Source organism: Condylostylus longicornis, unplaced genomic scaffold (genome assembly GCF_029603195.1).
Source record: "Condylostylus longicornis isolate FDR11 unplaced genomic scaffold, ASM2960319v2 ptg000107l, whole genome shotgun sequence".
Taxonomy (NCBI): domain Eukaryota; kingdom Metazoa; phylum Arthropoda; class Insecta; order Diptera; family Dolichopodidae; genus Condylostylus; species Condylostylus longicornis.
The window spans coordinates 1,111,232-1,255,410 of NW_026578075.1; the positions used below are offsets into that span (position 1 = coordinate 1,111,232).

Sequence of the window (144,179 nt, forward strand, 5' to 3'; positions counted from 1 at the left end):
TATGTATGTTTTTAATAAATGTATATATATATATATATATATATATGTATATATATATATATATATATATATATTGTGCGCTTAATATTTTATATATATATATATATATATATATATATGTATACATAATATACAAACTAACTAAAAGTGAAATTCTCTACTTTTATGTATAATAATTAAAATTATTCTTTTTGTTTTTTTATATATGTTTATTTTTTTGTTATTTGGTATTTTAAATAAAATGTTCAAGCAATTAAAATAATATTTTAATTATTAAACTTATATACTTTGAATTTATAATATATAATTTTTGAAATTAATCCTTATTAATCCTTTGTTGTGTGTTTTTGTTTTAATTTTAATTCTTTTATTTAATTTTTATGACTTAACTATTTCCTTATAATTGTATAGCATATACATAATAATAATAATAATAATAATATATAAATAAAATTTTTTCATTTTTTTGTATATTAAAATAAAATTGTTTTTTTTTTTTTTTTTTGCCATTTAAAATTTTCATATTTAATATTTAAAAAATCTTTCATAATAAATCTTGATTTTTCTAATCTCAGATTAAAAATAAAAAATATATTTATGTACATACATATGTATAATGTATAAGGGTTAAAACAATATTAAAAATTAATTTAAAAAAAAAATAAAAATTTAAAAACAAATAAAATATTAAATTTGAACTAAATATAATAAAGGTATACTTAAAAAGAGAAAATAAAATCAATAATTTTGTTATTTTTTATTATACAGTAAAACTTTTACATTTTGCTATTCCCCCCCTGACAAGATCTTTAAAAAGGAAAAAAATCTTGAATATCTAAAAAAAATATTTTAATATAAAAATAAAGAAAATAAAATTATATTAATATAATTTCATTTATTAAAAAATATAAATTAATTTAAAATATCTGATATGTATTTTATTTTGAATTTATTTATTTTGTAAAATATTTATTTTTAAAATTTTAAGAAATTCAATTATTAAAATTAAATATTGTGATCAAAATTGCTATAATCCATTATATTATAAATAATATAAAAATTGCTATAATTCATTAATTAGCAATTTTTAAAATTTTATTATAAAATTTTGAAATTTGAAGTAAGCTTTACTTTTGAATTTAAAAATTTAATAAAAATGAGTTAAATGAGTAGGCTCGTCAACTACCTAATAAATTAAATGACGTATTGTAAAAAACTGGTTCATGGTTATCAACAATATCATGCACCAGTACTATGCTCTTTACAAGCAGCGAAATAGGATTAACAAAAAAAAAAAGAAATGAGCTTAGTAAGTAAATGCACATTCTGCACGTAAATGGCAAATTTTTTTTATAAATATCTCTAATTTTTTTTTTTAATTTTCTATGAAACTCATAAAAAATAATAAAGAAAAAAATTAATTTATATTCAATTTTTATTCAATTAATATTAAATAGTTTTGATTTAAATTATTTATTTACTGATTTACATAATAAATAAAATTATGGTATAAATTTTCTTGGAAAATAAATTCTAGAATAAATTTTCCCTGTGACCACAATATTATTTTCAATAATATTGTTCTTCATAATTTTATATTTGAATTTCTTTCTGTAAAACATAATTTTTTTTTGTTTTGTGTTTAAAATATTAAATTTTATATACTTTAAAAAAAAAAAATGATTGTAATATAATTAAAATAGCACCTAAAATATGAGTTTCTATTTAAAAAATCAATTATTATCAAAAAATTATTATTATTTTTTTTTTATATAAATTTTGCGTTGTATAAATACGCTTCCTATAGATCAAATATTAAAATTGTTATTTAATAGGATTATTTTATTATTTTAATATTAACTTTTATTTGTGCTTTTTTTTTTTTAATTATTTGTGATATATTTTGCATGACTTATAAATGTAAAAAGATTTTTGTTTTATTTGTATATTAATATTGCTATTATTTGATATTTAATGAAAAATGAATATGAAAATTTAAGAGTTTATGAAAATACAGATTAAAATATTGAAGATTATTTTGATTTTTTTGTAAATAAAAATTCTGCATAATAATTATGATTGTTTTGTTTTTTTTTTTTGTTTTATTTTTGAAATTAAATGCTGAATTAATTGCTTTTATTTGTTAATATGTTTAGAAATCACTTAGATATCTTTTCACCGGTGGTTTCTATAATTTTTTTAAATTGAAAATATCGGCTTTAAAGACAAATTTTTATATTTTTACTCTATCTATAATATATATTTTTTTTTAAATATGTATACAATTATTGATTATATTAAAAATCGCACCTCTTAGTTCAAAGGCAAGTTTTTGAATTAAATATATATATATAAATTTTAATTATTTTATGTTTTGATATTGTAAAAATTAAAATCATTATTATTATTTTGTAGAATAATCAATAACATAATCATTGACTATTTTACTAATTAAATAATTGAATTGAAGACAATTATATTAATAATTATTAATTATTAATTATTCCTTATATGATTTAGTATTAAATAACTTCAATTTCTGTGCAATTATAATTTTATAAATTGATAGTTAGAGTTTTTGTGCTAAATCATATTAATAATATTATAATGTTATATAATTTATATACTAATACTGGAATAACAATTTATTGGCAATCATTGCATTATTTAAATAATTTTTAAATGTTTATTTTATTTTTTCTTTCATTTGCATAGCACCATTAAAAATACTTGATTACATTTTCTTTTATCTTTCTTTTGTGCCCTTCCTAATTGATTAGAATTTTGGTTTTTTTTTTTAAATGTAAAATACAAGATGAATTTTGCAACGAGACAAAAATAATTAATTATATTATCAGTGAAGTATACTATTCAAATTCTTGCAATTATTTTAAAATTTCATCTTGATTCTCAAAGAATTCAGAAAATTTTCTTTTCCATCAATATGAAAAATATGATTTTTTTTTTCTAGTATTAATATGAAATTTGTAATTTCTTTGAATATAAAATTATTTTCAAATTAATAATATATCAAAACTTTAAATTCATTAGAATTAGTTTTACACAAAAGATGGTAAACATTAATTTTTTTTTAAAGTAAAAACGTTTAGTATATATTAAAAATTATTAAAAGCTATCAAATTTCAAACGTACCATTGTTACAATTAATTATAATCATGAAACAAAACAAAAAAAAGAATATTCTAATAATATTAAAATTACTTACATGTTAAGAAAAATTCGCGCTTATTATTATTTTATATAACATTTATCAAATTGTATAATTTTTTATATTACTAAATGCATGTTATAAAAAAAGCATCAAACTACTTTTAAGAAAAGATAAAAAATTTACGGACCCTAATGTTATAAATCTACATTATTTAATAAGGCTGTATTTCAGACTTTTTTAATTTTTTACATATATTTCAAAATTTTCTTTTTTGTTTTAAATTTTCATTTTTTTTTTTTATAAAAGTATTTTTGTTTCTACTAGAATTTTTAATAAAATAAAAAAAGGTAAATTCCGAATTTATTGTCATCAATTTATTTTCGTAAAATTTAATTCATTTAGAAAAAAAAAAAAAATAAGTCTTTTTTAATAGTTGAATATTAATTCATCTTAAAATTCTTTCAACCGCAAATTTTTTTCGAAAATTCCATTAATTTTTCTTTTATGAAAAATTCAATTGGAATTAATAAATTTGAAATCTAAAACAAAAACTTATTCTACAAATTGAATGTGTCGTAAAAACAAAAACAATTCAATTAATCCAATTAAGGAAAATAAATATTTTATAACATAAATTTTTGTTTAGATTTTAAACTTTTTAAAAACAAATTTCTAATTAATTCAAAATTTAAAATTTCATCCTGAAATCAATAAGAATTTTTAATGCCATCAAATCAATATATATCATTCCATTTGACTTATTTTATTGAATAATCTGTTTGAAAGGCAAGATTAATAATACTACACACAAAATTTTTAATATATTAATATGTAAAACATATTATATTTATAATTAAATATTAAATATTTATTTATAATTACAAAAAAAAATGTGAAAATAAGAGATATTAGAAATACCAATATAATTATTCTAAAAATTCATTTTATAAGTTGAAATTTAATATTTTATATATAGAAATAATTTATTTTTATTTACAGTCAATAGAAAATTGTAAGCAGTATTATAATTAACGTATTACTATTATTCCTTAATATATATAATTATATTATATATATTATAATCCTATATATATATAATTTTTTATATTACTAAATGCATGTTATAAAAAAAGCATCAAACTACTTTTAAGAAAAGATAAAAAATTTACGGACCCTAATGTTATAAATCTACATTATTTAATAAGGCTGTATTTCAGACTTTTTTAATTTTTTACATATATTTCAAAATTTTCTTTTTTGTTTTAAATTTTCATTTTTTATTTTTATAAAAGTATTTTTGTTTCTACTAGAATTTTTAATAAAATAAAAAAAGGTAAATTCCGAATTTATTGTCATCAATTTATTTTCGTAAAATTTAATTCATTTAGAAAAAAAAAAAAAAATAAGTCTTTTTTAATAGTTGAATATTAATTCATTTCAAAATTCTTTCAACCGCAAATTTTTTTCGAAAATTCCATTAATTTTTCTTTTATGAAAAATTCAATTGGAATTAATAAATTTGAAATCTAAAACAAAAACTTATTCTACAAATTGAATGTGTCGTAAAAACAAAAACAATTCAATTAATCCAATTAAGGAAAATAAATATTTTATAACATAAATTTTTGTTTAGATTTTAAACTTTTTAAAAACATATTTCTAATTAATTCAAAATTTAAAATTTCATCCTGAAATCAATAAGAATTTTTAATGCCATCAAATCAATATATATCATTCCATTTGACTTATTTTATTGAATAATCTGTTTGAAAGGCAAGATTAATAATACTACACACAAAATTTTTAATATATTAATATGTAAAACATATTATATTTATAATTAAATATTAAATATTTATTTATAATTACAAAAAAAAATGTGAAAATAAGAGATATTAGAAATACCAATATAATTATTCTAAAAATTCATTTTATAAGTTGAAATTTAATATTTTATATATAGAAATAATTTATTTTTATTTACAGTCAATAGAAAATTGTAAGCAGTATTATAATTAACGTATTACTATTATTTATTATTATTGTTATAAAATAATATTATCAATAATAGTAAATTTAAATAAAAATTCAAAGATATAGAGAAAAAATAAGTATTAATATATTTACTTAATTTATTACTATTCTAAAGAGATATGTTAATTGAATTAATATTATAAAATTTGGTATTAATATATAAATTTTAAAATTGAATTCAATTTTAAAATTCTTAATTACTTTTTAGTTTAACTTCAAAAATTATTAATATTTTACTACATAATTAATATTAGCAGATTATTTTGTAAATTTTCGTATACTGATATAAAAAAATATTAAAATGCAATGCAACTGTTGATTGTTGAAACATAATTACTTTTTGAATTTTTATTATTTTAATGCTATTTTTTTTTTTTTTATAAAATGTAAATTAATGAAATATTGATGAAAAAATTAAAAACTCATTTATTTCTCTTTTGTAAATTTTTATAATTATATTATATTTCTTGTAAATTTATACAAATTTCTTTTTTGTTTTTAATTATTTATTTTATTTTTTTTAATAATTACTAACTTACAATGTTTATTTTAATTCTTTTGTTTTTATTTTAGAAATTACAATGTATTCGCTTTAATTTTCGATAAAATAAAACAAAATAATGCACAATATTAAAGACACTTTTTATAAATACATGTAATTTTGGTACGTTGAATTTAATTTGAAAATATAATTATTTTTGTGTTAATTAGTCTTTAGATAACAGTTCGTCTTTTAAATTATAATTTTACAATTTTTCGAATATTATTGAGTTTTATAAGTTATACAATATTCTTTTAATTATTTTTATACTAAGAGGGTTTTGATATCAATTATGATTTTTTAATAAAAGAGTTTTAAATGAAAATTTCTGTTAACATTAAAAATGTGCGTTTATTTTGAATTTTATTTAATAATATATAATAATATTTTGAGTTAATCTTTTGTTTTTTTTTTTCTTCCTTTATCTTTTTTAATTCTAAAATCTGAGATTAGATTTATTGTTAATTGAATAGTTTTTATAAAAGTGCACTGCACTTACTTCGTTTATGAAAGATAATTCGTTTATTATTGATGTTTATGTAATGCCATAATTAGAATTGAATTTTTGTGATTTTGTATTTGATTTGTGAAACGAAAAAAATAAGTAATTATTGTAGAAATATTCCCTTGTAAAGGATTTAAGACTATTAAAGTAATAACAATATTATCAAAAGAAAAAAAAAATGCAAAAGAGCATTATTAAAATTAAACATTAAACTTAAAATTAATTCTTATTCATAAATTTTAGAATATACAAAAATTCAAATAAAGTAATAAGCAGCATTATAGCACAAAAAAAAATGATAAATTATAGTTTTGTATAAGAAAATTTAATTTTTTAAACTTAATATCCATGAATAATAGACAAGATTTTTAAAAATACTGCTTGTAATATTGAAATAATAGGAAAATTAATTAAACATTTTCAACTTATCTTCAAAAAGCAAATACATAATGCATATTGTAACACAAACACCAAAAAACTCATATTAAAATATTATTGTTGATGTATAATAACGTATACAAATATAATTTGTTTGATTTTAAAATTAAATACATATTTTGATATTTAGTTCTTTCATAATTTTTTCATTTTAATTTTCTTCACTTTTCGACTCATTTTTCGTTAATGCTGGTTCAGTATCTGATCTGTCATCATCATTTCTTTTTGTTTCGAGAGCTATCTTCTCAACAGCAATTCGTTGATGCTCAATCATTTGATTTAAAATTTCACGTAACTTATTATTTTCTTTTCGGTATTTTTCACGCTCCTGATCATTTTCATTAATTTTTTGCAATAATAATGAAATTTGAGAATTTAAAGCTAAAACAATTTCATATATAGCTGAGCATGGAATCGATGGTTCCACAGGTGGTATTGGTATTTTATATAATGGTCCAAATAATTTTTTATTAGTATTACATTCTGAATTCTTTATTGCACTTTCATCTGCATTTGATGTTTTGTTAGCATTTTCTTTAGGTATAGCACCATTGCTTTGATATTCACAATTTGTTTTTTCATCAACAATATTTTTAATATCCTGCTCTGTTTCTTCTAGAATTCTATTGGCATTTATTGCGCATACTTTTCTTGATGGCTCAGGTAAATTTGGTGGTGGTTGTTCTATAAAACCACTTGAAGGTAAACGTAATCGATCGATTTCGCAATAACCATCATCTTCCTGCAATATTGTATCTTCAATAATTTTATCAGTTTCATCTTTTGTTTCTGTTATTGATGATGTGCTTTCTTCTTTGGTGGATGTATTTTCTGTTTCAGGAATAGGTGACTTTTCTGAAATGCTTTGCGAATCAGATTCATTGTTATCATTATTAGACAGATCTTCATTCTTTGATTGTTCTAAAGAAACATCATTTTGGTTATCAATTTGTTCTACAAACTCTTCTTGATTTGATACTTTTGCAATATCGTCTTTTTTCAAAATATCTGACTTTTTGTATTCAGGGGGACAGAGATGGCATTTATTACAAATAACAATGTTATTATCAGGTTTCTTTATATATTCAGTTAAAATTGAAGTAAGTGATTGTACTTGAGAAAATGCAGCTAATATAATATCAGCTGAGTCTTTTGGTGCTTCTGGTTGGCTAGCTATATCTGCGATAGCAGCAAAATGTTCATTTGGTATACGATACATATCACAAACAATTTTTTGCTTTTCAGCTAAAGCATCTTCAATTATCTTATCAAGCTGACGCAGTCTCTCCACAGATTGATCCGAACGCAGTTGCGGTGTTAGAGTAATTTCAACGTCATTTTCATAAATATTTTGATGGCTTTTAATTACAACTGCACTTTCGTCAACTTCATTGTCAGTTTCAATTTCAAGCTGAATTTTATCTGTTACTTCAGTTGATATTTGTTGACTTTCACATTTATTCTCAGATACAGAATCATTGTTTGAAACATCACCTAAAAGTATTTAAAAGTTTTCTTTAATAATAATATTGTTTTATTTGTTAAGAATTTATTTCAATTCATATTTAAGGTTAAAAATTATCTATGTGAAAAAAACATAACGCAGTACAAGCAAAATTGAATTACCTGAAGGCAAATTCGATACAGAAATCGATTGAGACTCACTTCTATTTAGACTGTTATTTATATTTGTACTAATATTGTTATTTGAATGACTGGCTATCCATTCCGGCGTGCTTTCGTGCGTGTCTCTAGCAGGGGAATGATGATTATTTGAAGTTGATGTATCTTCCGTTACGTCATAATGTACTTTTGAGCGCTGAGTATGTGTTGTATGCTTTTCTGCAATGTCACTTATTTGCTTAAACCATGCCTTACATTCAGAACTACTTGGTGCCCTGAGCTCCAACATTTGTGATGTTTTTGTGACAAGTAAGAAAAAGGTATTTTTGTCCACAGCTGACTGTCGAACATATGTCTGATGATCAAAATAAATAATTGGACTTATTCCTTTGCTATTATCGTTAGTAGCTGTTGCTGTGCTATTTGGAAAATATTTTAAAATATATTTGTCATCATGTTTCTGCAATAAAACCATTATATTTTCAAATAAAAGACCATATAATGGTACCCCTGGATTTTTTTTCATGGCCAGCTGACCGTCATGAACAAGTTTCAATTTTGTTAAGTCCAAGTTTTTGAATTCATTGCCAGTTTCTTTATCAAAACTTGACTTATCTAGCTTTCTTTGAATTGTTTCTAATTTGTATGTGTCTTCGGCAATTTTTACGGCCTGATTGACGTCGACTAATATTTTCTTCGAAGATTCTAGTGATTTTCTAATAGCCTCTGCTTCGCTAACGTCATCAGGGTATTCCTTGCTTTGGATTTTATATAAGTTTTCAAAGAGTAATGGATATTTAGTTAATCGTTGCAAAACGGCTGGCAGAAGATCCTGGAGTTGAAGACGGCGACATGCTTTATGTGATTCAGCTTTAGTAAGGAAACGATGTAAATGTTCATCCTTAGCACGTCTGTCTTTAAGAGCTTTGAGAGCAATTTGTTGCCTTGAGCAAAATTGTGCGGCGTAATCTCTTAAATTTTCACCAGATTGTCCTTCAAACATTTCAGCCAATATGTCACCAACAGATTTGACAACATTTTTATCTTCCAATCTACGTACTTTTAATTTTGCTTCAAACGAACCATGCAATTCTTTCAATTGCATTAAAACTGGAGGGAATAATAGTTGCAAATGATCATAACCTAAAACATTTGACTCTAACAGCGGTCTGTAAAATACCCCGTCCAAAAGTCTTAAAATTCTGTTATGACTGCGTTCTGAATGATAAAGTTCATTTATTATTTCTTGACGTTTCTTTTCGTACTCGGACAATGTTGCTAAAATTTCAGGGTCAACGTTGGATGACCAATCGTCGAAATCATCATCGTCATCGTAATCTATGTACTGTCCTACAAAGTTTACGCCACTTGGCGGCGGAAGATGTGGATGTCCATGCTGATGTATACCTTGATGTAGTTGTTGATGTAAATGTTGACTGTGAGCACCCATTTGTTCCAGAGACAAACTGGGACTATTATGAAGACTATCTCTTTCTGATGAAAGGCTAATAAAATAAAATGAATTAAATAATTTCTATACAATTGACTACTTCGTAAATTTTTTTTTACCTGCCACAACTTGAACTAGAGCTTGCTGAGAATCTTTCGAGTGCTAAAATTCCACTTAAAGCATCGTTCGTTTTAGTTAGGCTAGGATCGGATGTTTTTCTTCTATTATTACGATCCCTTTTATGGCTTAATCTTTCTTTGTACGATTCAGATCGAATAACAGAGTGTGGTGCTGAGTTTGACAATTGTCTTTCTCTTTTAGTAGAACGATGTACATCTACTACATTTGTATCGGCTTTACTTAATGGTGATATACCTATTTCACTGTTTTCTAAATTACCAGTAAATCCACTAGATCCAACAGAGACATTTATCAAATCTGACCTGCAGTCTGTTATTTCATGAGCCATTGGATTAGCAATTTCGGTATCATGTGTTTCCTCTATACTAACTTTATCAAACATACTTCGTCTTTCATTTTGTGAAGTATTGTGATGACTAGAACGAATTTTTCCCATAATTAATTTACTTATTTTACTATCATTATGTTTTTCTGAATGCTCTTTACGCATTTGTGGTACCGGACCAGGACAATCTTCTTCTAATTTCTTTAAACAATTTCGATGAAAATTTTGCTTACAATCTGTACAATGATATCCCTGAGGACTTATACCCCAAATAATACCATGACAGTTATTACAATGCGTCACCTTAAAAGAAAAGTATAAAAATTCATATGAAAAACGTATGGAAAAAAATTTTGAATATATTTCTCAAAGCCCTTTTTTTACCTCATAGTATTGATGCAATGTAAATGAATGTCCTCGTACACTTTGTTTTCGGTTTTTACCCATAATTTTTTTGAAACTTTTTTCTCTGCTTACGAAATTATTTAATTTACCGATTGGACTTCCTGGATTTGATCTTGTTATAAACAAGCGATTTAGCACGGTTGATAAAGCTGAAGATAAAGCTAATTTCTTAGCATCTTCTTCAGGAGCTTCCTTTTCCAATTCATCAACCATAATTTGTAATTTTCTAACTAAAGTTTCTTCAAAAACTTTTTGCTCCTTAACTTTATCACCTCTTGCAACATTTAATTCCATGTCACTCGGCCCATAAATAGTTCCTAAGCCAGCATTACGTTTTTGTTGAAAATCAATTAATTGTTCACAGATATGCTCTTTAGCCTTCTTACGACTTTTCCAAAATATTTTACGTAAAATTTCAGCTTTATCATATTCATTTTGTAAAACATTATCAATTTCACGTACCAAATTTTCATCAGCTGTAAACCATGCCAATGGAGCATTCGGTACTAAGAATGTTGAATGAATTTCATATGCCCATTTACGCATATCTTTAACAGTTCCTTCTTTATATAAATTTCCCGTTATTAAATAAAAAAGTAATGGTTCAGGATCTGAATTTGAGATAACATAATTTAAGAATACTGCTAAATGTGCCATATTTTCTGGTTCTAAAAGTCGTTGCAAATAATTAAATGGACCATGTTCATCAACAATAAGATCTTGATCATCAGAAATATCTTCATCTTCCATTGACATTATTTCTTTTTGTATTGCTTCTGATGATTGTTGTGCTGCATGTATTTGATTACCAAATACTTGTCTCGTAGGACTACCAAATCTTGCAGCTTGATCCATAAATATATGATTATCGATTTCTTCCATACCTGCATGCATTTGAGATAAATTCCCAGATGATGGGTATGGAGGTGGTGGAGTTCCTAAAATAAAAATTTAAATAAAATTAAAAAATAAAAAATTAAAATTAATTTAAGAACAAATTTTTTATTTTATTTCAAATTATTTTTATGAATACAGTAAGCGCCGAAAAAATACAACACTTAAATTTTTCGACGTCAAGGTTTTTTTTTTTTAAATTATAATTCGTACATAATGAATTCAATACTTGAGCTCCAATATTTTTTCCAAATTTTAAACTTTGTTCTGAGCTTTTTCAAAAATAAGTTTTGAATTTGTTTTTTATTTAATGCATTCGGAAACTTCCTTCCTCGTTTTGTTTTTATCTTGAAAATATCAATTATATTTGTTTATTTTTTTTTTTTGAACAAAAAGTGGCTAAAAATTATAATTGAATTTTAATAATTTCAAAAATATTTCAACAGATGTCTTCTCCAGAAATAATTTTATACATGTATGTATGTAAATTTAAATATATAAATATATTCTTATTACATAAACATATTACGTAATATAAACAGGGAATATACCTGAATACATACATAAATTTAAGAAAAAAACAAAGAAAATGTTTAAATTTAAATAGTAAACAATTTTGTATTTATTTTTAATAAAATTTTGTAAAAATGCAAATTTTTTCGAGATTGAAAAACATATGTGAATTTATAAAATTCTTTTTCTATTCTATACCCCCTAAATCTATTCAGAGCTTTTATTTTTTTCTTATTTAAACAATCAATCACAGTCAAATTACCGTCATTATAAGAAACAATAAAAATTCATTAGTTTATGCTATAAAAACAAAAATGTTTATTTTAAATGCGTTAATAGCGTACATTTACGAAAAATATGTAGCGTCGAAATTATACGAATGCGTCGAAATTTTAGCATCGAAAAATACGAATGTTTTCTGATTTAAGCATTTATGAAATTTAAAGAAAAAATTTAAAAATAAAATGAAAAATTGCAATATTTAAATTTTAATAGAAAAATATTGAAAATTAATTCTTAAACGAAATAATTTAACAAATTAAGTTTGGCGGTAAACTGAGAGTTTCCAACACGCTTTGTTAGAAAAAAGTGTTTAAACGAAGCGTTTCAAATTTAGCTAACATTCCAAAACTAAAAATTAGTACATTTTTGAATTAATTATTAGAATTGCAAATTTAAGTATGAATTTTTGATAATTCAAGTTTTAAATTAGATCTTAATACAAAGCGCGTTCAATACCAAATCTGCGAAATCTGAAAAAAAAACTACAAAATATACGGAATTCGAACATTCGAAAATCATTAAAATTCTAATTGAATTTTTAAGCATTTTCATATCTACTGCAAAAATATTATAAATTAAAAATGGAGCATACTTAATACAAAAATGTCGAATATTGAAGAATTAATCGAGTATGTTACAAATCGGCAAAATTACAATATTCAATTTTTGCAGATTTGTAAGTAATATGAGAAAATTTTTTCAAAATTTAATTTAGAACTTTTAGTGCTTGTCCATAAGTCATGATCAGTTAAACTTTATTCGAAATTGTAAATTACCTTTTCTTTAAGTACTAAAAACCTAATTATAATTTATATGAGATTCATATTCGCATACATATGTACATATGTGCCATCTATGTAAATATTTGATTATTCCGGATTCTATAGCAAAATAATGCAAAATAATTATTGAATCAAATTAAATAAATATTAAATTAAACTAGATAAGGATTTTTAATTTTTGAAGGTTTGATATTAAAAATTGACATAATATAAAAATTATTTGAAAATAAAATATTTTGCTATAGCAATCTAAGTGATTACATATGTACATACAATATATATAATAAAATTGGAATGTCGTTTGAATCTTCATAAATATTAAAAATTAAAAATGAATTAAATTTAAAAAAAAAAATAAGCCTACAAAACATATTGAATATGTCAAAAATGATAAGCTTTTTCATTTGAAAAACACAAAACAAAAAAAAAAATACTTAACAAAAATATTATTGCGTGGATTTTTCTAAAAATAAATAGAAAACAAAATTGAATATAGTTAGTTGGGTTAAACTAATCGCTTGCAAAGTAGCACTTTTATCTTCAAAAACTGAATATTCTGCTTTTAAAAACAATGTACTAAGTCCATTATTAAAGTTATTTTCATTCAAATACCAAAATATTTTAAATGATTGCATACATTTAGGATGAGAATAGAAACATTATAAAAAAGCATTAACATAAAGGTCGATTTATGGTCGAATTCAATTTTTCGAATAAATTTCCTGAGTTATGATAAATAATTATATTTTTTGGTGGCATGCCACTTACCATTAGCATTCTACATTTACAAAAATTTGGAAATTAAATTAAATGCTTACAATTACAATAATATTATATAAAATGCCAAAAAATTAAATTTTAAAAATTCTTGAGGGACGAATCGGAAATAGAGGATTGGAAGCAAACTTTCAAACTCCTCCTATAACTTAACGTCTAGAAGAAAAACGACAACAAAAAATTGAAAAAAAAAAAAAACGGTTTTTAGATAACGGTAAATTTTAACGTCCATTTTGTTTCTGTAAAATTTTAAATATGATATGCTGCGGGTAAGAGAAGCCAGCAATTACTTTTTTTTTTGTTATAATTTGTTTGTCGTTTCGTAACAAAAAATAGTTATAAAATAGCATTTTCACAATATTTTGAGGGGCTCTATAACTTTTAGATAAGGGCGGGAAATAAATAAAGATTTTCTTTTATGAAAATAAATTTCTAGTAAAGATCAATTTATATATGAAATTTTATTTTAAAAAAGTATAGAAATTTTGTATACAGAAACACGGTAAGGCGGACGGACGGACGGATAAAGTAAACTAATAAGCACTATATTCAAAATTTTTAGGGAAAAATACTAACAAACTGTGCTTATAATTATTATTTACTTAGTAAGCAAGTACCTACATACTATACATACATCTTTATGTATTTATGTATATAACTAAGTATATCAAAAAATTTTAAAGACAATTTTATTTCCTAGCTAAAAAAAAGTTTATTTTTAAAGTAAAATCAATACAAAAAGTAGATGACACATAATCATTAGAATACAATTTTTTTTTATTTATTTTTTGTTTTTTATTTGTTGCTTTGTTCATAACTATAAAAGTATCATCTAAATAAACATTCATAATATTATTGTCTACAACTCTACACCATACAGTCTACATTATAAATTATTAGAAAAATGAAGTAATTTTCTTTTTATATACTTATCTAATAGGTACCTCAATTCTTATATACACGAGTATAGATGTATATGAGTATATAAATAATGATGTACTACTTGCTATGTAAGTTGATTCATTTAAATATATACAAATACGAACATTATTAATTGTTGCTCATAATATTATAAGATAAGACCATGTGTATTGGAAAAATTTAACAGGACAATACCGTATTTTAATTAAGTTATCGTATATATATGCTAATCAGATTAAAAGACACAATATTATAAAATTAAATTGTTCAAATTAATGATTACAAGAAATTTTTATATTTAAATTATAAAAATATTCACAAAATAATTAATTATATGCAAATCTTTAAATAGCAGTGCTAGGTCTACTACTAATATTTAATTTTCTAAATTCGAAGCAACAAATATATATATAGAGTGTTTCTCAGAATGTTGCAAATAAATTCAAGTTTTTATTATTTGATCAATTTCAAAAAATTGTATGTGTAGGGGAAGGAGCTGGTGCAAATTTAGTCATTTTTTGAGCTACAGCCTGTTAAATTCGATCGATTCAAAATTTTTTCTTTACATAAATAAATACTAATTATACTTCGGAATCGTACAAACTTAAAGTAACCATTAGAAATTTGTTTTAAAGATAATTCGTGAGGTTAATGCTACAAAAAGATAACACGAAAATTTAATATATTTTTAGATAAGTAATTTAATCTAGGTGTCATAAAATCGAATGCTCTTTCATCTGCGACTAATATTTAAGCTTAAAAGTATTCTTAAATGTCGGAAAATCATAATGCCAAAATTAAATATAAGTATATATGATAAATTATTTGTCATTGGTTAATTAAGTATCTTCAATATCTCTAAACTAATAATTGGCGAGTTATTTAGTTGCAGCATTTACTTTACGAATTGATAGATCTTTATTTTTGTTCTTACAATCAATTATGTTTGCGAATTTTGGATTTATTTTAAAAAGATTTTTTAAAATCACAGGAAATTTTAAGAAAATTTTTGTTTTATTTTATTAATGAGAAATTAAATTCCTTCATAAAATATTGTTTTTAGCCTCTCACATTTTGACTGATATAGTTTGATAAATAGCTCTCATATTAAGCAATTTTTATTTTCTTCTCTTATTACCATTATGTAAATTATGTTAGTCAGCTATAATCGATGAAAATTTATCTATCATTTTTAATTAATTTTTAGAAAATCAATAACTTTTACTCAGATTCATGAAACAATTCATAAAATTATGCCTCTCCTTTTAATTTCTACAACATGTACCGCTTTATATTATTCAATATTATGGTCACCATACCATATATGTAAGTATTAAGTTAAGAGAGTAAACATGTACAAAAAAAACACTTATTAAAATTAACAATTAGAAATACAAGCATACGTACATATATACTTACATATTCTAAAATATACTTATATGCTAAAATTTTTTGCAACCAAAAAAAAATATCAATTAAAGCGCATTCATATGTACGTATACACATGGAAAGAACAACAAAAACAAAAACTATTTAAGTAAATTTAAAATTCAAAAAAAAATTAGAATACCTAAAATGAAAAAATGAAAAAATAGGAAGTAACTATTAGCTAATTTTCAAAAGACTTTGTGTTTGTTAGTTATTGAGAAAAAGGAAATTAAAATTCATTGAAGATTACAAATTTCTTTTTTTTTTATTTTCTAATTAACATTTTAATTCTAATTGATTCAAAAACTGATTTTCAAGAAAACACAATGCTTGTATTCTACTTACAAATAAATGAAGTAGAACAATTTTTTTTTAAATATACCCTTCTAGATTGAAATTTTAGAATAATTTTAGAAAATAAATATGCAAAATTGTTTACATTTTTTTAAATTACAAAACAAATATACAAAATGTTCTCTGTAAAGACAAAACAGTAGAGAAAAGAAATATGTGCATTTTTATACCCGTACGAACGTATGTTCGAAGGGTATACAAAATTTGCCTTACCGTTTGTAACGTTAAAAAATAACGGTCTTAGATATAGACTCAAGTGTATGTTTTTGATCAGCGTCAAATTCTGAGTTGATTTAGCTTTGTCTGTCCGTCCATCCGTCCGCCCGTCCGCCCGTCCGTCCAAACGATAACTCAAAAACTAATTAAGCTAAGTTCACCAAATTTTCACAAATGATTTATTGTAATAAGTGCCATAATCCTATTTAAATTGGACATGATCGGGGTACCGGTTCGGGTAGCTGCCATACAACTTCAAAAGCTATTTGGCTATATCTCAGAAACTATAAAAGCTGTGGTACTGAAATTTCACACAAGCAAATATATTATTAGGGCCGATGTGCTTGAAAAAATTCGTTAAAATTTCTTGGCTCTTTCTGGTAGCTGCCATACAATTTCAATAGTAGTTTGGTACACACAGTATTTTGAAAAACACATAGTACTGAAATTTTGCATAAATTGATATGCTAGTACTGCAACTGTCCCATAGTCAGATACGGCATCCCTATTCGCGCACATAGGATAACAAATTCGTACGGGTATCACAGAGTTAACAAGGTCAACTCTATTTTTTCTCGTTTAAAAATAATTTTAAGAATAAAAAAAAAAAAACCAAATATTTGAAAATTGCAGTTATACATAGAGGTATTTAAAAAACATAATTTTTATCTCTAAAATATTGTTGACTCTTGTTACTTGTTGATAAGGCTTAAACTCACTTATTCAAAAATTCAAAATGATTTTTAATCAAACACAAAAAGTATTTACTTAAAGTACAATGTACAATAATCGCAAATTGATAATCAAAAATAAATTTAATTTTCAGTATATACAACAGAGTATAATAAATTGTAGAGAGCATACTTAAGTTTAAAAACAAAAAAAAATCTAATCTGAACAGCACATAACCGACCGCAATTTGTATTTTCTATTTTAACGAAAGTGTTGCACAAGAAATTCCTTTTAAACACTTATTTCTTTTATAAGCTTTTAACTAAAATATCTAAAAAAAATGTAAATTTGGTTCTTAATATTGATTTACACATTATGATCTCGAAATTACCATGAAAAATTCGGCAATTAGTTCTAGTTAGCAAACAAAACTCAAATATAAAATTTCAAAGAAGCGAAAATGTAAATTCAAATCGCAATAAAAATCAACTTTTTGACACCTGATTTCCTCAAAAAGTTGACAGTCACTTGATTTATTATACTGTTAGGGATATCTTATACATACATATATATATATGTATATAGAATTTCAAAAAAAAAAATTCGCGAATTATTTTCTTAAAAAAAGAAATTCACTAATATCGACAGGCAGTCCAGAAATCCTATTCCAGAGATCTGACATATCCCAAAAGTTGATCAAATCATCTCATCCTCAAAAAAAAAAAAAAAAAATCAAATATAAATTTTCATCAAAATCACTTCAGCTGAGCTTGAGATACTGATCTGCACAGACAGATTGACAGAGAGTGAGTAACAGACAGACAGTGAGAGTAACAGACAGACAGACAGACAGACCGACCGGCAGACTGACATTTCTCTTAAAATAGTTTATTTATGCATCTTTAAAACGCATTTCCATTGAAATTTCGACACGTGAAATTTGATACAATCACATAACCTCACTTATTGTATACAATACAGTCTGTAAAAAATATTAATTTTGTTCTAGGTGCCTACTAGGTTCATAAAAAATTTTAAATTTAGCGACTTTTTTAATATGACATCATAACGAACGTAAAATAAATTTTTTGTATTTTTTCTTAATTTTTATTATTTTTTTTTTGTATTTCTACTTTTTTAATAAAACTGGTTAAATACCAATAATTAGAGAAAACCATAATATTCAATTTTATTTTTTCAGTTTTTTTTTTTCTTAATTTTTGTGTTGTTTTCAAAAACAAATGACTACTTTTATTTATTTTTATTATGGTATTGATGATTTGATAGTTTTTTTAACACATTTTGTTTTATTCTTTTTTCTTATTATTTAAAATGTATTTTAATATTATTGAAAAATTCAGAATAATAATGAAAAAATTAAAAACAGAAAAATATTAGAAAAAATAAATAAATGCAAAAAAATGTTTTTTTTTTTTTTGAGAATTTTCAAAATTTTTAAAACTAGGAAATAGCTACTTATACTTTGTTATTGATTTTAAATTATTTTCAGTGTTGTAAATTAAATATTGGGGTATTTCATTAATTCAGTTCTAGAATAGTTTTAAATTGTAACACTGAAAATTCAGATCATATGAAAATGAATGGCTGTAATAAAGTACGTTCGGAAATTCCTCTGTAATAATGAAATGCCAGAAATTTAGCGCAGACTCCTAATTTAGTTATCTAATTTCAGCGCAGCGTGCATAAACTGTTATAAGTCATAGTTTGGATGGTGTATCAAGAAGTGTTAACAAAATTTTGTTCAATTTGAACAAATTTGTTTTTATTTGAATTGTTCCTGGATTTTGTTTAAAGAAAAAATTAAATATTCTCAGCAAATAAAATTCAGTTCTCATCAAACAAAATCCATAAATGAACAATATATTCGATGTATTAGCTCTACTTATCCTACTATTTTGTTTTGGTTTTTTCTTATATTTAACTTAATAGTTATTAGAACTTATTACTTGTTCAATAATTTTATAAGTGAACCAAAAAATCAGTATTTTCTTAAGATGCTGTTCTCAACGAAATGGCTATACAAACAAACTTAAAAAATTATATCGTAACGAAAAATATTTCCTACGTTATAACGTTAATTTTAAAAACTTAACAGTTACAACATTTGTAATAATTTATATTGACATTTCAATACAATTTCAATAACTTGACAAAAATCTTAAAAAAATAGACTAGATTCCTAATACACCAATTACTTTTTACTTATTTTTAATCAATTAATAAAAAAAATTTGCAAAGCGTTTGTTGAGCCAACGTTCAAATAAACTATTCTAATAAAAAAAAAACTTTTTTAAAAAGTTTAAAGGAAAAGTAAAAATGGTTGGTGTAAAAATGGTTGGCTCAGATCAATTTTTCATTTATAACAAACTTGATTCTAAACTAAGGATTTCTAAGCACCATAATTAAATACTCGGTGAATAATAAATTTTTATTCTGTTATTAAAAAATTTAATTATCTACGTTACAACACTGATTTTCTAATAAAATTTTTATTTAATTTTTTTTCGGATAATTTTGTAATAAATTTATTCTGGGGCCAGTTTTGTGTAGATCTATTCATCTTATGAATAAGTAAGCTATACATACCTATACATATATTTAAATTATAAAATAAACCTATGAATAAAATTTAAATAATCAAAATTTATTTAAAAATTAATTAAATATGTGTGTATATATATGTTTGTATGTATGTAAATTAAATAAGAAAATTATTTCATTGAAAAAATTTATAAAAATAAGAATGAATAGGTAATGCATTCATTTACTATTTATATTTATAGATAACTTTATCTAAAATTCTTAAAATGTGCTTATCTGAAGTTTTGCAAAAATGTATGGCATATGTAATTACAGCATGGTTTAATTATTGTTACTGGGCGTCTAAATGTCCAAAATTACTACAGAGGTTACAAAACCTAGAAATTGAAGTTTTTACTTAGAGGTCTTAATTGTACAGAATGCGTTTTTAGATAAGATTGAGGCTTGTAATCGTAACATAAATATTTAATTTAAAAATTCTTAAAAAAGTTATTAAAATTTAATATTGTAATTATCAATTTTTAAGTAAGTACATACATATACGTATATCGAAAATAAACATTCATATTTTGTTATTTTGCTATTTCACCCCCCATTCCCCTATCAATTACTTGCTCCTGTATGCTTGCGTAATAAATAGCTAAAAATCTTTCAATTTAGCTTTTTTTTTTTAATTTAAATTAATTGTGTGTTATTTAATTTAAATGGGAGCATTTAATTAATAAAAACTAATTAAATTTCTTAATTGCAATTAAAAAAAAATTGATTATGACTTAGTAAATTACTTAACTGAGTAAAATGACATAAGAGACTGCAAGTTTAAATAGAAAAATAAAACAACAAAAAACAATAAAAAATTATTTGAAAACCAAAACTAAGAGAAATTTCTGTTTTTCCCTATTAAAGTATTTGCCTTGTGAATTCTTAAATATGGAAAGGAGACGGGCGAAACTCAAAAACATTTTTGTGTAACTTACATTTTTTAATACAATAACTTTTATTTAATACACAATTTTATTAAATAATTCCAAGACCTTAATCTAACGATCAAATTCACTTAATCATTTCATTTTCAAATTGTTTTTTGTCGAAAAAAAGAAAATAACTGAGCTAACTAAAACGCAAAATGCTGATTAAATTATTTTGATATTTTATTACGTATAAATTAACCTTTTGATCCTGTATTTGTTATATAATATTTATATATAAGTACTTATACATGCACAAGTAAGTATTTTGAAATTTTCAATATTTCATAAGTAAATATTATTAATAACTTACCCGGTGGAGTAGCATTGTCTTTCTCTAATAGCTCCCATGAATTTGTATGTGGTTTATTGTGACGATCTATATGAGAATCATTTTTTTGTTGTAAATTATCTGGTGATGATACAACACGTCGATGTTTACTTGAATTATTTTGAGGAGATTTTTGTATTCCAGATGATTTATTTGAAGATGAAAATTGATGCATTGGATTCATTGTATAACTGAGTAAAGTTTCTAAACTTGTTTGTGATGATCGACCACCTTTTTGTATTCCATTTGAATTATCCTGTTGTTTTAATTCTTCCATCATACCAATTTGTCTTGGTGGTAATGGTGGTGGTATTAATAAATCATTTTCATCTTCATTACCAGTACCAGATTCAACTTGTAAAAATAATTGTGTACTCATTTTTGGATCTGATAAAGCTTTTGTTTTTGATTTACTTTTTCTTTTGTTGCCATCAACATTTATTGTTATCTCTTGAGTTCTTGGAATATTTCTTTGTGGCAATGGTGGTGGCGGTGAAGTTTCATTTTTTCTTGATTTCAAATTTTGTGCATTTTCTTTTGCCAGACGACTTTCTTCTTTTTTCTTTTTCGTTGGTGTTATTTTTTGTTGTTTAGAGTTTTGATTTTGTTGAGTTTTTTGATTATTTATAAGTGGCGAAGGATCATTTTCTTTTAATTTTTTAGTACCAAGACTCAAAGATGATAAGGATCTTGGAAATAGTGATAAAAGCGCTGGATTTGTATGATGAGAAGTTGGAGTTGTTATTTGTTGCACTGGATTTATATTTGGAGATGGCGTATTACATAAGTTTGTGGTTGGAAGGAAATTTGAACTTGAAACTGGTGTAGTCATTGTTGGAATTTTTGTTGGAATATATTGTCTTACACTTTCTTCACCTCCAACTTGCCTTAATTGTTCTTTGAGCTTTCTTATATTTGCTTCAGTTTTTGCCCTTTCTGTACGATCAGTTGCAGAATTCGATGATCGCAATTCTTCCAAAGATCTTAATTCTTGATTAAGCATCATTTGCAAAGTTCTGATCTTATTAAATTCCACACTCTTTTGTGTATTATTGTCTACAGGTTGTGGTGCAGTTATTGCTTTATCTCTATTACTTATTGAAAATGATTGCTGTTGATGTATACCCAAAGATGTTGGACGATGCATTTTTAAGCTTCTTTTAACAGTTAAATCAACTTGTCCGCTTGATTTTATTAAACTTACAACTGTTGTATGTTTTTGTGTTCGAACTTCAACACCATTTACTTTTAAAATCATATCATTTGCCATTAATCCAGCTTTTTGGGCTGCGCCACCAGTTTTAACACTTTCAACAAATACTGGATTATCACCTGAAACTTTCATTCCGTATCCATTAGCATCTTTATGAATTGTTACCTTCAAGACCTGCTGATCAACTGCAACACCAGAAGTTGGTGACATAATTTGTGGACTACTCAATGATGAATTTTTTATAACATTATTTGACTCCATTTTGCTATTATTATTACCTTGATTTTGATTTTGCAATGTTTGTTTTTCATTAATTGACGATGACGCATTATTTAGATTAGAACCACCATTCGTTTGTATATTACTTATTATATTTAGATTACAAGTATCGTTCACATTTTGTCTATTTAAAATTGGAGATCCAATAAGGCTTTCAGTATCTCCACACGATTGATTTTCCATTACAAATATTTATTATATAAAAAAATTTTTGTAAAGGCGTTCTTTTTTTTATTCGCGAAAAATTATTTTAAATTTACTAATCTACTGTAAAAAAATTCCAAAGATATTTTTCAAAAATGTCAAAATTTTTCAAAATCAAACACATCGAATTATATTTAGAATGCATAATTATTTATCTTAAAGCTTATATTTCACTTCATTATCACTTTTTCTCGATTTATAAAATTTTTTTTTTTTTTTTAAATAAATATTGAAATAATAAAAAAATTAAAATAAAATTTTTGTGGTAAAATTTTGTGATGGATGACACAATGATTGAACTGTCAGAGAATTATTGGGAAGGGCTGTCAAATATCCCCAGCTGTCAGCTGACATACTCCGAAAAGGAAATCAAGGAAATTTTTTATCCAAACTTGGTTTTCAATTTTTTTTTTTATTTATTCACAATAGAATTTAAGTGTCGATTCTGTCTCGTAAAATTATTATAAATAAATCTTTAATATATTATGCGAAAACCATTTTGAAAACAATTTTGGTTTTTGACATTATCACAAAACGCAAAATATAATAATAAAGTAAATAATGCAACAGACCAAATTAAATGACAACTTCAAGTATAAAAATCAAATGAAAAGTAAAAATTTTGAATTGAAACTTGGCAACAAAGTAACTCTAATTGTGAATAGTTTATAAAGGAAATTTAAGAGAAATTTTAAAAGTCAAAAAAAAATTAATTACTGAATTGGAGAAATTCGGAATTCTGTCTGAATCATAAATAAATAAAACGGCTTCCTTCAATTTTTTCTTGTTCAAACCAGAAAATCGTATTGATTACAGTACAGCTTCTTTTATTTGCATAGACCTTAAATATCTTTCATGAATTAAAGTAATTTTTTACTAACGTATATTTTTTAAATGAAATATGACTTTGCAGATTTAAAATGTATATCAAAATAAGTATGTACACTATCAATTTTCTTTTAATAAGAAAAGTGGTTAACAACAAGATCAAAGAACCATACATTAAGTGTTGTCGTATCAACATCATTTGACAAGTATTTGGTATTATATTAAAATATAAACACGTTACAACTTACAATATAATAATTTGTTAGCTATCTATGGTTATTTTTTAAAATACACCTTAAATAAGAAGAGGAGTTAAAGAGAAGTTCTGCTTCAAATAAGATATGAGCAATTTTTATACTAATATAATACACCAAAACCAAACGATATCGAAGCCGCTAGAATCGTACTCATATCGATAAAAGTAAATATCGTAAGAAATATCGAAACAACTGTAAAACCCGCATCAAAACAATGAACAGCAACAGAGAATCATTTCCGTTGTTCACACAGAACAACAGCGGAACGGCATAATCAAACATATTGGGTTTGAAAAAGAAGTCTAAATTTAAACTTATAAAAATTTTATCTCTTCTTGAAGTGTATAATATTTTGATATTTGATTGAAAAAACTGTAATATATTACAAACATACTATGCTTATTAAAAAACAGTACTTGAAAAACAAGAAATTGCGAAAGAAGAAATGGGAGGTAAATCGTAATTTGTAGGAAAATAACTTGTTACATTGGTACCGACACCGATTTTATATATTATATAGTTTATGTAAGTTATATATGTAAAGGTATTCATGCACGTTATCAATATCACTTGTTAATACTTATTGATATTTTTTCAATATCAAGCTAAAATCTGTCAAAATGAAAATTCATAATTGCTTGTTAATATAGAGATCACATGTTTCAAAAAAGTGGTTAAAATTAAATTCGAAAATTAAGCTTGCATACTTAAAGCAAATTTACTATATTTTCCTTTTTAAAAACTTGACATTATTTAAAATATTTAGTAATCAAAAAGTGACAGAAACACAAACAAAAAATAAATTTTTGTTTATATAAACTGGAAAATACGTATTTAAAAAATTTATTGTGAATGAATTGATATAATTGTATATTGTCAAAAAATTGTGTTTACGAATTTATATTCAAAAGAAAATGTCAAAATATATCTATGAATTTTTTATAATGATGAGAAGTGAGAGTAACTGCTTCTCTCACCTGAACTTCTTTCAGAGATAATTTCCCTTTGAAAACGTTTTATTGTCATAAACTCATGCAAAATTATTATTAATTTGGCTACAGTGTCGATACAGCTTTTTTTTATATATTTGCAATGAATGCGTATTTGCAAATGTAGTTATTCTATATCTTATAAAACAAAAATAATTACGATTATGACAATAGCATATAATAAAATCTGACAACGTTAATTCAAAATATTTAAAATTTAGATCAATTTAAAAACTTATAAGTTTAATCAAAATAATTAATTTATCGATAAAAAAAATTTACTGGAAATAAAATTAAATAAGCGGTTAAAAAAATGAAGTTGTTAAAAAACAGTAGTAAAGAAATAAAGCATTCAATCTTCAATTACCCTAAGATAGTTTTATCTTTACGGAATTCATGGAAAAAAACAAATTGAAATTCAGCAAATTGAATAAAAATTTTTAATATATTTTCAGTCATTTACAGATTTATTTTCTCATTTTTATCTCTTTTATGTGTGTCTTAAATGAATCCGCTAATAATAATAAAATTAACGCTTGAAAATGCCGTGTCCAGTGTTCCCACTCGGTAAAAACAAAATGTATCCAATTTCGAGAAAAAAATGTATCCAAAATGTATCCAACCTCGTAAAATAGCATTATTATAATAAGTCGTCTTATTTTGTACAAATTAACCCATAATTAATATTAATTTGCTTTATTCCACAATATGAGTTTTGTTTTTTATAGTAAATTCTTTAAGAAATCACAAACAACTTCTATTATATTTTAAATGTGAAAGTTAAGGTCAGAAAAAACATATGCATATATGCCTTCTGTAGTTGTTGAACTATGCGGTAAAGACGATTGACCATGAAAACGGACAAATTTTAAAAAATATGTACACCCAATGCATTTTCTATTACATCTAGCTAACATTAAAATATTTTTGGTACGTTCTTGTATAAATGTGCTAAATTTGAATACAGGAAGAGGCAGTTAATAAAGCATCTTTTTTACTTTCTTGTAAAAAATTCGGAAACGTGCTTAGTTTAGCAAATAACATTTATTGAAGATAAAGCAACTTCGCGATTTAATATTAGCAGCATTTCAACTGTTTTGTAATATTTATTTAGTGTTTGAAAAAAAATGTATCCATATTTCAGCAAAATTTTAAAATGTAGCCAATTTCGGCATTTTAGCAGATTTGAGTATCTTTGTATCCAAGTTCAAATTTAAAGCAAAAATGTATCCAAATGGATACAATTGTATCCAAGTGGGAACGCTGGCCGTGTCATATAATTTTAAAGAAAACCTTACAAATATTATTGTGAATGAAAGAAGAATAATGTTTAGCAACAAATTCCCTCAATGTACAATTCTAAACAAAATATTTATATAGCTGAGAAAATAACGCTTAATCCCATAAAAATTGAATAGGAAAAAAAAAAAATCTTAAATTTTTTTCATTTGTTTTGATTCGGTCTCCTTTTTATTCCACATTCTTCTAATAACAAAAAAAATTTCTCCGCATTTCTCCAATTAATATTTGAGAATTTGATGAGCTTTGTTTGAGTGCATAAAATTGAATTTTTCAAATATTTGTGTTTTGCTTTTGCGTGTTATTTTTTTTTTTTCTTTCTAAAAATTTCTTTCTCAACTCTAGAAAATATTCTCTCCCGTTTATTCTTTTTAAAACGTCTAGTCAGCAGTTTGTCAATTGTCATTGTCACCGTATCATAAATTTATTAAAGAACGATGAGTTGTGCAATCTTGGATTGGTTGGAATAGTTATTAAAAGCAGAAAAAAAAACTGTGAATCCGGAATAAAGAAAGTTATTCAAAAAATTTGGAAAAAAAAAAAAAAATTTTATAAATTTTATTGGAATTTTTATAATAAATACAAATTGTAATCATTTCGGCGATATTTACCAAGTGATTCATTGCAAAAAAAAAAAAAAAACTTTTTTTGGTGGCTTTTTAAAGTGCAAGCACAAATATAAATTATTTTGAAAAATCAATTTTGTATGTAAACTTGCTGCAATCCAAGAAGAAAGAAAGAAGAAAAACAAAAAAATTATTTATAAAATTTTTTTATTTTAGTAGCTTTTTTTCCTTTCATTATTCTAAAAATATAAAATTAATAAAAAAATGTGCGTAGTTATAAAGAAAACCTTTTGAAATACACACAAGTTTTTCACAAAAGAAAAAATTTTAAAATTTAAAAGAAATTGAAAATAATCTAAGTAGGAATAGAAAATACTTGAATATTTTTTACAAATTTAATAAATTGAAATACTTTAAAATTTCGAATATCAATTAAGAATTTAAAGGCGAAAAAAATTTATTAAAATATCACTTATATCATCATAATCATCATCATTATAATAATCATCATCTATGGGTACATAAGCAAAAATATATCTTATTTAATATCTAATATTTGAAAAAGAAAATCTACATATGTGGAAAAAATAGAAGAAGATAGAAAAGAAAAATGACAGAAATAAATAAATTATTAATAGACAATAAAAATTTAATACAGTATAGAACTAGAAACGCTGGATGTAAAATGTTAAATAGTAGAAGCAACAACAGAAGCAGCAGCAGTAGTAGTGGTACAAGTTTTACTACTAACAATAAACAAAATAACTATAATATTGGATTAAATGATATTTATTATCATTCAAAACAACAACAAAGGATTAAATCCACCACTTTGATAACAACATTTAAATATTGGATTTTTACAATAGTTTATTTTAATATTAATTTAATAAAATTATGTAATGGTACATCAACTGATATTGCATTGGATGCAAAAGCAAATCTAACACATAGAATTGATAGTTTAAATTTATTAGTTTATACATTTTTATTAACATTAACTGTATTAACAATATGGTTATTTAAACATCGAAGAGTATGGTGGTTACATGAAACAGGATTGGCTGTTATATATGGTATGTTTTCTCATACATAACTATGTATTAAATTTATGTTTAATCGATAAATTTATTTATTACCACATATTATTTTTATCATATTTTTTTTTTAGTATACATATATCTACTTAAATATCTCATTAAAACTCAACACGTCTATTTTAACATGTATATGTTACCTATGTCTATTTGAAGAATTATATGTGTAGAATTGGGGATAGATAAAGAAAATTACCAATCAATTTTTATAGATTAAAATCCTTATGCTTGTTTATTCTTACGTGGCTTCTCTTAATACGTGGTATACATAGTGATAAAGGATGAATAATTTTTATTTTAATAGGTAGATAGATTTATCTATTTACTTATACACTCATCAAAAAATTTTCTTTTAAGTGGAATTAAAATTAGATTGATTATGAGTATAAGATTGAGCTGGGTATTATTATGCTGATTTAAATTATATTTCAAATATAATTTGAGTTAGGCAGCTATTTAACTGCATGTCTTAACTGAACCTGTGTATGTGGATGTTTCTTCATTGTTTAGTTAATATAATATATATAGCATGTAGTAGTAAGATGAATAAGTAAATTTCTGTTTATTATTTAGAAAACTAAGCTGATTTATCTAAATTATTTGATTTATAACAAAATATAATCTTGCTCCATAATGCTAGGAGGGGATACATCTCCGAAATTTTTTGATTTTTTTTTAATAATTATCCTTCTGCTTTGTCGGAATTAACAGAATGCTGATACTTTTGCAAAATCTGCAAAAATCCTGATACTTTTCTGCAAATTCATATAAAATGAGAGTTTAATTTGCCTTTATAGAAATAAGAACTGTAATGGAATGCGAAGTGTAAGAAGTTAATTAATTTTTTATTAACCAATCCCATTCATGTAGAGAAAGTTTTTATTTATTTCATAGATATAAAAAAGAAGCAAAGAAATTAACAAATTCTTTACCATTTTTTACTAATTTTTTTTTAATAAATAAGTGTAAATAATTATTTACTACCCAGATTTTAAGTAAGGCTGTTGTCTAATTAATTTCAATGTAAAAATGTCTTTCAAATTTTCAAAAATTTATTAAATTTTAATTTCTAACACTTTAATTTGTATAACAAATACAATATGAAAACCAGTTTTTAATTAAAAACATATTGACATACTCCCATAGTCATATAGCTCGGAAGGTAGGTAGGTAGGTAGGTTTGTTTTTATATTTTATCTACTAAATTTTCTACTTATTTCTAGTATTTTTTCGATTTGCAGCTGTTCAACTTTGAATAAATTTTATTGTTATAAGTATATAGATTTATAAAAAATAACACTTAGACTAAAGATGGAAATTTATTTCCATTATTACTTATATTTTGTTTTGCTTAAAAAAAAAATAAAAGGGGGAATTACTTGCTTATTACTTACTTATATCTTTTTCAAGTTTATTGTTTTCATAATGGCTTGATGTACAATATGATTTCTTGTTGAAGTACGAGCATATTTATGGGTGAATAAATAACTTGTTTTTCCCGGTTATTTTGTTTTTTTTTTTTGACGATCAGCTGCACAATGTATTGATTTATTGAGTTTGTTTTGTTATAAAATAATAATTAAGAACGTATGTTTCTGATGATTTATGTATTTATATATATGCTCTATATATTCAATTGTAAAATTTAGGCGAAAATCTAGTAAATTAGGGTAAAAATTAATAGAATTTTATAATTTTTATTGGAAATTTATGTTAAAACAAAATTTATTGCATATTCATTTTGAATTCGAGAGCAATATTATGCATGCTATTGTGGTAATATTCTATATATGTATGTATTTCCAAGCTAAACTCAATTACAGAATAAAATATATTGACAGTAATTTTAATATTTCCTAGTCCACAGTTTCTTAATACAAAAATCTAGTTAATTTATTTTAAAATAAGTATAAGATAACAGTATACTAAAGTAGTTTCCTATCTATTAACTTCAATAATCTAAAATAAAAATATATATATTACTTATGTATTTAATTAATTCTAGCCATCTAATCTAGCCATCTAATTTCAACTCTCTAATGAGATAAAATTTTAAAAATATAAAGTGAGTAATGTGAACTTAAGTAGGAAATTGCAATTTGTTTACTTATTGAAATTTATTTCAAAAATTTAATTTATTGTGATAAATTAGTATAAAACTAGCAAAGATTCCTTGTTATCAGTATCACGCATACGTTCTAAATGGCATTCAGAGGTAGAGAGGCTTAAACATGCTAATAATTTAGTATAATTAAATTTTTTAATATAATAATTGCAAGTAAATTAATACTTAGATAAGTGAAATGGCTTCATTTATGCTATTTTAAGTATTAATAAATTATTTACTTAGCAATTATAACCTAGTGGAGGAATTAGATTTTCTTTGATAAGAATAAAATATTAAAGTGGCTGCTTCTTAATTAAACATATTAACAGTTTTACATTGATAAAATCATAAAATTGTAACTAGGTTATAGGGCTTATGTAGGGTACTATTAAATACACTATAGTAAAATAGATAGGTAACAGAATAATTTTATCAACCGTACTTACTTATTATTATTAATTTTAACATTAAAATTTGTGAGCTTATCAGAGAAATATATAGAGAAATTAAAAATTATTTAAAAAAATGTAAGTACTTAAGTGCAGAATTATTTTTTGGAAATTTTAAAAAAAAATAAAGTGCTTTATTCTTTTGATAACAATTATTTTTGTTACTTTACTAACTTTTATTTAAAAAGCTAAACAATTGTGAGCGCAACAGTCCCACTTGTAATTGTTACCCATAAAATTATCTTTTAATTGTACTACTTTCTTTATTTTATCTATGTATTTTTTTTTATTGAAATGAACACAAATATTATTACAATAATTTGCCCATATACTTACTTATGTAAATTTATATTTTCTTATTTAATGTCTATGTAATTTAATTTAATTTTAGTGTATACCATTAATATCTTTTACAATTTAATAACAGTAAACTTATAATGAATATGGAAAATAAGTACAAATCTTTCAGGCTAGTAAATAAATATTTTGCTTATATACATATGTGTGTATGTATGAGCGGGCTTTTACAAATATACATTCATATGAATACAAAATTTTATCAATATACTTCAGTAAATATCTTGTGTTAAAAGTATTTTTCACACTCTTATCATTTTAATATTAAATTGAACAGAATATAGGGTGTTTCAGGAATGGGTGTACTTACTAATTTTTAAAAAATAATTGTAAAAATTAAATTAAATAAAAAAATTATCCTGATATAAAAATGATTTAATATTGTACTCTGCTGAGCTATTTCAAGAAATAATTTTGAATTCGTTGAATTAATTATTGAAGTTCTTATCAGTGAGCTCTTACTATATAACGCCTTTCGATAGCTGTATACGTTACGGTATAACAATAATTTTTTCAATACTTAAATATAATTAAAATATTTTAAGCCAAAAATGACTCAGCCATTGTTTTATAAAATGTTCTTTAACATTTTTTTTTAAATAAGTCCAATATTTGTGTTCAAAAAATTCAAAAACTAAAATCGAAAGTCAAGGAAGCTTATTATGTTTAAAAATATTCTATTTAACTAATGTACATCTTTGTTATTAATAAACTTTAGTTAATTTCTTCTGATTATAGTCAAATAATTATCGAGTATATGGGGCATTTGGTACTAATTTGTGTTATTCTTAAAGATTCGGAAAAAAATTTATGCTACTAATTCCAAGACATCCCAACACTACATTAGTAGAACGGATAGAAAAATACTCTTGTAATTGAAGGAAATGCCTAAAACAAATAATATGGCAAGACTGAGATTTTGGTCATTTCCGTATTTAATTTTTTCTAAAATGTTTACAAAAAAATTTAGTCATTATTAATTCAATTTGTTTTTGAAGATGACAGATTAATATTTTGAGAAAGAGTGCGATATTGAAAAATTTGAAGTCTTATTGGAAAAATAATCTATTTAATGCAAAAAATTAAAATCTTGTTTTAAAAATAAATAAAATGTTAGTCGAATAAGTGAGATACTACATAATACGATATATTCTTACGATATTAATCTTTATCCATATGTAATGTAAGGTAAAGACTCCTATTATTGACATATTTTCCGATAATCCTTAGATTTTCACATAAAATTAAATTATTTCGTATGCCTTTAGTTAATTTTACAGAAACAATAGTAGTTTTAGTCATTTAGTGCACTTATTGGTAGAAAATCTCTTATATATATGTATATATATATACAATGTTATGTCAATTAATGTAATGTCTACATGTAGTTTGTATATGTACATATTTACATAAATAAATATTTATATAAGTACACCTAACTTATTGTTTGTCAAATAGGATTTATCTATGTATACTTAATATATATATATGTATTTAATATATATATAATAGATTATAATAATAATTGTAAATATTTATATATATATAAAGTGTTTAATTGATTTTTGGCGTCAAAAATCCCAAGGACATAAAATTATCAGGTATTATATTATTATAAATAATATAAGTAAAGGATATAAAGTACGTATAAATTTAAATAAGAGTGAGAATAAGCATAAGAATATTTTATTGTGTGCTCTAAATAATATATAATTAAAGTATATATATATATATATACGTATTCAATAATATAAGTGCATTAATACTGTTATACATTTAAGTACTCGTGTAGATCTGTATTACGTCCATTGTACAATATTACATTTTATTTAATTAAATGAAATTCTCTATTGAGTTAAAAAAATGTTATTTTTTTGTTTCAATCTGATATCAAATTTAGCCATTATTAAAATTTAATATTAAAAAATTAAAATATTAAGTAATTGAAATAACTAATGTCGGAAATTAAAAAAAAACAAGGACTATTAATTTATTAAAATGCTTTTGATGTGGCATGGTTTTCGTTGCCCCGAAAAAACAACTTGTAAATTTTGATAAGAAATCTGAAAATTTCCGGTGTTTTTAATATGGCAATTATTTTTGTATAGACTAATATTAAAGCAGGGAAATTGTTGTTACTCATATTGTTGTTAGTCATATATAAGTACTCATTTCTCTAATTGAATATAGGAAGCTTGTGTATCAAATCACAGATCGACTTGTTTTCTTATAGTTTACATTTAATAAGTAGGTGTTTTGGTTTTTCTTTCACATCTAAGTATAGAATTGATGCCATTTCATTGTGCTCAAAGAATATCACAACAATGGATTTTCGAATTATAAGTAATTTGATTACATCCAGAAGCTCATACTACTTACGGGTTCCGGTTTGCATATTCAAGAATAAGTAATAAAAAATTTATTTATTTTATTTGTTGTTCTTGATATCATATTATTTTTCCTTAACTTTAAAAAAAAATGACTACTTTAAAAAGAAAATCTAATTTTCATTTATGATGAACCATTTACAGTACTTGTAATCCATGAACTATAAATAGATATTTGATTAAAAACAGATGATGATGGACGTTTTGATTGTGCTGCCAAACCTATATACAATTAAATTAGATTATATTGTATGATTCTTTTTAACAAATAATTAATATAATACTTACCGCATGAACAACCCTTATTGTAATTACCACATAATTTACCATTATATACAAATGGAGCACCTTGATCACCAGGACAAAGATCTTTTGCTCCAGTTCGATCACCAGCACAGAATGTTGTTTTAAATGAAGTTTTTGGTTTAAGTTTTGAACATTCACTTGGTGACAGTGCAGTTAAATTAACTGTTTGTAAATATTCTGGTGGATCAGATTTTGGTTCTGTTACACCAAATCCACTAACAATACCGATAGCTTTAACTGGAACTGGTGTTGTACAAATATCAATTACTGTTATACCATATGTACTCATATCGGTTGAACTTAATGGTGTTGTAAAACGAAGTATTGCAAGATTTGCTTCATATGTTTCCTTATTAAATTTAGGATGTTGAACTATAGATGCAATTGTTAATTTCGTTCCACCTTGATTTAATTGTGTTGATCCAACTAATACATTAACATCTGATGGTGATAAAGTATTAATGCAAGTGGCTGTTGTCAATACACCATTCTATTTTATTTTAAGTATGAAAGAATTAAAAAGAATTTACTCATTACTTATCATGTTTGCTACAACTTTGTCATATGTAACTCAAAATTTCCATATTTGAGAAAATTAAATGTTAAAGTTTTAGACTTAGTAAGTTTTCCTAAAAATTGTTATCGACAATTTTCGAAGTTAGAAAATTTACGTTTTTGCACAAAAAAAAAAGAATTTTTTGTGCAAAAACGTCAAAAGTATTTCTGTATTGTTACTGTCACTGCAAATGTCACTGTTGCAACAGTGGTATTTATAAAATTGATATATGTTTCAAATTAAAGAACACTAGATTTTGCATTCTTATAGGATTAATGTTACTAAGTCTGTTACTATTTATAATAATTATTAAATCTTACCGCGGAAACAACTACTCCGGAACATGTAACCTTTGGGCAAATAACAGCAGCTTGATATCCAAAACCATCTATACTGGTTACATTTGTACCATTTGAAATTGCATTATTCTCCTGAATGAAATATGCTAAACTAATTAATAATGAAATATAAATTTTATTCATTTTCGGAGTAAGCCACTTAAACAAAATATGTATATATGTATATGTAGATTCGGAGCCACTGATATTTTTGTGGTGTTCTTTTGTACTTTATACAAAATTGACTAAAATTTTTTCTTTATAAATTCTTAAATTTATAAAATAAATTTTAAAGTTTTTCATTGTTAAATTGAATAAAGGTAGGCTATTGTTATATTAGAAAGTAACAATAGATAGTTTTGTTTTTTTATTGATTTTAAATAAGTAAATTATTTATTTTTATAGTAACATAATTATTTTTTTAAAAGCTGATCAAATAATTCTATTTTTTATTTTCATTATATTTTATTTTAGTTGTTAACAAATCATAAATTCTTGTTATTTATTAATAATATTGTTAAATTTCTCAGGAATATTAACAATTATTATTTAGATATGAAAATCTTTAATTAATAAAAAACAAAAATAAATATGTGTATTATATAAGTATACATACATGTATTTAAACATGTTGAAAAACAAAAGACGAGACTTTTTCTATTGTGTTAGAAACTGTCAAAATTCTCAGGTTTCGATATTTTGTGTACAAAATATAATTTTATTCAAGGACGACATACTTTTTTTTTGACAGCATCATATTTAAAAATGTGATAGGTATAATGACGTTATAATTTAATAAGCGTCTAATGTTTATTGCGTCAGTTTTATATTGTTGCCAATGTTAATCAATTTTTAAATTCGAATATTCGAATGTTTTTTTTTTTTCGTTTGAAAGTCGCGACGCGCAATTCATATTTCATTCATATTTTTTCTCATTTATGAAGATTTCGTTTTCATTTTTATTTTTTATATAGAGCTTCAGAGATTTAGTATATTTAATATATTCAGTATAATGTACTTAATCAGAGATTCAGTATATTTAATTGATTTGTATTCATTTTTAAACAAAAAATGTTCGGATCTAAAAATTCATGTTAACGCTCAGATAACGCGAGTGTTCGATTTTTTGATTCAGATTTTAGAGCTTATATATTTGGAAAATTACTAAATGACAGAATATGTTCATAAATATTATCCTTATTGTGTACGTTTTTAAAACTAGAGCTTTCAGATTAATATAATTTTTTCAATCTGATCAGACCGTGCTCTAACGACTCTGAATTTGATCAGATTCTGTTCTCTGAGCAACAAAAATGAAAACGCTTAATAGACGTAGCGAATTTGAAATAGAATTAAAGTGGACTCTTTCAAGAATCATCTTGTTTATAAGTATGTAAGTATAACTACTTACAATGTATGTTGTAAAAGGACTACTTAATTATTATTGATAATTATTTATTTATAGCCGAAGAACATTGTACGTATATGTACACATCCTTTCCTAATGTACATTTGTTCATCAGTGATTCTTAGAATATTTTGATATAAGTATATACTCAAATATTTGTTATATACATGCATAATGTACTCTTAAGAAACTTATTCACACATGATAAGTAGTATGTAAAGTTTAATTATACTTTTTTTTATATGTTTACTTCACAGATGCTATTACAATTATTTCAAATATAAATACGAGTATAACATCTATGCATGTATAAGAATATTAAGATGTTAATTTGTAAATCTAATTAATTGCAGTAGCTATATTACATTACATATAAGTATGTTATGCATATAGAGATTTTGTATACATCCTTAATGTTATATCTAAGAATCATATATAAGAGGAATGGAACTATAAGTAAGGAGTAAATATACACAAACATTTTAAGTATAACATTATTACTTAATTTATTTTTGCAATAAACATTCTTTAATGTGTCTTTCATATTTTTTTTGTCTGTCATTCATATTATATATAGACTTAAGTATAGCATACAAAAATACTCTAAATAACGAGTATATACGTATATATGTATGTTTTTTTTGGCAAAGCAAAATGATATAAGTATTACTGAGCCATTATACTTATTCCCGGAAATTTAATGAAAAAAATCCATATAAAATGAAATTTATGAATGAAGTGTCTTTAATAATGTATGAGTTTTCATATATTAATGTTTAAAGTATATAGTCGAATGAGAGAGAAGAACAATATTTTATTATAATCAACTTTTATAGATTTTTCTTTAATAGATCAACCTTTGCAAATTTCGATTTTAATCTCGAAATTACTCACTGCATCTTAAAACTCATAAATCGGATTTCAGTGCACGCTTAAATCAATGATACAAAAAAAAAACAAGCAGTTTATTAATATTTTTATTTTAATTATGGGATTATTGCTTAATTATAAAAAATCCTAATTGATAATTATTAGAAATTAATAAATTCATGTAAAGAAAAACCCAGAATTTTATTGAAATTAGTCACATAATAATGAAAAAAAATTCTTAGAGTGTTTTAAGTATACTTAGATTTCTTTTTTCGATAAAATTTAAAATAAATTTTTAAAATTCGGATTTTAAAATTGTTAAGCCTGTTCTGGTAACAGTATAAATTACTTTAGCTTAAGAATCATCGGAGAATTTGTACGAATTATTGATATATGTTGGTTATTGACAAAAAGGGCTAAAAATTTCTGAAAAGCAACCACTAAATATGTATTTAAACCAAATAACATTATGATTTATTAGCTGTCATTTATGATATATTATATAGCAATTAAAATTTTGCACTGGTTTGTGTGCGTAAGAGAATATTTTATTTTATTTTACGCCGATGCACAGTTGCATGAAAATTTGTATTGTTTTTACGATCTCGTATTATATGCATTTCGTTTCATTCAGCTGATTGATTAAAATAACACTTAAAAATCACGTTTTTATTTGAAAAATTTCTTTGTAAACCTATATTAAAAAAGTGTTATACGTTTCTAGAAATAAGTAAACAATTTTACTAAATGCAATTTTTTTAATAGATGTTTGTGTTTTAAATCTATTACAATAATAATATTAAATAATTACTTTATTAATAAATGGCGTCAAGAATATAAGGAACAATAAGTAAATAGGTATTAAAAAAATATAATAAATATTTTAATATAACAATTCGCACATATGATTTTAGCTACATTTTAAAATCAATTTTACCGTATAACGTAATAGAATCTAGTCGAATTTATGTGATATATTTTTTGGTATTTCCTTTTACGTGATTGCCTCACAAGTTATATAAAGAAAAAAAATTTAAAATGTTCTTTTAAAAAATTTAAGCTTTGTATATATTATAAATCACTTTCTCTTATTTGGACTCAATTACAAATTTGTATTCATAAAACACAAGCACAAAGAAAGCGAATATTCAAATACCGTAAATAAAATAAGTATTAATTTCAAAATACAAAAAGCTAGAAATATAAGGTGCGACTTATAGTACGAGGTATGCATAAATAAAGTAATACTTAACTATGAATATTCAAAACACAAAGTGTCCTTCTAAAGTATGACAATATGTATAAGCACACATAATTATACAAGTATATATAAACTTTTTTTTGTCCTTCTATAGGTTCCTAATATGTGATTAGAAATAAAAAGTTTTTGACCATATCCTAATATTGAACGAACAAATACATACACATATACATAAATTTGTTACCATACTTTTATATATAGTAAGTATGTTACATACAAAGTTACAAAATTAAAATAAATGGTTTGAATATTCATGTCAATGTCTAGTAAAATTACTGTTATAATTTTTGATATTATGAAATGCTCTCTAGAGTAACATTTATTTTAGTTTATTTCAATCCTACACATATTTCATGTATTACTTATATAAAAACAAAAATGTCGTAAAATGAAATGTGCCTTAAATATGATTGAAATAATTTTTTTTTTTTTTTTGGAATATTTAAAATAAACCAATGCAATTTACATGAATGTTGCTCGTATATGTTTAGATTCCCTTGGGTAAATATTAATGGCACATTTTTAAATTAATATGAATAAGTATAGTAAAAACGCTGTGGCTCTTGTCAATTTTTTAAAATATTGTATAATTAAAATACAAAATTTGCTGGACTAGGTAGTGATTTTCTAAATTTATAATATAATTGTCAAAGTCAATGATGATATTCTTATAATAAAATTACATAACATGTAGGTGATTTTAATTATTATGCTCACTTAATTAAAGAATTAAAATTAGTGATTTGAGTAAATTCTATAAAAATTGAGTATTTTCGATATTTTCGATCTTGGCAATGCCACTTAGACCAATCATTTAGGTATAGTTCCATAATAGCTCCATAATATAGCGAATACAATATAATTTATTTAAAACATTATTATAATATTAATAACGGTACTTAATGGTACAAAAAATAAGAAAATATAATTACTGTTAGGAATTAAATTGCCATCTAATAAGATATTGCATAAATATAATAAAGTGTGTATAACAAAATTTTATTCTAATATGTTATGATCAAAACAGTTTTGACTATATTGAGGAAAATTTCTTAATAATTTTCAAAGTGTTTGGCAGAAAATATAACTGTTATATTATTAATCTGTTATATTAGTATTTTAAAAATTACTGTTATACTTATTAGTATTTTAAAAAATTCAAACACAATAATGTATATTAGTTCCATATAATTTTGCACGAAACTCACTATCACTATGTTATAAATATTCTTATACTCTTCTGTCCTAACACTGAACTGTAAAGTACCTACTCCTATAATTTGATATTTCGGAATTAATTTCAACATTATTCCAGTATTTAATATTTTATTACAAATATAATTTATTTAATTCAATCTTTTCGAATGAGAAATTTAAATTTTAACACAAATTATCAATGCTTTAAATTTAATTTTCCCAGAATTGATGTTAATTCTGGGAAAATAATATTTTGAATAATAATTGTGTATAATAATCAAAATACATTTTAAACCATAAAAAAAAAAATAAATAATAATTATTTTTAAAATAAATGTACATGTACATAAATACTGTGTTTATTTTAATAAATTATTTATAAATAAAGCAAACTTATGCATATGTATATGTATATATATATTTGTATGTGTATGAAATTTGAAATTCAAGCAAAATTGATATTCCAAAAAGTATCAAAATTCAATCTAAAAAAATTTTTAGGAGTTCAATTATTAAATTTACATTTTGATAAGTTTAAGAATAATTTGTATGAGAAAAAGCAGTAAGCAGAAAGCAAAAAAAGTTTTAATTAATTGAACTGTTATACAAATATAAAATATGTATATATACATATATGTATACCAATATGGATGTGTATTTTAAGCGTAATGAGTGATTGGTTTCAATCAGTTTCCAAATTTTACAAATAATATAAGTATTTCTTATGAATTCATTTGATGAATTAGAAATGCTTTGTAGTTTCATCAATATTATTTTATTGGAATAATTCAAGGATATTCTTATATTTTATTCCGATTATAAGTATAATTTATTACTTACTTAATATATTTTTCGAAAATTTTTTGGTGTATAAAGGGTATGAGAAGCAAAAAAAAAAAAAAATTATTTATATTTTCTTAAAAATTTTTATTGCTATTGCTGATTCATGCCTTGAATTTAAAATTATTCTAAGATCAATATTCAAATATTTATCAGCAAATATTTTATTTATTATTTTAATTTTTTTTGTTTGTGTTACTCATGAAGTTTTTGATTCTCTTAATTCTATACGCATTTTTGATGACGCTGCATTATAAAAATTTTGATAATAATTTAAAAATATTTAAAAATTAAAAAAATGTTATTCCCGGATAATTGGGTTAGTTTGCCATTTAATTTTAATTAAATATAAATTGTTAATATGTTTATGAATTGAACCTTTGTAGATAATTTACAAAATCTTATTTTCTTCTTATTTGAGCTTTAAAATGATTGTACTAAGTTGGCTTTACCCTGCCAAAACTTACCGAATTATTTTAGTAAAAATAAAAATTTAATATTTGCATAGTTTTCAGAAATACCAACTCAAAGGCCTTATAACTTGAGAAGGAGATCTCAAAAAGCCAAATGTCAATTGGTATTTTTTGCACGTCTGAATTTATTCTATCACCATGCAATTATCATAGTGTCGAATATACTGAGGGTACTGTAAAAGTTAAAGTAATTCAAAAATCTTATTCATCATTACTGCAAAATAGAAGAGTTCTCAGTTAACACTCAAAAATAAAGCAGTTCAATTAATGTCTATGACATTGCCATAAAAAAATTTTTGTTCAAGTTCAAAATTTTAGAATTTAAACTTGGAATTAAATTTCTAATTGGAAGTGCAAAAATTATTGACAATTGCTATTTTCCATCCACTAAATTTCTTAATTTCATTCAAAATGAAATCTTAAAAGCACATTAAGTAATTACCCTTGACGATGAAATTGTCTATACGAATATAACCTATATACATATATGTAAATCTGAGGTAGGGGTACATACACACATAGGTACATTAAATTCCGATTCATTCAAGTGATTGAAATACTAAACACAATAATATTAAAAATTATTTTGAAATCGATACACTAAGTATTCGTATGTATAACTAGATACTTACTTAATTGATTTTCCGAGTAATTTTCAATGTCAATAACAAAAATAAGTTAAAAAAGAATTCAAATGCTTTTATTTTCCATTAATTTTTAATTGTAAATGATTTAAAAAGAAACATTAAATTAGGAAAATTAAGTAAAGAAAATTCGAAAAAAAAATGTTTTTCTAGTTTTTCTACCCCCGAATACGCGTATACCGTACTCGTATGCTTAATTTTTATATAGTTTCACTATAATTTAATTGAATGGAACATAACATTTGTACACATATAAAATGTATTATACGTTTGTATGTAAGTAACGTTTGTTCACATATGGCTTTTTGTCATTAAATTTGAATCGATAAAACGTAGTTTTTATAGCATGTAATAAGAGTGTGTGAGATAGAAATTGAATAGATTTTTTATTGTTTTTTGTTACAATAAAAAAAATCGATTGTTTCTATTTTTATTAAATATATTTATAATTATTTTGGTTTACCAATTTAAAAAAATCGTATTTCAATACTCATTCGATTAATTTGTAAACTATCAAACCTATACTTTAATGAAAATTATATCGTTTTTTGACTATTTGCTATAAACGTATAGGTTGATTGACTAAAAAAAAATTATGGCTTTGGTTTGAATTTGGACACAAATTAGTTAATTATTTTGGAAATTGTATTATTTGCGCAAAAAATATTTTATAAATTAATAATTAATAGCAGAAAATGTTGAAATGTTTACTTCGAATTTGCCGGGAGAGAGTGGTTATGTCGGTGAAAGGAATATTCGGCCAATTTGTTTGTCCTCGTACTGAAGAACATAGAGAGGCTTGTGGAGAAAATATATAAGAAACGAGGAAAGGGAAGCGGTTCTGTTAAATAACCAACATGGAGATCTGTGGAGATGGCGTTGCACTCGGTGGTTACACAGGTGGAGGTGTCTCTGCAGTACAAGGAATATACTTTGGCTGCCCTCATTTTAATTCCTATTTCGAATTTAAAATTTTATTAAAATTTTTTTCATATACAATATCTTAGGCTCTTACCTAAATTATTTCCTAAAGAACATCTCATGTTTTTGCAGAATAGCTTTGTATGAACTAGTAAAACTTATACATTTTATATTTTATAGTATAAAATTTGTAAATCTAAAAATATTTTTCGTATTATAAGTTCAATATCATTTGGTTGGTTGACTCATAACCCTAACTGGCTGCCACCAGAATAACTTAACGTATGATAAATAAGGATAAATTAGTATACTAGAATTGATTAATGTAAATTTTGAATTTAATAACTTTGATGAGGTCATAACACTCTGCGGCCTCACAATCAACAGAATTTCAATCGGCAAAATTAAGTAGCAATTTCAGTTTGAAAAATGATTGTTCCGTTCAAGAGGTAAAAAAAAACTGCAATAACCGGTCTTGTTCTGTCTACAATTCTTTAATAAATGCATAAACCTAGCATTTTAATAATTTTGAAAAAAATAATCATTAATTCTATTCAGTTGAATTAATTGTTAAAATACAGAAGTAATAATGGCATGATTGCACCCATTAAGACAATGTTTGCTGCTGCTGCCTCTATAATAAATTTTTTTTGGCTCAATTCCAGATTCAAAGCCTATGTATTTCTTTTTTTTTGTATTGCAATTTATTATTTGAAAATTCATAAATTTTCATTTAATTTTTTTGTTAAATTTAAATTAATATTAAATAGAATATTAATTTTATTTATTGTTAAAAAATATTTGGGAAACAAAAGAAAAAAAATTTAATTTTGTCATGACATTTGTGTATTCAAATATACTTAGGTATGAGTACGAGTAATTACATGAGAATACTTATATTTTACTTTTTATTTTTACATACTTACATATATATTTTCATATTCTATTTTGAAATTTGTAAATAATTATTGTGGTTTATAATATTTCATTTCATGTTTAATATTATGTATGTAGGTAGGTACATGAGCATTAAGTATTAAAAAATATTTATAACCATGTCATATGAACGTGTATGAATAAGAATATACAAAAATTTTTAATTATATATTTTTACTAAATAAACTGTTATACTTTTATTAAATGCAGTGATGTTATTGAAATAATTTTAAAATCGGTTCACTGTTATAAAAAGTTTATGATTACGGGTCAAGCTGACACGTTAACTTCAATTGCACATCTAAGTAACTCGGGCTATTGCGTCAATTCAAATCAATTTCGTTAACTAAAAGTTGCAATCAATTTATAAAAACTTGCAAAATGTTTGATTGCTTTATTGCATGCGATCATACAGTTGCATGCGTGTTCGTTTGAATATAAAGCAATGAAATACAAATATAAGCAATCAAACAGTCGCAAAACTAAAAATTGCATATCGGCCTGAGCAGTTATCTTGTCTCAATACCTTATACTCTTGGTTGTGTTTCATAATTTTAACGAAACTTTGCAAAACTACAAAATTTCACCACTGACTGTATTTTCATACATATATACATATATGCATGTACGTGCATATGTGTGTATTTTATTGTCTTTTTCGCTTTAATATTATTTGTTTAAAGTGTGGAAATTATGAATACGTATGCATATTGCATGTAGAGTATACAAAATTAAAAGTAATTAACCCAAACATTGTTGTAGTTCTCTAAAAAATTAATTAAATAGTTGAATACAATTTTCAAACGATTTTAAATAGATTAAATAAAAATTTTAATCAAATATAACATTGCATGTTAATAATTGAATCTTTTTATTGACTTTCTGCATACATGTGCTATTCATATACAATAATTGATTTGTTTTTTTTTTTTAAATATTATGAATTTTGAACTTTTGAAAAATTGCCTGAAATAAAAGTACATATCAATATTTTAAATATCCCCTGTGTATAGATGTACTTGTTTAAATATTTATAAACTTATCCGTATAAATATGAATATGTAATTATAGTTATGTACTCTTAAGGAGTAGAAATATTGTTATTTAAAATTTAGCATTATGCATACGTATACCTATAAGTATGTATGTGCAAGACTTATTTTAATATTATAACATTTTAAAAATTTGATATAAGTCCTGAATTTCATGGAATATATGGAAAAAGTTGTCATTTTCGTTGAATTTATGATATGTTCGAAATTTTTCTTTTCGAAAATTTCAAGTGCAGTGGAGACTTAAAGCCTTGTATAATTTAAATGATTCAGATGAATGGACAATTTTAGCTTTAAAATTTATAAATTTGCAACAAATTTGTAAAAATTGCGGTTTTACTCTAACTAATTAAATTCTAGTACTTATGTACATATAATAATTTAATAAATTCAAGAAATAAATATAATAATATATGTACGTGCGCAATATACTTAAATGAAATTTTTAAAAAGATATATATATGCATATATCTCTTAAAGATGAGGAGCACTTATGTACATATATGTATGTATATATGGATATATCTCAACTGATATATATGTACATAATTACTTCTCATATGAGCGCAATTTTGCAAAAAATTAACTACAAAACGTAATATTGCAAAAATATAACTATTCTATAAAATCAAAATAGTTCGAAAATAGTTAAATTGAGCAGTTAAATTGCGCTAGGCTTTGCAAAGTCGCTATTATAGCGCAAATTAAGTAATATATATATCGTTATATACTGTGTTTATGAAATAAGCCTATACTTGAATACATTTTTGCTTACGAATTTGTAAAAGGGTTAAAATGTTTACAGTTATTATTAATATTATACCATTTAGGTACATGTGTACATTCATACATATTTATGTAAATATACACATATATACGTACATATGTATATATATTTTTCAATTATTCATAAAAGAAAAATTCATGTCGCATGTGAATAGCATTTTTAATCGTTTTATTTTTATTGCTTCGTTACATTTTTATATGACGTAAAAATTATATGCATGAAAATAATTATCTACAGAAAATAATAATAATAATAATAATAACGGTTACTATTATACAATATATGTACATACATATATGTATAAGCATAAGAATTGTTAATTATTAGCCAATAACAAAACAAATTCCTAGTACATTTGAATATCTAAAATTTTGTCAAATAATTCAAATATTTACATTGTATATTAAAATTTATTTTTGATATTAATTTTAACATTGAAAATTATAAGTAAAGTTTTTTAATTTTAAAATATTTCTAATATTTTTGGAATAATATTTTTGTATAATTTTGTGTAATTTTCCTGTTTTGTGAAGTAAATGATTTGAGTGCTTAGAGGCGGAATAGTGCCTTAATATAATTTTAATATGGAAAACTTTTTTAAGTACTTTTTTACATTTAAAGTTATGAGCACAATATGGTAGAAAATTTGTCTATAATGTGTCTTAGGCTCTCAGGGGCCCTTAAACTATTTAATATTTTCATGAATATAAGAAATTTGTGAATAATTATCATTATGACTATTTTTTAAGGCGGGATTCATTTATTATGGGAGCAGTTGAGCTACATATAACAAAACAATTCTAATATGTGCAAATAAAATCACTATTCTACTGAAATCTAAATGTCTTTTTTTAGACAGCATTCACTTACTATGGGAACAGTTGGGCTGCTTATAACAATAAAATTCTAATATGTGCAAATAAAATAATTATTCTATTGAAAACTAAATAAAGTATGCATAAGTAAAAATAATACTAGAATAAACACATGTTAAAACTACAATAGGTACTTATTTTCTATAAGTATAGAATATTTTGATAATATTATTTAAACGTGTTGATTTTAACTACAGGTTTATTGATCTCAAAACTTTCCTACATATACATACATATAAATGCCATATAAGATTGCAAAAAAAAATTTTTTGGAATTTCTATTTTTATTATTAAAAAACAAATTCTTTATATTTAAATAAATTCATTGTGTAAACAAGCATAAACCTGTTCTGCGGAAATATTCTAAATTTTCGTAATGATTAAAATGGAATAATAAATATGAAATAAACCCCATCACTTAAATGTTATTTTAATGATTTTGGCGTACTAAAAATTGATTTTTGTTTTGTGATAATCAAATTTAAACATCAGCTATTTATTACTAATTTTATAACCATTATTATATTGATTTTATTAATGAAGTTGCATATAGTAGAAATTTAATATAGTACGATAAAATATTTTACAGCACTTTATTCAGTTCTTGTATATGTTTGATAATTAGACAGAATTCTAATTTGTTGGCATGTTTGATATCAAACTTTGTTTTTATCAAACATGTCATTTTTAAAATATTGACATCGAGAACTGGGATGTGTACAAAATTTTGGGAGAGATTGAACATTTAGAACTGACTGAAAATTTAGTTACAAAATTTGACGTGAACAGACAAACAAGTTAAGAAAAACGCGGTAAATTGCAAAAATTTTCTATTGTCGGATATCGTAATTTTTATATTTAGGTCTTTTATTAAGTGTGGCATTTTAATTTTTTTGTGTTATCTTTATTATTTTTCAGTATATTAAAAATTTTAGAAAAATTTTTAAACTGAATCAAACAAAGTTACCAAATTTTATAGTGTAAATTTTGCTTCATACTTGTATGTCGAACATCATTACTTTATGACAAACGAAAAGAAGTGTTTGATGATTTGCAAACAATAATTGGTGATGTTTTTCATAGCACAATTTATCAAGCCGCAATACTTAATTAACATGTATTCTTAATTTCAAATAACAAAAAATGAATTTAATAATACAAAATTTTTGAATAAAGCAAATTGTTTTTATTTACACATATATTTCTAAAAAATCTGCCGGAAGGTCATCTCAGATAATGGCGGTATTATAAAAAAATTTTTATTTATATGAAAAATGAGTTGAATGAAATGAGTTTCAAGGGAAGATTCTCTTTTAACATAATCACAATAAAATTTTTTAATGGTGATATTTACTTGATAACTCATACATTGCACAATATTTTATAGCTTTTTTTTGCTGATTTTGTGTTATACTCGTACTGCAGCAAATATTTAATCATTTTCATTTATACATCCTATGAATGAAAATTTTATAGCTAAGCAATGCAAAATTTCAAACATTAAGAATAAAAAATCGAACAAATATTAAAAATAAGAATTATTAAAATTGAATTTCTGTTCTACTTATGTATAACACTAAATAATTATAATAAAGCGAATATATACCTTCTTAAAAGTTTTATTTATTTAATGATGTTAAAGCTATAATTTCGTTTTTTTTGAGTGCAGACAGACAGATAAGTAAATAATTATGAAAAATATCTATGTGATCTCTGAATTGAACTTAATTAAAATTAAAAACGCGATTCCTACTTGCCATAAATTTTTTAATTAGATAATTACTTAGTATTATGAATCTACTTAAGTTCTTAGTTGACTCAAATTTAAGTTTGGACCGTCACCTTCTATGTAACGCGCTCAATCAATGGTATATTCAAAACTATTTATTTATTCAAAAGGAGCTATGAAGCATCAAAACATTTGAAATTAAAATTATTGAGCCTTACAAATATCGGTGGTTTTACTGAGAAAAATACTAAAAATCTAAAAAGTAATGTTTCAAAATTAAATTAATTTGAATTTCATATTCAAGTGTTAATTGGCATTTGTAAGTTTATCTAGCCTTATTTTAGAGATAAGTTTCGGTCTTCACCCAAGGAATCTCCGCCTTCTTCCTGCCAAACCCGGACATGAGCAAAGGAGATGAGCCACCGCCTCCTCCTCTTCCTCGCCACAGCAGCTCCCGTAGAGATTGTTCCTATCCTTCATGCGTGCGGCTCATCCTCCTGGCGAGTTCGCAAATAAGACAATGACCCGTTATGACCCCTATCACAGCTCAAATATCTATCCGATGGAGAGACATCAGATTCCTGGTGCGACCCAGATCCAGCCTCATCTAAAGTTTTCTAGTTGTGTTACACTCGATTCCACTTGCCCGCCTTTGATTGGCTTGCTCAACTGTCGCATTGCGTAGCAACAGTTCGCACGTACTCAGATGCATAGCCAGTACATTAATAAATAATAAAATTAAGAATTATTAAATTTTAAAGTTGTTATTTCAAAAATAAATTCTGATTAATTTAAAATTTAATTAATTAAAATTTATAAAAATTTTAGTGTAAATACAAAAATAATAATATGAACTGCGAGTAAATATGGGCGTTATTAAGGCGCAATAGAATTTTTTATTTACTCAAATTTTGTTTTGCTAAAATACAAACTTCAATATTGCGATTAAAGCTAATCAATTTTTTTTTTATAAATAAATAAAATTTTTTGGCATGTTTCGAAAATTCTTGGAAAAATGTTTCTTATTTCTTTTTTATTCCCAATTGTATGTAATTACAAATATTAGTCTCTTCCATTCTTATCACAATTTTATCAGCCTTTTATGTATGCGTTATTCATAAGATCAGAATTCAAATGAATAATTTATATTGCACCCTTGCGTTGAAATTCTATTAACTCAAAAAAAAATTATTTTTCACAAAATCCATGAAAATATAACAAAAAAGGCTATAGTTTAAGAGCCTACAGTTCAATTGAATATGCATGATACTAAAAGTCACTGTTAAGCTTAATTATCCATATTTCGGACACAAATGGCCGATAAATATTTGAAGTTTCATTAAAATCAGAAAAATCTCATTTTCTTGAGTTAATACATTTTTGGTACAGGGATGCTGCGATATGTTAAACCATATTATTCAAAAGTTGTATATGAGTATATATTATTTGTCTAAATTTATTTACATTTATGAGTATAAAGATCTGTTTAGAATAATTTATTATTTTTGTATATAAGTATATGTATGTATATAAATAGCAAAAACAAATTACGTTAATCATTTTTGGGAAATTCCAAAGCTTTTTTTAATGTTTATTTGTGTATATAAAATGAAGATGAAAGGAGACAAAATTTAAATTTTGTTTATTATTTACGAAATAATAAACAAAAGTAGGTATTTAGTACCTTTTTATATACTTGCATCAAGTTGTTATAGGTATAATAAGTTTGTAATTTTAATATTCTTCTGTGTAGGAAATTTTAATTAAATTATATTGCTAATTTCAATAAACACATACATAAAAATTTAAAGTTTGTTTGTAATTTAGAACATTTAAAAATTATCCAAACAGTTTTAAATTTGGTTTTATAAATTTATAATGCCCCTAAAAATATGTTAATACTGTTTTCTAATTATATTAAATATTGTGTTTTCAAAGAGCTGGGATTTAAATTTTAATACCTTTCGTGTGAAAAAATTTCATTACTACAAACTTTTGTTGAAGTAAATTTGCAATTCGATTCTGTTATTGACCATTATGAGCACAAAAATTAAGGCTCTTAATAAACAAAAATGTTGTAACATTTTGTACTACCTCTTTATTTTAAGTTTTTACGCTTTTATTTCTATGAAACAGTTCCTATATTTGACCTCTAATTTGAAACTAGAAAATTTTGATCATTTTCAATTAACTTTACACTCTAGTAAATCGCTACTTACTATTCTTTTTAAATTACCATCTTGTCTTTCAAATTTGAATGAATTTTTCAAATTTTTTTGTCATTTTTAAAATTTCTTTAATAAAGGAATTTGTATTTCTTTTTGAGAAAGCTTTTTTTTCCGGAAATTTCATTATAGTTTTGCATTCTTCATTATTTCTACTCGAATTATTATTTTCTTTATTAGATTATAATAAAAGCGTTGTACTTACTTAAATCACCACTTAAAAAAACTTAAATAAAAATATATTGTTAGTTTTCGTGTAGTAAAATATATGTACATAAATTGATTTAAAATTCAAATTTTTTTTAGAAATTTGTTTAAATGAGTGCTTAATTGAATAAACACTTATTTAATTTTTACAATTATTATAAGCACATGTAGTACTAACTTTGTAGCTTAAGTAATAAATAGAGAAAAATGCAAAATAATAATTTTTTGAATCAAAAATTTTCTAAAGAAATTTATTTATGAACTAAGTAGATCTTTTTGTTTTGATATGAATTGATATTTAATTCATACTTACTAAAAATATTGAAAAGTTGCAGCCAGAATGTTTGAAATTTTTATTGTACTTTCCATTTTAATATCTGTATACTAGATATAGGCAGATTAAATAAAGCAATTCTTTATTTATTTACTAATAATAGCAGGTTCCAAATATCTCTTCTCATATATCAATATCCCATATACAATATTCCTATTGTCAAATTTAAGAATCTTATTTTTTAAGGACATATAAAAGCGGGATTTAAAAAACGTTCTAATTGATGTGATTATTAATCGAATTAAAATCAAGTATTTTATTAAATAATTCTTTACTTTTGCTTTTGTTGTGAATTTAAATCTATGACCGTAAATGAGATCGTAAAAAATTTTTTATGACCGTAATTCAATAAAATCTATAAAAATATAAAACTTACATACTATATTAAAAATATTATAATTTTATTTTATTTTTTTATTATTATAAGAATATTTTAGCAAATTGCATAATTATTTATCTATTTTTTCCAATTTAGGTCTTATTGTCGGTGCAATAATACGATATGCTGGTACAACAACACCACTTATTCATGTAGCAGTAAATCCAGATCCAGATACAAAATTTAATCAAAGTTTACCACCTGATACTTTATGGTTAAGGGTAAGTTTTTAAAATTCTCAATGATTTTTAAATTACAATCTTAAATTACAGAGAATATGAAACACAGAGCTATTCCAAATTCGATCTTTCTTCGAATTAAATATTCGCTAACTTGTTTTTTAAAATTCTTTCTTATATTTAAATTTAACTTTTACTAATTTATTTTTTTTTTTATTTTTTTGTGATTATATATAGTTTCCTGGTAAATTATCTCCTGGAACTGACGATAAACAACCAAATAAAACATATACATATTTTTTTCGTGGTCAAGTTTATGATATAGCCGAAAATGAAATTGATTTAAAGGCGACATTTGATCCAGAAATATTTTTTAATATAATTTTACCACCAATTATTTTCCATGCTGGTTACAGTTTAAAAAGGGTAAGTTTTTATTTAATGTGATTGGAGGGAGGATGTAAATAACGTAAATTATAATTAAAAATCAATAATATTGTTATATGAGAAGGACATTGTATTCGTGTTGTTCTTTTAATTAAATTCTATATAAATAATAATAAAAAAATATTTTAAAATAAAAGTAATTCAACTGGAAAAATGTTTAAAAAGATTATGATAATTTTAATCATTGAAATTAAAAACAATTATGCCTTGGATTGGAATTTTTATTAATTATTTACAACAAATGATTTAATACTTGACATGCTATAAAATTTTGCCATAATTTCTTAGTTACTTGTTGAATTTTCCAAGTCTAACTTTAATTTAGCTCTTAAATTTATTATTTTATTAATTCTTGTTTCTTTTTTATTTTGCAGAAATATTTTTTTAGAAATTTAGGTGCTATACTTACATATGCTATCATGGGAACTACTCTGTCGGCATTTACAATAGGTGCTCTGATGTACGGTTGTGTAAGGCTAATGCCAGAGACTCTTAAAAATAGCTTCACATTTTTAGATACATTGTATTTTGGTGCACTTATTTCACCGACAGATCCATTGACAATATTAGCAATTTTTCATGATATGCATGTTGATGTAAATATGTATGCACTAGTATTTGGTGAATCAGTTCTTAATGATGCTGTTGCTATTGTTTTAAGCGGGTAAGATAATATTTTTTTTTTTTAATAAATTCATAAATCGAATTTAATTTTAAAATTGTTTTTTTTTTTTTATAATTTTTAGGGCGATTCAAAATTATGGGGAACATTATTCAAGTACAGGTGGATTTGAATCGTATGCCTTTTTTAGATCTTTAAGTGATTTCTTTTGTATATTTATGCTTTCATTGTTAATTGGAGCAACGATGGGTTGTATAACAGCTTTATTGACAAAATTTACAAGAGTTCGAGATTTTCCATTATTAGAATCAGCATTATTTGTTTTAATGTCATATAGTACATTTTTAATAGCTGAAGCATCTGAATTAACTGGTGTTGTTGCTGTATTATTTTGTGGTATTTGTCAAGCTCATTATACATATAATAATTTATCAGATGATTCAAGGACAAGAACGAAACAAATATTTGAATTATTAAATTTCTTAGCAGAAAATTTTATATTTTCATATATTGGTGTATCAATGTTCACTTTCCCAAAACATCATTTTGATCCATTCTTTATTCCAGCAGCATTTGTAAGTAATCATATTTGTTTGGGGTTTTTCCAAATTAAAATTTAAAAATATTTAAATATATTTATAATATTTATTTTATTTTATTTTTTAGTTCTGTGCTGCAATTGGTAGGGCAGTTAATATTTATCCATTTTCATTTTTATTGAATTTGGGACGAAAACCAAAAATATCTATGGCTTTTCAACATATGCTCTTCTTTGCTGGTAATTTTTTTATCTTAAATTACATATTTTTATTAAAAAATTTAAAAACTTAATAAATAAAATTAAAATTCATTTTAGGTTTACGAGGGGCAATGTCATTTGCATTAGCTATTAGAAATACAGTTTCAGAAGCTAGACAAACAATGTTGACAACAACTTCATTAATTGTTATTTTTACAGTGATAGTACAAGGTGGTGCTGCAAATTTTTTACTTAATTGGTTGAAAATACCGTAAGTTATTATTAAAGTTTACTGACAATTTTAATTTATTCTAATGTTATGTTTTTATTATAATTATTTTTAGTGTTGGTGTAGATGATGAGACTGAACAATTAAATAATTATCCTGTAAGAAGTGTGAGTATCAGTACTTTAATTCAAATAGAAGATTGTTAAGTTCCTGTTGCCATTATTTTTAAATAATTTCCCAATTTTAATTTTATTTGTATTGTTTTGTTATAAAAACTTTGCAAATTTGTTATAAGTTTTTGTTTCAATTGTTACTAATTTGATGTTTTGTAAATTAATTTATTTAATTTTTATTTTTGTATTTACACTTTTTTTTTGTATAATTTTATTATTTTCATTTAAACTCAAAGATTTAAAAATAACAAAAATAGTGAGACATTATAAAGAAATTATAAATAATTTTTGGAGGTCGATTAGATTAAACTTAAAATTTGCTTCTGCTAGATTATTTAATTTCTTTTTTATAATACTCAAGTATTTATATATTTTTCTAAATCTTCATAAAATTTCAATGTAAAATAATTAAAACTGCATTATTTATTTATTAAATTGTAAATTAAAAATTTTTCAATTAAATAATTATTAAGCTTTATGTATATTTTTAGCTGCAAAATATTTTCCTTCAGTTTTTTATTAAGTAATTTCGTTCAGATATAGTAGAAAATCCTAATAATAATCCTTTTTCATTGAAATTAAAATTTTTGTAAAGAAATTCTCGCAATATATCCATATTATTGGCTACATTTAGTAATAAAATTTTTTTAAAATATTAGGCTTGGTTATTTTTAAGTGAATATTTTTAAAACAACATGTAAATAATTACAAATTCAAAAATATGGTACTAATTAAACAGAGCAATGTTAGCTAGTATAACAACTCGTGCAAGCTAGTATAACATTCGATTAGACAGACATTTGATAAGGTTAAAGTAAATTTTAAAATATTCAAACTATAAAAACCATCCAATATCGTTAGGTTGAAATTAAACTTAAATTATTCATTTATAAATTTCATTTAAGTTATTTTTGTACGTCTAGAAAATGTAAAAATTATTAATTATCGATTTATGAAATTGCACTTTTAAAATTATAATTTTGTTGCTAATAATCTTTTATTTTATAAATTTTACTTAATTATTTACTTAATTATAAATTTTATTTTAAATTTGTAAACTTGTATCAGGGGTAAACAATTAAATTTTTTTTTTACGTTAAGTTTTACAAAAACATTTTTTTTTGTTTTTTATTTTGCATTTATTATTTACGTTAATATTAATTTCTATAATTTAACAATTTAATTTTTGTTATTTCCTATGTTTGCTGGTCTTTTTCGTTAAAGTTAAAAATATAAATGTTTTCACGTAAAATATTTGTATAAATAAAACTTTAATTTTTTTTTTGTATTTGAATATTTTTTCAATTCATAATATGCATTAAAAAAATTGTTCAGGTGTACAATTCAATGGAAAATACAGCTGCAGCGGTACGTTTTTTTAATATCATTAATAACACGTTTAGATTTAGAAATTTTTTTTGTATATCATTAAATATTATTAAATGTGAAAATTTAATGCCGGTCTATAAATATATTTTTTTTTATTTTGCATAAGTATAGCAGAATTTTCAAAAAGGAAATATAATTCCAATTTGGTATTTTTAGTTTGAAACGCAGAATTAATTTAAAGATTAAAATTTTAAATGTATGTACATATTTTTAGTATTTTAGGTTATTTTAATAGATGTTTCAAATTTATTTATGTACTTCTGTAAGAAGGAAAAAAATTATTGAAATTGTTTACTTTATTAAGCAGGAATATTAGAATTAAATGTGTTCTTTGAAATATAAATATTAGGCTTTATTTTCGAGATAATTTTCGAAATTCAGTGTATAATCAAATATTATTATGAACTTATAAATTCTGCTATATTTAAATAATTCATGTTTTTTTTTTTTTTTAAATATGTGTTTAAATTTCAATTGCAATTCATATAGTATATTTTAAATGTACATTATTTATGTGAAAATTTATTCTTATTTAAATTTTTTTTTTTTTTTTCACAAGTTTTTGTCTTTTTGTTTCTCTACTGAATTCGATTACCTTATGTAAACCATTATGTTTTTTTTTTAATGCAAATTGGAAATATTTATAAATATGATTTAGATTTATTGTTTGTTTACTAAATTTCGTAATTAAAACTAATGTCAAGTAAAACTTTTCTTCATTAATTTTATAAATTAGTCCATCGATACTGGATTAAATTTGGGTCAATTACCAATAGCACGACGACGTAGTTCATTGGTGAGGAGTTATTTCCCAGATTCCTAATTTTTAGTTTTCTATACTTAACTTGTTTTTAGATTTTCTCAGTTTTCTTTTACTATAAATTATAATATTTTTGTCAAATAAACTATGTTCCATAATTTTACGAATTAAGTATTAGATTTAGAACAGTGTTAAATAAATTTTGTGTTACTGATGATAGCAGAAGTAGTTTAGATTCAAATAGAATATATGCCCGAATTAGAAAGGAATTCATGTTTATTTGAGATTAGGTTCCTGTATTGATGTTATAGTTACTGTTTAGCATTCCTTGTTTTTTTATTTTAAAAAATTTCATGTTGAAATATGCAAAAGTATACTATAAATAAAAAAATTCTAATTATCTACTTTGATATCTTGCTTTTACGAAAAAAAAGTTATGTGTACTGCATATTTTAAACAATTTTTAAAAACAAGATAATCTTACAGAAAAAATTTAAAAATCAGTAGAATTTCAAGTATTATATTTTTGGAAAAATTTTATAAATAAAAAATTATTTTTTTAAAGACTTGCTTATAAGTGCGCCGCATTATTTTTATTTCTAAAATCTAAACTGCTTTTGCACAAATTATATTGAATGTGCTTATATTTATTATATGTATAAAAATAATAATGTATCTTATGTATGATAGTAAAAATAAAATAATTGAAATATTAATTTTTCATTAGTATTAAAATACCTTTAAGAATTATTCGTTTGAATTAACATATAGCCTGATTATTTGCAGGATACTGATAATGGTGATATTGAGGGCGGAGCAACAACACCCGGTGGTACGAAACGTGGTAATGAAAAAGCAGCATTAGCCAAAATATGGGGAAATTTCGATACAAAGTAAGATTCATTTTTTATATTTAAATTTTGCAAAATGAAAATTAAATTTAATTTAAAATTTTTATTAATTTTAGATATATGAAACCACTATTAACACATTCAAGACCTACATTATTAGAAACTTTACCAGTTTGCTGTAATCCTGTTGCAAGACTTTTAACAACTACCGAACAATTAACACAGGTGATTTATTGTTAAAATTATGATAATTTTGTATATATGCAGGAGAATATAGTTTACATAATTTTAAAAATTTTCTGGGTTATGGAAATATTAACAAAAATATTTAAAAACTTAAAAGCTATTTTGAAAAGTTTCCAAAATATAAGACATACATTTAGTTTTAAATTTCATTCTTTTTGGTATAAAATCACAATAAAATTGTGGAAATATTACAGAATGTGGATGTAAAACATATCTTTAAAAAATATTTCAATATTTATATTTATAAATATTTTATATTTATATATTTTAATATTTATTTTATGTTCTGATTCAGATTCAGATTTATGCCTTGATGATGGAAATGATGATTATAATCGAAATAATAATTTTAATTATTGAGTTTAAAAGTTTTAAACAGATACCCTTGCCACATAGATTTGTCATATACGCCAAATTTTTCCATTATTATCCAAACTAAAAAAAAACCTTTTCTTTCATAATTTTCGTTTAAATGAATTTTTTTTTTTTAATTAGAATTTAGAATTCAATTTAATTAGACTTCCAGAGAGTAAAATTTTTAATAAATTAAATAGTATTTTTTTTTTGTTTTTCTTAAATTGCTGTAATAAAAATAAAAGTTAATCAATACAATTCAAATACAATTAATATAGGAGGGTGGAACAAGACGTTCTGATTCAGATTCAGATTTATGCCTTGATGATGGAAATGATGATTATAATCGAAATGGTAGTAATGGTGGTGGTGTTGGTAATAATAGTAATGATCCGCGTAGAAATTCTATTAATCGTGTAAGTATACGTTTGGTGTCCGATGAACGGAATACATTTTTTGCTAGTTATAAAAATCGCGAATAAGATATTGCAAAAAAAAAAAAATGCAAAAAATATATACATATAAAAATATATGTATATTTTGAAGAATTTTTAATTCTTTTTCTGTTTTTTTTTTGTTTAAATTAAACTAATGCTAAATTAGTTATTAAATAAAGTAAATTTATTTAAATTAAAAATGATAACTATACAAAAAAAAAGGAAATCATAATTATTAAAATATAAGAGAAAATAAAACATTTTTTAATTAATTGAGTTTTTGTGTTTTTTTTTGTTTCTTTTTAATTAAAAAAATTTAATTAAAAATGTTTTACTTTTATTTTAATGATATTAATAACAACAAACTATAAAGTGTATTTCGTAATACCAAAAATTATTTTCTTTATTAAAATAAAACAAATAATAAATAATTAATTTATAAATTCTATAATATTTAATTTTAAATATTATTCATTTTACAAAATTAAATATTCTATATTAATTCCTTTTAAATATTATTATGATTTTGAAAAATGAAAGAAGTTCTTGTTAAATATGTTTTATGTAACAAAGAATCTGAAAGAAAAAAAAAAACAAAATTAAATAACTTTAAATTTGAATTAAATATAAAATTTGTATACAAAATGTACATAAGTATAAATTTAATAAATATGCTTTTTTTTTTTAGTAATCTTTTAAATTAATTATTATAAATTGTTAATAATTTGTTGTAATATAAATTTTACTGTGATTTCATTTCCATTTCATTACTAATATATATTTTATTCAATATTTTTGACAACAAAAATAACAATTTTGAATTTGTAAATTAATTTTTAATGATTGTAATTTATAATTCTTGCAAATTTATAATATTTCAAATTCTTTGTTATGTTCTTTATTTATTTTTATACTATACTTACATTTATAGTTTTTACTGTTTTATCTAATTTGTATTCTTTATATTATTTTGCATGCTGGCAAATAAAACAAAAAAAAAAATTTAACATAAATTAATTTCAAATTATGACTTAAAAAATATCACAAAACGCAAAAAAAAAAAATTTCTTTTTTAAAACTTTTATATAACTACTAACAAAATACTAATTATATTTGCAAAAACAAAAAAAAAAAAAAAAAATAACAACAAAATTTGGATTAAATAAAAAATTAATGGATATTTTTTATTGTGTAACACAAAATATTACAATTTGTAAACAATGCAATTAATAAATATGTAAATTGTATTCAAAAATAATTGTATAATAAATTAATAAATTAACAAATAAAATTTTCTTTTTCTATCTGAATAATACTGCTCAATATTTTTTTGTTTTTTATAAAATTTACAAATTAATACAATAAAAATTAATAATCAAAAACAAACTTTTTATATTATTAAAATCACATATATGACAAAACAAAAAATATACGAAAAATTAAATTAAAAAAAAAAAAACAAAAAACAAACTTAAAATTAAATTAAAAAAACAAAATAAATTATATATTATATATAAAAATTATATTAAAGTCTAACGTCATTAACGAAACTAATCAAATAATTTCTGATTTGAGTGTTGTTACTAACAATTTTATGTAAAAACATATTGTCTAAAAAATAACACCGATAGGATATAACATAATATATTATTTAAAAAAAAAGAAAAACAATTTTAAATACTAAATAACTATATATATTTACCTTTCATATTATGTGCTTGTTTTTAGAAAAAAAAAATTTTGGGTGAGATGTTTATTTCTATTTTTTTAATTTTCCTCTTTTTATAATATTGTTTAAATACATAAAAATTCATATTATTGTAAATGCTATTTATTACATAATATAATCTATTATACATTCCTTATATAATTATTTACATTTACGTAGATAAGGTTGTAATTTATTATGTGATGTGTAAAATATAATAAAATTTTTATTGTAATTAAAAAAAAAAAATATTATTAATAAAATTTATAACATTAACTTTATTAATTTTTAGTGCATGAAATTGTAAATTATTAACAGAGTAAATTTATCACTATTACTAATTAATTCACAAACATTTTCACAATATTTTAAAAGTAAAAATATTATTTTTTATTTATGCTAATTTAATCGCTTTTTATCATAAATTTAATATTATTTTATTAAGTATTCAATTTAAAAGAATGATTATAATCAACTGGGATATTCACAATATTCAAATATTATTTGATGAGGTTCATAAGTGACTATTCAAATTATATAAATAATTTATTAAATAATATCGTCTATAATCCATGATGTACTTCAACGCTTTTTATAATTCGAATTCTATAATTTCTAAATTCTAGAGTAATTTTCCTATCGGAAAACAGAATGTAAGATGTTGTTTATTTTTTTATTTTAAAATTTTTAGATTATAATTTAAAAAATATTTTAAACATTTTTTACAATTTTTTTAATTAAATTCTTTAAATTATAAAAAAGTTTAAATTAGGGCATCTATCACAAAATGTAGATCAAATTTTGTAGCGGGAATTCATTTTTAGTTATAAAATCAAATTTACGTTATCTTGATTAAATTTTAGGTTTTTACCTATATTCGTTAGTATTGTTTTCTAAATAGGAATTGTATATCCATTTTTATACTCTAAATCCGAGTTATAAGACATTTTAAAGCTTTTGATATACACATAAAGTGCATAAATGCAAATATATTTCTTATTTCTTATTTGCATTAAAAGTCCATTTATATATTTCCGATTGTATTATAGAATTTTGTTAGCGAATAATTTCTGAAAATTCCCTGACTCTAAACTATAAATATAATATCATTGATTTCGGAAAGTCTTTGCAATTATATTCTAAATGAGTTAAAATTAATTTTTTAAAATAAATATTAAAAAATTTATATTTTTATTGTAGAATTTTTTTTTTTCTTTTACCAGATTTTTCCATCATTTTGTAGAAATTATTATTTTATTTTTATTTTTAAATTTAAGTGTTTGCTTTATATTTGGTTTTTTTCTTGGCTTAAAATTTAAAAAATATAATTTTTGTTTTATGTTTTTTATGTGTTTTTTTATATGTTATATTTTTTTCTTTTCTTTTTTTTTTAAATTTTTATTTTCAGGCACGAAAATATACACAAGAGTTGAATGCAAATAATCCCGTCAATTCATGAAACATAAAATAATTGTGTTATATATTTTTTTTTTAATTTTAAATTGTAAAATTGTTTTAATAATGTTTTTGTTTTTTAATTTTAGTTAAGTTTTTATGTTACTGTTTTTTTCCCCCCCCCCCCCCTTTTTATTTCTTATATAATATTATATTCTCAAATTGTATTTCAGAAAAAAAAAAAGAAAATTCAATAATTCATTTTAATATAAGATTATTTTTATTTTAGTTTCAGGATTCTTTAATTGTATTTTAAAATACAAAAGAATTAGTATATAGCTTTTGCTTAACATTACTGGATAAATTGTATAAGAAAAAGTACATTATTAATATTATCAATAATATTATACGTTTATATTAAATCAATAATGATGCTCACATTAATATTTAATCAAAAACATTAACGATTATATCTTATTAAGGATCTTATATAAGATATAAGACCTTTGATGCAAATTTTAATATTGAAAACTTTGATGTAATATTGTGTATATTTTTATTATTGGATGATGTACTACTGAATTAAATCTTCAAATTGATATGAATAATTTCCGATCATCAAAAGTAATATGGAGTAAATAGTATGCATATTTTACAATGAAGATAACTAAACTCCAAGAATTGAATGAACATTGAACAAAGTAATATATTAATTCTACCAACCTGGAATGGTTTTCTTTTAAATAATTTTCTGAAATACAATAAAGAAAATATCTCTCTCCTACAGTGATTTTAATATTTTCAATTTTTGATCTCCAATTTTTTTAAAAATTCGAATCTAATATTCTTAATCTTTCTTTCAGTTGAATTAATCCTAATAAACAGTTTTTGGATTTAATATAATTGTATTTTTTTTTTTTAAATTTAAATAGTTTTAATTAAGTTTGTATAATAGTTTGATTTAAAAATGTGTTATTTAATTTTAAATACAAGTAAAATATAAAAAATATATATGTATAATAAAAGACAATGACAAAAATTAAAAAAAAAAAAAGTTTTTCAAAAAAATTTTTATTTTCAAAATTATTTTTCTATTAAATTTTCTTTTTTGTTTTCAATTTTATTAATTTTTTTTTAAATATTTTAGAATTTTATCTTTGAAATTTGAATTTTCGGAGGAGAAAATGCGCTTATTATATTATGAATAGTTTTTATTTTATTAAAATAAAATTTTAGATTGTGAGATCCAATATGATTATGACATTATTGAAAATATTAATTATGATTGAATTTGAAAGTACTCAACACATTAAGGAGGAAATTTACATTGAAAAATTTTTAAAGTAAAACATAAGCAAACACATATTTAAATTTTCAACAAAGCTGAGATGAAGAACATTTGTATGAAATATTGAAAATATTAAAATAACATCTAAAATATTATATATATGTTTATTACTGTATTAAAGTAAATTTATAAAATATGTAATAGTTTTCTAAATAATTTAATATCTTTTATAAAAATTTTTAATGTTTAAATTATAAGCTATTGTCATTTTCAATGTAATAATTAAAAATTTTCATAATTATTTGAAAATACAAAGTAATTATATAGAAATATTATTATTTTATAATGTCATAATCAATAATACATTAGTAATAATAATTTTATTTACAAAAAAAAAAACATAATTTGTGATTTAAAATAAAACTTTGTCTTATTATTAAATAGTGATGATAGTAGACATTAATTTTTTTTTTAAATAATTATAATGAATTATTTTAAGTTTCCTATTATAAAAAATAAGATAACTATGAATTGATTTTGTTATTTAAATAATAATGATTTGTTGAAGACGCTTTTATTTTTTGGTTCGGTGCTACACCTGTCCTTATTTTTTTTTAATTTTATGTTTTTTTTTTCTGTTTTAAGTCAATTGAATTTACTTATATCGTACGTTTTAATTTTAAATTTATTATAATTATATAATTCAATGTTTATGTATAAAATTTTATATTATATACCTACCTATATATTATAAATGCCATAAATATTATATAAAATTGTTTTAGATATACCTGAATATATCCAATATTTTCCAATTAAATTAAGAAAATTATTTGTTTAAATCTTTTTTAAGTTTTTTTTTGTACTACATTATTTAATACATTTATTACAATTATTGCAAAATTTATATGACCAAATTTAAAATTTCAAAAATGATTTAATATTATTTTCATAAATTAAAACGCTAAACTAAATTTCTAGTTTTAAAGAATTTTATATACTAAGTCTATCATTTTTTTTTTTAAATTATACAATAAAATACCTTCAATTATTAAATAATATTAGCTTCAATTAGTAATTTTCTAATATAAAAAATTTTCTGCAATTCAAATATTTTAATTTTTTTCTAATAAAAGGATTATTAGAAAAGCAAATTCTAATTTAATCAAAATATAAATTTTTATTTTAAATTAAATTTGAATTGTAATGCGTGGTATAAAATAATTATAAAAATTTAATTAATAATTTTAATTTTTCTCAAATTATTTTCTCAAATATTCGCTTATTTGAAATAAGTTAATTTTATTAAATATTTGTTTTTTAAGAAAAATATTTTGTATGTGTAATTCTATAATAATCTTATACATATGTATATGCACAAACTACTCTATTAATTCTGTATAATTTTTATTTTTTTTTTCTCATTGTTATTTTTAAATTTTATCAAATTATAAAATTAATATTTTGAATTTCTCTAATAAATTATAAATTTTACGTTATTGCTTTTGAAGAAATCTGCAAATTATGAATAATAAATGTCTCGATCAAAAAAGATTCATAAATGTTTTTATTTTATAATATAATTTTTATAATTTATTTACAAAGAAAAATATTCTTGATAAATAATTAATTATTTTGTATTTCAATATGATTTTGTTTGCCTTAATATATAAATGTTATTTATGCAAAATAATATCAATTAAAATATTTATAAATCATTTATTTAATATTTCTTTTTTTTTTCTTAAATTTTGTATCTTAAATACATATATTATTATAATTAAAATTTATAATTAAAATAATATTAAAAATATAATTTCAAAAATAGATGGAAATATTGGAAAATATTCAGAGTCCAGTTTCAACACGAATTAGGCTATTAGGGTTGTATGGGAAAAATATTTAGATAAGAAGAATATTTTTAGTTTATATGCATAAATGCATAAATATGTGCATTTTTTAAATAAATATATAAAAAATATAAATATAAATTAATTTCAAATGTTTATGTTTTGGATTTTAAATTTTTTTTTTAGAAATTTATTAAATACAAATTGTAAAATTAAATAAAAACAAATTGTTTAAAAGGAAGAAAATTAAATAAATAACATGTGGGCAATGGGAGTAATCATTTCATCATTTTTTTAATGTTTTTTTGTTAGTAAATTATTCAATATTCGAATAAATAAAAAATTTAAATTTGTATAATTATATTTGCACTGGTTTACAAAGCATAACTTCATTTTTTTTGTTTATTTTTGTTACATTGGTTTTTGTTAATATTCATTTTTTCATAAAGAAGGGCAGTGGGTCTGTTCAAAGACAAAAATTAAATTGGCTAATTTTTTTATTTCTAAATTGTAATTAAAAAATTTATGTCAAAGTAAATAATATTTGAAATCATTTACAATTTTTGTAATATTCAATTAATGAATACCCCCAAGCCCCATTGTAATTTTATACAAATAATAAAATATCCCGAATTTTGTTGATTAATTTTATTAATAAAGTATTTATTAAAATATTAACTTTGTTATTAAATTTGATCGGTGAAATATTGTATTGCATATAAAAAGTTTAAATGAATAAAAAACAAAAATGATTAAAAAATAAAATTTGATAAAAATTTATTTTTTTTCGGTTTCTAAAATAAAAATGTAATTAAAATATTTGAGGGGTGTTTTTTATCTGCTTTCTAAACGTTTTTATTTTTTAAAAGTTATTTATGATATAAGTAGATAATATTAAAATATTTGAAATTTCAATAAATTAATTAATTAATGTTAAAAACTAAATGTGTTAAATGAAAATAAAATAACTTATGAAAGTTAAAAATAAAATAAAATAAATGAGAAAAAAAAAACAATTTTTTTAGACTATTTGTCAAATTTTATATACAAATATTTTGAATTAACTTTTATTAAAGTTAATATTACTTAACAAAAAATTATTTATCTAAAAACTTAATTTTTTATATTTCATCAAAAATTTATTTTATTAAATATTTAAATTTATTTCAAAATTACTAAAACATTAAAAAACAATCTAATTTGTCATCTAACTTCCATTATTAGTATCACCGAAACAAAATTAATAATTCAGAAATAATAATAAGTATTTTCAAGCTATAATGAAAAACTATAAAAGAAGCAGAACCTATTATACATATATTAATAGTATATTTATATCTAATATTAGAACATATCAAATATGTAAATTTTATGTCATTCGAATTTGATAAATTTTCAAATTTCGAAAACAATTAATTATAAAACCTTTAAAAAATCGAATGTTATAATTTTATGTTATTATTTAAAAGAAAATATTTGTTAATATGAAGAATTTGGCATTTAGTCTTAATTTTACCTTAAAAATAAAAATAAAATGTAATACTTTTTTTTTTAAATAAAATTTTATAATTAAAATAAATCCTATTAAAATTTAAGCTTGTAAAATAATTTACATTATACAAATAATATTATTCAAAAAAAAAAATCAAATTGTATAAAAAATCAAAATAAATACATATTTTTTTTTCTGTTATAAATAAAATGAAATTTCTTATTGTTTTTTTAAAGATCTTGAAAATTAATTAAAATTTTACATTTAAAATGTTAATTAATTAATTTATTTATTTTTTTTTAATAAAAGGAAAAAAAAATACAAATAAAATGTTTATGCAAAAACATAATAAATATTTAAATAATATTAAAGAATTTATATTCATTGTACAATTTGATATTGCCATCGTAATTAAAATATTAAATAAAAAATAATAATTCAATTAAATAATAAATTATTATAAAAGACAATATGTACAAGATTTGCCATCAATTAATAATAAAAAAAAAAACAATAACATCTTTATTAGATTTGTAATTAAAAATTTATTAAAATAAATAAATAAAAAATTTGTTTTAATAACTTTTCTTTATTTTTTTTAGAATTTGTAATTATTCCTCGAGAATTCTATATAGCATAACAATTTTATTCAAGATTTATTGCAAAAAATTTATTATAAAAATTATTAGGTATATTTTTTTATTAGATTTTTCCATTATCCTTCTAAATGTCTTAATAAATAAAAATAAAATATATTTTATTAAAAAAAAATAATAATAAATTAAAAAATTTAATTTTTTTATTGGTAATTTTTGTTTTTGGTAAAAGTTCTTATATTAAAATGAACTACAAAATATGACAAAAAAAAAAAAATAAAGAAAAATATTTTTAATTAATTCTTTACTAAAATTAAACCTTTATTTTATGTTTATTAAAGGCTGTGAGCTTAAAAGCCACTTAAAGAAAATAAAAAATAAATAAGTATATAAAAAAAAAAACAAACAAAACATGATATAAAACATTTGTGTGTAATTTTTAATTATAAAAAAAACATATACATATACATAAATAATTAGATATTGAATACAAAAGAAAAAAAAAATTTAATAAGAAAAAATTATTAAAAAATAATCGAATAATATTTAAAAAACATTATTATAAATAAATAAATAAAACAATATATATAAAATGAAAATAAAAAACTAAATAGTAATCTAAAAAGTTGTCTTTGTGTAAAAGAATTATTATAAAATTATAAAAAAAAATATTTGAATAAAAACATTTTATTAACATTGAAAATCTCCTGAATTTTTCTTATTGAGTTCTCATCTTTGATTTGTCCCGAAATTCTGGTAAATTGTCTAAAATAATAAAATAATCAAAACTAGTATTTTGTCAAAAAATATTACTTAAATTTATTTCAATGAAAATGTGATAATATTGCATCGTTTCGACATCTTCCAAAATTTAATATTTTATAATTAAATGACTGAACCATAAAAATTCTGAAGAAAACGTTCTTTTCGCAATTTACGTCAATAATAATATATCACGAAATGAGCCAAAGGAGAAATAATAAACTCTTCCGGTAAAAGTGCCATATTTGTGTGGTGGAAGTCGAATGAATGCTTTAATTTTGCGCCTGCTGAATTAGCGTATATATGATGTGTCAAGAACATTATGTCAGTACGATAAATATTATTTGCCACTAAATAAAATAGATAATAGAAACAGGAGTGAAAAAGAAAAAAAAATAGATAAACAATGAATGAAATACAATTAGTGAGAAAAGGAAAAATAAACTATAACTAGTTTATTAAACTTTGTTTTGCCATAATCATCTACATAATCTTAAAGATATAATTTTCTTTCGCAAGATGTCGCTGTTGATGTGTGCAACCCTGAAACTTTGTAGTTCAGATGTTTGATGGGGATGGGGTATGTCAGTTGTCAAAGCAACTGATATTATTATTGTTTTTATTTTCTATAATTATGTTTTGTTATTGAAGTTATTTATAATATTTTTTTTTAAATTTTGTTAGCTCAAATATATATTCAATATTACAAATATAATTATGAAAAACAAATTTTTTGCAGAATGAAATTTTTAAAAATTTAAAATGGTAAAAAGCATAGCAGGAAATAAATGTAGTTTAGTAGCATTGTATGAAATCAAGACGATATGTTCCGAGCTTAAAGCTTTTAAGGTTTCCAGGCAGTAATTCTCCTTTATTTAAATTATGAGTAGAAACTTGTAATTTTAGTACACTCCTATATTATTCGTATGTGAAAAGCATTTTTCACCATCTCAAATAGGAAAAAAAAGGTTAAAAGCAGATGCAATTCTAAATTTAATAATTTGTAATTTTTCAAACAAAATAGTTTCATTGCAAGATACCAATGAGAATAAGAATGATTCGGGGATACGATCCCAAAAAAGAACACATATGGAAACTTTTCCAGACTCTCCAGTATCCATTTGCAAACATTGCGAAAAATCTATTGAAAGTTCAGAATTTTATCAAAACAAAATTAAAGTTCTAACTTTTGGAACTATGAAAAACGAAATTAAAATACAAAAGTTACAAAAAAATCTGACAAAATTAAAAGGAAAAATAATCAAAAAAAAGGATTTAGATGAGAAATATAATTATAAAACCAAGTATTCAAAAACTCGAACACCTGACAGAATATATGAAAAGAATATTAAGAGGTACTACGTGGGGCAAAGATAAAAAAATTGTTCGCTCAAAGAAATTATTTTCTTGTTTAAGTTTATAATCTACCGTATCTAATAGACGTTTTTAGTTTTTTATCTTCATGTAGCTTAAACTCAAGTTGCAATGAAGAAATTACACTTCCATTTATAAGATTCTGGAAGGTGCTTTTAGCTTTTGGTTAGATTCGATCAAGAATAACTTAAATGGCTATTTATTTTAGGTAATAACCATTTATTTTTATTTTAAACTTACTTTGACATTAAATCTATATAAATATGTAATAAGTATAATATCTAAATACACTTAATATTATTTAGTATTTGTTAGCTCGTATTAAAATACATTAGTACTTATATCAATATTTAAACTATGTATTAAATCTAAAAAAGAATAGTAGTCTAGAAAATGCGGTAAGAGTGATAAATTTTAAAATGAGTTAAGAAAGAAATGCCTTTTCTGTTAAAAAACAAGTGGCAAATGTAATCTTAGTTAGTAAAAGAATTAATAAGTAGGTAATTAAAAATATTCTAATTGAGATGATTAAGTTAAATTAAATCAAATTAACAGAAACAATAAAAATTGAAAATATAAAATAAAAAATATATCAGCAGTTTGCCACATGAAATTTTTTTCAGCTTTATGAAATTTAAAATTTCGTATGAATAATCTCATGTACCTATTAAATTGCTGAAATATGAATTTAGATTGTTAAAATGTTCATTTAAAAACTTATAACTCTTTGTAGTCTCAATTACTTCATAAACCTAAACTATATTAAACAGTCCAAACTGTTATTTGTAATACAATTTTATAGAAAGGTTACTTTAAATAACTTACCTTAATCAGGATGTCAGAATATAGAATATCTGATCTGATCAGGATAATCAGAATTTATTTAAATATTAAACCATTTAGAATTTATGTCTCATTTGCTTTTTTGAAATATTATGTATGAATTTTAAATTTCAGAATGTGAATTTTTTTAAACCTTACAGAGTTTTAAGACATTTCAAAAAAAGCTAACAAAGGGAATATTCAGTAGTCCTTGCCGTTAGAAAATTTTATGAGCTTTTCATTAATTAATTTTTTTTCTAAATATTGGTATTTTTTTTTTTTTTTGCGAATAAATAAAAGTTCTATTTTATTATCGAAAATTCAATCTTCGAAAATATTAAAAAAAAAGCTTTCAGCTTCTTAAATGTTTTCATAATAACGTAAACTTTCCAATATAGTATAAGTATGTAACAACCTAAATTTTCTCCACATTTAATTACATAATTAGCATAATTACCGTTATTTACATATATAATATATAAAATTGTTGTAGCCATAGATTTTTATGGTATAAATATCTATGTATTGTATATGTGCATTTTGAATTATTATAGATGCTTGTACTAATTTAAATGAAAAAAATTCAATTGTATCACTGTGAATTAATAGTTATTTGTCAGATCTAGTGGGTATGCCCATTTTATGATCTTACATACTATAAACGAATTAATTTGTAAATTGTATTCGAAAACCATTTAGTCGAATTTTTAATAATATTAAAAATTAATTTTATTGTTTTAATTTAATAGTTTGAAATAATTCGGTTTTTCATTTAAAAATAATATTATTTCGGTTCCACATAATAAAATATAGAATCTTTTGTTGCAATTCAATTACTAATATACATATATATACTATATTTATAATTTTCAAATAATATTTTCCTTTAAATTTTCTAGCAACGTGTAGGTTATATTAAATATATACATAGCTATTTTAATTTTATTTAATAATTTTAATTTTAAATTCAAAAATTATTTCTTAAAAACGAAAATGGAAGAATTCGAATGAAGTAATTTAATTCACGAGGTTTGTGGGTTTTCATATTTTCTTTATTATTATATTTTGTATCAAATGGAATTACGAAAATAAGTATGTACGTATTTTTTTTATTCAAGTGAATAAGTACTTTACTTGAATTAAATTCTTAATGATTGCATGTAAAATATTAACGCAGCATGATATTTCTTAAGTTAACATTTTTTTAAAGTATATCAAGAAAGTATACATAATAAATATAAGCTATATTCGAAGGGTAAAAATATTACTTGATATTTTCTCAATTTAATTTTACATCACTGTTAGTAAGTTTAGGATCTAGAAAGCATTTTTTTAAATTTTTTTTATGAAAAGATTGTCATGCTGCAAATTTTAGAGAATTACATTTTTCATTTTTTTAATTACTATTTTTAAGTTTCTATTCCAATTAGAATTCTCATTTTTTAAGAAAATTTACAAACTATGAGATTTGTAAAAGTGTCATGAAACAATTTTTAAATATTGGATAATATAGTATTTAAAAATTAATATGTGATGTAAGATATAACGGTACATATTTTGAACTAGCCCAGCGAATTTCGAAAAAGATAAATAATGAGGCTGTAAATAATAATTTTAATCTAAAACCTTTCTGAATCTAAAACTCATATTTGTGGGCCTGTCCTTAGTTGTTAAAGTGAACTTAACTGATAAGGGAAAATGATTTCCAAAATCAAATATTTAATTTATATTTTAGTGTTTAAGCTCGAAAAGGTGCTAAGTTTGTCATCAAAGAACTCAATTCTGTTAACAGAAACTTTTTTAAATCTACTTTTGTAACTCTTGTAACTGGTGTGGTTTTCGGAATTTCAAGTATTATTTCTTATTTATTTTTATTAATTTATTCAAATATTAATGGAATATAGTGTAAAAATATAACGTATAAATAAAAGAAATTATATAAGATTTTAGTCGACATAAATTAAGAGTAACCACTCAAATATAATATTAAGTTTAAATATTTTGGTCTGTGTGTATATGTATTTAAGCATATGTATTTAATTATGTATTTATTTTTGTTGTTTTGTATTTACAAAAATTGTACTCACGTGCCAATGTGTGGGCTTTAAGGATATCTATCTTTTTTTTTCTCTATTATATTAATTCTTTTTTTCTTTTTCTGATAAACCTTAGAGATTTAATATTAAACTTATTAAAATTATTTATAAATCAATTGTTAAAAATTATTTTAGGTTTTTTTTTTCTGTGGGTAGTTGCGTATATATGAGAAAATGAATTTTTAGGTTATGAACTTTTTTTTTCTTTTCGTTCTTTTGTCTTTTTAATCAAAAACTAAGTTTCAAGATAATAAAGGATTATTTAGGATTTCCAAATATATTAAGTATAAGCACATATTTTGAAAACTAATTAACTGAACGTTTGCTTATCGTATTTATTTAATTTGTGTATTGTTGTACTCTTATAGCGTAAAATAATTTTATTCGAAAAATTTTCTTTATTGATTATTAAACTTGGATTGGCAGATTCAGTAGTCTCATTTTACCAAAAGAGAGTAAATTTTACTCACGGCTGGCAATCTAGAGTGTAATTATCATGTTAAATTGCTTAAAATACATGCAAAATGGCATTTGTAATAGGAATGCTCAATTTTATATTATTATTGCTTTAGAATTAACATATCATATTTTATGAATTTAATCAAAATTAATTTTGGTGAGCTTGCAATATATAAGCTATTGACATGTGTTTCGAAATAATTTCATTGAAAAATTATTAAAAAAGGGACTCGAAAATTAGTTTATAAAAAAATTAATAACGATAATATTTTTCTCTTGTTTCTTCAATGTATAATGTAAGTCTGACCTTTCCTTTGTTTTAATTCATCATTTAAAAGAAATTTCATTATCCTTTCATTTTATAATTTTTCAATTTTTCCAATGAAAAAAGAAATGATTTTTTTTATTTTAAAGCAAGCTGTCATACAGTCAAAGGTAAAAAATTTATAAACTCTTTCTCTTCAAATTTTTCCCTTGTAAATCAATAAAGTATATATGTACATACAGAATATATCCTTAAAAATTGTTCACCTGATACAAATCACTTTTCCTTTCTTGTTTTTTGTTGAAACACCTGAAAAATAATAAAAATTAACCAAATTAAAAAAAAAAATTCCAATAAAATTTTTCTTTTACCTTCACTATAAAAAGAGTAAAAATGAGTAAAAAAATTTGATATGCTCAGCACATAATCGACTACAAGTTGTGTTGTCTAGTTTAGCGAAAGTGTTATACAACATTATAAAAATGCGTTTCAAGTTTTTTACAATTTTAAGGACGCTAGTCAACTTTTAGTTAACATATTTAAAATTTAATCAAAACCAGTTTAGCCGAACTTGAGGTTCACACTAAAATAGTCTATTTACACTTCTCTACCATGGAAAAATGTGTTCACACAGAAAACTCAATATCCGAAATTTTGTGCCATCACATCACCTCTCTTATTGTAAGAAATGTTGTCGGTAAAAATGTGAATATGGTAAAAAAGTGATATGGTAGTGCATGAGGATATCTACATGAACAATAAATAAAAGAAAAAACTGGGAGGGGGGGGGGGGTGTATGGAAGAGTACATTTGTTATCTAATATGTACCTACTTTGTTTAAAATTATATTTTGTGATTTATCATTCTAGTAAAAAGAAAGAACATAATAATTTTGACCAATGAAATGGTCAGTTAGCTTTTAATTTATTTTTTAATTTTTTTTTTGTTTTACAGTTGTACACCAACATACAAGCTATAAAAAAATAATGTTGCAGTAAATAAAGAGTAAAAGAGAAGTTTTAAACTTAAAAAAATTGCGATCGTTAATTTTTTTTATTATATAAATTAAAAAAACATTAATTTCTTAAATTGTTCTTTTGAACGTAAAAAAAAATACTGTTTCTTGTTATTTAATTGAAATAATTAAATTGAGTAGAATGAGTTGTACGTGCGATTTTTTTTTATTAAGTATTTTAAAAAAAAATTTCTTTAATGTTTAAAAATAATTGACATTAAAATTGTGATGGTGTTTTCCCCGTCTGATCGTGTTGATGACATTTAAAATAATCGTGGATTTGCAGAAAATCGCCAGACAATTGATTCTTACGACTCTTTGATGTTATTTTGGTTACTGACTGTGAATAGTTTTAACTCGTTTATTTGTAAGAATATTTAATAAGAGACAAAAACTGAATGGCTGAAATTAATTTTGACAAATATTTTTTAATAGAATCAAGTTATTGTTTCGAAATAAATTATTTATGGAGTAATGAAATATTTATCACTGATATTTATTAAGTAGGAAAATATTAATTAAGTTTTTCAAGTTGAACTAAAATTCAACTTGAAGTATCATATTAAACTTCTGCACCTTCCTGTGTGAATACCATGCGGTATATAGGAATTTTTTAAATGGCTTCCGTACCAGAAATTATTTGAAAGCAAATTTATAACAATTGTGTACAAATTAAGATATTAATAAATATGGATTTTAATAAAAATTAATGTACAAATTATTCAATAATATTGAAATAATATACACAATTATTTTTAAATATATTATAAAGGTATAAATATAATAAGAGTTTGATTTCTTATAAAATTTTTATTATACTAAATTATAAAACTGAATAAAATGCAATAGTAACTTGCAGACTGCAAATGTTTCTGCAATAAATATTCAATCAACTGAATTCTGGTGTAGAAATTTTATATATTTTTTCTGTTCCAATAAAGGTGAGCAATTTAAAAGTTATAGTTTTTATTATTTTTGTAAATTTTGTAACAAAATAATTTCAGTAATAAATTTTAAACGTTCCAACTTTAAATACTAAAAAAAGAAAATTTTAATTTTGTTTTAACAAAAGTAAAGAGGAAAATTGGCTATATAAAATTTTTAAATGAAAAACAATCTGTTAAATTGACAATTAAATAAACTTTAAATTTTATTATAAAAATTGAAATTTTGAATACCGTAATTGACAAACTTCTTGTTTTAAGAAAAACATGCAAGTATTTTTATACAAAAATTTAATAGAAATTTAATTTCAAATCATGTCAATTTAGTAGACCTTAAGTGTCATTCAATTTCTTTCAAATATAATTTTATAAAATTTTTAATTTAAATTTAAATTTAATAATGTCCTCCTGCAAAAAGACAATTTAAATTTTATATTTTTAACACTTGAAGGCCAATGCCATGTGGGTCAATTTAGCCTTGATACGACAAAATTTTCAAAGAAAAAAAAATTTATTAAAAATTGTATAGAAATTTTTAATACAAGGACAAATCATACTATGTGTATATTTTTAATTCTATTTCCATTGAAATCCAAGATAAAAATTGGTGATAAAAAAAAAATTTTTGGCAATATCAAATTTTGTATTTTGAAGTTTTAATTGGTTCATCGGTGTCAAATACAAATTTGCAGTTGCTAAATGTCTAATTTGCCTTTGGTAAATTATAAAATTTTGTTTCAGAGTTCGAAAGCATTAAAAAATTTAGAAAATTCTTATTCTAGATACATTTGAAAATTTTTATCATTAAATATAAATTTTTTTTACAATATTTTAATTTGCTCTTTTAATTGTAACAGATGTGCTAACAATTATTAACTACTTTATATAAAGCTACAGCTTACAAGCTTTTAACTACATATTAATGCCAATTAATTCTAATACAAAGGAAATTAGACTAGGAGAACAAAAATTTTTTTTTGTTCTCCTGGCATCTAATTCTCTAAAATTTTGAGTTTTAATATTCTGTTAATCCCAAAAACCTACATTTAAATAACCTTATGCGTAAGAATTGGAAGCTTTCATTAAAAAATTATTTTTTAATAAGCCATATCAATAAAATCCCCGGAATAAATAGCTAATTTGTTATATAATAATTTTATTATAATATTATTATTAAAATATTAATAACTTTTTAATTATAATTCGAACAAAGCGTCTATTGATATCTGAAAATAAGAAAAATTATATAAAATTCCAGTGATGAGAACAAAATATATTTGTATAAAAACATTGGAGTATATACATAGGAAAGGAATAAAGATGAAGAAAAGAAAAGTGTAGATTAAATTTAACAATAGCCATTGTAAGGATCATCTGACATTTCAGTGATTCATAATATATTTAATAATTACATAAAAGAAAATTATCTTGAAAAACAAACGTCAAGGATATTTACAAGTCGTGTATGTTGTATGTGAAAACTATTCATGTGATTTTTTTATTGAGTAAAATTGAAAAAAAAAATATAAAAGGATTAAATTTTATTTTTCCACTTTTTATTAATTTCTATATATGTATGTATAATCCTGTGTATAACGTAATACTGTTTTAAGATCGTAGATCGTGTACTAGGGTGACAATACATCGCGACCTTTATGGATTCTACATATCTATACAACAAACGCCTCGAGACCAACAACCCTAATAAGTTCAGCAACTTTTGGAGATTGACGGACCGAGTCTTAGCCCTAGTGAGTTTATAATTATCCAATGTTTCGCAGATGGCCACCAACTGGTTTCAAAATCTACAATAATAATCCTTTATTCTAGTCTCCTAAAGTGTCCTCTCAGTTTGCAGTGTTATAATTTTCTTTCCAATCTCAATAACCTTCTTAAAAGGTTTCTGATTATATTCTTCCAAAAGAGATTTTACTTGTCAAAGCCCTGGGAGATTCCCCCACCGCTCCGGCCGCGCGTGCATACATAACCTTACAAAAATGTAAGTGGAGCTCTTAGCGATACAATCAATTTAATGGCAGTCCAAAAAGGTATTTTAACTTATATTCAATTAGACTTCAATACTGCGATTTGTAAATATCTATGGCTCTATATTAAGTCAGAATGCTTTATTTGATTGAAGCGAACGTTTCGAAGTTGTATGAGATAGCTGAACTGCATTGCAGCAGTATATAAAAAATTTCTTGAAAGAAGTGAGTGACTGAGCTTTGCAACTTTGTTTTTATGAGGCGGTAGTAGCTTTATTCAGAAATGAATATTGGTTTTAATTAATCTATCAGTTCGGACGTACTAACTACCTGTTGGGACGGAATTGTTGACCTTATTCATACAAAAAGTAGCTGAGGGTGTTTTTCAAATTCGAGAAACATACTGTATAGGGTGCATTTTTCCACTATAATTACAATTTAATCGTATCTATATAAATGTATAGAATATGCGTTGTTCGGCATTCGATACAATTCTCATAACAGTAATTCACAATTTCAAATAAAAAATATTCTACACGTGAGGACATCACATTTCATATGTGTAAATGAGTGAATACAATGTAGGTACGTATGTACTTACATATATAAAATATAGAAATTACAAATAAATATTCTAAGCTCGTTTTTTTTTTATTTTGGACGTTCTTATTATTACGTATCGTCTATCATTGTATTTCCTTAGTGAATTCTCTGAAATATTAAATTTTATTACAAAAAATTAAATTTTATTTTTTAAGTACTTTTAGATAATAAAAGGAAACACTTTAGTGGATGACCAGAATGTAAATTACAAAGAAAAATTACAAAAAAATTGATTTTACTTTGGATGCGTCCATTATTTTAAATTTTTGTCATCAAAACTTCTCAATAGCAAACTACAAACTTCTTCTTTTTATTTGAAGGTTATTTTAACATTTTGATCAGTCATATACAGGGTGAACCTGTAACGTAGTATAATCTCTCTCGTGGGCAGAAAGGTGGGGCAATTTTATGAAAGCAATCGTTCCCGCAGAACAGGTGGGCGAGGCAAAAAGGTACCGTATACGAGTATTAACCTCCAAAATTCAAGTTCAAAATTTTTGGTTTCGACAAAAAGGTATATCGACTTCCAAAATTATTAACCGATTTGAAAAAAAATAATATACAATGGAAAGTTGAAAGGTAATTGTTCTTTATATATAGATTCACCCTGTATTATTGATAGGTTCACCCTGTATTATATCTGTAGTTACATTAATAAAAATTTATTCGTAAACATTTTTTTTGAATTTTTTGAAAAATATTTAGTCTGCCATTAATTTTTATTAGTCAACATAGAATTAAATCACTATACTAACCATTGTAGTTAACAATATATCGACGTAGTACAAAGAGATTAATGTATTTATTCACTTTCCTAATATTTCGATTTTATTTTTAACATTTACGTCTATTAATACATACGAGCGCTAATCAATATTCATTAACTAAAATGCAACAATATGGTTAAAAATAAATTTAATGCAAAAATGCAATAATTGTGTACATTTGAGATTACAAAGCAGTTTTTATTGTCTAAATTTTTAGAATAATAAATTGATTGATTTACAAAATTTTTTTCTATTTGCATTCATATATGAGCAGTGAATATAATGTAAAACGAAATTACTACAATAAATGGTGGAAAGGGGCTGCTAAGATTTCTTTTTTTCACTTACCCCCAAGGAGGAATATGGTTCAGTGGCATGACATCATACGTCGATTTCAGAAAGTCTTTTGATTTTGATAAGCAAGGTGGCTAGCTTACGACAGAGATGTTTCGAAGGAGGCTCTGCAACCCTGATAGAATTGTCTTGCGGCTTGATGTGGCTGTAATACTGCAATTTGTCAGAGGCCTAGGTATGGGCTTAATGTAAGTGGGTGCGATAAAAAAAGTTTTTAACAAATAGTTTATTATCTCAGAACCTATTTTAACAAGCCTCACCCTTTAAATTAGTTCTTCAAATTATCGACATTTCAACTTTTGTTAGCTTACTTCTACGAAACTAAAGATTTTCGATACTTCTTTAATTAATTAATGTTCAAATTTGGTCATTATGGTTATGCAGTACTTCATTGTTCTACATTATTTTGTCTATAGTTAAATGCAAGACGCTTATTTATAGATACTTTGCAGTCTTATAATATGTAAAAGTTCTAGTTAGAAATTCTAGATAATTCATAGATAACTAATGTTCTTGTAAAATATTTCTCACTATTTTGCAATGAAAATTACAATGAATTTATTAACTAAATTTTATTGTTTAATCCTTTTTTCATTTAATTGTTATTGCTGCTACCATCTTAAGTATATTGAATAAAAGCACATGCACGTGTGTCTTTTTCCTTAGTTTTCTGTTTTAAAATCCTTTATCCGTATTGTATAAAACTTAAGTCTTCTTTCCACGTATTAATATATTCTTTCCACCTGTCAATTTTATTAGACCCAATAGAGCGCTTAATTTTTTTAACTGATTTATTCTATATAATCAAAATGTGTATATAGTTACGTATATACATATATAATTATTCTATATGAGTTGTTGCATGCGTATGTGTATATATCTATATACTTTTAGCAAAGATAATAGTATTTAAAATAAAGATTTCTTCAATAAATAATCTATTGGGAGAAATTGTATTGATAAAAGAGCTTAGCATAGATTAACAAAAAAAAAAAATTACGAGTATTATGTTCAGGATAACTGTAGGGTATTGTAATTGATTTTCAAATTGATATAATGATATAATATATAATACAATGTTATATATAAGACGGATAGAGTAACATATTTTTATTAATGATTATAGTTTACAATGAATTCGATTGATACTTGATTGGTATTGATATTGATGTTGAAATTTAAGTGTAGAGATTCGCTTACGTTATTGTTTTAATTTTCGTTACCTTAATAATTTAAATTACCTATAAAAAGTTTGATGATGTTCATTTTTGAGTGTAATGTCTCATTCGAAAAAATAAGGGAGACCCTAGCCTCAGCACTACAGTTAATACACCCGCGCAAGGATTCGGCGTTGAGCATTACAGCGGACGCATTAAATTTTAGTGTGGGCGCAATCTTGTAACAATACCATTCGGGTTCTTGGCAACCAATCTTTTTCTTTTCTATCGTCGACTGAGACCCGTTTATATGTAACTATTCGGCTATTTCTTTGGCCTTTAAGCACTTCAGATATTTTGTTGAGGTCAGAAATTTCACCATTTACACATTTATTGATTATATTTTTAAATCAAACAAAGTACGTATGTGACAATATTATGCTATAATCTTTTTTCATATTATATCTTTGAAATCATAAGATCTTAATAATTTTTGCAATTTTATTTACTAAACTTTCGATTTGCTGAATAATTTGCGAGCAAAAGAATGTCAAAATAAAATCTTATCGAATTCTTTTTCTATCGATATGTCAAATTTTAATATTGTAATATGACGTTGCCATATGTAGTGAGTCGATGAATTTCTTTAAGGTGGCAATTATTTCCTTATGACTCTCAACACAAACATTATAAACGAAGAAAATAGAATAATAATTTCATCTATTTTCTCATAATGTCAATATAATAATAGAGGCAAACAACGATAAGGAATCGTAAAAAAAAAATTTCATTTGCTTCTGGTTTTTTTTGGAACCAAAATTAGGCATAATAATTTATGATTTCAATAAAAGTAAGTAAACAATTAATTTAATTCTATATAAATTAACTATATGTATATTATTGAACTTTATTTTCAGGTAATTTTAGATTACATTTTTTCTACTTCATATGTTGCGCCCTATATGTGTGGTATGTACAGTCATGGACATTATCTAATTACAAAATACATGCATACGTAATATGGTAAGAGCTTCATGTTATTAAAAATTAATGCGCTGTTTTTACCGATAGTGTACCTACATATATATATATATATATATATATATATATATATATATATATATATATATATATATATATATATATATACAAAATAATAACTCTCATATTTTATTAAAAATAGTATCAATTTCCATTAAAAAATATTAGAATATTTATACGAACAGTTTTAGTTTTTTTTTTGGAATAGTATTGATTATACCATCAAAATAATAATGATAATGTCAATAATACCGTATTAACTTAATTATAAATAAATTAAATAAATTTTATGGACACAATAATATAATAAAAAATAATGACATAAATATGACATTTATATATTTATTGCGTTTTATGTTATTACCACTGTCTATCAAATATGTATGTACATATATATAATATAGGAAGCAAACAACATAATATTTCATTAAGATAATTGCGGATCGTTTTACTTATATATAATAACGGTAAATATACATCATATGATATGCAAGTAGACATATGTGCCTATAATTTATTTTTTTTGGTTAAACTGATACTATTAAGTTTATATACGGAGTGTTTCGCATAAGGGGTGCAAATGAATTCATTGATGATGATTGACTGTTGGGGGAGGGAGCTCAGGTATACTCATTTTCGGGCTACAGCCTATCGAACAAGAAAGGTACCAGACTTTTCCTGGACATAAATAAATGCTTATAACTTCGGAACTATACAATATAGAGTTACCATTAGGAGCTTGTTTTACAGATGATTGCTCTTTATTTTTGTTTTTACAATTACTTTGATTTGAGCCATAGTTTCCGAGACACAGTCCGTCAAAGTCAGGAGTTTTGTTTTTTTTTTCAAATTTTTTTCACATAATTTGAAATTTTGATGTGCCACGATGAGATCTAAAAGTTAACCTTAGACTTCCTGTATATTGTAGTTTTTAAACATAATCTAACTTTCCTAATTCTCCCTTAGATTTATGGACTTACTTACTCGGTATATAGAAGCGGAATATGTGAAAATTGGTGAATGTCTAAAGAAGTGTTGAATTTCTAAAAGAATTTATATTATAGTCAGCGTGTATCTTGAGTCACGCCGCATTGTTATTTGGCAGCACAATCTATAAATTGTCCAAGATGTTTAAATAAAATCGCTTTTGGTTATACATATATATTATATATATATCAAAATATATATAGAAATTATAATAAAGAGACATTGATTTTAACAAAGTAAATTTTATTTCAATTTTCATTTTTATTTCTCATTTATATTTATTATACACAATTTATTTATTTATTTTGGTTTTTTGTCTTTTTTTTTGCTTTTTTCATATATCCTTTTTATTTTCTTTTATAGTTCTTCTCTGTCTTACTTATATTTATGTATATATATATATAGATATTTTTATTTATTAATTTTAATTGTATTCATTTTTAAAATTAATTTTAATATTTATATTTATTTTTTTATTTTTTTTTTTTTTGAAATACAATTATATAATTATAATTTTTTGATAAGTCATGATCAATGAAATGCTTTTTTTTTATGTTTCAAAATGCAATTTTTTTTTTGTTTTTAAATTTCAGTTTAAATACCCCTGTTGTTCATTCCCGTTATTTTTATGTATATATATGTATATATATTATATTTCTCTGTTATATAATATAATTAAGATTATAATTTTTTGTTTTTAGTATACATAATTATTTTATATATTATATAAATACTATTTGTTTAATTATTTATAAGTAAAATAAGATTAAAACTTCTCCAATCAAATAATTTATTTTTTCCTTTTTTTTGTTTTTTTTTTTTTGTTTTTTTTTTTTAGGTTTTACATGCATATTTTATAATTCGTTTTTATTTACACATTTATGGTATAATGTAATTGCATATATAGAACTTTTTTGGGAATATGTAATATGTATATTTAGTAATTATGTTATATTTAATATGTTATATATATATTCTATGTTATATATATGTTATATATATGTTATATACTATGTTATATATTTGTTATATATATATATAACATATATACTATATATATATATGTGTTATATGTTATATATAACATATTTATAACTTATATATGATATATATGTTATATATATCTTATATATATGTTATACACTACATTAAATATTTGTTATATATATATATAACAAATATATATATATATATATAACATAGTATATATAACATAGTATAATAATATTGTGTATAATTAAAATTATATATAATATAAAATTATTTTTAATGCAGATATATGTACTTTCTTTCTAATTTTATATATTTTAAAAGAATTGTAATAATAAATAATATGTATATGTAGTATTTTATATAGTATATATATAGTATATATGTATTCACGAGTATGAATTTTAGTTCTATATTTAGTATTTTGTTATATATATAACAAATATTTTATTTGTTATATCATTTTTTAAGTATATATTTGCAATGCTTTACTTTTGTTCATATTTGTGATTTAGTGACTCTATTGTTGTTTTTGCGTATTTTTTTTGCTTATACATAGGTATGTATATAATAATATATAATTTCTCATTTTGAAAAATAATTAGTAATTTTTTTTTTGTTTATATAACATATTATTTTTTAAATTTTTAAATCTTTTTTTTTTTGTTTTACAATATAACAATAAAATAGCTGCTTTGTATTTCTGTTAAAATTTTTTTATATCTTTATAATAATATTATTGTATTTATTATATAAAATATAATATTATATTATATATTTATTTAATACAAATATTTATATACCATTTATATATATCTTTTTTGTATATTATTTATATATGTATGTATATAGGATTCAGACTATAATTATGCAGAATTTTTTTTAAATATATTTTTTAAATTTATTTTAAAATTTAGCATTTACATACATTATGTATGTTAGAAAGTCAAAAAAATGAAAATTTTGAGAAATAAATTTTCAAAATTATTTTTTTTAATTGTATATATGTGATATATATGAAAATGAATTAAATGAGAAATGGGAGAGCAAATATATGACAACCGAAATAAATGAGAAAATGAAGATTATGGAACGAATGGATTTCTATTACTAAGTTTAAGGGTATACGTAATACGTATACTTGCAGTTGTACTAGGAATTTTTTATTCGAATATTTCTCTAGTATCCAATATAAAATTATGAAAATTGATTAAATATATTAACTTTTAAAAAATTAATACAAAATTTTTTTTATAATTTTGTAATTGAATCACAAAGAAATATCGAACAATTTTCTTAATTCCTTGTACCATTCGTTTAATTTCTTACCCTTCATTAAGATAATATGTTGAGTTGATGTACATATGCAGAACATCTACCTGTATACAACCTATTCATATTTTATATAAGTAGGTACAGCAAAGTTAAATAAGTAATGGGAATAATAGGAAAGTTCAAACAAAATAATTTAAAATTATGTGCTTATACACAGAAAAAATTTGTATTAAACATAAATTTAGTTGATATTTTTTGGTTTTCTTTTATATAACAATTATTTTATAATATATTATATGAATATTATATTTTTTTTTTCAACATTTTCATATATTTTTATTTAATAAATAAATTTGGATTTTTTTTTCTGTTCTCTGGTTAATTTATATATTGTATAACAGTCATATTAATTATTTTGTATAACATTATGTATATAATATGTATGTATTTTATTTCTTTTTTTTTTGCTTCCTCTATTGTAAAATTTAAATATAGGTATATATAACAATATTTACTCAATTAATTCTGAGGGAAAAAATATATTATAATGTAATACATAATAATTTATTAAAGAAAATATTAATTTTGATTATATAATAGTTATATTATATTAAATGTTTTTTTTTTTAATACTGAAAAATTATTTTGATCATTTTAAATTTTTTTCCCCTTTCTTTTTTATGTATGTAGAAAATGAAAATTTTTTTATAACATTATTGAAATTAAAAATTTTGCGATAATTAATTATACATGTCTTAAATTTAATAAAGTATATTTAAATAAATATAAAAAAAAATTTAAAATGATCTGTGGAAGATAAAAAAATTTAAGGGTTTATTTTTTGTACTAACATTCTAAATTAAAAAAAAAAATTTTAAACTTTTATACAAATATATATATTTTTTTAAATTAACAGAATTTATAATAAACCATTAATTATAACACTATTGATTTATATACATGCATTGAACAATAAATCAATATAATTATTGTGTCAATATTTTCGAGTCCAAGTCAGTCCAAATCTTTCTGTTTCAAATCTGAAACGTTTGTTTCACATATACATACTCTTTATATTTTAATAATGAAACGAAGCATACACCGTTTTAAAGTCTTAAAAATTAATTTTGTAGAAAATTAATTCAATATTATGTACGTAATTTACTAATTTTGACATTTAATTGACAGATCCGATATTTTTATAATTAATCGCCGATAAGCTGTTGTATGATAAAAAAATTTAATAGTCATTTATATTCTGAATTAGAATTATAGAATTAATGTTGTACATTAAATTTAATTTTGACAATTGAAATGTCAATTATTTTTGACAATTATGACAATTAAGTGTGTACTTTTCGCAATTTCTTTTTTATATTTCTCTTGTGATTTTACATTTTTTTAAAGTATATTTTCGAAATGTTAAAATTTTATTTGCACATACCATATTCTCTGTTTATTATAAATTTTGTATAACAATATTTTATATAATAATATCAAATTTATATAAAATATTTTCATTTATATTGAAAGCAATTTGAACCCAACCGCATCAAATTGCTTAAAATTTTTTTTTTTTTTTTTTGTTAAATAAAAAAGTTTAAAATTTTTTTTTATGCGAATTGATAATTGTTACAATTTTAACAATAAAAAGAAAATACATTTGAGTTAAACTTGTAATTAGGTTTCGTTTGAACAATTTTTGGATTAGGATTTTTGAACAATTAGAAGAAATATAATTAGCATTTTATATTTTTATTTAAATATTTAATATTTTTAATGGAATCCGAATAAAGCAGATCTAAAATTTTATTTTACAGCGTTATTTTTTTTTATTTTTTAAATTTGTTTTGAAAAGTTTCTTTTTTTATTAATATATAATCGCACATTTCTGAAAATTTCTTTAATCAATTTTTTTATTCTTTGTTTTAAAATTTTTAATATTTTTTATCACTCATTCTTTAAAAATAATTATTTTTAATTAATATTAATAATGTGTACTTTTCTTTTTAAATTTTTATATTTTTGTATTATGCATGTATTTTGTTTGTGTTTTTATTTCTATATTATATATATTATGTATATTCTGTTATAAAGAAATAAAAATATATATATGTATGTATGTATTTATTTATTATTTATGTAATAATTTTATATTTTTCGGGGGGCCTTTATAAAATCAAAATATAAATTTTGTATATTTTTTTAAATCTTTTGTTAATTTTTTTTATACTAAATATTTTTATTATATTATGTATAAATAAAATGTATGTATGGATATAATATGCATATGTGAATGTGTGCTTTTTATAAGCTATGTAAATGTGTATGTATGTTTATATTATGATAATATTTATGTATTATAATAATAATTTTGTTTTGTATAACAATATAATTTTATATGAAAATATGTGTTTATTATTTATTTATTAATTTTCTTTTTTTTTTATATATTTTATAGGGGGTTTTAAATAAACCTACATACCTCTCTATTTTTGTTTTTAAATAATATTTGTAATTTTCATTTTTTCTCATTTTCTAACACGCATTTAAAAATCTATTTGTTTTTGCCTCAAATCAATTGAAAAAATGAAAATTTTAATTTGACATCTACATACAATTGTTTATACTATTTATATAATAATTTCAGAAAATGAAATGACATTTTGATTTATAAAAATGTCAAAAAAATTTTACATATATTTAATAATATGCATACTATGTATGTATGTATGTAATAAAGATATAATATTATATCGTTTTTTTTTTCATTAACATAAAATGATATATATTATATTAAATGCAGTAATAATTATAATAATTAATAATATAATTCACAGTTAATATAGTTTACATTATATATATATAAGTACAGTAAGTTTTGTGTGACGTTTAGTTGACAGTTTTTCTCTTCTTTATGCTTTATTTTAATATGATTGTTGTTAAAATTATAAATTATATCATGTATTTGTTTTCGCTTCATATATTATATTGTGTGTAAATATATAATAATATAAATGTTTTTTTTTTCTTATTTACAGTAATATATTATTTATGTATGTGATGGTGTATGTATTTATATAATATTTTTTTTAAAGCTTTTATAAAAATAATCATTTTGTAAAATTGAAAATTTTAAAAAAATAAATAATATATTAAATATGTATGTTATAAAATGTGTGTATGTAATTGTTGAAAATAAAAAATTAAATTTTATTTAAAAGCGTTTTTATTTTTTTTTTCTATATATAATTTCAATTAGCACATACATACATTTAAATTGTTTTAAATAATTGTTAGAAAATTTATTGAAAAGTTTTTGTTTTTTTTTTTGTTAATTTTAAAGCAAGATCATTTTAATTACCTGATGTAACGATATATTTTTCAAAAAAGAAAAAAATTAAAAATTAAATTAATTTTTTTTTTAAATAAAGAATTTTTTTGTTGTTATATACTGGAAAATTTACATAATATGTATTTGTTTATTATACATAAGAATTAAATTGAAATAGTTTTTATTAAATTTGCTTTAAATTTTTTTTGTTTTTTTTTAATAATTATTAAATATTTAAGCTTCACTTTCTGATCGACGTCTACGTCCTGGACCACCTGGGAATGATGCAGCTGCCATACCCATTCTATGTTTAGCTTCTTGTGTACCAGAATAACCTCGAGCTAATCCAAAATCAATATTACGTTTTGAACTGTAATTAATAGAGGAAAGAAAAAAAATTTTCGTAATAAATTTTTTTTTTTTGTAATAGTATGTTATAAAGAAATAATTTTATTTTAAGGTGAATTTACAAATACATATATTAAAAATTTAGGATTTTAGAAGAGATAATTAGAAATTCTCAAATTTTTATAGTTTAAATCAAGATTTTTATAACAAGATTTAAATAGTAATATTTTAAAATTAATATCTGGTTTTGGTATATGATTGACAATAACATTTAGTTCGTCAGTCGTTACTCATGTTACTCAGGATCTATTATTAATTTGAATATAAGAACCAGCGTTACCAAAAGCGAAGACATATTTTTAAAATGAGGTCATTTTCTTGTGCAAAACTTTAAAATAAGAATTTTAAAATTTTTAAATTTTGCATTCAAAAATTTCTTCAACATTAAGATTTTTTAATGCTACTGGTATTTTTCAGAATTAGAATTTTCGACACTATTTTCCATATTTTCCAAAGTTCATATAAAAACATTTTAACCTAAATTAGAAGTTCATAGATTAGAAATTTTATGTTGTATGCAGTTAGGTACTTATATTTGTGTATTAATTCTTTTGATTTATGTAGATTCTTGTTAATGGACTCTTATAAAATTAAAATATTAAAATATGCAAATAAATCACTTTCTTATTCATTTGTTTTTTCATACGATTTTTAACAAAATATTATATGTGTTATACATATATTTGTATATAAAAAGAATATTTTCTTCTTAATTGGAAAAACCTTTCTACATGTGTTATGGTTAGAATAAATTCCTTTATTTCAAAAAATTTCCTTTAATAATGATATTCTTTTGTTCAAGAGCACTTAATAACAATTATATATAATACAAAATTATTATTTACATAATATTATTTTGTTTTTATATTATTAACACGATATAACAAATATAATATAATTGTAGATATCAATTGATTCGAGAAAATGTCATCAAAACACAATGAATTATTCATCAACTACACATAATTTTCTTTTATTTTTGCTATACTATAATAATATATGTGTGTGATATACGTATATATATATATCCTAGAGACATATTATACACTTTACGAATTATGTGAACATATTTAATTCTTTTCTTTCTATATAATTATAAAAATTCTTCATCAAATAAAAAGATTTTCAGAAAAATATGTAGTTAGAATTGTTAGAAAAATAAATATTGAGATGTGGTACTGTAAATTCACTGACAAGATGGGTGAGATCCGGTAACATTTTTTAATCTTTTTATTTCGAACAGTGTCTATTACTTTATAAATAATTACGTAAATATTATTTATATAAGCGTATAAAAGACTCTTAACAACACAAGGATAATTTGGATTACTGTAGTTACTTACTAAAATACAACTGCTTTGATAATGAATTCTGTTATACGGAACTAAAACTTATAATATAAAAAATATTAAATATACTAACGATGTGATATTTCTTTTCAATATAAAAATATAAAGCCATCTACCGAAATAAGTGTGCGTATAATTACTCCTTTTTTCAATTCAAATTATATAGGGTGACGTAGTCTACATACTCTGATATAGTGTTATACGTTTAGAGTATTATTTGGAGCGGCTACGAAAAATTGACCCTCATAAGATATTCGAATTTACTAAAAATTTAGGTCTCGGGGACGTTATTTAGACGCCATGTAACTAATAGTGGCGAATACGTATATGTTATAAAATTCCTAACCAATACAAAAATATTATTGACTACGAGACTTTAAAAGAAATTTGTAAATATCCTTTAATAAATTTGGAATCAGTTGACAATATAACTTCTTATAGTCAACAAATTTTAATGTCATACTCTAAATATACCATATCCGTTTATATTAATATTTATATACAATTAAATATTATGTAAACTTATATATATTTCAATAAAATTGTTTTGCAAATAATATTTCTATACCATTGAGCTATCAAATACGTTTTCATATTTTTCTCCTTTATATATTCTAATACGAGTAATCCTTTTCAAGAAGTTAAATTGATTTCGAAATTAATATTGATTGTTGCATAATTGATTAAACATATGTTTTAGTTACTAATTGAAAATAATAATAATAAATGGTAAAAAAAAAATAATAATAAACATGAATAACTTATAAAAGTTGTGTGATGTCACGTCAAATTCACTTAATGTAGATATTATTCAATATAAAGGATCAAACACATAAACTTTATTTATATGACAGAGTTCATATGACAGATAAACCTAAAATCAAAATATACATGAATGTGTGTATGAAAAAAAATATTTTTACTCATCATAAGGGAATTCAACTTTTCATTTTTCATTATATACCTACATAGATATATGTATTATTCCTATGGGTAAATATTATACATGATCTTATATAGTATAACACTTTTGGGTATAAGTGAGGTAGAAATATATTTTATAAGCCAACAAAATTCATATATACACTCGTATGTTTATTGAGTTAAAACTAATATTGATAATAATAATAGAATTAAGAGTACCTATTATATAAGAATATTAAATGAATGTGTTAAGTTTTTAAGAAGTGTTAATTGATTTAATTGGAATTTACAAGTGTTATTATATAGACTAACTTTATCATATAATATTATAACAATATAATTCTTGTTTTAAAGAAAGAATTAATTAAAAAATGGTGATATTATATAAAATATTAGAAAATTAAATTGAATATGAAATTTAGTAATAAATAATATACAGACAAATGATGTATTTGTACAGAAATGGAGGTATTGAGTAATTAAATCGAAGACATAGGTAAATAAATTTAGCAATGAAATCTGGAGCCCACATATAATATGTAAATGGCATACTGACACTTAAATTTAGACGGTTGCTTATAGGTCAAGTATTCAATACTATTATATGACACAAAGAAATTGAACAGAAAGAAAATTGTTTGTCAAGAAACAATATTTAGTTGCAATTTCAGTGACCGTCAATTTCTAATGAACTCCATTATAATTAAATGAGTAGAGTAATGGAAAACGTTAATAGTTATCGAACTGGCTATTAGACCGTAGAATATTTATGAAAACGTTGGGAAATACAAAAGATTATCGGAGCATAACACAAATGAATGTAAAATTGGTTGTACAAATAAAAATTTAAGAATTAGAAAGTACAGTAAATTCTTCATAATAAGAACTCTTTTTAAATTTTTCTACACACATTATATATTTCTAACGTTACAATGGCGTGTCCATAAATTCGAAAAATGGCAGTTTTAAGATTGCAAAGACAGTATTCAACCTATTTCATTTAAAGTAGGTATACTTTTGTAATACCTTAAAATACTATAACTTCGGCTTGATTTTGGATACACAAGTAAGACTTGTCAAAGCGCAGACCTTATGTACGCAAGTATTACAATAATCTTTGGTCGATAATTTCGAATAAATAATATATTTTGCATTTAATCTCATTGCCCTATTTCTTATGTATTATTTGTTCTCATTATACATAATTCATGCTTTATACAAATTACAATACGCGAGGTGAATTATGCTCTGAGACTTTAAAATTTACTATGGAAAGCCTCTAAGGATATTAAATTTTATTTAATTTATTGTTGAGCATACCGAATTAAAATTCTTTTATTCCCTGTGCATTAAAATAAATTTAATTGTTTCTTTAGGTCATTTATGAAGTGTTTCTTTTAAAAATAAATTTTATATTATTGCAGACAATTAGAGAGGTGGAAAACAATATTTTTTAAGAAGAGAAAAAAAGTTTTTAACAAAACAAATAATAAAAATTTAAAAGCGAAAATTTTAGTTTTTCACCTCTAACTTTTTCATGTACCAACACAGATTTTAATATTGAAGTATTTTTTAAATTTTCATTTTATTTTAACCACATCCTTGAACCTCTGGCAATATTTTTTTTTTATATTTAAGTAATATTGCTTAAATGAGCGTTAAATTGTTATCATTTTATGTTATGATGGTTTTTTCTGCTTTTACAGAAATTATATTAGGCCTCTAGATAGCTAGTATACTATAAAGTAGATATTTAAAAAAATATACTTATATATTATATAATAATATTAAAAATGTTTATATAATAAGGTGTTATTGAAGGGTGATGGAAGTATTCTAATATTATAAAGATTTCTTTCGTAATATTTTCCTTTTGGTTGTGTTTTCTTTAATAATTTATAATTCGTTATGTTTTGTTGTGATGAAGTTTATATATGTATGTAAATATGTATGTAAATATTATTATTTATAACATAAACAAATTATTTAAGTATACTTTTAATTTCAAGAAATTAGATATTAAGGAAACTGTGGTCTTATTCATTTAATTGAGTAAATATTATAGTAATAAAAAGTATATAGAAATAATATTTAATTACAAATAAGAAGTTAAATATTAAATTTTGTTTTTTCTTTCAAGCAATATGGGTTTTAAACATAAGTTATATTTTTAATATGGAAAAAAATGGTTAACATATTGCTCATGGATCTAGAACCGCGAACCAACTTCATTGATCCAGCTAAATTTATAGATTGACATACTTGAAATATTAATTCTATTTGTGACATACTCATCTTCCCATTTATTCACCATATTTTTGTTAGTGCATGCGAACATATTAGAAAGCAGGGCTATATCGTCTGCATAGTCAAGATTTTCTAGGCGAGTCATGGAAATCAGTATTCAGGTTATTCATAACCAGGAATATTGGAAACGCTAATATTTTTGCATCACAGGCTTTAGTTATATGCCCTCGTTATTTTCTATCACCCTTGTTATTTTCTCGTTGCTTGTATGTCCATTGTGGCCAGGCACTCTAATGACTCCGTTTACCAATCTTTACCGATACCAATTCCAAAAGTACAATAAGACGGCTTCATTCCACTTCTAAGGATGTCATTTTGCTTGACTGGAGACATAAATGGTACGGTTTGTGCATCCCCTTTCTAAATATACTCTCAAACAGATCTCTATTGCATGTATTTCGGCTTGAAATACCGTGCAGCATATACACCCCGCAGAGGAACACAATTGTACCCGAGCCAAGTATCGGGCTACCCCGATTCTATATCTATCCATTCGAAAGCAGAACCCTTTATCTACAATCGAAGTTGTACCGTAGCATAAAGGAATCTGACATGTTTATACCCAGAATCAGATTGTTCTCAATGAAGTCTCTGTTAGTCTTGTGCATCAACTTGCGTCTCACCTAGTTCTCGCCAGAGAGAAGTCGGTAAGTCGTTAGCCGACCTTTTATCATTACTGAAAACGTCAACTCAATCATTACCTCCAAGTAAGGTTTATTAGTTATAAAAACTTTTCACTACTCTACAATTTAATAATCATTTCTTTCAACTAATATTGTATACTTACTTCTCCAAATCATTTCGAGCTCTCATTATTGTTTGTCCAAAACGTTCTATCAGTCGCATAATTTGTTCTGCTGATCCTTCATTATATTGATCAATATCATTGTAAAGTGTATTTGGATAACTGAAACAATAAAATTTTATAGTAAATTAATAATTAAATATTTATAAAATCTATATACATATAATAATTATATATTTACAAATAAACTATATTATATGTACATATAAAACAATATTGATTTTTGAGAAAATAACCCAGAAAAAATAAATAATTAATTAATTAAAAATATTTTAGTATGAAAAAAATTTAATGAAAAAACCTGAAATTAAGTGACATTTTGGGAATTATGAAAATGTTAATAAAAATGTTAATATTAAATTTTATTTTGAAAATTTTTTATTATGAGCTATGTATATTTTTAGATTTTTATCGATTTATGAAAATATTTTCAGTAGTTATTCTTTAACGTCCTTGTTCTTCCTTTAATGAGGTTTCAATTTGTATATTTACGCTTCATATAATTTTTTATAAAATAATAATAATAGTAAAATGACATTAAATTTATAATTATTGTGGTTTTTAACTATAAAATAACAATTTTAAAATATTCATAGAACAAAAAATATTGTTATGTTATCGATTTAACAATTAGACTGTTGTTAAAATGTTTGCCACAGATTTTATAGACGACAAATATTTAATAAATATTCTAAAGGATTTTTGGAAAAGACCATATCCCAATGTTTTATAATTTTTTTGCATTATTGTTTTTTCCATTTCCGATATTTTTGAATGAAAATTATAGAAAATTTATTCAAAATTATTATAGTAAAATAATGCTTTATGCGTATATGCTTTATAAAATTGAATTTAGTAATTAAAATTAGTGAATAAATAATTTTCCTTTATAAGCTGAATTGCCACTGGAATGCAATAATATTCAAAAAATTTTAATTTATTTTTTATACATTAAAATTGATTGTAAATTTTTAAAATGTTTATGAAGGCTTAAATTTTTTTGCGATAGAAAAAGAAAAGGAATTTTAACTATAACAGACTATTCTATAATATTATTTGAATAAATAAATTTTGTGAAGGCAACATGTTTGATAATATTGATCAACATGTTTGAATCTAATCGAACAAGTTTGATTTTTTAACAAAAAATTCAAGGTTCCATTAAAATTTCTTTTAAAGATATGCGAGAATTCTTACACTATAAATAAAATTTTAAATAAAATGAAAGTAGTGTATGAAAAAAATTTATTCGAGTATGTATAGAATATGTATTTTAGAAAATTTATAGTATATTCCAAGTTCCGATCAAGATTTTATCAATTTAAAAATAAATTGGAAAAAATAAAATCTACAATAATATTTAGAGCAAATTAAGTGCACATTTTTTATTTTCAAGTTTTTTTATAATGAATCTTTTCGAATTTTCCACAATATGAACGTACAAATTTGTATTACAACATATGGATTATACAAGATGTTTGAAGTATGTATGGACATGTGTGTACGTACATGAAAATGGTATGTTTAATGGTTTATTATCTTGTATATTCATATACAAAGTACTATACCGCATCAATTTTCGTAAATAAAAATTAGCTATATCCGTGCACTATATTTTGTTTAGTTACAGGCTAGGTATATCATAATTATATAGGTAATGTTAATCTATTCAATATAACAATAGCTTGCAATTGTATACGTAAAAAGGATAAAGATGAAAATCCTTGCAGAATTTTTGGATTTGATTTGAATTTTTGAAATTTGATAATGTTATACTTTTGTATTAAGTTCTATGATTTTTCACAAACAATTCATGATTCTTCACAATAATTATTGGCTTCATGTTTTGTATAAAAGTTATAATCGTAATTAATCAATTTTATGTAATTAAAGGTTCTTAATTATAATGGTTTAATTTCAAATTGTTGAAATATCTCTTTTTTTAACAAAAAAATTACACTCTTCTTAATTGGTATTCTTTAATTAAAGTTGGATTTTCAGGAACATTTCAGGAGTTCTAATACAATTTTATTATTTAAAATAGTTTTCTGAATATGGAAAGGATTTTTACTATTTTTGTAGTTTTATATTTTTAATTATTTATTAGTTTTATCCAAAATACATCAATTTGTATAATAATTTTAGATGTTACTAGTTTTTTAAGTACACTAAATTCCTGATATAATATTCTAAATTATAATTAGTATTTCCGTACTAAACTAGAGGATATTGAGCCTCTTTGAGCTAATTTTCGCTCAAAAATTTAAAGCAAAATCTATGACGCTCTTAAATCTTAATATAAACTAGAAAAATCCCTTTCACAGTAAAATTTTCGAAGAATTTATTGAAAATTTCTTTGTATTGTATTATTACTTGTAGGCACAGGAGTTGAGGCTCACAAATATGATTAGATTGTTCTGTATTAAAAATTGTTTTCTGAAAACTTTTATATTAATAATATATTTTATTTATACTTTTAAATAAAAATATTTTAATATTTATTTCAAATATTTTAAAATTTTTTATTATTTTATTTTGCAAACATTATAATCAAACTGTTTCTTTCTGTTTTACTTTTTTGTTCTTATAAATTGTAAATTTAATAAAATTATAAAAACAAAATTGTTTTCCGAAAGAATAAAAATTTCAAAAGAAAAAGAAAAACCAAGTAAAAGAAAGTTTTTCATTTTTAAAAACTGGTTATTTGGGACACCTGTAGGAAAAGTTTTTCACATGAAATTGAATTAAAACAAGAACAAAACAAGAAAAGAAAAGAGAAATTGAATTGAGAAAGAGAAAGGTATATACCATGTACGAGTATAAATAAAAATTGCGCCCCTGAGGTTATTATAAGAGAAAGAAAAATTTTTTTTATATTTTCCAACTTTTTGTTTTTAATTTTGAAATTTTCAAAAGAAAAACTTTTTATATAAGTATTTTCGTTGTCCTTTTGAAATGTTTCTTTTTCCAGAAAATTGTAATAATTTTGTTATTTTATTTTGTAATATTAACAATTTATTTAAATAATAATCATATACAGTTTTGGAACGAGAAACTACACAGTTGTTACAAACAACAAAAATTGATTTTTAATTTAAATAAAGTTTTACTTATTTTTACGATATTCAAAGAATTGCAATATTAATTTTGTACCCTAAAGTTTTATGGTACAATTATTAACTTTTATATTTTCTTTTAACTATTTTCATGTATAAATATATTGTTAGGAACAAAATTTTCTATAGAATATTTTTGAAAGTGTTATTATTAATATTTAATGAAATTTGTTATACTATCAATATTTTTATCCCAAAGGAGTTGTGCCAAAATTATAACACATAAGTAGGTGAAAAATTGTATATGATTGTGTTTTGATTTTTCAAATTTCTTTCTTTTTTGTAGAATATTAAAATTTTTTCTTATATATTTTGTAAATTGTATACACTAATTTTAGCTCTTGTGCTCGTGAGCAAATGCTCATATATACCATTTTGGTTGGGAAAAGTTTTTCAATCTGATCTATAAATGAACAGAAGAAAAAGAAAGAGAAATAGGAAAAATAAACTCAATGAAACTTTTCTTTTTTAATGAAAATAATAACAGTAGACATTCATACAAATTCAATTATTTTTAAAAAAATTTTTTGTTTTTTTGTGAAAAAATTTTTCTTAGAATTTTTTATTTTCCCGTTTATGAAAAAATTGGAAAAATATAAAATGACATTTGCAAAGAGTTGAAAAAAGTTTTTGTCTTCAATTTTTAGATGACGGAACTAATTCACATAATGACAATTTTGTTTTTAAACTCTCAACTTAAACTTAAAATTTTATGAGCACATAATGGCATTTTCTTTCTTAGTGGTTTGACTTTGTACTATAGTTTGCCTAAGCTTCTAAATTTAGTGTTAATTAATTAAGAAATAAGTGAGAAAATGTGTGTGATTGTATACATTTATACTGTAAGTGCATTAAAAGAATTTTTTGGTGAAATTTTTATGGACGGCAACAGATGCTCATTTATTATAGAACTTTTCAAGGATTTTCTTTAATTAAATTTGTTTTTAAGTGCTGAAACTATTTTAAGGAGTCTATGTAACTAAAGTATATAATTTCTATTTTAAATAAAATTTTGTTATGTCCGAAAAAAATTAATTAATTAATATTATTTTTCGATTGTAATTAAAAGTTATAGAACAGTGCAAGCGTATTTAGTGCAATAGACAAGTTACAAATATAGAAATTTAAATAAAATTATGTGTAGTTGAAAGTTTTGCATGATAACCCTCGGGGTTAACCCCGAAGATATATTACATTCTCTAAAACCTCCCAATAGCACAAAATTTTAAGTAGTTGCTGATATTCCTAAAATTTTCACCCTTTTCACTATAAAGCCTCTCAGAAATTTCCTATTCTTTTATACTATCAATGAGTGCTGCGGGGGTTGGTTGGTTGGTTGACGTGAAAGGTGCAGCAGGTCCACCATACCCAAATTAACACAAATATGCCGTTTTACTACCACTATCTCGTGACCACCAGGCCGTCATTGAGGGAAATTCAATTCACGGACATTGCACATATCCTCTACTGACATAATATTCTGACAACTTCAGAAAAATTTCAATGATGCGATACCTTAGTATTTATTTTGCTTGTTTCGTTGTTTAACATTAAAATTTGAAAATCTAGTAATAAAAAAAAATTTTTATTAAGTTGGTATTAAATACAACTACCTGGGCATTGGAGCCGCATCTGTTGTTGCCAATAATAATAGACAGAATCCAGCGAATGCAACTACTGTGCACATTAATTTTGTTGGCATCATCCTGCAAAAAAAAAAAAAATAAAATAAAATTAATAAAATAAAAATTATAAAAAATTTTTAACAATAATTTTTAATATAATCTTTTATAAAGGAATAATTATTCTCTATGTGCATAATATAGAAAACATGTGTTAAAACCAAATTATTTTGTATACATACTTATACACATTAATATTTAAAAAGTGAGATGTCAAAAATATTCTTAAAAATATAATAATGAATCTTTTGTTCTCATTTTATATGTAGTTGCGAAAAAAAACTCCAATGGTATTTTTTTCCACGTTCATCCTTAATTTATCTGATGTTTTTCTTGTTTTTTTTTTATTATCCCTCTAAAATATTATGAATAATTTCAATTTTTTTTCCCAAAACAGACTTACTTAAATTCTATGAATTATATATGAATTTTCATATATATAACGTATATATATCTCTGTGATATATAATTCAATTAGGAATAATAAAGCATCTGTGTGGTCACAATATCTCATGCAGTTTACGAGAAAAAAAAAAGGAAACCAAAAATAATAAACATACAAGGTTAATAAAAGTTTTTATAAATATATTTTTGGTTTTTCATCGGTTATTCATATATAAAATAATAATAATAAGAAAATAGAATAAAATTCAATTTTTTTTTTGGGTGTAACGTGTGTATATAATATAGTGAATTAAAATGTGAAATTTAGGATAAACCATTATGAATTTATAGTTTATTACATAAAAATTATTTGTAATATATTCAGGACAAAGTTTGTTAAAAAGGATATATTGCAAAAATTTTTATTCTATATAATATTTATTTTAGTAGTATAAAGTAACGTATAACAGTATATAAAGAGAATGGGGTAGTATAAATCAGTAACCTTCATAGAGGCTTACCATATAAATATGAATTTTTAAAAAGAAATAACTGTGTATGCTTCATACTTACATTTTATTGCTACATATCAAGTTTATGGGTCTGAATATTTAATTTATAACTTATAAATAAACTCATATAATCCAGCAATATTTATAATTTATTTAGGGTTGGAACTGAATTCGAATCGCTATCAAAATAAGATTTCAAATTCACTCTCGTATATATGCTCTAAATACGATCAGATATGGCGTGATTAGATTTACTACATAGTTATGGATTGTAATAAAGCCAGAATTTAATTAGAATTGGGGAGAACAATTAATTTTCTTACATAAATTCCAGTTCTTGAATATTGTATTCTTCTCATTATTTTATAGAATCAGGTAACCTTAATCATAACAAACAATAATAATAAGAGAAAATTTCAATTTGAAATTTTCATAACCAATTCTGATCATTAAAAATGATTCAAACAAGAAAAAAAAAAAGCTATACAATAAAATTAGATTTTGTTTTTTTTTTGTTTTCATAAATAAAACTCCACGCGAAGCTCTATAATAATATTCCTCAATGAATTGCATAATATGAATGAAATTATTTTCTAATGTTTCTGGAATTTGAATGACCTGATTTTAATATTGCATTTTATATAATAATAAATTATTTATATATGTACATACATTATGTGCACATATTATAATAATTTTTATTAAAAGGACATGTGTTGTCTACTCGTACATCTTTTTATTTCATATCATTCCTTTTGTTTTATTTTCTATGTACTTTAAAATGCAACTGACTGGATAAAGAAATAGAGACATTTTAAAAAAAAAAGTGGAAAAATTTAATAATTTTTTCGCTCATTTTATTATTAATGTATTTGATAAGAACACGTGTCTCTTGATTATAAAATTTTTATGTTATATATAGATATAAGAGAGAGGGAGAGAGAGCGGTTTGAAGAAATCATCTAGGATAAAAAAATATTTTATTTAGATTTTGCATAAGCATCTTATAGTGATATTAGAATAATAAGTGTCAGTGACACATGCAATTATAGTTTTTTTTCTCCATTGTTTATTCCCGGTGGGAATAAGAGGTTTCAACAACTCCTCTGAATTGCATACTGTTTTCAGCTATGTACTTATTTATTTTTGACCAGCGTTTTCTCCTTGATTTCTTAAGTATTGTTTGTCGCCACGTTTCGCGAGGATTACTCATGTTTCACTTTCCCCGTATCTGACCATTGGTGCAGTGGTTATGGCACCGGTCCTTTAACCGAAGGGTCTCGGGTTCAAACCCCGGTCAGGTCACTATAAAAATTATATTCAATATTATTATAACTTAATATACAATACTAATAAAAAAAATATTATACAAGTAATTTTCAAATATTCCTAATATTCGATATTAAAAAAAAAAAACTAAGAAAAATAAATAGTAAATATTAATAACCTCAAATAATTAATATATAAATAAAAACTACGGCAGGCTAGTCACCTACCTAGTTAAACCCTATGACGCTATGAAACTAGTGCATGAGAAATCATGCACTAGCCCTATGCTCCTTCTAGGAGTGAACAAAGGAAAAAAAAAAAAAAAATCTTTCCCCGTGGGTCCAAATGTTATACCTGCTTGTCTTTCGTAATATTCGGCCGCCCTAACATGCGTCCCATCCATATATAATGTTGGTAATGACCAATTTTCTTTTGAATTATCAATAATTGAAAAACATTGGCTTTATTTCTTATAGTTATTCTTAACATTTATATTTCTGTTAATATTTCAAAATTTAATTTTGACTTCAATATTGACTTAAAAAATTTGGTAGATTGCAATATTTTACACACTAAATTTCGTAAATATTGTACTTACAGAGTCTTAAAATACTATATTATTTTTGTAACATTATGTTTCTAAACAAATTTCATAAAAAGGATAATCAAAAAAAATTTTGTCCTTATTGAAGAAAATTTTGCCTTTAAAAATTTTCAATTTTATTTTTATCATAATTTAGAAATCAATATAGCTGTAATAAAATTTGTAAAAGAAAATTTTTGAATCAAAATTTTTATTACTGGAGGCAATGAAATAAAAGCAAAAAAAAAAATATGCAATGGTTTACATACTCTTACAAAATTTAAATTTTTACTTTAGATTTTCAAATTTTTTATTCCAAAAGGTAAAAAATTTTAAAACATAAATTTTATCATTTTATTTTAAATATAAAAAATTTAAAATTTTATTATAGGTATTTCTAAAATGAAAATTTAGATATGGAAAACCTCAAATTTTCTATGTACTCAAGAATATTTTGATTAGAACTTTGCATATAAAAATTAAAATATTTTCTTATGTGCATATTATAGAACGTTTTTTTCCAAAAAGTCTAATAAAATTTAAAAAAAATAAAATATGAAATAAATATTATGATAAATAAAATGACCCCTGCAGGGCTCTAAATACATGAGGGAATATTTATGAACGTATTCAACATAAATTCAAGATTTTATTTACGTTGTGTGTATGGAACATAATTTCCGAAAAAATATAAGATGCAGGAATATGGGGGCAAAAAAAATTCTTTTTTTTTGATTACTTGATTGTTGAATTTTTATTATTTATTTGTATGTTCCTTCATAGAATGTAAATATGTTTTACAAGTGCTATGTATTTTTTTTTCAAAATTAGGCTTGAAATGGGGCTTTATTAAACTTTGAAATTTGTTGATTGTTTGTTTTTTCATAAATTTTGAATTAAAATTGTTTTAAAACTTTTATTTTTTTTAAAGAAACTTAAGTTACGTAAAATATAAAAATAATGTAAGGATGAACTCATAACTGGGATTTTTTTTTAAATTCAAATTATATGAATCCGCCATTTAAACTATAAGGCAATTTATTGTCTACTTTGAAATTAGTATTATGAATTATTATTTCGGGTTCGAGTGTGTTTGCTATTTGTTTTGCTGACCCAATTAAAAATTTACGATACAATAATTACGTTATTAATTAAAAAAATATATTTAGTTTTAGAAAATGTGTTTTTACGATATTAGGGATATCGTATCTGCATATGTTAAAACCTACAATTTAATATTATTCCAAAATTATCTGGGTTTGAATTGATTACTAAAAAATCAAAATCTATGCTATTGCCATCCTTTTAATTAGTTTATTATTACTCTTATCTCGTTTCTTGTCAATTTTTCGTTTAATTAACATCCCGTATTTCTTTAATTTATCATCATTTTCTTTGTTTATTAGTTTTCTCTCATTTTCCTGCTCTCAATATTTAATATTGAGATTGGGACAATTCTGAAGAAACTATTTATTATAATATATTGTAGAACCCTGTAGAGACGTAAAATATAAAACAAAGCTAGTGTAACCTCATAGAGTCAATATACGAGTATATTTTGGTAGTATGAAATATCAATGTAGTGGGAGCATATTAAATGATTTGGAAAATTCTCTAGATATTATGCGTATACTTTGTTCTTATAGTAAAACAACAGTTTCACTTATTATTAATCTCAAATTTCGGATTTTTAGCACTTTTCCAAAAAATTTTTGAAAAAGAAGTGCCTATTATTTCAAATATTTAAAGCTACGAATTAAAATATATTTGTTATGTAAATTATACATTTAATACAAAAATTCTATATTCCATACTCTTTTTAACGAAAACAATCACATACATATATATTTTCGACTCAATTGAACTGAATTTATTGTGATGAAATTTCATGTTCTTCCCATAACTTAAAAGATAAAAGGAAATTATATATTCATAAAACATATATGTTTTATTCATACTTATATTTACATACATAAGTATACATATAAATTTTCAAATATTCTTACATAATACAAATGCGTGTATCCTCATATATTACTCGTATATAAGCTAATAGAATACTCGTAAGATTTAGAATAATAGACAAGGATCAACAAGTTGTTATAAATAATATGTAATATGTTACATAAGATATATACAACATAAAATTATAAGAAAACTTTTATGAACATAATTTATAAAATAAATTTCAGAATAAAGTTATTTATTGTTAAAAAAAATATAAAATTTATTGTTATTTATTTTGAAATTCTTTGTCTTTTTTAAGTTTTTAATAAAACAAATAATTTAAGAAAATTAATTTTATTTTATGAACTGATTTTAATCTCTTCTAAATACTATTTCGAAATTTAATAGAGAAAATAATACTTTAATTTTTATTTTAAAGTTTCTTCAAATTAACAATAAATAGTTTTTCATTTTAAAAGATTGTAAGAAAAAATTAAAATCAAAAATTTTTGTAATTTAAAATTTCAATTAATATTAAAATTTATTCATTTATTTTGGATTTATTAATAAAATTAATAATCATAACCTGATTTAATCATAAATTTTTATTTTTAGGGAAATATTAAATTTAATTTGGAATTAGAAATTTAAAAAAATTAAAAAATTTGTTCAAATATTTCAGTTTTAAGTTAACAAAATATTACACGAAATGTGAGTGAAACTCTCTGATATTATTGCTAATATATAAAATAATTATGTTTGGCAGGGCAATTTAAAATTTGGTTAAAACTCAATTCTTTTTCGATTATGATGATTGTAAAAGCAAATTATATTGGTTAGAACCTTGTATTCTCAATTTAGTAATAATAAGCAAATTCAATCCTGATAATTACAATAAGATTTTGAAGAGGCTTATGCAATAATTATGTTATATTGAAACAAATAAAATGATAAGATTAACATTTTAGCTTGTGAGACATAAATATTTTTGGATTGAATCAATTTTTATTAAAGTAATAATAGTTGTGGCTATTATCTGACTCGAATATCCTAAATTGTATTCGATATTTTATACTAATTTTAAATTATAAGCCAATAATACATAAATATAGAAAGAGAAAACTATTAAAATTTTTGCAATCATTTTACAAACAAAATTTTTTTTTCCCCAATAATTTTCTTGGAATAACTAGGAAATCTTTTCTCTTTATATTATTCACAAAAAAGATTTACTCAAGTGTAAAAAAATAATCATTTTCTATTCCATTTAATTTTTATTGCATATAATTTTTTATTAATAAAAATTACAATATTGTTAATCATATTATATAAAGTAGCCTAGATCTTATATAAATTTAAAATAAATTATTAAATTATAGCTATTTAAAAATGAATTGAAAATCAGTATATAGATAATTTAATTTGATAAATGGTATACCAATTTGTGGGAAATTTCGATAAAAATGCTGACCAAACCCGAAGCAAAATTCGTGTTAAAAAAAAATATGTGATAACGTTAACAAAAAGAGGAATAATTGAGTAAAAGAGAATGAAATTTTTTTTTGATTTTTTAAATTTGAAGAATTGAGATCCTTATACATAAATATATGTATGTTTCTATATAAGAGTCCTTGTATGGAATGTATAAATCAAATACAAAAGATGAAATTCCTGAGAATTTTAAGAAAATTTAATATTAAGTTTTTCTTTTGTTTGCGAAAAATTTCATTTTGTGTGATAATTTGTGGAAAAATTTTATTATATTTTTTCTTTTAGGATTAAATTTTAATTTCTTTCTTGTTTTTTTTTTTTGTAAAGAAAATGATGAGATCTTAATCGATTTTGTGACTTTTTTCATTTTTTTCATCTTTACATCTTTATATGATTCTTTTTTATTTGATACTATAAATTCACCCACTTAAAAAAAAGTAATGATTACATTAAGTGTTGCCGCATTGTAAAAACGAAATTTAATAATGGGTGCAGTGCATTTTGTAAGACGTACAGTTGTAATTTAGTAGTACTTGCGCAATTACTTCAGTATTTTATTTTATAAACTATTCATTATAAACAAACATGAGAAAGTAGGAATAAAATAAACGTGGTTAACTAATTGTTTAACAACAATTCGGAATTAAATGGTTATTTTAAAACAATAATAATTCCGAATTATTTTGCTTGTTTTTCTGAAAATATAGTATTGCATATTTAGAATGATTTAAAAAATTATTGGATTTTTTTGTAAAAGCGAAAAAAGTATTTCTAAATTACCATAGCAAAAATTGCAACTATAATCATCTAATACTCCTAAAATTCGGAAAAATATCCGAAATTAATAGAACTGGCAAAATTTAAAATAATTAAGCAATAAGTATCGATATTAATAATAAACATGCTTATTCGCCTTTACTCGGACAGAATACCCGTAACTTATATGACATTGTAGTAAACATATTACGAAAATTATACTACGGTAACACTGTGGAAATTATAAAATATACAGTAACAACAGATGGTTGTGTTTTTTCTTATTTAATTTTATTTTACACCGACTTCCGTTCATTTTATTTTATTTTTGTTTTATTATTTTTCGGCTCATATATTATTATATGTATATATATTATACTCATATATTATATTCGTATATATAAGTAATTGTAATAAAATTTTTGCTTTTTTATATTTCGATTCTGTTTGCGTTTTGATAATTTTGAACGATTTTATTCGATTTCATTTAATTCGATTTAATTCATATTATTGTGTATATTATGTATGTTATGTATTTAATTTAAGTGAGTCTGTTATGTATTCATAAGCTACATATATATGGTGTGATATATGAGTGTATTTCGATGGATATATTATGTTTATAGGTTTTCTGTACAATTTAATGGTAGATTTAATTTGATCAGATTATTTTTTGCTCTTTTTTTTATTCTTAAAATGGATTTAAGGCATTTTTATGGTTGATTTGACATTGATAACATTACAATGTTTGTTTATATGAATGTTATAAGCTTGTCTGTATGTATGTAAGTATAATACGTTGTTTAGAATTTTATAAAATAATTATGGGGTTACGATTATAAAATTGATATTTTAATTACAATGTTAAAATATTTAAATTAATAAATACAAATTATGAAATTTTTGTATAATTTTAAGATTTTAAAGGAGATTCCTTACATATTTTAATTTGTCTACATACTTATATGTTATGTGTGTATGTTAAAATTAAAATTTTCATGCAAAATATGCAATGGTGCAAGTCTTTAATGAACAATTGTTATTATGAGTAGTTATTTTTTTTATATTTTATTTAAATATATTGATAAGACTTCTTAAGTCACAAAAAGTTGTAAGCTGCGGTGTCCGAGTGGTTAAGGAGATGGACTTGAAATCCATTGGGTTCTGCCCGCACAGGTTCGAATCCTGTCCGCAGCGGGAAAATATTTTTTTTAATATAGCCATGTATTAAAAAAAATTTTTACGTTCCACAAAAATTATATTTTCTAACTCTTTTAATACAATTTAAAAATTTAAGATTATTATTATAAAATTTTAGATGAACAAACGGCATCGCCTAAACATATGCAATTTTTTTTTTATTTTTAAAACGTTATTATCTTACGCTTTAATAACTCTCAGTACTTAAATTATTAAGACACTTATAAACACTTTGAATTTGTAAATAAAAACTTTTCTGAAAAATATTGATGTTTTCTTCCCAGATCTGTTCAGATATATTCGACACAAACACTTATTCATTTAGTCATTTCTAACATAGATTTATTCATAATATTGCTGTAGTTCATTTATAGTTCTAAACTGAATATCGTAAAAAATATTTATGAATTAAAATAACTATAGGAATTTTTCAACTTTTATGATTCGAGATGCTGAATAAAATTTGCTGTTATTATTATTCAAATAATCATAAACTACTTCTTATAATCATATAAATAAAATTAAGAAACAAGAAGATAAATAGTTAAATATATTTAAATAAAATAATCATTAGTCAATTTGTACAATCACAAACCGCAACAGCTTAATATTTATACAATTTATTATAAATAATGAAAATCTAAAAATATTTCATTCTTAATATTTATACATACAAGAGAAACTACATATAAGAGTCTAATATTTGTTTGATAAAGTAAATTGTATACATCATGATAAATAATTGTTATATAAATAGTATAATAGTTTTCATTTTCAATTTATGTTTATTTTATGATAATGGAATCTAATAATTATATTAAAAATTTTAATAAAATGAATTTGATTAGACATAAAAGATAAATTCATTTATTTTAATATTTAATTTTAATACATATATATATTGTAATTAATCAGTATAACACTTTTGTTTGGAATTCAGTAAAGAATATTTTAGTATAGGGGGATAGGGAAAAAATTTGTTCGTATTTGTTATTACTTACATTCATTTTTAATCCTAAGGTTACTTTAATTACAATTTGATTTCATTTATATAATAATGTATAGAAAATATTAATAACATTGGAATTGAAATTAAGAATTGAAAATATGTACAATTGAATGTGTAAATTAATAACACATTAGAATGAATGAAATGGCAAATAATGTGGAATGTTATATTAAAAATTTTTTGTTTGATTTAATTAAATTCTATTAGAAGAATTTTATTTAGATTTTACTTAATTTTCCTTATATTATTTTAATATTTTTCTTTATTCTTAATTTGTATTTAGGAATTCAAATTATCACTGTTATATTTGTATTGTGCCATTTTAATTTAAGCTTCAATAAGAGTGGAGTAATTTCAGATTAGTTATATTAAATTTTTTAAATTTTAATAATAATACTATTATAAAAAATTCAAAGTTTATACAATATATGGAAAATTTCTACAATAATTATTTTGGATTTCCAAATACACCATTGTCTTTTTAAATTTGAGTGACGCTACAATATTTCAAAATCCTCCTGCTGTGGTAAAAGTCGATGTGAATTTTACTTGTTCATTCCTATATTACTTTTGTTTTATTTAAGCTTGTTAAGTGTATTGCGAGTGAGTACTTTAATTTACCATTTCGAGCAATTTGTGAATAGTCATGTTTGTATAAACTATTCACTCATTTAGTGAACTAAATAAGTGAATAGTCAATAAAAACAGTGGAAATTATCAACTTTTTTGAAAGTAAAATTTTGTTACTTTTTAAACGAAACACTGGTAACTCTGGTAAACAATAGTAACATTTAACCTTTAATTGCATATTTTCTTGTAACAAATATTTTTTTTGTAATCAAAAATTTTTATATTATAATTTTTTGAAATCACCTGTATTAAGTTTTATTTCACAAAATGAAAATTAATTACCCATAACCACATTAAAAAATATCAAAAAATTTTATTTTTGTAATTAATTTTTAATCTTTAAGGTTTTCAATATTTAATTGAAAATTTTTAACTTTGATTTTTAAAATTTTTTTTTCATATTTATGAAAAAAGAAATTTAATGTGAAAATTGAATGGTAGGGAAATTTTTCTTTTAAAAAAAAAGTGTATATGAGAAATCCTCTTGTAAATTACGATAAAGGTATTTAATTATAAAAAAAAAGAATAACAACCATAAAATATAAAGAATCATAATTATTTTAAAACACTTCTGTTCTTTAGATCTTCATCTAAATGGAAAAATAAAGAACAAAAAAATTTCCTCAATAAAAAAATTTAAAAAAAAAACTGCAAAAAACTCAATTTTTTAATAATTTTTCATCATTAATAAAACAGTGGAAAATTCAATAAAACCAAAAAAAAATTAAATTTTGCTCCTTTGCATAATTTTATAAACGATGGCCATAAAATTGAAATTGATTTTACCATTTTCACTGATTTCAATGTCAATTTTTCCATTATAAAATATTGAAAAAGACAAGACAAAAAAAAAATATTGGGAAATATTGAAAAAAAAAATATGAAAATTTATTCCTTATTCATTTTTCCTTCCGGCTTAATTTCAGTAGGCATTTTATTTAAACTGTAAAATTATACCAATCAATATAAAATGGTATACGTGTAGTATTCAATTTTATTGATAAATGCTTCAATTGATATTTCTTTCATTGCGATACTCACTCTGTTACAAAATATTGTACAAAGTGAAAAATTATTTTACTGTTATTTAAAATTGTCTTTATTTTTTTTTTATATTCGCAGTAAAATTCAGTAAATAACCTTCACATATAATAGGTTAATGATTGTAGAAAAAATTTTTCTAAAAATTTGGTTACCTTTTGAATAAACAAAGAGTAGATGCGTCTGTATAAGAGTTTTAAAGCATTTAGAGTGCTGAACTGTAAAAAAATTCCAACTCAAATTTATTAATGTAATTTTAAATTACATTTGGAAAGAAATTGACGTTTTATTTTTAAAAATTAGTCTACATATTAAAATATACCTCTCAGTTGTGTGCATATGTTCGTATATTAACTGTTATACTAAAGTTTTCTCAACATAAAGGCATTAGTAAAGTAATTTCACCAATAAAGAGAAGTAAGACAGCAATCATTTAAAAATTTGACGTCTTGTCTCAATTATAAAAATTTAAATTCAAAAAGTCAAATTCTTCATCTCGGATCTATATGTTTAAGCAAGAGTATAACAGTTTTGCATTAAGACGATTATTAAACGTTTATAAATATAATGAACAATAAATACATGAGTTATGAATAATACCTAAAATAAATTCAAATTTAAAATAATTTAAAATTAGTTTTTTTAAATTTACAGGAAATGTGCTGCGTAAATGGTGTATACAGAATCAATGTAATTGCGTCACATATACGTTTATATATGATATACATGTACGTTATGTCATGTACTATGAAAATATAAAGCTCAACATTGTCATCCTATCCGTTTCATAAATTTATAAATTATACTCTTGATTTTTTTCGATGGTCATTGTAAAAATTAAAAAGAAAAAGCAGAAATTCTGTAATGACCACTAATATTTACAATGTACAACACTCATTTATTATTTATAATTGATTGATATTAAGGTAAAAATGTAAAATAAAAAAAAAGATACTATGAGTACTTATACTAGTAGTATACCCACCCTGTAAACAATTTAAATTATAACGGTATTAATAATATTGATGAATGTGCCTACATTAAAATTTGTTTATTAATATTGGCATTTAAAATTAAAGAAAAATTTTGAGTTTTATTTTAAATTTTGAATTATAAAAAAAAAAATAAAAATTTAACTAAAAAAAATATTTGCCGCTGCGGACAGGATTCGAACCTGTGCGGGCAGAACCCAATGGATTTCAAGTCCATCTCCTTAACCACTCGGACACCGCAGCTTATATTTGATCTTAGCATAATGTATTATCTAAGATATTGATAAGATAATCTATATTTAAATTTAATTTTAAATTTCATCTGTTCATAATGGCAAAAATATTGTTTTTAAATTTTATTTAATTTCCTTTATTGATTTAATTAACAAAAAAAGATAAAAATGCTGTACGTAAGCAGAAAATTTGAAGTAAACATTCACAGAGTGAGTATGAAAAATTTTTGTACTAGCTATTTTCACAAAAATAAACTGATAGAGAGAAAGCTTTTAATATTTTTACAAGCGATAACAAATATAGGTAAATACTTTCTTATAATGCAAGCGATTATCGCTCATTCATTCATTCATTTATAAATGCTTAATGCTTATCGTTATTTTATGCCACCTCTTCAAGATTATCATAAGAAAAGTTCATGGACCTCATATTTTGCTCATATTTTTTTATTGTGCCATAGTATTTTACTACTCGTATTTTTTTTCATTATACCGAAATTAATTTCTAAAAATAAATAAACACATATTGTGATACATATATTCATTTATTGATATTTATATACGTGATTGTGAATGAATAAATGAGCGGAACGAGAGAGAATAGAAAATAAAATGAAGCAAAAGAAATGAGAAAGTTTTTTCTACTGCTATAATATTTACGGACGGCCTATTTGTATTAATCGTTTAATCGGTAAGCTAAAATTTTTCTTTTACTGTCATGTATGTAGAAACGTGCAATATGTATAATATAGTAATGCGATCGTAAAATTTATTACGTTACAAAAATGCTGTTGTCATGTTAAAAAATTGAGAATTTTTTGAGTTTTTTTTTGTATAAACGCATGATAATGACGTATTGTTAAAATAGGTATACGCACAAAACTGGTTATTTGTTAGTAATTCGCATATTATGTCATGTATAACAGAAAAGATAATAGGAATAGCGAGGTATTAACTCCCATACATATGCTTCATTTTCAAGAATTTAAAAGTTTCAATATATTGTAGGCGAAAAAAATTTAAAATAATGGTTTTATATATAGGTAAAATTTCGAAGAAATTTAATTAGATCATGTTATTTAAACCATTTGGATCCTTACGTGTAGTATATGAAGGGTCTCCATTATGTGTTTCATTACATTTTTGATTACATCTTGTCATTCTTATTTAAATATTGTCCAGTTTACATTCTTGAATCGTAATTCAAGCGAAATTAGTAATCTCCCAATTGATCTTAAATAAAATATTTCCTCCCATGGAATTCAAGTCAAATAGCAATTTATATTTGCTTTCTTTTTTAACTTGTGTCAAAATTTTGTCCTCAATTCCAAAATTATTATGCCTTTATAAAAACTTTATAATCCCACTTTCAGTTAATTAAAAAATAAATTTTGTTTCTAAAAAAAGTCAATAATTGACAAATAATTTTATAAAATAATTTTTTCTTTAAATTTTATAAAAAAAATAAATGTATGACAAATTTGTGTTTTTTTTTTTGAAAAAATTTTTCTTTGAAGAGCCTGCTATAAATGAAACTGACATTTTATTTTAATGACAGGTTATTTTGTTTCTTCGAGGAAAACTTTTTTATAATCCAATTTTAATAATTTATAGAAAAAACATATTATGGAAGAGGGTAATTTTATATTTCATTCAAGGTTTTGGAAAATTTTAAAAATTGTAAATTAACAAAAAAATATGTAGCTAGTATAAAATTTCTGAAAAATATTATTTTTTCTCGTAAATTATATTTTTAATGAGATATGAAAATTTGAAATTTTGGAACAGCAGGTAAGTATGTATAGTATGTATTAAGTTAGAAACCTAGATAAACACACCAAATAGTAAAAATGAATACATTTTTGTTATTTTGTCAAAATAATTTAATACCATGAATGTAATTCGATATTGATAAAAATTAATGGTGAATTTTTTTTTAATTTATTTGTTAGAAAAAATAATTTAAAAATTTCATGTTAAAAAAATAATTAAATTTTGGTCTACTTTTGAAGGTATCTAAGGTTAAGAATGATATTTTGGCGTTTTAATTTATATGCGCAGCTCTTGGATAGAGGAATTAAATGTTATCTATATAATATGAATTGGGAGCAATTCTGACAAGCTGTAGGAAATTAGCATTATTTCGTGAAATTGCAGACGGATGCAGAAAAGTCTGAAAGTTGTGAAGTACTTATGAGAAATAATCTATGCAATTTATTGATTGTGTTTTTTTTTGAGTAATTATTAATTCATTTTCCTATAGGCTGACAGCATTTGGAAAAAATATTACCAGAATATGTTTGGGGAATTGACAAAAAATTTACAGGAAACAAATAATAACCAATAAATAAATGTAAAATAAAACTAAATGAAAGTAAATCTGTATAATATGTGAATTGCATAAACAAACAAAAATTTAGTAGGTTCCCAATTCAATTTGAATGGTGCTTGATTGTCAACCTATAATACAGCAAAATACATATAGTAATGACTTTGGATTTCAAGCTTTGGAAAGAACATTTTATGTTCTTATGGGAAGAACATTTTAAGAAGAAAGAATTTAAGTTAAAAAACAAATATTGAGAATACTATAGGCTCAAAGACCATGGGTCTCAGTTGATAACATACAACAAAGTGTTAATATACAAATAACCAAATATAATAAAGCCTGTATATGAAATAATTGTATACAGCAATCGGATTGTGCCAAGCTGCTTCGGAATATAGTAGGTGCTCTCTGATATGTACGCAATAGTGATATTCACAGGAACAGGTATAAGTTATGAAATAAGAAATAGAATAAGCTTGGAGCAGTATTTAAATACTGTAGCCTTTATAGAGAACAAAAGACTGAAACAAACGCAACCTCTCGATTTAGCCTAAAATAATGAGATAGAACTCTCATGTCATTCTTCTTGAAATGTAAACCCAAAAGCAAGATATAGAAAAACTATGAGTTCGTTTGACTAGGTTTTTCGAAATTGTGGCCACTAAGTTGCATTTTAGGCTGGATTAAAGTTTTCCACTGTTATCTGATTGTATTATATGTAAAAAATATTTAACTAAATTTATATGTTATTATATACATATCGCTTGTTCAACTTTTCCACAACAGAGGCAGTTGCGATTCGTATAAGAGAGTCGGTTATATTATCAGTTAAGATTTTTAGTGTTTATTACGGGAATACCTCTATATTTTTTGTTATTTTTTCCGAGACATATTACTATATTAGATTTAGTTACATATCAAAGGGGCAGGAACTATTTCCTATATACATAGAATGTTGTAAATGTTACAAAAAAAAAAAATTAAAATTTTAAATTTAATAATATTTTTTACTCAAATATTTTATTTTACAGTATATACAAGTATAACAGTTTAATTTTTCTTCTTTTCTGTCACAATATAATTTTCATGGTCCTGATTTTAGACATTTTTCTTCTAATATATTATAAGAATTATTCTATATTGTGTAATATGTATGTACATTTATTAAAAAATTCATATAACTGTGGTATTCATATAATGTCCTCTTTTGTATTAAAAAAAAGGATATTACATTGTACTTACAAGTAATGCTCGTATAATAGTAACCATATATCCATATATGTATATTATGCATGTATTACGTATGTATAGTTATATATTTTAGGAATTATTGTGTAGGTGAACTTGAACATATTTTATAACATTATATGTAACAGTTTCCATATGTGTAAAAGCATAACAAAAAAAAAAAATTTTTTTTTTGGAATAGAAAAATGTTTGCCTACAACGAACGACCCATTTATGTGACATTGAAGGAAAAAATTTGTGGTTTTTTTATGATTTTTTTTTTCTTTACTATGATTATGTTTAAATTTTAATATAAAAAATATTTTCATCAGACATTCAAATGCATGTACATATACTCGTACGCACAATATGAAAAAATTCATCATTTGATAAAAATTTTTTTTTTTTGTATATTCCTAGAATATTTTCTTAACATTCATAATATTTTTTTTTTGCTCCTCATTGTTCCGCAAGTGATACTAAAATTAGTGTATTTAAACATGTGTACTAGCTACTTACACATATACTTATAATACGGATCAATTCATACATGCATGGGTAATGGAGGGATGAAAAAGAAAGAAATAAAATCACTTAAAAATTATTTTGTAAAGAAAGAGATTTTTTATCATTTTTATAAAAAAAAAAAAAATAAAAATGCTTCCTTCTTACTTATTCAATTTTTTTTTTTCATATTTCTTATTTTTAGAATTGAAACGGTTAAGTAATATTTTATAATATTTAAGAGGAATATGGAAAAGTAGGCGAACTTTCATACACAAAATTAATATTGTGCGTACGTTATGCACATATAATGTGATTTGGTCCTTATATATTAAAATTTTCTTAAATATTATGTAAATTTGCTTTCTTTTTTTAAAAATGATAACATTTTAAGGACATTCATTGATCATATGCAATGTTATATGTGTAAATAAATAATATTTTAAATGAAGTATAAGATAAAATTTTTTTTTATTAAAATAAATGCGTGTGTGTGTATCCACATAATATAATAAATTTAAATTAAATGTTGATATTCAGTATAAAAAATATGTATGGTTAATGTAGGCAGTTTTTTACATGTATAATTAAACATGCATGTTATATCTGTTCTCGGTGGGTGGGGATGCGAAATACCCGCATTAGAAATGCTTGTGGTAAGAATCCACTAAAATCCAGTAAAAATCCAGAAGCGTCTAATCCAGAATGAACGGCTGTCTGGTCTGCGACTGATCCCTGAGGGACGCCAGAAATTGGGCGTGCTGTCTTGCACGAGGTATTTATTGCCAATGTCTAGGAGAGGTAAACTCCGAAATAAAACTAAATCAATGCAATGAACAAAACAAAAAGATTTTATAACTCAGGTTTTTACACACTCAACACGTTATATCTGATAACGTAAAGGATGCGATTACCAATCCTTAAGATTTGTAAGTAAATATTATGTACTCAAACATTAAATACACTAGGTGTATACTAGAAATAAGAGAGCGCAATAACTGTTCATAACTTTTAAGCTTGTCTACAATGAATTATTTACCCTACATTTCTCTCTGGAAGTTCACAAAATATTTTTTTTAATAATTTTTTTAAATATAAATTTGTGCTTTATTTTCATATTAAATAATTTGGGAATAAAAGATTTTTTTTTTATACTAAATTTAGAGTACAACCACAAAATATTTTGGGTACACTTACTTAATCTTATATTAAATTTTTTTTCTAATAATAAATTTGCATACAGGGATAGTAAAGAAAAACCTAAAAATAGAAAGGATTTTAAAAGGACTAATAATATTTTCTTCATAAAAAAAATAATTATATGAGACTAAATCAAAATTTTTTTGTGTATTTAATTAATAATATTTAACTAGCTGTACGTACGTGTAAGAAAACAATTAATTTTCAATTAAAAAATGAAAATTTGTTAGCATAAACTTTAACAGAAATTAAATAAAAACTCCTACTTTAACTTAAAATTTATGTAAAATGTAAATTTTTTGTAAAATTTTATCTGAAATATTTTACAGGCATATATTGAATTAATTAAAATTAAAAAATATAATTATGGAAAATTTCAAGATTCGCGTAGCATTTATGAATGATCTGTAATAATTTTTCGAAAAAATCAGTTCTAATTTCATAATGGTATAAGCTTTTGTATAATCGTATACAAGAATAAATGATTTTCTGTCATGAAACCGATATAAATTCAAACACATCTGAAATATACACTGGAGGAAAATAAAATTGTGGTGTCATAGCAGCAATGTAACATTTACTTTTGCATCAAATCTTTGAATGATTTACTAAATATTTTAATGTTCACTTGTTACAAGATATAGAATTTTTTTTTCCGTACTCAACTTGGAAGCATTAGGACCTTCTACCTGACTTCAAGCATCAGTTTTACAAATCATTGATTTAACTAAATAGGTTACAAGGTAAAGTATTTTCAGTACAAATGGTAAGCACGTTATACATGAGGAAACTTCTTTTTTTTTTTTGTTGTCTCAAAAAACATAATGAATTCATTTATGTTTTACATTATGGTTATTAATTTCCAATAAATTAATTCTGGTTTTTTACATTTTTCCTATATTTGATAATAGTAACAATTAATATTGACAGAATGATTTGGGAAATGATAGGCAAATGATTTATAATTGAAGAACGATGAATTGAAGACGGACAGTGCTGTCAGACAAATATATTTGCTGTACTTCTCTTATAATTCACTTTATTGGTTAGAATTTCTTCTGTTTGTAGCCAATTAATACCAAAATTTTATATAATTTTCATAAATTAATTTACAAATTTCATTCCTACATAATATTTCATTTGTTCGAACACATACATATTTTCTACGTAATATTTTAACTAGCTATATATAAAATTTAATTTGACATCAGATGGGAAATATTTTTCTCAAAAAAGAAATACATTAAAACCAATACATGCGTAAATAAATGATAATGTTAAGGAATGAATGAAATATAAGCAACAAAAAAAAAGGAAAAAAAAACAGCCAGAAAATTGTAACGAAATTTCAAAAAATAATAGAAGCATAAAGTTTACAATTGAGGACATTTTTCAATATCCTTCTTGTATATATAGATATGTATGCATTATACAACAATTTTAGAGTTATTTGACATACAAAACCCTATAATAATACAAACACTTATATAAAAAACAAAGAAGGAAAACATTATTTTTTCCCAATAATAAGGATAAAAATGAAAAAAAGAAAAAAAAATTGTTTCTAATGTTTTCATTTTTTTTTTTTATTTATTTTTTGTTGTATATTGCTCTAGTACATTTATTTTAATATTGTGTCATTTTAAATGAAAATTGTATATAATAATAAGGACATAAAATATGTGTGTAAATATTTTCGGAAATTAATAACAAAACAAGTAACGCATTCATATATACAATAACAAAAATGGAATAAAAAATAAAAGGAAAATGGAAAAGAAAAGCATAGCTCGTATATACAGGAATGAATAAATAATAATTTTTTTTTTTGTTGAGGTTCATTTCGTCCTTTGTTATAATAACGGGTTTTGCTCCTATGTTTGTACGTTACCAAATTGTCGGTACATATTTTAAGTGAGAAACGAAAGAAAATATTTTGTAATTCTTCAACATACAAATATACAAACAATATGCGTCAATATATTATAGGAAAATGACTTTGGATCCTTTTTTCAATTTTTCTCTTTTTTTTTTGTGTTCTTTTGCTGTTATTATTATTATTTTGTGTGTTTATTTTGTTGTTACCTTATGTTTTTTTTTTCTTAAATATTTTTTAAGGCATTTTATTATTATTTTTTCTTATATATATATATATGTATATATTTATATTGTTTGTTTGTTTGTAATACATTTTTATCACAATAAAAAAAATATGTTATATTATTGAAATGTAAAAAGGATAACACAAAAGATAATGGATGAGAAGGAATGAGACTAAAGAAGAGAATGAGAATATTTTTCAGGAGTTGACTGTTGTTAATATTGTTGCTATATTACTACTGTTGCTTGTATATTTACTATGAGTTCTCAGGGTTAAAAACTTTCACTTTTTCATGGATTGAGCTTAAAAAATTTTTTTACTTTTTTCCATTTTTCTTAAATGAACTGAACTTTGAAATGATTTAAATTCAATCATATATGAAAAAATAAATAAATATAATTTTTTTTTTGTTTTTATTTTACAAGAATTTGAACAAAAATTCCATGTTTTTTTATTTTTTCTTTTCTTACAAGATGACTCCATATTTTAACGAAAATTCAATGAAGTTTACGAAATTTTCTTATTTTTCTTTTATTTATTTACAATTTTATATATAATAGATTGTTGCTATAAATAGTAGGCATATGAATTTGTTAAGCATACATAGATTTTAAATATTACTATACTAGGTTTAATAAAAAAAAAATAAAATTCTTTCTTAATATACTTGTTACAAGTGATTTATTTAAAGCCTATATCTTGATTTTAATTCATCTATGTATATAGAATTTATATATCGCTTCAAGGAGTAAAATAATCAATTTACAAGTCAATGAATCTATTGATTTATATATTGAAATATTATTGGAATATTATTGGATATATTTCTTATATTATTTCTAAGATTAAGAAATATTTCATTTATATTTTCATATAATTAAGGATTTATATGTATATAAAGGTGAAATATGTGTGAATTACAATTTATGATTATTTAAAATTAATTATTATACATATTTCCTAAGTTTGTGAATTAAATCACTTATTTCCTCACGGGGATTAGTGTATTAGTGTCTTTCTTTTGTTCTGCTCACTTCACTCATTCATTTCTCATTTCTTCTCTTTTCCTACTTTGTAGGAGAATAAGAAATGATTTTAAAACGAAAACTTTTTTTTATAAAATTGCATACATTTAGGATGAATAATTGCTAAAAATATTTAAGAATATTATGAATTGGGAAAGTTTTAAAAGTAACGTCCATTAAGAATTACTATTTAAATTAGAATTAAATTTGTTATTCAAAATTTCGACTCCATTGCCGAAATTTCTTTTATATTTGGTATTTTTGAGTGCAAAAGTATTAATATAAACATAATTATCATAATATACTCCCATTTTAAGCAATTAATCAAAAATATAATGAATATTTTCCTGATCATAAACACAGGTATGGTTCTGATTTTTTTCGGCGCACTACGCGATAAATATTGCAAGTGCAATAAACATTGTATATTGCTCGTAATAATTGTGTCGCTGTTTTGACGGAGCTCATTTCATAATATGCTTATACTTTGCATGTATGTTAGATCCGGCGTTGCAAACACCAATTGGTATGGAATCCATTCTTATAGTGTAATGTTGTTAAAAATTATTTTCGTATCTTCATAATAACTCTTTCTTAATTTCAAATATTATTCATTTTTCCTTAAAATATACGCAAATTTTTTTTCTTAATTTAAACAAGGTCATTTAAATTACAAAAAATTGCAAAATTTTATTAATTTTTTGTTATTTTGAGAAGTGACGAGAAATGACAATGCATAAAACTCTTTTTAATCAAAAATGTGTGTTGAGTATTCTGACATTTTTATAAATTGTACTGTTATAATAAAATGACAAAGATAAAGCTGCTTTTTTGGAAATGTAATTTTGAATTGTCATCCATAAATATTTAAATTCGAAAATTTTGTTTTTGTGTGTTTCTAAGTAATGCTAATCCTGTCGATACTTTCACAAAATACCAACACAATTTAATTAAATAATTTCTTTTCCTATATGACGTAAAAACTCCCAAAAATTTCTCCAAAAAAACGTCACTATCGAAAATATATACTGTTATTTAGAAAAGCAAGCAGGTAGATTTACTGTTATAGTAGAGGTGAAGATTAAAGAATTTTCCTTTTTTCCTAATTTTTGAAAATATTTAAGTGATTGAAATTCATTTTATGTGCGGTATAAACTTATTAAACTTTTTCTATTTTAAATATTATTTTTTTATTTTTTGTAAGTGCGGTAAAACTAATTTAGAAATTCTAAGAAATTTTAATTACTATAATCTATAATATACTGACATTATATACCTTAATAATATTCTAATATAAAACTTATATTGACAAACTATGATTAAGTGGAAAAAGGATTTTTGAATAAATTTTTACACTTCAACTTTAAAAAATAAAATTATTATTAAAAATAATTTTATCCTCTTCGTTTTAGTTGTCTACTTTTTTTTTTTAAATAAAATGAAAATCATTGAAGCTTTTGATTAAAAATTTTCCAAAAATTTTAACCTTTTTCCCCCCCAAATTAACACTTCTTCTTTGTGATGATTATTTATTAATTCAAAAACAAGAAAAACGAAAAAAGACAAAAAAAAATTTTAAGGATGAGAAATTATGTGGTTATTTATAATTATTTATGTGGGCAACAGTTATACATTTTATATATTGTAATATTGTATATATATTTAAGGATATTAAAAAAAGGATATCGTATGTTATATGTAAATATTATAGAAAAATTATTTTTCATATATCTTTATTATTTTACTTTTTTCACTATTGGTTTACATAAATATAATTTATAAATATGTAAATGACGACTGGTGTATACATGGGAGCAAATTAATTCTTATATGTAGACCTTGATGGAAACTGCGATTTTAATAGAGAAAAATATTTTAAAAATTTAAGATTTGCAAGAATTTTTATAGTATTTTAGTGTAGTAGACAATTAGAATTATATTAATAAAGCCTGTTATATTACCACTGTTAATTATACATGCCAGTCTGTAACCAGTTAACTAGCCGATTGGGTTTATAATTTTCTGTTCAGAATAAAATTTTTAATGTAAAATAGTCTAATTTATTATTTATAATTTGATTTAAGGCAGCTTTGCCATAAGATTGTGATATTATATAACATTTCAGTAAATTTTTATAAATTTATAACTTTGTTACTTAGGGAGAATGGTCTAATATCTCAAATTTAACATGTACAGTCAAACTTCTCTATTTCGTATTCTCTATAAGACGAACTTTTCTTGAACTCGAATTATATATTTCTATTTACTTAGCATTTTGAAAAATTTTTTTATATATTTTAATTCCTTTAGTCCGAACATCCTCTTAGCTTGAGTTTTTTTCCGACATTCACAGAGTTCGAGGTATAGATTTTCACTGTAGTTTAATTTTATAAAATTTTATTTTAACAAAGTTTCGAAATATTTTTTTGAATTATTCCAATTTTTAATTTGCTTACTAGACCACAACCTAACTATATAATTTACAATTTTAAATTTATCATAAATTTTAAATTACATTTTTTTTTTAAAGTTTTATTCCGTAAGGACTTTAAAATTTTATTTTTATAAAAAAATTTCATCGATCTAGACATTTTATTCAAATTTATTTTTAAATTTTCATTTTTTTTTTGCATTCAAAAAATTATTATTCATTAAAATTGTTTCAAAAAGCAAAAAAAGAGCAGAAAAAAAAAGAAGAATGATCAGGACAATAAAATAATGTGTATAGCAAGTATTCAGTTTTGTAATCTCCCTCGGGTAACATCAATTGTTTGAACACAAGAATCATATACAAAATTGGAAATGAGAAAAAAAAAATTTTCATGTGAAATTTTAATACACCGCAATATTCAAAGTATTATCCTTTCCTTATGCACAAATGTATAAAAATATTGAAAATAATCAAAAAAAACAAAAGTTATGAAGTAAAAAAAAATCTGATGTGGTCAGCACACAATCGGCCGCAATGATTTGTTATGGTCTAGTGTTGGCGGAGTAGTAACAGAAGATTAACACTTTTTTAGTTAATATACCTAGAAAAGTCTTTTAGTTAATATACCTAGAAAAATATCAATTTGGCTCTAAATAGGATTTTGCTTTGTAACATTTGATTGAATTTTAAGAAATTAGTTCTATCAATTAGTTCAGTAGATATAGTTTCGATATAGCAGTTCGCTTTCCGAACTAATTTTTCCAAAAAACACTCTGAATATTGTATTAAATTTTAAGGGAATTGATTGATTATCACTCTTTTTATATGCACAAAAATGTAAAATCGGCCCACAAAAACTCCTGTTCCCGAGGCCTAATACGTCCCAAAAGTTATTTAATCCATGAAATAGCCAAGGTACTCACTTATAAAATTTCATCAAATAAGGTTCAGCCGAACTTCAGACACAAGCATGCACACACAGGCCGACGTCCCTCTAAAAGTAGTTTAATATATGGAGAAGTACGCTCCCACCGAAAACTCGATATCCGAAATTTGATGCCATCACATAACTTCTCTTATTGTATGCAATTCGGTCGGAAAAAAGGATGAATAATCAAACACAATAATAAATTTTTTTTTTATCTTTTTACAAAAAAAAAATCACTTTCAATAAAGAGGAGTCGAACCAAGAGAACTAAATGCTTGAAAAATTGTAATAATAAAATTCATAAATGTTTACAAAATGGATTTTTTTTTCAAATGTACATAGATTTTTTTAAAAGATTGGAAATTGGGACAAAATTATTTTTTAAAATAAAGTTATCCTTAAGAAGTGGATTTTTCGAATATAACTGGGAGGAAAACTGAAAATTGCATATAAGTATAAATGGTGTATATATTTTTTCCCCCTTTACATATATTAAGAAAATGAAGTTGTCATTGAATTTAATTTAAAGGAAAGTTGATCCTTTCCTCGGTGTATAAATGATTTTAAGATGCTCGATTGCATTTTCAATGATGGTTGGTCAAATAAAAATCATATCGTATACCAGATATAAATATTTGCATATTTTGTACTTGAATTTCTATATTATGACAATTTTAAAGTTGGGAAAATTAGGTTAAACATACAATGGGACGATTAACAATATTTTCAATTTTTTATTACCGAAGAATTATTGTAAATTTTTCGACTTGAATTTTGAGAGTATTTAAGATATCACATTTAAAGTTTGTTGTTTGGTTTTTATAAAACAGTAGTACGTATAGTATAACAGGGCTCAAGTGTGTGACTCTGAAAATCAGTATTTGACAGCATGAAAGAAAGAAAGTTGCTGCCGAATGTCTTATAAAAAATTGTGTCATTGCAAATTATTAGAAAATAATCTCTATGAGTTGGTTGTTTTGTATATCATTTTATATATCGAATATTCACCATAATGCATTAAGATTTCCTCTTTTTACAGAAACATTAAAATTGAGAATAATAGCCTTTACTTAATTAGTTGTGGCTTTCAAAAATATTAACCAATATAAGTAATTAGTCGATAAGTAGTACTTATTTTGTATAAAAACTGGAAAAATTCCAAAACATAACAATTTTTTTCTTATACTTAATTCATAAAATGTTTACATTTTATTTCAACCTGCTGAATAAATAAATTTTATGAATTTTATTTTGTAAATAATTAATGATATTTTATAAAAATATTAAAATTCGACATTTTAAATTAAAAACAATCGTCTTAATCGTAAACTGTTTATATTATAACAGCAGTCGTGGCCGAGCGGTTAAGGCGTCTGACTAGAAATCAGATTCCCTCTGGGAGCGTAGGTTCGAATCCTACCGACTGCGAAGAAAATGTTGTGAATGTTTTTTTTTTAATTAATTTGTATAAAATAATTTTTTATTATTTTTTTTTAATTTTAAATTCATATTAATAATTAATACTTATTAATAAAAATTTAATTTTATGATATTTAGTCATACTGCTGGTCTGAAAACAGGTTTTCCCTTAAAAAAAAGAGAAATACGTGAATAAAAATACTTGAAAGCAAATGCAATCGTAATTTTAATGCCCTATTATTTACAGTAGGGCAAAAAACATAGAAGTTAGAAAAAGAGATTTTTATTTTAATTACCTGGCATTACAAGACAAGCCGCAGTATGAAAACAAACTGTTCGCTTGCTTAAGTTAACCGGTTTGTGTTTATCAAAGTCAATTTTAATTAATAAATTCAATTTTATACCTGCTCTGATCAAATTTATTTTTTTTTTTTAACGAAGCTCTCGCAAACATATTTAATTATTGAGAAAAATGTTTCTTTTAATAAGCATATTAATATGATATAATTATTGCATATATTCAGGATGAAAACAAAAGTAAAAGCAAAATAAGAACCAGTGATAGAATTATATGGTGGATCGGAATTTGCTTTTACAGAATGTTGTTAAAGTTTGCAATTGCAAGAGAAAGAAGTACTAAAAGAATGGAAATTTTGAAATTTTACAGGGCTGTATTTTAAAATGGCGGCCGGAACGTAGAAAAACAGTTTTTGTTTTGTAGCGGAATTGATTATTAATTTGTATATAAAAGCTACCCAATTCCGCATACAGATTATCATCTAGGACATGAACCATGTTAAGATTTAAAGAGCTGTCTTTATTTCATTGTAAAATTTGCATTGTAAAATTTTTCATTGTAAAAAGTGTTAGAAAGATGAAAGGTGTAATTCTTGACCACGTTTGCGGAACTTAGAAAAAATTTTTGGCTACAAGACAATAAGCATTATATAGCGTTTCGCGCAATATAATAGTTTTAAATAGAGACTCGTGAAAGAGAGGGGGAATTCGAAAGTGATGAACTGATTTAATATTTTTGAAAAAAATTCTCCAAAATTCAATATTTCCTTATTTTAAATACGTAGAGTTTTCTTTATTTTTAAATAATATCTGCTTACATTACTCAGTTAGACCCTAATTATTAAGGGTTTTTAAAAAGGTCCTCAAGTATTTTATATTTGTGTCTTGTTATAAAATATATAAAATTTCATAAATTTTGAAATATTTTTGTGACACTTTATTTATTATAATATTTCCTATGTTTTGATATTTTGAATTGGAAAGGATAAAAAATTAAAAGGTCATTATTAGGATCAGATTTATAAAAAAGGGTCAAGTATCTTCATATACAAAAAAAAAAAAAAATGATTTAAGTAGGTATTTAAAAAAAAAAATTTTGGGTTTATTTTGTCAAATGTTTTGGAACAGTAACTTTATTTAAGTATAAGATGGCAAAATGTTTACAAATGTTTTTTTATATGTAATTATTTTCTACTCAAAGTTTCTACTTTAGTTAAATTGTGTATTAAAAAAAAAATTTTTAAGGTACATGATGGAATAGGGATCTTTTTGTTTTTAAAATTTAATTGGTTAGAGTTTTAAAGAGGATTATTTTTTTATTGTTAATTTTAATCTGGCATATTCGAAATTTTGAGGAAGTAGTTCATATTATTCAACTCTTAATAGTTTTCAATTGATTTGATTTTCTCTTAATAAAATTAACCGGCAGAAAGGTTCTAATAAATTAGTTGCTTTTAAATTCAAATTATTCATATTTATTTTACATCGAATACGCACAACGCACCAATAAAAATTTTAAATTATTAGCAGAGTAGCACGTAGTAGATTTGGAGAGCAGGACAAATCTAAAGCTGGTTCTAGGACTCGTAATTTCGTTCTAATTCACACCGCTTTATTAAATACCGTTGCATTTTGGCCTTACGATATTGATGCATTCGTCTATATAACTTTGGTATGGTATTTGTAATCACTTGAAGGAATCGTCTTCGGTATGGATATGTATTCATGTTCAGTGTAAAATTCTTCGTTGATTTAGACATGTCCACCCGTTTATCGGATAGCACGATAATTCGAAAACAAATAATGTCATCTACAACAAACATTCACATGTTATTTCTTTTCTGCTCGAATCGGTTCAATTACAATAACAGATGGCTGCCATGTAATTGAACCGATTCGGGTAACAGTTCTCGGCAGCTGTATGGCAATCTAAAGGCAAATTTCAAATATTCGTAAAAATAATAAAGTTAGATACATGAAACTTGGCAGTCGTGTGTTCAATTATAGATCAGATATAACCGTGTAGTTTCTATGAAATTTTTTTTTCATTCTATTTCATAAAAATACTTTGTTGTGTGTATTTTTTTGTAAAGAAAATTATACAATATCGTATTTAAAAATTTTTCTCCTGCCAATTTTTGATATTTTGATAAATTTTTTGTTTTTGTTTAACCTTCAGGATTAAATTTATTTCCAATTTATAGGAATAAGGCAATATAGACACGAAAAAAAACAAACATTAATTTTGTTATTTCTAAAAAAAAATTTGAAAAATTCAAAATAGCATGAATTATTGAGTTTAAAAAGAGGATTGAATATCAAATTCATCTTATGTATTAGCCCGATATTTGAACTTAAGTCAATGAAATAAAAGATGCGATATTATTCATTCTTCTAGGTTTCTTTTTCCAATAATATTATTGGTTTTTCTCTTGGTGTTTACAAGGATAACACCGATCTATAATGTTTAACTGTTATTATAAGGATTTGTTATACGTAATACGATAAATGCTTTAATATAAGCTTAAAACATGAGACAATTTTCTATTTATTGACTATATACATGTGTGTATGAAGTATTAGAATTCGCTTATTAAATGGTGAAACGCTTTAAGCAATTTTCTTAAAAAAAAATCAAAAATTTGCAATTTAAAATTTTTAAAATAAAATTTAAATCTAAAAGTTTAGTTGAGTATAATTTTTTTTTTTGCTTTATGATATACAGAAAATGTTTTTTAACTGAGAAATACGTACATTGTACAAATTACTTTGATGGTTTTGAAGAGATAAAAATTTTTACTATGGTTGATCAAAAAGTTTTCGTTTCGGGATTATTAATTGGAGTTTGTATGTGAATGGCGATTGTGAACTGAATTTAATTAAATTGAATTAGTACGTTTAAGACGGGGCTGCCGTTTCAAGATTTGTAAAATTCAGAAATCCTTTTCTTACCAATTCTCGACATATTTAGTATGCAATTAAGAATTTTCATTAATGAGAAAATTTAACTACTTACCCAATTTTTCATTTTTGCCGAAGGTTTTAAACTGACAGGAATAAAATTTTTGGAAAGCTGCCATTTTATATTATTCTTATTGCATATATGAGTTTGTAAACTTTAAAACTTACCTACGTATTTATTTAGTTCAATTTTATTTAATAAAAAACAAAAAAAAAACCATCATAAAAAACCGGAAAACTAAGGAAAGAATTCAAGTTTTTCTTCCTGCTGTTGTTTTTTTTTTTTTTGTAAAATGATGAACAAATTTTACCGTTGTATTATGATAAAAGCAGTTAAGTTTAACGATTTGTTTTTTAAGCTTATTGAAAATTTAAAATTTTTTTTTATGTATAATACCGTATATCCTTTCATATATCCTGAACATTTTTATTCTCTATAATATAATATTAATAGAAGAGAAGAAAAACGGCGGCCTGTTGAATATATGGTGCTGGTATTATAAAATCAATGAGGCAATTTTCTTTAAAAAGGATTATAAAATCATAAAAGTTTGTGATTTTTGATAAAAAACAAAAAAAAAAGAAAACTTGTGAAAAGGATTTTTAACGCTAAAAAAGCACACACAAAAAAAAAAAAGAAAATGTTGTGAGATTTATTTTAATATTTTTTTAAATTTCAACTAAACACAATATTAAGCACAACATAAACTTACGCGTGATTACCACTATTAAGGATTTTTCTTGTATTCAATTTTCTTTGAATATTTTTACGAGGATTTTATTATAATGTGGTGGGGGTTTTTCTTAAAATAAATTTTTGTGTGTGCTTAAACACTGATATAATTTTAGTGATTTTAGATTTTTTTGGAAGTGTGAATAAATTCTGAAATTATTTTCAATTGATTTTGTAATATTGGAATGAATTTCATGGGATGTTTCAGGTAAGAATAAGTTTTTGTTCATTAAAAAGTGGAATTGTTTTTGATTTTCGGAGATTTTTCGGGTGACGGATAATTACAGGGTAAGGAGTCTTCTCCGTCTTCTGATACGAGTAATGTTTCAAGTAAAAACTCGCCAATATTCAAGTAAAAGATGAATAATAATTTTCCAATACTGCTTTTAATATATAGAACTTGCACCACATCAATTCAGCTGGCATAGATATGATTATTTTATCGAACAGCGTCTACTAAAGATACTTATACTTCCGCTTCAAAATGGAAACATATTTTAATTCATTTCATCATATTTTTGTACCGCTTTTCCAATATAAAAGTAGGAACTTCTGAAAACTAATTTATTCAGTTTATATTTGTATGTTAATTTTAAATATATGACAAACGTTATCCTTATAACAAAGGCCTTATTAATGTGTTCTCGTCCTTTTTTGATTTTCTATTAAAAATTAAATATTTATATGGGTAAACCTAGGCACTTTTAAACAAAACAGGTTAATTAAAATACCTTTATTTTTTTTTTTAAATTACTAATAATCTTAAAATTTATACAACAAAAATTTATTAAAAATTATGAATCCCTTTCCTTATATACTTGTGTATATCCATATATACTTGTATATTTTGTAGAAAAATGTGTTTTTAATCAAATTTTAAATCATTTAGAATTCTTTAAATAAATTATTAAAAAATTTATGTATGAAAGATAAAAACATCTTGTTTTTAAGGGTTATTTAAGGTTTAGCAGTAAATTGTAATAAAAAAAATAAGAAAAAATCTGATGTGGTCAGCATATAACAGATAACAATGTGTATTGTCTAGTTTAGTGAAAATGTTACAGAAAAATGTTCTGAAAATGCCTTTTGAACACCTTCTTTCAATTTTAAGGAAACTATTAAGCTTTTAATTAACACTCCTCGAAAAACATGAATTTGGTTCTTAGTAGAGTTTCGTTTTTAGCGATTCGAAATTTCTGAAATGTTCACCAATTAGTTTTAGTAACAACCATAACAAAAATATTAAATATGAAGAAATTTTATTGATCTGTTCCGTATACATATGGTAAAAAATGTAAAAATGTCGGCCTTTGGGATCGACACCCCTCTAAAAGTAGTTTATTTACGCTTCCCCACTATGGAGAAATGCATTTCCACCAAAAATTCGACATCCGAAATTTAGTGCCATCACATAACCTCTTTTATTGTATACAATACCGCTGGTCAAAAGAGTGAAAGTAGGCATTAAATATGTTTTATTTCCCGAATTTATAAAATTTATTTTCAGGTAAGTAAGACCATTTTAATGCATATATACGTTAGCTACTACATAATACTTTTATTTCGGACATCATAAATTTTAAATGAAAATCTTTTTTATGGTCTTAATCCTTCTCTAAAATCTTATATACACGTTAAAAAAATATGTTCATTTCATTTTTAGTCTCGCATACAAATATTTTTTAATTCTGTTAAAAATAGGAATAAAAAGAAAGAATAATAAAAAAAGGAGGAAAATTTTTTTATATGTATAACATAAATTTGATATTGTAACTGGAGTGGTCTAATATTTTAATATGAAAAATAGGGGACGCTAAATTAAAATGTTATTAATGATTGTTGCTTAGGTTAAGTGTTTTAATCGTTTGTGTTGGTTGGGGTGCAATGAATTTATTTTGGGTTAACGATTAACATCTGGTGCATTATAATTTATGTTAATTTTTTCTAACTGTTTTGTAATAATTTTAATAATTAAAATTAATTAAGTTTTAATTAATATTAATAAAATTAAAAATAATTAAAATTTTCAAATTTTGAATTTTATGGATTTTGTATGTGCAGTAAAATGGAATGGCTTCCACATTAAAGGGGTGAATTTGAAAATTTTTTAAAGTGTTGAGAGCAAGAGAGGTACTTTATGGTCAAGAAAGTGTAATGGTTTCGAGATTAAGCGGGTGATTTTGAAAAACCTTATGTAGTTGAGGGTCCTGATTCTAAATTCTAAAGGTTGATTGATAATAATTTAAGATATTAGTTAATTGAGCCGAATTGAGCCGCGAATATCAGTTTTGAGCTTCAAAGAATTTCGACACTTGGTCACTTTAATTTACTCGGAAAATGCCATTAAACAAGATGTATATAGAAGGTTATAAAATAAAATAATAACACATTATTGTTTTATGGGTGTTTTTGTTTTTTTTGTTGTTTGTTTTCTTAAGTTAAGATTTTTATTTTAACTGTGATTTAATGGAAGTTAAGGACATGAATTTTCTTTTTTAATATTTTTTCTTTTACTTTTCCATTTCTTGTATGTATTATACATTAAAGTGTTATTCTAAGTATATCCTTTTTATATTTTTGTATTATTATTATTGTCCTTATTTTAAAGATCTATAGAATGTTGTCGTAGTACAAACTTCGAGTTGAGTAAATTTTTAATGTGTCTTTAAGATTCTAAAATTATACATTATAAAAATGTTTATATACAATATAGAAGGTACCTTATACGTAGTTATTTTACAACCCTATTCAAAGAATGTCGTAAAATTCAACCTTCACCTATACTGGCTTAAGTATTTTACATATAAAGTGAATTTTGACATCAAATGTAAATTTTTTTTCATTTTTGTTCTTAAAGTTTTTAAAAAATATTAAAGTATTTTTAGTTTCCTTTAAAAAAAAAATGGGCAGCACTGAAAGTTCAAGTTAAAAAACTTCAAAAAATTGAAGGACATATTCGTTATTTTTTTTTTTCTTTAAAGTAAATGTAATTAAAATTTTTTATTTTATGGTTGTTTCGTTCGCATACAAAACACAGAGACCAAAAAAAAAAAAAACACTTTTATTCAATATAAATTTAAGGTTTATAATAATATTATGTAGATAGCCCCTAAGGATCTTATGGAGTAAAAAATAAGAGAGGATAAAAAAAGGGTTCAAACGTTTTTATTAAAATTTTCAATTTATTGTATGAGCACGGGGATTTCATATATGAATTTTTATGAGTCCAAATTTACATATGTAAAAAAAAAATAAAGAAAGAAATTTTTCACTTAAATAAATTTGGAGAGCTCTCCAACAGTTTCTAAATTATTAATGCTATGTTTTTGAAAATAAAATTGAAAATTTTTAATAAAAGAATTCGAAAAAAGAAGGACATTGAACTGGTGGTAAGTTCAATAACGTTTGATTTAAGTTTGACAAAAACTAAGTGCCGTAATATTGAGAAATTGTAATAAAGGCCAGCTTCTTCCCAACTATTGTTAGGAATTATTTTTCAAAGAATTTAAGCCTTTAAAATAAAGCCAGTAATAAATCAATAAGAAATCTAATCATATTTTTCTAATATTATAATACTTAAGGAAGCTTGAGGCCTCTACATCCGATACGGACAGGGTTAAATTTGACTTGGGTCCCGTACACAGTGGGGTTTCGGAGAACTGTAAGGCGGATGAGCTTGTTAGACGTAGAACAACCCTCGGAATTCTATGCGGAAGGGAGAACCTGTACAACGCAATACAGTGGTACGGCATACCAACTTCAGATGGTCGAATGGAATAACATGTAATGCGACAAGGAAGTTCAGAGCAACATGTAACGAGCTCCAGTCAGAGGTCCAGGAGGACCTAGCGAATATAAATTCTAGGGACCTAGGTCGTTTTCCGAAAAATTCGGACTGGTTCTGATGAAGAGGGCAGGAGAGATTCGGTGGCACCACAATGGGCCTAAGTGGCTTAAGTGTACCCTTCGGGGAGCCGTTCAACCTAACCTAACCTAATCTTAATACTTGCAAGTTTTCTTTTTTTTCCATTCGAGCAATTGTTAAAGTTACCCTAGATTTAAGAAGGTATCTTAGAAAATCTTTGATGTTATTTTAGACACATAGCTTTTGTTCCCTCTAGGTATCGTTTTTGGCTAATTTGCATAGCAGTAAGCTTTAGATACTGATTGCGAGTCCTCAGAATTTTTTTTGGGCAGTTTATTATGGAAATCCACTTGTTGAACAACCCTTTTTCTTCTCTTTCATTTTTAACTTTTATTTATTACATATAGGCGGAATAATTCATAAAATCATCAATCATTATTTAACTTTGAACATGCCAAATTTTCTCATACAAATAATTTTTTTTATCTTTTTATACCATGGCCACACTGCTTTAAATTGCAATTTAATAAAATCACATAACATAATCGGTAATATTTAATTTTATCCTTAATTTCTAATAGCCTCAACATTCTTTAACAAATTTTCCTCATAAAATAAAAGCAAAAAAAAAAAGAAGAAGTCGTATTAATAATCTGCATTGTAAATTTTTTTTTTGGAAGCTCACATGTTCTCATTATGTGAAACTCTTTTGAAAATGAAAAATCAAATATTATGCAAGGGGCCACAAATCACCCGCACATTATATGCAAAATATGGTTCAACAAATATTTTGAATGTTAAAATAAAATTTTTATATTATGATTTTTTTAATATTCAATATTGCAAAAAAAAAAAATTAGGAAAAAAAATGTTGAACCAAACAAAAAAACAATAAAAAATTGTGCCTTTTATGTGTTATCCTTTAGGTTATTTTTTACATTTTATTCCTGCTCCTTTTAGCTTTATTTTTCAGTGAAAAATGTGTTAATATTTTAATGCAAAATCCTAAACAAATTTCATTATTTTTATTATTCCATGATTTCGTTATTTTCTCTTTTGAAGATTTTGCGTTAAAATGTGAATTAATTTGAATAATTTTTCAAAGAAACGCAAAAATAAAAAAAAAATGGGGGTTTCTGTATATTTTTTACTCTTACTGACATTCTTTTCATTTTTTTTGAAATGCGAAAAAAAATAAAAATAAATCTGCAAATATTGAAGAACTTTTGGTTTTGGTGATCAAATTTAAGGGATTTGATCATTACACAGTAGAATACGTGGAATAAGCAGGTCGAGTATTAAGCCATAAATAGAATTTTATGTACTTGGAATGAATTTCTTTCAAAATAAATAAAATTAACAAAAAAATTATTTGTTTTTTTTTGGAAATCTACAAATCAAATGTTAGTAAACAATTGAAAAATTAATTAACTTTAAAAGACTGAGGCGAATCGTTTCCAAAATAACAGAATTTTATTCAAAATTTACGCTTCAAAATTTTGTTCGGATATTGGAAGACGCGATATTACAAAATTACCTTGGAGTGTATTTTACTAGATTTTCGATGCAATTGCTTAAAATTCATTGCAGCGTGCATATTTATAGGCGTTTTTTTTTTTTTTTTTTCTTTATTAAGAAACTTGCCGTGATAAAATTTGTAGGGCTCCTTTATTTTATTTATAATTTGAAGTTTATTATTTAAATTATAAATAATAGAAGAGACAATCTGTAATGGCCATATAATAGATTTTGAAATTGTCATTAGTATTATATTAAAGGGTTTGAAATTTTGATATTCATAAAATTGAAATTTTATCTTAACATCTGAGAATAGAAGATTAAACTAAGAACACAGTCTCTTTGAAATTTGCTCCTGCACGATCTCTTATAAGTTCCTTTGTTAATATCTTCGACTATTTCGAATTATCAAATATTTTTTAACAAAACTGTTAAAGTATCCCCATCTTAAATGCTTTTCCTAAAACTCTATTTTAAATTTTAACCTAAAAAATAAAAATACAACTCTTTAACATCTCTAGAATCTAATAGAATATCTTTAATATTGAATAGAATAGAATATAGAACGTATATATTGTAATTTATTCACCTTATCTTTATCTTCTGTTTATATAGGAATATAAAAAGAGAGCCTATAAATTTAACATGTTCCCAGAAGACAAAATACAATAATATAAAAGGAGAATATTACAATAATGAGGTTTAGTATGTGATAAATATGCGTTGATATTCTAGTTAAAATTTTCAATATGTTACGATATGAAAAGAGAATCCTAGAATACGATATATTATAGAATTTTTGTCCAAAAGGAAAAATGAATAAAAATGTGTGCTTTTTTAAAGAAAATATTTGAATTTTGCATAAATTGCCATGTTATACTTTTCTATTCACACTTTCAAATTTTTATTACTTAATTTAAAATTCAAAGATATTAAAAATATATTTTTGTTCCAGTTTAAAATTTCAATGAAAATTTCAAGAAGTAGTGAGATAAATGGTTACCATGTATACTTAAAATTGCCTTAAGTGTAGTGAAAAAAAAAATCTCATTTACGCACATTCATAAACAATTTGAAACCTTCCAATACAAAATTACAAGTTTCTTTTATCTTTTGCTTCAATGAATTATGAATTATATTCAAGGATTTTTAATAATTAATTTGGATTAGTTGCTGGTAATTAACCAGCTCGTTTTTGTTTTCTTTGTAAATGTTTAAACAGAGAATGATTTTTTTTTTTTGATTTGCAATTCGCCTGTGCTTATTGTATAAAGAATCAAAATGAATTATTTATTTGGGTTCTTTACGAAAAATTCATAAGGTTGAAATATTTTAAAATTTTGATTTTTAAAATGGTGTTAAAGGAGAAGAAATAAATTGTATCATGTAACATTTATATATATAGACAAACAAGACAAATATAATGAGGAATAAGAAGCGTTTAATCATGCAACGATACGGCGACCAATTACTACACTATAGAAATTAGAAAATTTTTCAAGAAAATCAAGTGATTTGATTGTAAAACTAGTAAAAAATGGAGATTCTATGCACCCGATGCAATCCATTTATTTAAGATTTTCTATTGAGGAATTGAATATATCATAAATGCTAGTACGCAAAGGAGTTAGTAGTGCGCCTATTTTAAACACATTTCCATAAAAATATAGTGAAAAAACACGCTTATTAATTTCATTCATGGACTAATGATTTTCTCATTTTCCTCAAATCTTTAACTTCATTTTGCTTTCAAACGCTCACATACTGTAGAAGCTATGAGAAGCAGAAAAATATTTCTATTTTTAATTCGTATTAATATTGAAATTTGATTATTTCTTCCCCCAAAAGTATGCAATAAATCACTTAATTATAATATTAAGAGAGAAATGGAAAAAAACCATTATGTTTGTTTATTTTATTGTTGGATTTAATTAGCAGTGTTCATTGGTAGATGTAATTAGCAGTATTAATCGTATGTGATTATCAGAATAGATTTTGGTAGATAAGATAGTTTAAGTACTCTTAATCAATACGTGTGCAATATTATGTACACATTACGTTAAACTACATACATTCTTACCTCGGACTGTTCTATTTTCAAAGTTCTCTGAAAAGTTTTTATATTAACAAGTTGCAGAGATTTATTTTAAGTGAAAGGGACGTGAAATATTAATTACATTAAGAAATAATTACGAGTAATAGTTTAGATTTGAAAAATCATCAACTTTTATTAAAAGATTTCGGATTATTTCTTAAAATTTTCCAAAATAATTTTAACAGATTTTTCTGTTAAAAGAAATTTTTAAACTATTATAATTGAAATTAAAACTTTAACAATTTTTATAACATACTTCATCAGTTACGTCAGTAATTTTATTCTAAATTAATTTTTCAGGTTGATTAATAGCAATAATATAAGAGTTACAGAAATTATAAAATTCACTTGGCGTAAAATTGGTAAAAAGGTCAAAATGATAAATTAGAAAAAAAAACAAAATGAAAATCAAAAAAAACTTTAATTCAATTCGAAATATCAATAATGAAAAGGGTTAAAATAAAAGTTAAACAATTTTCTCACTGGATTTTTTATTCAAGGAATTCATCCAAAATTTTTCTTATTATTTTTGAAAAGGATTATACATAGTTGAATAACTATTTGAAATGTTACTTACCATTTAAAGGTATGATTATATGGCTTCTGTTACAATGGAGTGTTTTCGAGTAGAATGAAATATTCCTTATAAATTTAAAATAATAGAGCTGAACAGGATTATAAGCTCTTTTGTATCTCAAAAGTAATTTTAGAAGAAATCACTTTGTTTCTTAAAGTGTCTTCAACAATTAAGAATCTTAAAAAACTTACTTGTACTTCATTTCTGATCAATATTAAATACCATACATTCACAAATAGTTTTTGAATAGTTTATAAAGTCAATTTGATCCCAGTAAGCTGATAATATTATATTTGCTATAAATTTGTGAATCGCATATTATTTAGTGTGGGTAATCGGAGAAATTGTGCTTGTATATGGCTTGGAATAAGGAAAACTCTTTTAAATTAAGTATTTTGCGTTTAACATTGCGAATTGACTTAATTTTTACAATACATCCTTTTAATATTTTCCTCCATTCTTGGAAGAAATTTTTGTAGTATAATCAATTTCCCTTTAAATAATTGATTTGTTTATTTCAAAAACCTTAAAAAAGAAAAATATTTTACAGAGATTACAAAAGTTTTCTTCCTCATAAGACTGCAATTGATTATTTTAGATTATTTTTAATGAATAGACCTTAATCTTTTCGTTAAATTGCCGTGTCCATTATTTTTATAGTTTAGAAGAAATTTAAAAATTATTTACAATAAAATTTTTTAATTAAAAAGTTTAATTTTAATTTAAAGTTCAAAAGTGAATTTGAATTTTGATATTTAAACATCATTAAATAGCGAATTCAAAGAAGGATTTAATCGAATTTTTGGTATATTTGATCAAGGAGCTAAAAAGCCTCGCATTGTACAAGAAATTCTGGAGATTTTCAAATGAATTGCCGATTTAAACTAAAAGATATCAAATATTTGTAATAAAGCACATTAGTAGAAGGGCTCATTATTAAAAATTCTATATGAAAAGTTCTGAAACTTCAGAAAAGTAGGTATTATGGATTTAATTTCTTTTGAAATTTTCTTTGCTCAATTACAATTTATTGTAGTTTGATATTATATTTTTGAGTTTACATAAAGAAAAATTATAATATGTATTCATGTTTTACAATGAAATTGACGCAATAAAGCTGCTCAAGGAATATAATTTTCAAAAGAAATTTTAATTATGTCATCGTCACAGCAACCCTATATAATATTTTTTACATTATATGTGTAAGTACACAAGTATAGTATACAATTTATTATAAAACTGAAAAGTATAGATAACATTTTCTTCGAAATGTTTTTCGAATGATGAATTTTTAAAGAAAATTTTTTCAAGATACTCGCATGTTACTAACATAAAAATAATATTATTTTTTTTTTTTGTTAGTAACTATAATATTAAATATTGACCAGGTTCTCAGGAAATGAATTAATTTTAATAACATTGCAAAAAGATTTTTGTATTTCTTTTTATTTTTAAGAGAAATAATGTATAAATTTAGAACATTTTAACTCATATGAGATGAAAGCAATTTTATTATCTTAAAAATTTGCAGAAGAATTGACCGAACTAATTCATATATGAACCAACAGTTGAATACGTCTAAGTAAACCGAATAAAAATCGCCTTATATTTATTAATAAATTCATGAAATTTTTTACATGAGCTACAAAAGTATTGAATTAATTATTAGTTAATGTAACCCGGTCAGTGGAATCAAGAGATATTTAAAATTATTTGCAGAATTAGTTGGTTTCCTAAGACATATACTAGTATACGTGCAACTGTAAAAATCCTTGCTCCAAAGCCCTAGTATTAATTTATTTTAGCATTAAAGTGAGTAAATAATTTTGCAACAAGAGATATTTGAATATTTCATAAAAAAAAATATTTAAAATTTTAATTTTTCTAAAAAAATCACTGTTCCAAATTTTGTGCTTTAATAACTGAACTTTTGAATTCTTAAAATAAAGTGGGTCCTAGCCACATATAACTAGCAATCAAAATATTGAAATAATTTTTCAAGTATATTTCTTCTTGCATTTAGTTTATCTCTTAAAGAAACACGTCGAAGAATTGTACAAGAATGCCATAATTTAATGTCATATGTATATATGAACCGACTGAAACTAAGAATGGCAGTCAAAAAAAACGTAGTATAGACACGATAGACATAGTGGATTAATATTCAAATCAGGATTTTTCAAAAATTCAATGTTATAATTCTTGAATTTCACATACATACGAATAAATAGAAAATAATAAAAGTAATTTCCTTTATGATTTGCGATAATATGAAATTTGTGTCTATAAATTACAAAAGAAAAGTTTTTCTTTGAAATTTACTAGAATCTCGAAACCAATACAGTTTTTCCTCAAAATAATATTAAAGACAATAAAAATGTTAATTTTATTTTTTTCCTATTTTCTTATCCTTGTATTTTTTTTTCTAATATTTTTTGTAATAATTTTGAATTTATGTAAATGTGTGTTGTATGTAAATATTATTATTGGTATTAATAAGGATGCTATAAGGATAATAGGAAATGTGAAAAGAAAATATTTTTACTGAATATACGCGACTTTGATAATGTGAATATACTATTGAAGGTTGAATTTAAGGTTACAGTCAGCATAAGGAGCATAATATGAAAATAATTTCGCGGTTATATTTTAAGATTTGTTTTTTTTTATAAATTTATTAATTTCTGAGATCCTGGTTTGATTTATTAAGGCAAATTGTGTCTACATTACTGTGAGATATGTATTCGATGTTATGCCATAAAAGAATGAAAATTTTCAAATGAAAGTTAGCTTTAGAGAACTCTATTGTACTTGATCTATTGGGATTTTAATTAATACATTTAAAACTGCTTTTAAATTAAATTGAAGTTTAAATTAAAGGCTGTAAATTTTTAAAATTCCGTTAATTTTCTAGTCTAATACTAGTTCTTTCTACTATAATAATTACAAAATAAATGATATAGGTAGGAAGAATTACCAATGGGGTTTTTTACAAGAATTGCAAGATTATTGAAAATTATAAGAATTTACCCTTCCAAATCAAAAGAATCCATTTCAAATTCTTATACTCGTAATTCCTAATACTTATTTCCGAAGGAATTTAAGAAATAACCGCAACAAGTACTTAAAATATCTAAAATTCTTGCGAACTACAATTGATGCACATCATTATTTTAATATAGACGAGATTTTATATAGAATTTTTAGTATCTATTCCTTTTTCTATGTTCTAATTTTTAATTTGTGCAACAAGAATTTGGTATTACGATTACTTTTAAATCAAGGTTAATTGCTTATGTTAATTACATTAGAATTTTAAATTTCAAATGATTTATTAAAATCTTGAAGGTTATGGACATACTTTTGAAATCAGAAGCATTTCTGGTATTGTTAAATCTTTGATAAAATGATAATAAGAATTAAATATTGTAATTTCATCCTTTTTCAAACTATGGTTTTTTTATAACAAATTCATTCTATAAGTGCAGGAAATTTGAATATGAGAGCTTTCATTGTTAATAGAAATTTCTCATATATTAAAATTCCTCTTGTGTATACTAGAATTAAATTTAACCTACAAAATATTTTAATAAGTGTTATGAGTAGTCTTGTATTTTTAAACAATAATTATGTTTTTTATACTTGAAGAAAAATTTTTGAATTCATTAACTTTTAATATTAAAAGTAAATTATTTACAATTTCCCGTTTATTTTCTTTCACCTCTTTCCAGAAGGTTTAATGAACATCTGATATTTCCAACATTTTCCAAGAGATTTCATTTCAATTTCTTATTAAAAACGTTCTAAGAAAATATTTTAATATGATATAAGATTTTCTAATAAAATCGTAGGAAAATTCGAATAAGGTATAAAATGAAAATAAATTATAAGTGTTATAGGTATATACAAAATAATCATTTGGTTTTATTCCGTGAGTAATTGATATTCAATCAATTCAATGATTACTGAATTGATTTCATATGCGTGTATTATAAATAAAAAATATTTGTGGGAGTTTATGGAAAACCTTCAAAATGTATACAAGATTTATAAGATAAATTATTTTTTCTCTTTCTGGTTTTTAATGTTATATATTCACATTTCATTGGAATTTGATGGAAAGAAATTAGACAGAATTAAAATAAATCTAGGATGTAAAAGATTGTGATATTTTAATGTTTTTCTAGTAATTTGAAAATTAGAAAAAAAATCTAACTCTGGTATTAACACCTTCAATTTTGTTTAATATTAAATCACTTCGATTTCCTTCTTTAGAAAATAATTGCTCTATACAAAATTATTTTGTATTTATTTGTAATAACTTCGTATTCCAGTTACTCAAATTCAGTGAATATCGTTGAATTACGAACCAAATCACAAGAGGATCTGAATTTGCAGACAGATAAATTAAATTTTGCTCTGTATTTAAATTAAAATATTAAATTAATTTAGGAATTTTTATTATTTCAGAAATTTCTACTTAAATAGGCCTTATTATCGCACATCACTATATTTTCCAAAAATATAAACTTAATATATTTCACTACTTGTAATACAAATCACTGTATATTGTGCTTATAGCTTTAGTTAAAGCAATTTGAGCATGGTTTTATATTAACACTCACTAAAATATTAACTAACACAAGCTCCAGTTTTTATTATGTTTGTCCAAATTAAATAATCTCATGTATAGCACAATATGTTCTATCGATTAAATATATTTCGTGTTCAATCTAATGTCTTTGACCAAAGCAATATTCCAAAGCATTATTTTTATGATTCACGTACAAGAATCTTATAATCTCACCACAAGAAATCAATTATTACCAGATTTTTTTATATATATATATGCAAAATAATAGAATTTAAGGATGATGGGCCTTAAAACTCCTTTATAAAAGACAATTGTATAAAATGAAAACAACCAAAAAATTTTCAATTTTCACTTAAACCAAAAATTTCACTCATCTTCTTTTGTATATTTTTATAATTATTTTTCCAAAATATCAAAAATAGAAAATAAAAATGAAATGATCCTCAAGTGAAGAGCCTAAAATCATATATAGAAAACGAAAAAAAATCTTTTAAACATATTTAATCAGAAAAATAAATAATCACGTATCTACGATAAATGCTTTTAAATCTTATACCAAATATTGATAACCATTTTCAGTTTTCAAAACTTTTTGATTGAAAATGAAATAAGGAATCAAACCATTTAAATGGCTGAATACATATTGTGAAAATTATAAGGGATGAGTTAAAAAGGAAACGGATTGAATTTTATATAAAAGCGTCATGTAGGTTTTATAAATCTTTTTCTGTTTTTTCTCTTTCATTCGTCCTTGGTGTTTTCTATTTTCCTTTTTCATTTAAATGAAATTCCCAATGTATATATAGGTAAATAATAACGTGTAAATATAGGAATCTCAAATTCACTTTTCCTTTTTTTGCTCCTTATTCCTCGTTGATTCATCAAATATTCATAATACCGTTTTTCAAGAACAGAGAAGTGCTAAAAACGAGATCATGTAAAATATCAAGAAACACATTCCCTTAAATAAATATTTTCATTTAGATTTCAACAAGAAAATAAACTTTTAACTATTGTTATTCACAGATCCTTGGGTATACGAGTATAACAATTTTTAATAGGAGAAGAAAAATGAAAATATTAAAAAAGAAAAACACTTTGACTTTATCAATTCTTTTTTTTTTCTTTTCTTAACCTTCATACTATTCCTTTTTTTAAGGAATAGCAAATTATAGCAGTAGGAGTGAAGAATAAAACAGGATGATAAACTAATGTATATGAAACTGTTATACAATAAAGCTGAATTCGTAAAGAAAATGTAGGCATCTTGTGCATATGTGCGTATATAGTGAAAAATATAAAGAAAAAAAAAATATGAAAGTTTTCAAGTTTTTATGATTATCCTGTGTACATAAATTTTGTGATACAAAATATCTTAAACTTAAAGGATAAAAATGTTTATATAGGTTTTTGAAGATAAGTGAGACTTGATGGTCATAATGGTATTGTAAAAACATTTTATTTAAAAACAAGACTAGAATTTTTAAGTAGTTTGTTTGTTTTTTTTTGTTCATTCTTACACGTTTCTTTTATTGCAATAATATTATTTCACAAAAAAATATTAAGGTTCGGATTCGGAAATATGTACTTATTTCATAAATTACAAAATATTTATTTGTTTTAAAAAAGTAACATAAAATTAATACTGAGTGGGTCAGCTTAGGAGTTTTGCTCATTTATAAGTGAGTTGGATAAGTGAGTCTTATTTTACACTTAAATTAAATAAGTCTGATGGCTAACTTTTCATATATGAGGAAAATTTGCAGATTGCAATAGAAATGAAAGACCTGGTCACTTCATTCACATATAAAATGCATCATAGAATTCAGCTCCAAATCAATGTACACCAAAATTTCATATAGAAGATTATTGATTGTTTTATTACTATAAGAGTGTGGTAATGATTCCCATTCACCGATACGTAAACTATACTAAGACCACCGACACGTAAACTATACTAAACGGTAAAATTCTCTATATCATATATAATGGAATTTGTTAGGTGATTTCTCTTCATATACGAAAAGGGGGTCGTGCAAAATTTTAAAAAATTTTCATAAAATTTCTGTTTTTTTGCCAAGGTAGGGTCGTGCAAATTTTAAAAAATTTTCAATTTTTTGACAAGGTAGGGGGTCGTGCAAAATTTTAAAAATTTTCAATTTTTTGACAAGGTAGGGGGTCGTGCAAAATTTTAAAAATTTTCAATTTTTTGACAAGGTAGGGGGTCGTGCAAAATTTTAAAAAATTTTCAATTTTTTGACAAGGTAGGGGGTCGTGCAAAATTTTAAAAATTTTCAATTTTTTGACAAGGTAGGGGGTCGTGCAAAATTTTAAAAAATTTTCAATTTTTTGACAAGGTAGGGGGTCGTGCAAAATTTTAAAAATTTTCAATTTTTTGACAAGGTAGGGGGTCGTGCAAAATTTTAAAAAATTTTCAATTTTTTGACACGGTAGGGGGTCGTGCAAAATTTTAAAAATTTTCAATTTTTTGACAAGGTAAGGGGGTCGTGCAAAATTTTAAAAATTTTCAATTTTTTGACAAGGTAGGGGGTCGTGCAAAATTTTAAAAATTTTCAATTTTTTGACAAGGTAAGGGGGTCGTGCAAAATTTTAAAAATTTTCAATTTTTTGACAAGGTAGGGGGTCGTGCAAAATTTCAAAAAATTTTCAATTTTTTGACAAGGTAGGGGGTCGTGCAAAATTTTAAAAATTTTCAATTTTTTGACAAGGTAGGGGGTCGTGCAAAATTTTAAAAATTTTCAATTTTTTGACAAGGTAGGGGGTCGTGCAAAATTTTAAAAATTTTCAATTTTTTGACAAGGTAGGGGGTCGTGCAAAATTTTAAAAAATTTTCAATTTTTTGACAAGGTAGGGGGTCGTGCAAAATTTTAAAAATTTTCAATTTTTTGACAAGGTAGGGGGTCGTGCAAAATTTTAAAAATTTTCAATTTTTTGACAAGGTAGGGGGTCGTGCAAAATTTTAAAAATTTTCAATTTTTTGACAAGGTAGGGGGTCGTGCAAAATTTCAAAAAATTTTCAATTTTTTGACAAGGTAGGGGGTCGTGCAAAATTTTAAAAATTTTCAATTTTTTGACAAGGTAGGGGGTCGTGCAAAATTTTAAAAATTTTCAATTTTTTGACAAGGTAGGGGGTCGTGCAAAATTTTAAAAAGTTTCAATTTTTTGACAAGGTAGGGGGTCGTGCAAAATTTCAAAAAATTTTCAATTTTTTGACAAGGTAGGGGGTCGTGCAAAATTTTAAAAATTTTCAATTTTTTGACAAGGTAGGGGGTCGTGCAAAATTTTAAAAATTTTCAATTTTTTGACAAGGTAGGGGGTCGTGCAAAATTTTAAAAAGTTTCAATTTTTTGACAAGGTAGGGGGTCGTGCAAAATTTTAAAAATTTTCAATTTTTTGACAAGGTAGGGGGTCGTGCAAAATTTTAAAAATTTTCAATTTTTTGACAAGGTAGGGGGTTGTGCAAAATTTTAAAAAATGTTCAATTTTTTGACAACGTAGGGGGTCGTGCAAAATTTTAAAAATTTTCAATTTTTTGACAAGGTAGGGGGTCTTGCAAAATTTCAAAAAATTTTCAATTTTTGGACAAGGTAGGGGGTCGTGCAAAATTTTAAAAATTTTCAATTTTTTGACAAGGTAGGGGGTCGTGCAAAATTTTAAAAATTTTCAATTTTTTGACAAGGTAGGGGGTCGTGCAAAATTTTAAAAAATTTTCAATTTTTTGACAAGGTAGGGGGTCGTGCAAAATTTTAAAAATTTTCAATTTTTTGACAAGGTAGGGGGTCGTGCAAAATTTTAAAAATTTTCAATTTTTTGACAAGGTAGGGGGTCGTGCAAAATTTTAAAAAATTTTCAATTTTTTGACAAGGTAGGGGGTCGTGCAAAATTTCAAAAAATTTTCAATTTTTTGACAAGGTAGGGGGTCGTGCAAAATTTCAAAAAATTTTCAATTTTTTGACAAGGTAGGGGGTCGTGCAAAATTTTAAAAAATTTTCAATTTTTTGACAAGGTAGGGGGTCGTGCAAAATTTTAAAAATTTTCAATTTTTTGACAAGGTAGGGGGTCGTGCAAAATTTTAAAAATTTTCAATTTTTTGACAAGGTAGGGGGTCGTGCAAAATTTCAAAAAATTTTCAATTTTTTGACTAGGTAGGGGGTCGTGCAAAATTTCAAAAAATTTTCAATTTTTTGACAAGGTAGGGGGTCGTGCAAAATTTTAAAAAATTTTCAATTTTTTGACAAGGTAGGGGGTCGTGCAAAATTTTAAAAATTTTCAATTTTTTGACAAGGTAGGGGGTCGTGCAAAATTTTAAAAAATTTTCAATTTTTTGACAAGGTAGGGGGTCGTGCAAAATTTTAAAAATTTTCAATTTTTTGACAAGGTAGGGGGTCGTGCAAAATTTTAAAAATTTTCAATTTTTTGACAAGGTAGGGGGTCGTGCAAAATTTTAAAAATTTTAAATTTTTTGACAAGGTAGGGGGTCGTGCAAAATTTTAAAAATTTTCAATTTTTTGACAAGGTAGGGGGTCGTGCAAAATTTTAAAAAATTTTCAATTTTTGGACAAGGTAGGGGGTCGTGCAAAATTTTAAAAAATGTTCAATTTTTTGACAAGGTAGGGGGTCGTGCAAAATTTTAAAAATTTTCAATTTTTTGACAAGGTAGGGGGTCGTGCAAAATTTCAAAAAATTTTCAATTTTCTGACAAGGTAGGGGGTCGTGCAAAATTTCAAAAAATTTTCAATTTTTTGACAAGGTAGGGGGTCGTGCAAAATTTTAAAAATTTTCAATTTTTTGACAAGGTAGGGGGTCGTGCAAAATTTTAAAAATTTTCAATTTTTTGACAAGGTAGGGGGTCGTGCAAAATTTTAAAAATTTTCAATTTTTTGACAAGGTAGGGGGTCGTGCAAAATTTTAAAAAATTTTCAATTTTTTGACAAGGTAGGGGGTCGTGCAAAATTTTAAAAATTTTCAATTTTTTGACAAGGTAGGGGGTCGTGCAAAATTTTAAAAATTTTCAATTTTTTGACAAGGTAGGGGGTCGTGCAAAATTTCAAAAAATTTTCAATTTTTTGACAAGGTAGGGGGTCGTGCAAAATTTTAAAAATTTTCAATTTTTTGACAAGGTAGGGGGTCGTGCAAAATTTTCAATTTTTTGACAAGGTAGGGGGTCGTGCAAAATTTCAAAAAATTTTCAATTTTTTGACAAGGTAGGGGGTCGTGCAAAATTTTAAAAATTTTCAATTTTTTGACAAGGTAGGGGGTCGTGCAAAATTTCAAAAAATTTTCAATTTTTTGACAAGGTAGGGGGTCGTGCAAAATTTTAAAAATTTTCAATTTTTTGACAAGGTAGGGGGTCGTGCAAAATTTTAAAAATTTTCAATTTTTTGACAAGGTAGGGGGTCGTGCAAAATTTTAAAAATTTTCAATTTTTTGACAAGGTAGGGGGTCGTGCAAAATTTTAAAAATTTTCAATTTTTTGACAAGGTAGGGGGTCGTGCAAAATTTTAAAAAATTTTCAATTTTTTGACAAGGTAGGGGGTCGTGCAAAATTTTAAAAATTTTCAATTTTTTGACAAGGTAGGGGGTCGTGCAAAATTTTAAAAATTTTCAATTTTTTGACAAGGTAGGGGGTCGTGCAAAATTTTAAAAATTTTCAATTTTTTGACAAGGTAGGGGGTCGTGCAAAATTTTAAAAATTTTCAATTTTTTGACAAGGTAGGGGGTCGTGCAAAATTTTAAAAATTTTCAATTTTTTGACAAGGTAGGGGGTCGTGCAAAATTTTAAAAAATTTTCAATTTTTTGACAAGGTAGGGGGTCGTGCAAAATTTCAAAAAATTTTCAATTTTTTGACAAGGTAGGGGGTCGTGCAAAATTTTAAAAATTTTCAATTTTTTGACAAGGTAGGGGGTCGTGCAAAATTTTAAAAATTTTCAATTTTTTGACAAGGTCGTGCAAAATTTCAAAAAATTTTCAATTTTTTGACAAGGTAGGGGGTCGTGCAAAATTTTAAAAATTTTCAATTTTTTGAC

The 144,179-nt window shown here is 23.1% G+C and overlaps 3 protein-coding genes and 3 non-coding genes across 15 annotated transcripts; 3 read left to right on the plus strand and 3 right to left on the minus strand.

Annotated features, from left to right (window-relative positions):
- Nucleotides 1-6,539: 6,539 nt before the first annotated feature.
- Nucleotides 6,540-23,251, minus strand: LOC129614289 (uncharacterized). The gene is made up of 5 exons (XM_055528826.1): nucleotides 21,317-23,251; nucleotides 10,614-11,572; nucleotides 9,883-10,532; nucleotides 8,317-9,818; nucleotides 6,540-8,184 (listed from the first exon to the last, which is right to left on the minus strand). The coding sequence occupies exons 1-5, from the start codon at nucleotides 23,007-23,009 to the stop codon at nucleotides 6,842-6,844; spliced, it is 6,147 nt and encodes a 2,048-aa protein (XP_055384801.1). The 5' UTR covers nucleotides 23,010-23,251; the 3' UTR covers nucleotides 6,540-6,841.
- Nucleotides 23,252-26,795: 3,544 nt separating this feature from the next.
- On the plus strand, nucleotides 26,796-64,477 carry LOC129614318 (sodium/hydrogen exchanger 6). 10 transcript variants are annotated; one of them, XR_008697371.1, is made up of 15 exons: nucleotides 26,796-28,045; nucleotides 50,801-50,925; nucleotides 51,121-51,309; nucleotides 51,705-51,994; nucleotides 52,077-52,527; nucleotides 52,619-52,730; nucleotides 52,809-52,962; nucleotides 53,036-53,087; nucleotides 54,429-54,461; nucleotides 55,219-55,278; nucleotides 56,029-56,135; nucleotides 56,210-56,318; nucleotides 56,972-57,109; nucleotides 58,662-58,874; nucleotides 63,350-63,439. XR_008697371.1 is itself a non-coding variant. In XM_055528863.1 (14 exons), exons 1-14 carry the CDS (start codon nucleotides 27,580-27,582, stop codon nucleotides 63,425-63,427), a joined length of 2,364 nt encoding a protein of 787 aa, XP_055384838.1. In that variant the 5' UTR covers nucleotides 26,796-27,579; the 3' UTR covers nucleotides 63,428-64,477. The 10 variants fall into 10 exon arrangements, 9 of the variants coding, with proteins under 9 accessions (XP_055384838.1, XP_055384843.1, XP_055384845.1 ...); XM_055528863.1 differs by lacking the exon at nucleotides 58,662-58,874 and having other exon boundaries at nucleotides 63,350-64,477; XM_055528868.1 differs by lacking the exons at nucleotides 58,662-58,874; nucleotides 63,350-63,439 and adding an exon at nucleotides 61,381-61,636.
- Nucleotides 64,478-85,121: 20,644 nt separating this feature from the next.
- LOC129614362 (diuretic hormone class 2) lies at nucleotides 85,122-96,303 on the minus strand. The gene is made up of 3 exons (XM_055528936.1): nucleotides 96,209-96,303; nucleotides 91,465-91,584; nucleotides 85,122-86,059 (listed from the first exon to the last, which is right to left on the minus strand). Exons 1-3 carry the CDS (start codon nucleotides 96,301-96,303, stop codon nucleotides 85,924-85,926), a joined length of 351 nt encoding a protein of 116 aa, XP_055384911.1. The 3' UTR covers nucleotides 85,122-85,923.
- Nucleotides 96,304-104,337: 8,034 nt separating this feature from the next.
- On the plus strand, nucleotides 104,338-104,419 carry Trnas-uga (transfer RNA serine (anticodon UGA)). The gene has a single exon. It is a non-coding gene; the product is annotated as a tRNA-Ser (tRNA).
- A 3,836-nt stretch (nucleotides 104,420-108,255) lies between these two features.
- On the minus strand, nucleotides 108,256-108,337 carry Trnas-uga (transfer RNA serine (anticodon UGA)). Its single transcript has one exon. It is a non-coding gene; the product is annotated as a tRNA-Ser (tRNA).
- A 13,081-nt stretch (nucleotides 108,338-121,418) lies between these two features.
- Nucleotides 121,419-121,500, plus strand: Trnas-aga (transfer RNA serine (anticodon AGA)). The gene has a single exon. It is a non-coding gene; the product is annotated as a tRNA-Ser (tRNA).
- The last annotated feature ends 22,679 nt before the right edge of the window (nucleotides 121,501-144,179 follow it).

What these genes read in the sequence shown, in the direction of transcription:
- LOC129614289 (XM_055528826.1), bottom strand. Translation starts at nt 23,009, where the DNA reads ATGGAAAATCAATCGTGTGGAGATACTGAAAGCCTTATTGGATCTCCA. An exon ending in CATTGCATCAATACTATGAG is followed by an intron (nt 10,533 to 10,613) that starts GTAAAAAAAGGG and finishes TTTTCTTTTAAG; the next exon opens with GTGACGCATTGTAATAACTG. An exon ending in TCTAGTTCAAGTTGTGGCAG is followed by an intron (nt 9,819 to 9,882) that starts GTAAAAAAAAAT and finishes TTATTTTATTAG; the next exon opens with CCTTTCATCAGAAAGAGATA.
- LOC129614318 (XM_055528863.1), top strand. Translation starts at nt 27,580, where the DNA reads ATGACAGAAATAAATAAATTATTAATAGACAATAAAAATTTAATACAG. An exon ending in CTGGTTACAGTTTAAAAAGG is followed by an intron (nt 51,310 to 51,704) that starts GTAAGTTTTTAT and finishes TTTATTTTGCAG; the next exon opens with AAATATTTTTTTAGAAATTT. An exon ending in ATAATTATCCTGTAAGAAGT is followed by an intron (nt 53,088 to 54,428) that starts GTGAGTATCAGT and finishes AAAATTGTTCAG; the next exon opens with GTGTACAATTCAATGGAAAA.
- LOC129614362 (XM_055528936.1), bottom strand. Translation starts at nt 96,303, where the DNA reads ATGATGCCAACAAAATTAATGTGCACAGTAGTTGCATTCGCTGGATTC. An exon ending in GCGGCTCCAATGCCCAGGTA is followed by an intron (nt 91,585 to 96,208) that starts GTTGTATTTAAT and finishes TTATTGTTTCAG; the next exon opens with TTATCCAAATACACTTTACA. An exon ending in GCTCGAAATGATTTGGAGAA is followed by an intron (nt 86,060 to 91,464) that starts GTAAGTATACAA and finishes TATTAATTACAG; the next exon opens with TTCAAAACGTAATATTGATT.